The following is a 144179-nucleotide window of genomic DNA, read 5'->3' on the forward strand; positions in this document are numbered from 1 at the left end:
TAGACATGCAGAACATGGCATTTAAATGTTTTAATATTAGTACTCCATTGACATGAGACACTGTTGCTCCTGACAGCACCGTGCACTTTCCCGAAAATATGTTGGACACTGTTGTTGCTCCTGCTGGAGTTCAATCTCGCCTCAGCTAATGGCCTGTTGGGCATAGAATTGTCCCCACCTTGACCACTGATTTGGACATGCAGTCCTATGTGCTTGCAGGAGACAAATATAGAAGACGGTTTGACCTTGCCAAGTCAGGGTAAGACAGCCATTCTATTTCCCTGCTGTTGTTGTGGTCTGTCAAGTTCTCTTGGCCTTAGCCAAATCTGGGTGTACCAACGTCGCTGTGAGACCTAGGGTGACTGTTCAGGTGGCTTGCTGTTTCTGTCCTTGCTGCACCTTTTGGAAGTTGTCCATCCACATTTCCTGTCTACTCTAGTATTGTTATTTTCCTTCTCAGGTCTTGATGAGGTTGAAGATTAAACTATCACAACTATTATTCTCTCTTCCTAGTTAGATATATTAGGTAATAGACTTACGTTTTCCAGCTTAGGACAACTCTATTGTAAACTCCATTATGCCCTCACCCTAGGACTAGATATGTAGGTCATTTTGTTCTCGATTTTCCTTTTCTTAGAGCACACTTGTTATTCACTGTTTTGTATATAGTTTTGTATTAAGCCTAAATCTTTTCTTTAGACCAAAAGGGGAATTGTAGTGAGGTAGTCCTTCTGTAGCACTGACCACGCCCATTGGGGGGTGGAGCGATGGGCGGAGGTGACCTGAGGAAGGAGGTCGGAGGGGGCCAGGAAGGCGCTCTCTTTCTGGCGTGACTCGGACAGGAGAGGATCGGGTTGAATTTCCTGGTGTTCATCTGTCTAGGTTGTAAGTTATTTCTCCCTGAATAAACATCTATTCGGCTTATTTGTTTATCCTGATCCTTATTTACCGCAATAAGTTCTTCCTTTGAATTTCTGGTAGAATTATGCACTGAAGCCATCTGGCCTTGGCTTTTTTTTGTTAGAAGGCTTTCGATGACTGCTTCTATTTCATTGTGGGTTATAGGTCTATTTAAGTTGTTTGTCTGTTCTTGATTTAATTTTGGTAAGTGATAGTTATCCAGAAATTTTCCATTTACTTTGAATTTTCAATTTTTGTGGAATACAGGTTTTCAAAATATGACCTGAAAATTGTCTGTATTTCCTCTATGTCTGTTGTTATGTTCCCCTTTTCATTTCTGATTTTGTTAATTTGCATGTTTTCTCTCTGCTTTTTCGTTAGTTTGGATAAAGGTTTGTCTATCTTGTTGATTTTCTCAAAAAACCAACTCTTTGTTCCATTTATTTTTCGTATTGTTTTCCTGGTTTCTATTTTGTTGATTTTAAACCTCAAATTTATTATTTCCTGGCATCTATTCCTCCGGGGTGAGTTTGCTTCTTTTTGTTCTAAGGCTTTCAGTTGTGCTGTTAATTCTCTAATGTGACTATCCTCTGTTTTATTCATATGAGCACTTATTAACACTGCTTTCAAGGTGTCCCATAAGTTCGGGTATGGTGTGTCCTCAATCTCATTGAAATTTAGGAAGTCCTTAATTTCTTTCTTTATTTCTTCTTTGACCCAGGTATGGTGCAATTGCACATTGTTCAGTTTACATGAGTTTGCAGGTTTTCTGCTATTTGTGGTGTTGTTGAATTCCAATTTTAAAGCATGGTTGTCTGATAACATACAGGGGAGTATTCCAATTTATTTGTATCTGTTGAGGTTTATTATACCACGTAGTATGTGGTCGATTTTAGAGAACATTCCATGTGGAGCAGAGAAGAAGGTATATTCTTTTGTGTTTGGATAGAATATTCTATAAATGTCTGTTAAACCCAGTTGAGACATAACTTCTGTTAGTTCTTTTGTTTCTTTGTTGAGTTTCTGATTTGTGGTGCTGTCTAGTGTTGAGAGTGGTGTATTGAAGTCTCCCACTATAAGTGTTTCAGGTTTTATGTGAGGTTTGAGTTTTAGTAGTGTTTCTTTTATGAATGTGGGTGCCTTTGTATTAGGGGCATAGATGTTCAGAATTGAGACTTTGTGTTGATGAATTTCTCCTGCGATGAATATGAAATGACCGTCTTCATCTCTTTTGATTAATTTTGGTTTGAAGTCTAACTTGTTAGATATTAGGATAGCCACACCTGCTTGCTTCTTGGTTCCATTTGTTTGGAAGATCTTTTCCCAACCCTTTACCCTGAGGTAATGTCTATCTTTGAAGCTAAGATGTGTTTCTTGTCTGCTGCAGAAGGATGGATTCTGTCTTCATATCCATTCTGTTAGCCTGTGTCTTTTTATAGGTGAGTTAAGACCATTAATGTTGAGGGTGAGTAAGGACCATTGATTGTTGATGGTTGTTAGTTTTAGGTTTGTTGTCGGCAGTGGTATTGTGAATATATTTGTCCTGCTTTACCCTTGGTTTCTGGTGTAGTGGGAATATCTGTTGCCTACGTCTTTGTGAGGATGGTTAACTTCCTTGGGTTGGAGTTTTCCTTCCAAAACTTTCTGTAGGACTGGATTTGTAGATACGTATTGTGAAATTCTGGCTTTGTCATTAAATATCTTGTTTTCTCCATCTATAGTGATTGAGAGTTTTGCTTGGTATAGTAGCCTAGGCTGGCATCCATGGACCCTTTAGTACTTGTAGAACATTTATCCAAGACCTTCTGGCCTTGAGAGTTTCCATGGAGAAGTCAGGTATAATTTTGATAGGTCTGCCTTTATATGTTACCTGTCCTTTTTCTTTTGCTGCTCTTAATATTCTTTATTCTGTATGTTAGGTGTTTTTATTATTATATGCTGAGGGGTCTTTTTTCTTTGGTCCAGTCTATTTGGTGTTTGGTTTGCTTCTTATATTTCATGGGTATGTCCTTCTTCAGATTGGGAAAGTTTTCCTCAATAATTTTGTTGAATATGTCTTCAACACCTTTGAATTGGTCTTCCTCACCTTCCTCTATGCCTATTATTATTAGGTTTGGCCTTTTCCCTGTGTCCCACCTTTCCTTGATGTTTTGTGTTAAGGATTTGTTGGGTTTATGATTTTCTTTGGTCGATGAATCTATTTCCTCTAGTTTACTTCTGCGCCTGAGATTCTGTCTTCCATCTCTTGAATTCTGTTGGTTATGCTTGCGTCTATACTTCCCAATCGTTTGCCCAGTTTTTCTGTTTCCAGCATTCCTTTGGTTTGTGTTGTCTTTATTTTCTCTATTTCAGTTTTCAAGTCTTGAACCATTTCCTTCACCTGCTTAATTGTTTTTTTCTTGGTTTTTTGTACTTTCTTTAAGAAATTTGTTCATTTCTTCCAATTTTTTGTTTGTATTTTCTTTCATTTCTTTAAGGGATTTTCTCACATAGTCTTTAAGGGCCTCTATCATTTTTATGATGATAATTTTTAAGTTGTTCTCTTCTTTTTCATCTGCTTTGTTGTGTTCCGGTTTCTGGTGTTGTCATGCTTGTTGTTCTGTTGTTAGGTGTTTTCTTATATTGCTGTCTTCCCATAGCTTCTTCCAGTAGGTGTTGGTGGGGTCTCTCCCTCTCTCTATGGTACTTCCCTGGTGGGCTAATGTGGATCAGAGGTTTGATGTCTGTAGCTCTGGATGGTCCAAGATCTCTAGGAGGTCTCTCCACAGGCAGGGGCTGGCGATGGGGGTCAGTTATCATGCTCCAGCAGAAGACTGGCCAAGGGGATCAAAGATCCCGAAGGCTGGGACTCAGGATGTTCCTCTTGCCTATAGACAGATCTAGCCTGGACCTGGCACTCTCCAGCTGAGGCCTCTTTAGCAGAGGCCCTGTGATGGGGGTCAAGGATCCTGCTGTCAGAAACTCAGAGTGGTCCCGCAGAGACAGGCAGATCTCTGGGAGGGGCCTGGAGCTCCAGTAGAGGACTGGCAGTGGAGGTTGGAGACCAGGCAGGTGGACTGTGTGGAACACTTTTAAGAGTATTGGTATTAGCTGTTCTTTAATTTCTGATAGAATTCTGCACTGAAACCATCTGACCCTGGGCTGGTTTTTTGTTTGTTTGTTTGTTTGTTGTTGTTGTTTGGTTGGGAGACTTTTAATGACTGTTTCTATTTCACTAGGGGTTATAGGTCTATTTAAATTGCTTATCTGTTCTTGATTTAATTTTGGTAAGTGATATCTACCCAGAAAAAAATTCCATTTCCTTTAAGTGTTTGAATTTTGTGGAGTACAGGTTTTCAAAGTATGACCTGAAGATTCTCTGGATTTCTTCAGTATCCCTTGTTATGTCTCTCTTTTCATTTCTAATGCATCTGTAGTTCCTACTTGCTTACCTAACTTTTCCATTTTGCAGCATTTCCTCAGACTTGGGGGGGTTTGTTGGTTTGTTTGTTGTTTTGGGGAGTGTTTTGTTTTGTTTTTTCTCTATTTCAGCTTTCAAGCCTTGCACTCCATTTATTGAATTTTTTGTTTTGTTGGTTTTTTTCTTCTATTTCTTTAAGAGATTCTCTCATTACCTCTTTGAGGGTCTCTGTCATCATCATGTAGTTATTTTTAGGTTTCTTCTGCTTTATCTGTATTGGAATGTTCAGGTATTGCTGGTGTAGAGTCCCAAGACTCTAGTAGCAAAATACTAATCTTTGTGTTGTTGACTATGTTCACTGCGTACCTGTAGGATCTCTCCCTCTCCTTGATACAGGACCAAGGTTCTCTTCAGATGGGTGCAAGCATGCCCAGTATTCCAATGGCTCTCCTCTTCCAGTGGGTGGAGGCAGGAATCAGTCTCCATGTCTTACATAATCCTAGAACAATACTAAGGGAGCAGCCAAGGCAAAGGTTTTTAAATTAGTAAATAATTAAATTAAGTAATTGCTTGTGGTCTAAGAGACCTCAGACAGTGGAGCCAGGATGTATCCCTGGTGCACAAAAGGACTTTGCAAACATATCCCCCATGGAGGGATAACTGCCTTATTCTAGAGATAGGAGAGAAGCCCTAGTCCCTACTTCACAGGACCTGTCAGATCTACATGACCCCAACTGGATGGCATTCCCCTACATATGGTATTGTGGTGGGGGGTTGGGAGGGGAGGGTGTTTAGAGTGCATGGGAGAGGGCAGAGAGGGCAAAAGGGAGGGAAGGAGGGAGGGAGGGCTGAAGGGGAGGGAGGGAGGGAGGGAGAGGGAACTGGGATCGACATGTAAAATAATAAATTAAAAAAAAAAAAAAAAAAAACAAAAAAAAAAAAAAAAAAAACGCTTTGACTCCAAAATTTAAGTTGAAGAACAAGTTACTGGGGAAAAGTATTTCTATTTTTGTTTCCACAGAAAATGAAAAGATGTGGATTCCTTACAGACTAATGTGGTTTGATCACACCAGACCGCCTGAAACAGAGTACAAGCTGATCCTACATTCCAAACAGCTGGACAAAACAGCCCTACAGACTACAGCTAGGATATCTGAATCTTCTTGGAATCCCCCAAGACAGCGTCCCTTACCAGCAGGAAGTAGTTTGGAAAGAACGACGCCCAAATTCCCAAATATTGTGTATAAATGTTTGTTTTCATTTAATTGGACTTTGTCATATAAAATTAAATAAAAAAATAAATATAAAAAAAATAAGTAATTGCTTGTGTTGTGCGATTCCACTTTAGGAGGTATGAATATGTCAGTTCATAGAGATAAAATGAATACAAAGTAGACTATACCAGGGCAAGCGGGGGGGTGGAGAACAGAGTTGTTTAATGGCTGTAGTTTTTTGTCTAGTGGGAGGGAAGAGGTTTTGAAAATGGATTTGGTGGTAGTTGCACCATATTGTGAACGTTTTCAGAGTCACTAAATGTATGGCAATTTTTTGTTATACTTTACTACAGGTTTAAAAGCCTACCACCACTTTTTTGACTAGAAAAGAACAGTGAACTATGGTCCAAAGAGGCTATGACTATCTTTATTTAACATTTAACTGCTCCAGCATCTCAGAATATGGACAGCCCAAAAAGGAGGTGGTGCTGGTGTGGGCTGACTGATTTTCAGGTGATAAAAGCCCTCTAGCCAATCTGAGATGGTATATATCCTAGCACAGAGTTCTGCATTATATGAAAGACTCTCCTATACCTTGAAGACAGGAACCCCAAAGACCTTTGGTCTAAAATAACCCAGCGAGTTTAGGTATCAGTTTCCATTCCCACAAATTAAAGAAATGGGACCATACGATCTGTGACCTCTACCAGGTCTGCAGCTCCTTGATTCTAACGCATGCTTTTCTCTAAAATAGCTCCAATTTAAGTACAAGGAAGAAAAAAATACACGAGTGCATGCATATTTCTTTAATCTTCCATGTTCTCTTTTGGATTCATTAAGTTTACCCTATTTTTTTCCCCCAGAGAATCATGGCCACAACTTAAAGAAGCCAGCTTCCTAAAAGTGACAGTTAGTAGAAAGTTTGTTAAAACAACACTTTTAACCTCTAATAACTCACATTCAAATGGACATTGTAGCTCATATAAGCCTAGCATTCAGGAGGCTGATGCAGTATTTAAAGACTCGGCTACCCTGATCTGCATAATAAGACCATGTCTCAAAAACAAAAAGAAAGGCTGCATTTTTCTTGTTGTTGTTTTGCTTTTAAAGCAAAAATCCAACAGTAATGACTTAGTTTTTAAACCACTGGTAGAGAGGTTATAGTACCTATTTCCTTTTCCTGGATTAGTTTGGATAGGAAAAAGATGAAACGTGGATACAGAACTTTTTGTGGGCAGCTTCTATTAGAAGCAACATGTAGCAGTTGACTCTTCCTCCCCAGCCTTAAAGAGATACAGAAACTAAATTCATTCTACTCAGCCATTCTAAGCTGCTGTGAAGAAAATTCTTTAAAATTTTTCAGCATAGACAAAACAGCCCTACAGACTACAGCTAGGATATCTGAATCTTCTTCGAATCCCCCAAGACAGCGCCCCTTACCAGCAGGAAGTAGTTTGGAAAGAACGACGCCCAAATTCCCAAATATTGTGTATAAATGTTTGTTTTCATTTAATTGGACTTTGTTATATAAAATTAAATACAAAAATTATATATAAAAAAATTTTCAGCATTTAGGGAATTTCATATATTATACCTTATATCAATTCAAAGGAGTAAAACATGGCCAGACCTTTAAAATGTTTGCAATAAGATAGCTAAGAGGAATTCACTTTTAGGGAAGTTTTCAGTAGAAGTCTTGGATTTTGACTTTATGGTGTCATTAATCAGTCTGAGTAACTCACTGATCAAGACATCTACCCCTTCCCCAAAAGCCTAAAGCTTCAGGTGACCTCTGTGTGTGTGTCTGTCTGTCTGTCTGTCTGTCTGTGTGCTTGTGAATGTGTGTGTACTCCTGTATGTTTGTGAAAGCCAGAGGACAATGGTGTTCCTCAGGGGCCACACACTTCTTTTTTGTATGTGTTCTTTTGGTTTTTTTGTTTGTTTGTTTGTTTTGTTTTGTTTTGTTTTGTTTGAACAGGGTCTCTCACTTACTTAGAACTCTCTAGTACTCTAATAAGGCTTGGTAGAAGACCCAGAGATACACCTTTCTCAATGTCTCTAGTACATTTTTTATTAATAAATTTCATTTAAATTAGAAAAAAATCTTATTTTACATATCAATCCCAGTTCCCTCTCTCTCCCACCCTCCCATACTCCCCACCAACCCCCCCCCAATTCCTATCCCCTATCCAGTCCCCAGGGAGAGTAAGTCCTTCCATGAGGGATCATCAAAATCAATCAAGTCTTTTGGGGTAGGGCCCATATCTCCAAGTTAAGGGAGTATCCCTCCATGGGAAATGGGCTCCCAAAGTCTGTTCGTGCACTAGGGATACATCCTGGTTCCACTGCCAGAGGTCCCATAGACTGCCCAGTCCTCCTACTTGACACCCACATTTAGAAGGCCTGGTTTGGTCCTATTTGTTCCCCAGCTGTCAGATTGGGGTCCATGAGTTCCTACTTGCTCAGGTCAGCTGTTTCTGTGGGTTTTCCCAGTGTTGTCTTGAACCCTTTGTTCATCACTCCTCCCTCTCTGAAACTGGATTCCAGGAGTTTGGCTCAGTGCTTAGTTGTGTATCTTTGTTTCTGCTTCCATAAGCTACTAGATGAAGGCTCTAGGATAGCATTTAAGGTAGTCATCATTCTCATTATTAGGGAAGGACATTTAAGGTAACCTCTCCACTATTGCTTAGATTCCTAGCTGGGGTCATCCTTGTGGAGCTCTGTACTAAGTTCCTAGTATCAGATTTTTTCTTTAAAGCTATAATGGCTTCCTCTATTGATGTGTCTCTTTTCTTGCTCTCCTCTAGTTATCTCCTCATTCAGTCTTCCTGATCCCTCATGTTCTCCTCCCCTTCCTCTTCTCCCTCCTCTTTTTCTTACCTCCCTTCCCCTTCCCCCATGCTCCCAATTTGTTCAGGGGCTCTTGTCCCTTTCTCCTTCACTGGGGCACTGTGTATACCTCTGTTATGGTCCTCCTTGTTTTCTAGCTTCTCTGGAGATGTGGACTGTAGCCTAAATAGAACTTTTAAGGGATAACAAGCATACTACCTTTCCTTAGGTGGATCGTAGGGATCAAAATTTTGTCCTCATGCTTGCAAGACTAACACTTTACTAATGGAACTATCATACTAGAACCAGTAGTATTAATGGATGAAACAACTGTGGAGAAGAGTGTCTTGGAAGAACAATCAGTACTAACTTCCTCTGGGTTGGGGCTATATCTCAGTGCTTGTCTAGCATATGCATGGCCCTAGATTCAATATCCAATATAAAAATAAAAATACCTCAACGTTATGAAAAAAAAAAAAACAAGTAAATATTAGAAGAATCTTAACTTGAAGAAAACATCCCATGGTAAAACAAGGTGGCAATAATATGCCAATGCAATTTCTCATTAGATAATTTGTACTTTTTGATTTTTCTTTTAAAAATTGATAGTTGGGTGGGTTCCTAAGGCAAACGTCAAGTATATTGTTTACAGGAAACCCAAAATGATTCAATACCATGACATATATTCCTTAGGAGATAATAAATCATATATCAAAGATACCTAAAGAGAAGACAATAATACTTTAAATATATAAAACCATAAGAACAGATTGTATTCAAAGTTAAAAACAAAATGAAATTAAAAAGATAGACAAAAATATTTATTTAATGACCACATAGTAATCTGATACAGTCCTTAGTACATAAGAAAGAGTACATACAAACAAGCTTATAGAATATATTTTTTTTTTAAATTCAAAGGTAGAATTTGCAAACAAAAGCTATGTACATACATTGTTTTCTGCCTTAAGACCTTCAGAGTTTGTCAGTAAGGAGAGCCACTGTTAATGTTAACAGTTCCAATTTTTTATATGAGAGAAACAACCTCACAGGGTAATTCAGTCATTACTGAAGACTAAAACAATGCATCTATTTGGATGTCCTCTACTACGTGCCATTTCCTTTGTGCTATTCCCTAAGTCCTTTCAACATTACTTCTCCTCCCAAACACCATTAAGCCTCAGCTTGCTGCCAAGCTCTGATCTCGGCTAGGTCTACAGGGAAAAGGCAATAAGGAAAAGCATAGTAACACAGCTCTAAAGGATATCGGCATCTTCACTATCTGGGCCCTCCCTGCTCTATCTCACCCCTTGTTATTGGCCTTTTCCTCCATCCAGTGAACAGATTTCTCACACTTCCGTGTTTGGCACTACTGACTCAACCTTCAATCTAGAAGACTGCCTGCTCACAGATTCCATCTTCCTCTTAATATTATGGCTAGTTGTTCATCTTCACTTAGATCTAGTCCAGGAAATCCTAACACCTCCATATGGCTTCCACAGCTGGGTTTTGCGTTTTGCTTATGCATGAATAAGATTCCATATATATAGTTTGGCAGTGAATATCTGCCATATCAGTGTTGCCATGTCTTGTACTGTCTGCCTTCAAGGCTCCCTCAGTACTCCTTGAGGCAGAGATTAACTCTGATATCTAACACAGTGCTTGACTTATATGGATAAATGAACTAACAAATAACCGCAAGCAGAGACAAGCTGCCATCATGTTCCTAAAAGCCCTTTTTGTAGCTGTCCATGTACCCCTGATAAAAGTTCTCAACATATTCTTCTACTAGGAACCAGTAGAGCTAGATAATCTAATGAAGAGAGAGACAAGAGTTGGGGGGAGGAAGAGAAAGGACCTTTTGTAGTTGAGAAAATAGTCTGAGCCTTTAAAAGAAATCAAGTAAGTATTTGGGGTAATGACTAAAAGATGGTATTGAAGTCAGCTCTATCTCCTTAAGAGTTTTATATAGGGCACCTCAGAACTGATGGTGGTGATTAGCACACTGTCAGTATACCAAATGCCTGTTACAGTAAATTAAAGTACAGATCAAATCCATACTAATTCTTTTTACATAAATAAGAAAGAACCAGTCTTAACCAGCTTCAGAAAGATTATAAGAGACCCCTGAATCTTCAGACACACACAGCCAACACCAGCAACAAACTATCAGATGTTTTCCAAACATGGGAAGAACTTTCTCAAATGTAGACCGATGATAAGGTTACCAACAAAATTCAAATACATTTAAAACATGACATTAGTCCATATTCATTTTGTCATTAAATATCTTCTATGGTAATATAAAATAAGAATGACTGAGTTTTTTTTAAATGTTGATATTATTAAAACTATCTCATGCCAAAAAGGATTGAGAATCTCCAACTTAAGGTATGGTACTAAACTCCTCAGACATGGTCTAATGCACATGGATTACAGTGCCTCACAATGTACACATAAAAACCAGTCTCTTTTCTAGCTCCCATAGTGATGAATAACGAATAATACTTACATAGTTAAATGGTACTTATACATATAAAAACAAATGCTTACACATAAGACATGCATATATATATATATATGTATATATATATATATATATATATATGCCAGTTTTTCAGACACATCAGACACACAAATGTGAAATGTTTGATCAGCACGACTTTCCATATTCAGATGCCCACATGGGTGATCCCAGAGCTGCTTTGCCTCTGTTACCTCACTTTGTTTTGTAACAAGCCCCATTTTCTTAACCAATAGCCTTTCTTTTTCAACAACTGACAAAGAACAGTAACTATGAACTCATTAGTAATTTAAGGTAGGTTGATGGCCTGGTCCTCTGTGAATTTAGGAATCTTCTTAAATTCGCTTTGCTTCCTGAAGAAAAGCTGGGCCAAAATATGGTCTGAGGTGGCCAGGAGATAATCATCCATGTCAAGAGTTTGTACCTGATGATGTAAAACAAAAGCTGTGTCAACACCACACAGCTCAAAGTCCTGTAGAGGCCTGGGAGTGGCTGAGGCACCGGCAACATGTTCTGGTACTTGGCTATCTAACTTCACACAGGTGTCTATGAGTGCCAATATCCCCTGGTCATGGGGAAATCAGATCTTCAGTTCTGAGAAGGAAAGTCTGATGGAAAAATGAGCTAAGATACCTCAAGCCTTCCTTATAAGGAATCAGCCCTGTAAGAAATGCATCTATCTTCCTACAAGGAAGAACTAGTAGAGACATCTCGTGGTTCTACATCTACAGCCATGTGATTAGGCAAGCCTTACAGCCAGGTAAATGCTTCTGGTACTCTATGGCCACACTGGCTTCTCCCAACAGGGAGATTCAGAACCTCTGATTCAATGTGAGGATGCCTATCCATCTCTAGGGATCAATATTAGGAAACAGATTTGCCAAGAAATATTGGTCATATCTTGTAATATCTGCTGTACTGTGAGTGAAATGATTTCATGGATCTCTACATACTGATCCTCTAGTTCACAGCTCAGAGACTTCAGAGAATTATAATGGAAAATTTATTGATTCTCCTTCTCTTCATACACTTTTTTCATCTTCACCCCTTCACTGAACACATAATAATTAAGGCCTCCTTTGTCCACGCTCATGTCTTAGCAGATTACTGATAACTCTTAGATTTACCTGATCTCCAGTGCTGAAGGCAAGAACGAAGAACAAATCCTCATCACATGTGTTCTTGATGTAATGCTGGGTTCCCATAGGAAAAAATACCACATCTCCAATGTGGATGTTAAACTCGATTGTTCTCTGAGTATTAATGATGCCCACCTGAGGGGAAGTGACAATTTAGAACATAAAGTCACACACTCATCAGGTTAAGTATTAAATGTGAAGAACAGACATATAACATAGCTTGTGACTATATAGGGGCCTCTTAGTAAGGATATGACAGAGGCCTATAGAAGCCGAAATGTCTTACATAAATATCCATAACATCATACATAAAAGGCATCAGCCATCATGCTCTAGTAAAGGTCACAAATGATGCCCCAGACATATCAGGGAGGATTTACATTCAGTGTTTTCCCACCTACATGCCTTCATTTATGTCATCTTTCATCACACCATCTGAAGAGTCTTCCTTTTAAGTTAGAGACTAAACTTACACAAAGGCTCTCTAGCACACAAGGAATGTTCAGATAATTGAAACTCAATTCATGGAGGACTGCAATGCTCTTTTTCAATTTTCAAAAACTTCCATTCCTGAAAACATACATGACTTTTGGTCGGAGTGAAACCCATATTCTTTCCTCCAAAACTGAGAGAAATACAGACCATCAAAACATTTTATCAAAACTAGTTGATAAAGTTTATTGTGGCATTTTTCAAATGTAATTAATTCTTATTGATTCATTTGCCCCTCTCTCTTTTCCTCTATCATTCTTCTCATCCCCTTGTGCCCTTTCACCCTCTATAGACTCCTCTCCAAACACAGCCTTGTCTATCTCTGGAATTCATGACAATCTCTAGTAGCTAATGTCAAATCACTATAGCAACATACTACATTGCTTGATGTATAGAGCCTGACCACGTAAGTGATCATCCAAGCCAAATATTCTCTGAAGAGTAAAAGGGGCTATCAATAGTTTCAGCCAGACAACAGTACACTGAGGAGTATCTCAGATAATGGGGTAGAATCTGGGATACATGAGCATCACGCTGATGCTCCAAGCCTTCCCACATTCCCTCTCTCACCTTGTGCTTCAAAACAAAAAATTATTTCTACTTCCCCATGGCAGAGCAGTTTGCATTAGGTGATGATACAAAACCAAAAGCCCTGGCTTGTTCTTCAGACCCCATTATAAGACACAAATCTTCATCACTCAGACATACAGAGCCTCATGAATCTTTCTTTCTCATCAAATATGACAAACATCTAATGAAATCTGTGTGCTATCCTCTATAGAAACGGTGTCCACCAAGCCAGTAGGGCACATTCCTTTTATTCCTGATGACTAGGTTAACATGAGAAATACCTATTTGCTCCTTTCTGCATTTAAGGAAGTTTTAAAGATATGTTTATTGAGGAATTACCTTTCCACATCCACTCACTACATATCCCATTTCATTTGCATTGAAGTGAAAATGTGGCTGTCTTAATCCGTTATTGTAAATCCGGAGTGTACTCAATGCAAGGACATTTTGATGCTTTCAAAAGAAAAGGAGAAAGAGTTATTTAACCAACACACTGCTCAACAACTCAACAATTCATAAGACCACAAAATACCCAATATTTATGCATCTCTGCAAATATCTTCCACATTCCCTATAGGTATTACATCACTTACTGCTTACAACAATCTTACAAGGTCACATCATTCTCCCTACCTCACAGGTAATGAGTGAAAATTCTGAGTCAGTTGCCTAGAGTCACAGAGCAAAGAAATGGCAGAACTAGAATATGAACACAAGGAACTATACTAACACAACTGGATTTTCTTACAAAAATGGAACTCTCAGAACACTCCACTCTCTTTGCTGATGTGACTGCTTGTGTCAGGAAAGTCCCAAGCCTTATTTAGTGGCTCACATGAATGGAATCAGCCCATGATGGCCTAATGTATCTTTAACATTAAAAAGAAAAGGGAAATTAACATATGTAAGAAAGTTTTAAATGTTGTTTAATGATAACAAAGAAGAGCTTTTTCCTCAACTACCTGATGTAGAAATTCATTGAAAATTTTTTCATTGCTGTTTAGTTCATCTGCATCCTTCCAATACTGTGCTAGCTGGATGACTCCCCCTGGAAACTTATATTCTTTTGAACCTGAAACAGATGAAGTTTAAAACATGAAAACAAGTACTTCAAAATTGTGCCTCAAGACACAGCCAGTAAAACACAAAGTTCTTCCACTCACAGAAAGCTTACATAATGTCAATTGCTAACCCCAGGTCATAAGGGACCCCACTAGACACCTCCCAAACTGTCTTGAAATTCCTAAAACAGAGAAGCCTAGTACTCTTCAATGTAGGGGACCTGACTAGATAACTTGAGAGTTATCCCAAACAAAACTCTGTCCATCATCCTTGATGTAGTCAACTATCAAGTCCTTTCTATGCTATCTCTTTATATTCTTTGCTTCTCCTCACAACACAGCCACAGTGTAGGTCTATACCATCCCCTATTAGAAGGACTATGACAGTCCCTCTATTCATCTCTTTTCTGCCCAACTGGCCCATTATAATCATTCCCCACAAACCAGCCAGATACATCTTCATTTCCAAAAGCAAAATTCCCTGTTTCACGCTTATTTAATGCACAGTCACTCTACTATTCAATTAAGATTCTGTACAAACTCCTTAGAATAGCTTCTAAACTTTACATAGTCTGGCATGTCCTCTGCCACCAGTCTCTAACCCTAAAGCATTTCATAGATCTACAACATGCCCATCCACTTTGTTACATTCACGTTTGACTGTAGGATTTTCCCTACATGACCTAATGTACTGAAAAGCATTTTGTTTTGTTTTCAAATTTCTCTTGGCAATACCCCACAATCAAAAATACATTCCAAGCCAAAAACATGTAACTATATATACAAAACCTAATTAAAAACCTTCATGAAACATACTATACCTTTAAGGTCAAAAAAGTATCTCCACACAGTGCTGTCAGGAGACTGTACATAAGTAGCATTTGTAACTAGCTCTGCCAGGTTGGGAGGAAGATTGACCCCCTGATCCTCTGTTTGCTTCTGGAATTTTCTAATGAAATTAATTCCACCTTCAGGCTGAAAAACAATCATAAGTCACATGTATGGCTATGAAACACTTAACAAATTTTGATAAAAGAAAAGTAAGTGGCAGTGGATGCAGTAGCACTAACACGGATGGTTTTTGTTGACCCAGGCAGAACAAGTTTTGATATTTGTGAAAGTTTTGGGATTTTGGCTTGGGGTTTTGCATTTTAAGTTTAAATGATTGGTTTGGAATGGTCAATACAAATTCCTGCAGAAGCATACATTGCTTTCCAAACTTAGCAGCATTCTCCCTAAAAAAGCCATCTCTCTACCTCTCTCTAGAACACTAGAATACTGCCCCCCCACTCAAAGGCAGTCTCACAAGTTTACTATGCAGATTCCTCTGCTTGTTACTGAACCTTCTCCAGCTGCTAGCTACAGACCATCACTAGATTTGACCATTAGCATTTCGAGCATCTATGCCTGACCTTCTATAACCAGTATCAGTTATTCCCCTGTGGTAATGTAAATAAATGTCTGGAGAGGTCATAAGTAGTAATTGTAATAGTAATTTACAGGAACAAAAACTCATGCTATGCTATTGTACAGTTGGGTGACAGCAGAGAATAATAATACACTGTGTGCTTTCAGGGGTTAGCAAACAACAGTTTTCACTGTAAAGAATACATGTTTGAGGAGAGGGATATGCTTAGCCTGATTGATATCATGTCATGTATAGGTGCATTAAAACACCTTGGCACCTCATTAACAAAGAAAAATTCATAAGATTTCTTTTAAAGTGTCCAATTATTCAGGAAACAGGATTCTCTGGTGAAAATTAAGAAAATACAATTCCACCTGGGTAGAGGTGACACACCCCTTTAATCCCAGCATTCTGGAGGCAGAGGCAGGCGGATCTCTAAGCCAACCTGGCCTAGAGAGTGAATTTCTAGGATATCTTAGTCAATACAGAAAAGCCCTGTCTCAGAAAACCAAATATATGAAAAGAATAAAGATATAATTCTCTCATATGTAGGAAACTTCTCCCCATAGAAAGGATGAGTGACCTTTTGACTCTTCAAGACTATAAGTGGCAGCAATTTTCCATTAATTAATTATGTCATAATCTTCATACCAATACACTACAATTTTATGTGAAAGACCTTCATAAAGGAAAAATCAAAAGAAATGCAATTTCAACTTTGGTCATAGTAGGAATACAAGAGACACTTTTGAATGTGTTATTCAATCACTACTATCCCTGTTAGTGAACTTGTGGGCCTATAATGATTATTATATTTTAGAAACACTGATATTCATACTCCATGCCTGTGCAGTACATATCTTTATGATTTTACAAATATCACATACCTTAAGTGCCCTGGAAGCAATGTCTTCAGGTGTAGAAAAAAATACATCATCTACATCTAGAGTCTGCAGCTCATCATGTGTGGAAAAGAACAGCAAGAAGAAGCAATCTTCATGACCCACGTTCTTTATCCAGTGTGGTGTATTTTTAGGAAAGAAGATCACTTGGCCAGCTGTAACATTGTATGTGGTAGCGACTTCACCAGCATCATCAACCACTCCAATCCATGCCGTCCCCTAAAACATGAAAACCTTAGTTTCACTTAGCCAATGTTTCTCAATCTTCTTTTATCAACCATGTTGTAAACATACTTTGTAAACAATTATCCTTCCAATACCTTATAAAATTTTAACATAATAGCTATTTCATGCTATGTGTGAGTGTGCGTGTGCATGTGTGTGTGTGTGTGTATTGCATATTTTGCCCCCACTAAGATTACATATTTTAAAAATGTTAAAACATGTTTAAAACATGCTTTTAAAAAACTGAAGCCATACATGAAGGATCTGTACTGGTCACGGGTGATCACACAAGCACATATGCTTGTGTATGCACTTTGTGTGTTGAAGTACACACAGATACATGTGTATTACAAATAAGAAAAAGTCTGTATATAATTTTAATAATGGAGATAGAATAATAGCATACATTAATATTTTAATTATATATATTTAATTAATATACCTATTGGAGCACTTTTCTTGATTGAATTCAATTATTATTATTCTTATTTTATAGGTGAGAAAAGTGAGTTTGGTTAAGAATATATATATTTTCTTGAAGCTACTTAAGGTAGCCAGTGACAAATATGGGATTTAAACCTAAACAAGCAAGCTCCACCATCTACATTTTTGTCTACACTACATTATACTTAAAGTCTCATGATATAAAATTAAATAAGCTAATGTGTGAAGGCACTGTAAAGTAATCTAATTGATCTAAATCCTAAATGTTTGTGAGCCATTTAGTTGTTTTGTGGCAGCTAACATAGTACTATGAGGACAAATAATATTTTCTTTCATTTTCTACTCTGTTCTTCAGTATTTATTTGTATTATTGCCACTACTTATATTTTTACCATACATTGATGGTCATATAGTAAAACAAATAAATGATAGATAAACAAGAAGTCTTTGTTCTGTCTGGATGGGCAATATATATCTTGAATCCAAAATGGGTGTTAAAGAAAGAAGGAAAAGATGAACTAAGTCTAAAGCAATGGTTCTCAACCTTCCTAATGCTGTGACCCTCATGTTATACTGATCCCCAACCATGAAATTATTTCATTGCCCCTTCATAGCTGTAATTGTGTTAGTATTATGAATTAGAATATAAATAGCTGTCATGCAGTATCTGATATGCAGCCCTATGGGGGTCATGACCCACAGGCTGAGAACCACTGCTCTATAGAGTTTTGTCCTCAGAGGGAGGGCCTAATCCCTACTCCAAATGACTTGACAGATTTTGTTGATCCCTCCTGGACTGCATCACCCTCCCTGTGGAGGGGTGGGAGAATGGGATGGGAGGGTGGTCAGGGGGCATGGATAGGGAGGGAGGGAGGGAGGGAGAGAGAGAGAGGGAAAGGAAACTGGGATCGATATGTAAAATAAGAAAAAAAAGGGGGTTCTGTCCTCATCCACATACAGACTACAGCACAAATACCCATCTATTCTATCAAGATGCCAACCACTCTAGAGGTAGAGTGGTCAACAGGATGTTCACTGCTGGGCCAGGGTCACCAGCTACCTCATCCATCAGGCTACCCTCACAGATGGTGCCAAGGACGTCAGCAAGTTAACTAGAGGCAGGCACACATAGTCTCCACAGACCTGTGTGGTAGTTTAGTTTTTTTGTTTGATTGTTTGTTTGTTTCCTTCTCATCTGCTTTGTTAGTTCTTTGACATAGTTATAGAAGTTGGGAATCTGACAATTCCCCAGAGTCCAGAGAATACCCAAGTCTATGTAGTACACACTCAGAAATCAAATTATATATTACCCCTTGACTTCTGAAACAGTCTCCTCATGCCAAGTGGCTGCCAGGACCTGTTCCCTCCTGAAGCTGTGAAAGATTTTAGTTTGCAGAGCAAGGATGTAGGAAAGAGCAGAAGAATAAATCTTGCAAGCAGAATATAAAAAATCATAAAGAATGGACATTGACATGGGAGGAAAAGACAGAAATTTATGAGAACAAGAAAGGTTACTGTGGTGATGGGGCTAGTGGTTATATGCTAGACTGATCTTGTTAAATAGGGCTGGCTACTGAATCATCAATCCTTTGTGGAATAACTGAAGGCTCTAAATGTACCAGCCAAGAGAAAGCCAGAGTATGAAAACAGTTTCTCACAGGTCATGGCCCACAACAAGGAAATAGGCCCCCCAACCCTGGAACAGATGGTCCCAGATGAACAGCCCTGTTTGGGTCACTCCTGGCCAACACAGTCTGGGGACTTTCCAAGTCATTCTATGGTTTATCCTTTGAATAAGAACAGGTCATACCTGGGTGATCTCTCAAACATAAAATCATATTTTGTAATCAATCACCTTGTGCCCCATGCATGTATGCTGGTTGTGGTCTTTCTCTATAAAAAGAACCTGGACCCTTTGAGGGGTGTGCAGCTTTCCCGAGATCGCTGACACCAGTGCACTCATTCAATAAACACCTCTTGCTTGTTGCATCTCCTGGTTTTGGTGTTTGTGTCACGGGGCTCTCCTACCGGCCCATCAGGACCCCGGAATTAGGGTCCAATAGCTGCAGATCCACTTCTTTTTTTTTTTTTTTTTTTTTTTTTGGTTTTTCAAGACAGGTTTGACCAGACTGGCCTCCAACTCACAAGAGATCTGCCTGCCTCTGCCTGCTTAGTGCTGGGATTAACAGCATGTGCCACCAACAACCTGCTCAGATGCACTTCTTCAGTGGTGTCTGTTTGATGAACCCTTCAAGGAAGACTACCCAGCTGGCTTTTCTTCTCCTACCACTCTACCACAGTTTGGCCAACAGCAGAAAAAAAATGGTCATTTGGAAAAATTTTCCTTATTGTTTTATATGTTTGAAAAAAACAGAAATCAGAACACCTATACTTAGTTCAATCCTGCCAACACTAGAATGTTATTTTAGAAAAGTCTCTATCTCACCAAACTTTCCATGAAAAATAATAAATGTATGCTTTGATAGATCTGTCCTAGAATTTTGTCAATTTGGCATAAGCTAGAATTATCTGAAAGGGAAACTTGGTTGAGAAAATGCTAACTTAAGATTCAGCTGTGGGACATTTTCCTAATTAGTGAGGGCTCTGCTCATTATGGGTGTGGCCATCCCTGAGGTGGTGGACCTAAATTCTACAGGAAGACAGGATGAGCAAAGTCATAGAGCAAGCCAATAAACACCTCCCCTCCATGGCCTCTGCATCAGCTCCCCACTCCAGTTTCCTGCCCTGTTTGAGATCCTGTCCTGGCTTCTTTCAGTGATGGTCTACAATGTGTAAGCAAAAATAAGCCCTGCCTCCCTAACTTGCTTTGGATCATGGTGTTTTATCAAAACAACAGTAATGCTAACAAAGACATCTTCTCTCTAGTGAAGACTAGGTGAAATTTTTACTTCTTTCTCTTTTTCTTTTACTTTTTGAGACAGGGTTCTCTTTGTAGCCCTAGTTGTTCTGGAATGTTCTCTTCATAGACAAGGATGGCCTCAAACTCAGAGATCTACCTGTCTCTGCTTCCATAGTGCTGGGACCAAATGCTTATGCCAAGGGGAGTCTTAACACACACACACAAAAAAAAATAAAAATAAAAAACATACTATACAACTGGCTGATTATAGAATCAAACAAAACTATGAAACTTCTAGAAGTCTGTCACTAGTGCTTCCTCAGGTTGGGTGATAAGCCACATTTGGAGCTAAATAGCCTAAAACTCAAGTAACTATTCCCATTTCCCCTCAATTCTTCTATTTCACTTGAATTGAGAATCTTCTGGAAGGTCTAAACAACAAAAGCTCACTCGGCCTGATTTTAGAGTCTATGCAGAACATCAGCATACTAGTTTGTTACTCCAACTGCTGCATGTTCCTAAGAGAAGTCACTGTTTCTTTGATCTTTAGAGAACAGTTAGTGCTCCAGCTTTGGCCCAAAGGACTAAACAGATTTTAGTTTAGTTTAGTTTTAGCTTTAGCAAAATGTACTGTTTATACCATATCGTAATCTAAAATAGAAATTGAAATGTATCATCAAGCCCTATGTATACTGCTAACATTTATTTTGAAAAATAGGTGTGTGCTGCACATGCAGCAGGTAGTTAATACTTTCATCCCTTGCTGAATTAAAAAATGCATAAATATAAAATAGCACTAGATAAGAATACACACTATAATAATAGTCTTAGTCTTATAAAACTGCTCACTTAAAATATTAAAGAAAACTCTTAGAAGGGTCTCAAATTTACAGAAAAATTCAACAGTGATTTTAACAATTAGTTCAAAGAGATGGCAAATTCTCTAAGATGGCTAAATATAACTGAAAGTCTTAATGCTTGTCTATAGCTAACTTAGGAGACTTGGTGATATCTAAAATAACACTCTGAGGACATATAGTATAAAAGCTAAAGAGCAGAAAGAATGCAAACTGCTCCTACCTGCACGAGATAGCCATGTTCATTGGCATTGAAGTGCCAGTGAGGAGCCCGGAGGCCCTTGCTTTTTATTCTCAGTGTCCCCAGAGTCATCTGCGATCTTAGACTGTTCAAGCTGGTGCCAAATGCCTCTTCTTCAACACTGAGATAGTCTTTGATGTTGTTCCTGTACCTCGCCCACTGGATTGCACCACCAGGGAACTCAAACACCTAAAAAAAATCATAAACAAGCAATCATCGGCATTAATTTACCTTCCACATTCCATAAAGAATGTGAGTCATTATTATTGACAGAGTAAGTAGGAGGCAAAAGGGAAAAGGAAGGTGGAGTGAATTTTAGGGGTTCCCAAAAGGAACAACACTCCTGTAAGAATCTAGGTATTACAACAGTTGTGTATGCCATGCCATCAACCTAATCTGTCATACACATACACACCCAAAACACAAACACACCCCACACACATGCATCATATATACCACATATATGCACAGGCCACACACATACTCACAACATACACAATACATACATACACACACATCACACACACACCACACACAACCTACTCATATACATTCTACACACATACATCATACACACCACATACACACACAACACACACACATACATACACACACATCACACACACCACCCACAACCCACTCACACCCCCCACACACATATACATACACACACACCACACACACAACCCACTCACATACACCCCACACACACATCATACATACCACATACATAACACAGACATACACCACACGCATACAATCAGCACACAAATCTACCTTTCCATTTATAACCTGGCATTTCTCTTCCCTAGCTAGAACAAAGAATGATCTACTGCTGCCATCATCAACCCAGCTTTCCACTCTACTCTCCACCTCCTTTCATCCCTCTGGCCCTTCCCATGGAAACAGTTTAATGATGTGAAGTGCAAACATAGTTTAAAACCACCATTTAGAAAACTGTTTCTTAATCTTTGTTATTCTCACCTGGGATTGGGGTAAATGATTGAGAAACTGAAATTTTGGATCAACAGCCTTTTGTCCTTGGGGAACCATTGTGTGTGGAGGTGAGGCTTCCTTCTCAAAGTGAGGCTTGGCATTGACATAAACCAAGGAGAGGGTAAGTACTCCTACTGCTGTGGTGATGAAGCAGGCCAGCAGGCACAACAGGAAAACACTCAGCAGTGACCACTGCCTCTTCTTTTCCTAGGAGAAATTTTGAAATCATCATTCTCCACATCTGACAAAATTGAAACATCTCCTCTCTGGACCTGGCTTTTTTTTTTTTTTTTTTTTTTTTTTTTTTGGTTTTGTTTTGTTTGTTGTTTTTTGTTTTGTTTTGTTTTGTTTTGTATTTTTTTCTTTCTGGTAACTTCATTCAGTATACTCTAAAGTCTATTATCTATTGATGTTGAATCAGGAAACAATCAGAAACTGAAACATTTAGTGCTTTTTGACTTTTTTTTTTAACCACAGCCATATTAAATTCATTACTACACTTATCTAATACAAACAAAACACACATCATCATCATCTTTCAAACAAAATTCTCCTAAATAATGTTTGTTGTTCTATTAGTTTTAAAATACTATTCCTATACACCAATACTAGTGGAGACAGTCTGGAGTTTGGCTGGGTCCTTTAAGTAGAAAATAAACAAGAGTTTATACTGCCTCATCTGATTAGTAGAGAAAGGGGCAGGCTGTTTAAATGTCAATGAATAATCCACCAAACAAAAAGAGTAAGAAATTTTTTAAAATCTTCCCTTTGACTTGTTTGAAGTTAATCTATCAGAATGTATAAAATATTGCCTATGAGAGACCCCCAATTAAGGGGCTAATTTATTTTAACCTAGTGATAAAAACCCAACAAGTCAGGAGCATTCATTGATGTTATGTGATGCTTCAGAGAGAATTGGCCATCAAAGAAGCAGTAGTTAAGGGTTTATAAGGAAGGACACAGAAGCAATGAGAAAAGGGTCTCATTGAGAGCACTGGTCAAAAGAGGAGTGAATTCTTTCCTGAGCTCCACACCAGTCAAGGCACATAACCCCAGCATACAAATCCCCACCTTACCACTTTGGAGGAGGCACTGATCTTTCCCATAGATGAAGCTTTCTGTGTTCCATCTTCTTGCATTTCAAATGCTAAATTGTCCATTGGCAAAAGGACCAAGCAATTCACTGAAAAGGAAAGAAGGAAAGTAGGGCTTTAGTAAATGGAGATTCCCAAAGAGGGGAGAATGAGAATTCTTAAGAAAGGAAGTACTTATATAGAGCTGATAACTAAGGTAAATAAGGAAGCTGTCTCCCAAATTATAATAGTGCCAAGAAAAAAATTACTCATGGAAGAGATGCAATTGTCCCCAATTCCTTGACAACTGATAATGCATGCTCAGACAGTGATAACCATAGACCTTTACTTCCTCCTAGCACTAACACTATGTGTCAGATGTTGGGTACTTTAAAAATAGTGTATGACTTCATTCTTACAGTAATGTCATCCATTTCTCTAGTTCTCATTTTTTTTAAATGGGAAATTGAGCCACAGGGAGATGCAGAAACTACCCAGAGTTAGAGCCAATTTCATTGTTGGGGATAAGCACTTATGATTCTCCCATGATGTCACTTCTCTTGGAATTTGATGGTAGACATGTAATATAGTAACATATTTTCATATGTAAATCAGCTGTTTCTAAACTTGTGAGTTGTTCTTCTAATGCTTATGAAATAAACTTGCAATCAAACAGTTAATTTCTTATTTTTATTAGCACATATTATATACATAGATTTCACTGTGACATTTTCTTTTCTTTTTTGACATTTTTATATATATAATATACTTAAGTTAAATTTTCTAATATTCACTTTGAATCATTTTTCTTCATTATGAGTGATAAACGACTACTCTAAAATCAGCAACTGTAATCCAAAAAAGCATCACTACTTCCTTTTACCTAGCCTTCTTCCTGCCTTTTTTTTTTTTTTTTTTTTTTTTTTTTGCTTATAAATCTATACTTAACTGTTAAAGAGTTGACCTTGAAATTTTCCTATTATATTTATATAACCCAAGGAGCATGATTTACCATTTGACATCTCTGTAAAAGGGAGATGTTTAATTCATCTTTTAGACTCACTAAAAATAATTCACACACTTTCATTACTGTTCATCAGACAATGGTAATATTCGTATCAAAGCATAGTTTACATAATTTGTGTGTTCCTCTTCTCTCTTGAATATATGAAAATACTGTCCTCTAACACTGGCATATTTAGAGTCTGTACTTATTTTTCTTTTTTTCATTTATCTAAACAGCTGCACAAGTAAATCATCAACCAAACCCTACTAGAATTCACAGATAATAAACTAAATCAAACACTGTAGCTAGATAAGGTCTTTGAGAGCTAGATAAGGTCTTTGAGCTTTGCAAATTAAGAAAAATGAAGGTTCAAAGAGGCCAAATTATTTTTTCCAAGCAAGTTAATGGAGTAGGTCACTAGCAAAGCAAAAACGCAGCTAGCCCACTGCTAAGCAGCCTTCTTCCCACTGATCCACAGGGCATGTGTTTGCATGATGACTTCGTTCCTTCTGATACATTAAATAGTCGAGGATAACATGGATATTATAGTGACACAGGGGTCACACAGAAGCAGTAGAATCATTGCAAGTCCATGACTAGCCCCCTACACAAAGAAAGTTAAAGGCAGACAGGGATACATAGTGACACTTCGTCTCAAAACAAAACAACAAAAAGTCAAGATAAATTTAAGTCCAGCATCAGAACACAGAAATGTTGTCAACATCACTGTGAGGCATGTGAATGGAATTCTGTGGTGCAGACCAGAGACCCCACTACAGGAGGGTATGTACTAGCCATTCCCATTATCCCCAGAGGTGAAGCTGCTTTTGTTAAACTAGAAATGATTAGCAGGCTGGGAAGAAATAAGGCAACACTTCAAATTAAGCAGACTCCATAATGAAGCCATATCACCAAGCAGTATAAAGAATAGAAAAGTTGTGATTCTGTTTCTATTTCTTTGTAAGACATCTAACGACTGATGTAACAGACATGCTTATATGCTATGGGCAGGACAAAGGCAAACTCAAACTGAGGAAAAAATAATTGATAAATATTTCTGAGGAAAAAATAATGGGTAAATATTTCTATTTGCCCTTCTTAGTTGTTGAAGTAATTGTGTCTCAACTATATACAAGCACCAAACATATTTGTTGAATTCACATATGCTGTCAAATATAAAACCCACTCAATTCAAGCATAATTAGAAAATGCTGATCTCTGAAGATCCACTCTGAGTTCCTGCCCGCAAGATCCTTGACCCCCAAATCCCGGGCCGCTGCTAAAGAAAGAGGCCTCAGCTGGAGAGTTCCATTTCCAGTGAGATGCAACTATCCTGCAAAACCTTCCCAAGTTTCAGCTCAGCCTTCGTCCTCTTCAGCCAGCTATTGTCCAGAGGTGAGTCTGGGCCCAACCAGGGCTGCCTCTCCCCTACAACCTCCTCCCCCACCCCGAAATCTCTGGGTTGGCCCCTGATCCTGCTACTCCTGTGTCCGGTCCCCATCAAGAGCACACTTGGAGCTCTGATATACCCCCACCCATCCCCACCGCGAGCCTGCCCCCCCCCACCCTGTGCCCTAACCTGCCCACAATCCTGCTGCTCAGGTTAAGCACTGGGACAGAGGGTGGAGCCAACAGTCCACCCTACTTAAGAGACTTCTCTGAGCAAGTCTAAACAAAGGAGACCTGCCTATCCACACGCGGAACCACCCAAAATGACTTAAAAATTACCATCATAAAAATGATAGAGGCCCTCAGAGAAGATGTGAGAAAATCCCTTAAAGAAATGGAGGAAAAAACAAACAAAAAAGTGGAAGAAATGAACAAATTCCTTAAGGAAAGTACAGAAAGCCAAGACAAAACAACCAGATGAAGGAAACGGTTCAAGACTTGAAAACTGAAATAGAGAAAATAAAGTTTACACAAACCAAAGGAATGCTGGAAATAGAAAAATTGGGCAAAAAATCGGGAACTACAGACACAAGCATAACCAACAGAATACATGAGATGGAAGAGAGAATCTCAGGCACAGAAGATAAACTAGAAGAAATAGATTCATCGACCAAAGAAAATCATAAATCCAACAAATCCTTAACACAAAACATCCAGGAAATGTGGGACACAATGAAAAGGCCAAACCTAAGAATAATAGGCATAGAGGAAGGTGAGGAAGCCCAGCTCAAAGGTGCCGAAAACATATTCAACAAAATCATCGAGGAAAACTTTCCAAATCTGAAGAAGGACATGCCCATGAAAGTACAAGAAGCATACCGAACACCAAATAGGCTGGACCAAAGAAAAAAGACCCTCGACATATAATAATCAAAACACCTAGCATACAGAATAAAGAAAGAATATTAAGAGCAGCGAAGGAAAAAGGACAGGTAACATATAAAGGCAGAACTATCAAAATTACACCTGACTTCTCCATGGAAACCCTCAAGGCCAGAAGGTCCTGGATAGATGTTCTAAAAGTATTAAGAGGACACGGATGCCAGCCTAGGCTACAATAACCAGCAAAACTCTCAATCACTATAGATGGAGAAAACAAGATATTTAATGACAAAACCAGATTTTCCCAATACGTATCTATAAATCCAGCCCTACAGAAAGTATTGGATGGAAAACTCCAACCCAAGGAAGGTAACTACGCCCACAAAAATGTAGGCAACAGATAATCCAACTACACCAGAAACCAAGGGTAAAGCAGAACTAATATATTCACAATACCACTGCCAACAACAAACCTAAATCAAACAAGCATCAACAATCATTGGTCCTTACTCACCCTCAACATTAATGGTTTTAACTCACCTATAAAAAGACAGAGGCTAACAGAATGGATACGAAGACAGAATCCATCCTTTTGCTGCACACGAGAAACACATCTAAGCTTCAAAGATAAACATTACCTCAGGGTAAAGGGTTGGGAAAAGATTTTTCCAATCAAATGAAAATAAGAAGCAAGCAGGCGTAGCTATCCTAATATCTAACAAGTTAGACTTCAAACCAAAATTAATCAAAACAGATGAAGACTGTCATTTCGTTTCCATCGCAGGAGAAATTCATCAACACAAAGTCTCAGTTCTGAACATCTATGCCCCTAATACAAAGTCACCCACATTCGTAAAAGAAATGCTACTAAAACTCAAAGCTCATATAAACCCTCACACACTTACAGTGGGAGACTTCCATACACCACTCTCAACACTACACAGAACCACAAATCAGAAACTCAACAAAGAAATAAAAGAACAGATGTTATGTCTCAACTGGGTTAACCGACATCTATAGAACATTCCATCCAAACACAAAAGAATATACCTTCTTCTCTGCTCCACATGGAACCTTCTCTAAAATCTTCTCTAAAATGTTATGCCATACTAGGTGGCATAACAAACCTCAACAGATACAAGAGAATAGGAATAGTCCCCTGTATCTTATCGGACCACCATGCTTTAAAATTGGAATTCAACAACAACAAAAATAGCAGAAAACCTGCAAACTCATGGAAACTGAACAATGTGCAATTACACCACTCCTGGGTCAAAGAAGAAATAAAGAAAGAAATTAAGGACTTTCTAATATTCAACTAGAATGAGGACACAACAAACCCGAACTTATGGGACACCTTGAAAGCAGTGCTACGAGGGAAGTTCATTGCACTAAGTGCCCATATGAAGAAAACAAGATAATCACATAAGAGAATTAACAGCGTAACTGAAAGCCTTAGAACAGAGAGAAGTGAATTCACCCCATAGGAGTAGACACCAGGAAATAATCAACTTGAGGGCTGAAATCAACAAAATAGAAACCAAGAAAACAATACAAAAAAAAAAAAATCAATGCAACAAAGAGTTGGTTTTTTGAGAAAATCAACAAGATAGACAAACCTTTATCCAAATTAACAAACAGCAGAGAGAGACCATGCAAATTAACAAAATCAGAAACGAAAAGGGGAACATAACAATGGAAACAGGGGAAATCCAGACAATTTTCAGGTCATACTTTGAAAATCTGTATCCCACAAAAATTGAAAATTCAAAGGAAATGGACAAATTTCTGGATAACTATCACTTACCAAAATTAAATCAAGAACAGACAAACAACTTAAATAGACCTATAACCCGCAATGAAATAGAAGCAGTCATCAAAAGCCTTCCAACCAAAAAAAGTCCAAGGCCAAATGGATTCAGTGCAGAATTCTACCAGACATTCAATGAGGAACTAATACCACTACACCTCAAACTGTTCCACAAAATAGAAACAGAAGGTTCACTGCCAAACTCTTTTTATGAGGCCACAATAACCTTGGTACCCAAGCCTCAAAAACACAACTAAGAAAGAAAACTAAAGACCAATATCCTGATGACTTTAAGCTCTACTACAGAGCTATAGTTCTGAAAACAGCCTGGTATTGGCATAAAAATAGATAGGTAGACCAATGGAATCGAATTGAAAATCCTGATATTAACCCACACACCTATGAACACCTGATTCTCGACAAAACAGCTAAAATTATACAATGGGGCAAGGACAGCATCTTCAACAAATGGTGCTGGCACAATTGGATGAGGGTGTGTAGAAGACTGCAGATAGACCCATGTCTGTCGCCATGCAAAAAACTCAAGTCCAAATGGATCAAAGACCTCAACATCAATCCAGCCTCTTAGAAGAGAAAGTAGGAGGTACCCTTGAACAAATTGGTATAGGAGACCGCTTCCTGATCATAACTCCAGGAACACAGACACTGAGAGAAACAATTAATAAATGGGACCTCTTCAAACTTAGAAGCTTCTGTAAGGCAAAGAACACAATGGACAAGACCAAACGACAGCCTACAGACTGGGAAAAGATTTTCACCAATCCTATATCCAACAAAGGGCTGATCTCCAAAATATACAAAGAACTCAAGAATCTAGTCAACAAAACACCAAATAACCCTACTAAAGAATCCCCTTGAGATCAACAACTAACTTCTCCATGGAGCCCTCAAATAATGCCTGTTGAAAACAGGATCAAACACCCATACATAAACACTGAGTCCAACTAGAACCCAGATGCAGATGGAGAGGACAAGACCATGCGGCAGAAACACATACAGACAGCTTACCTGAACAAGGAGAAGCTAATGGGCCACTAGACTGATAGCTGGGAAGCCAGCATGGGACTGACTCAGGCCCCCCTGAATATGGGTCTCAGCCAGAATGACTAAGCAGTCTAAGAGACCTCAGACAGTGGAGCCAGGATGTATCCCTGGTGCACAAAAGGACTTTGCGAACACATCCCCCATGGAGGGATAACTGCCTTAATCTAGAGACAGGAGAGAAGCCCTAGTCCCTACTTCACATGACCTGTCAGATCTACATGACCCCAACTGATGGGAGATGCCATTATGTATATATGTTTCTCATACTGGTTAATAATAAAGCACTGTTGGCCAATAGGAAAGGAAGATAGGAGGGACTAGGAGACAAGGAGGAAATAGGAAGTAGTTAGGAGGAGTCAAGATGGAGAGTCTGAAGAAAGCAGTATGCCGCCGCTGGCTCCCCAGTAAGAGAAATACATAGATCAGCAGAAATGGGTTAATACTTAAGACAGAGCTACCCGATAAGAAAGTAGTAACTGGACAACAGTATAATATCTAATACAGAGTCTCTGTTTATTATTTGGGGCTGGCGCGGCGGCGGGACAAGACTGGCGGCAGGCGGAAAAAACCGTACTCGTTACACCCAACTGGATGGCATTCCACTATATATGGAATTGGGGTGAGGGGATGGGAGGGGAGGGTGGTTAGAGTGCATGTGAGAGGGCAGGCAGAGAGGGTAAAAGGGAGGGAAGGAGGGAGGGAGGAAGGGAGGGAAGGAGGGAGGGAGGGAAGGAGGGAGGGAGGGGAAGGAGGGAGGGAGGAAGGGAGGGAGAGGGAACTGGGATCAACATGTAAAATAATAAATTTTAAAAAAATGCTTTGATTCCAAAATTTAAGTTGAAGGACAAGTTACTGGGGAAAATGATTTCTATTTTTCTTTCCACAGAAAATGAAAGGATGTGAATTCCTTCCAGACTAATGTGGTTTGATGACTCCAGACTGCCTGAAACAGAGTATGAGGTGATCCTACATTCAAAACAGCTGGACAAAGCAGCCTTATAGACTACAGCCAGGATTTCTGAATCTTCTTCGAATCCCCCATGACAGTGCCCCCTACCAGCAGGAAGTAGTTTGGAAAGAACAATGCCCAAATTCCCAAATATTGTCTATAAATGTTTGTTTTCATTTAAATGGATTTGGTTATATAAAATAAATAAAAAAAGAAAAGAAAATGCTGCATCTTTATACCTATATGGAGAGGCTGATATAAGAGCTGATAATCTAAGAGTCTAAATTCAGTAGTGGTTCCTGGAGTCTAAGAAGACAGGGATTTGATGGGTGTGACTAGATAAGTAGATGGCATGCAAAGTTTTATAGCACAAGATATTCATGACTGACAACAAAGAACTGGATACTCCCAATAAGTAATAGGATTTGTTTTATTTTTGTCAGAACAAGGAAATGACGTCACAGGGTGATTACATAGGCCAATTATCTTAATCAATCATTACACATTATCTACATGAAACAAAATGCAAATACCACCTCTCATAAATGTGTCAAATTGTCCTGTGTCGATTAAAAAGATAAACTGGGAATTTTTAAGTCAGATGAGGGAGGGCACAATATTACCACATGACTCACTAAGGAGAAGTGTGGGAATAAGGAAAGTTACTATTCCACAGAAAGCTAGAAACTCATAGATGTAGTGACTGATATCTCCAAAGGTAAAACACACACACACACACACACACACACACACACAGAGCTCTTTGGCCAACTGCTCCAGCTCCTGTCCCTTGTCCTGTAACCGCTCGATGGCCTGCCCCAGAGACCTCTCTACGGCTATGATGCCATTCTCCAGCCTCAGGTTCTGCTGCCCCTCAAGGTCCACTTCCCCCTTGACTTTTTCAATCTTCCCTTTCACCTCTTCCTCGTTGACCTCTACCTCCTCAACTTCCCAGTGAAGCTTTTCTGCTCCTAGGGCACCTTCCAAAGTGTAGACCTGTGCCAGGTAATCCTTCAGCTTGCTATCACAGTCCATGACTTTCTGCCGTATCTCATCAAGCTTGTCTTGCAGCTGCCTCTCATTTTCTTGTAGTTCACTTTCCCAAAGTTCCTCCTCCTTGATCTCCACTTCATTCCTTTTGAACTTTTGCTCTAGGTGGACAATTTCTTCTTCCAGGCTGGAATTGTGCTTTTTCTCCCAGAATCATATTTCTGTCTCATTGGACTGCAGCTGCTACTCGATGGGCAGCAGCTCATCTGTCTGGAGTCAGATCAGCCTCTGCTGTGAACCTGCAATTACTCAACACTTTCTGCCTAAACTCGGTTTCTTTCCCTTTTCCAAAAATGTCCATCAGCCCCTTGGCACCTCCCATGAAGGCCAGGGATTTTCTTTTAGGTTCCCTCCTTTTGATTGACTTGTCCACCTGAGGTCTGTTCAACTATCATAGCAGTGTTATTTAGAATAGCCATAACCTGGAAGCAACCTAGATGTCCCTCAACTGAAGACTGGATAAAGAAAATGTGGTACATTTATACAATGGAATACTACTCAGTGGGAGAAAAAAAACAATGGAATCTTGAAATTCTCAGGCAAATAGACGGAACTAGAAGAAACCATCTTGAGTAAGGTAACCCCACCACAGAAAGACAAATACGGTGTGTACTCACTCATATATGGATTTTAGACATAGAGCAAAAGATTACAAGCTTACAATCCACACCATCAGAAAAGCTAGGAAACAAGGAGGACCAAGTGAGAAGGGGAAAGGGACAAGATCTCCTGATCAAATTGGGAGCATTGGGGGAGGGGAGAGGGAGTTAAAAGAAAGAGATGAGGAGGAGGGGAGAGGAGGACATGAGGGAACAGGAAGATTGAGACATGGGAAGAAAAGAGGAAAACAAGAAAAGAGACACATCAATAGAGGGAGCCATTATAGCTTTAAAGAGGAATCTGGCACTAGGAAATGTCCAGAGACTTACAAGGATGACCCCAACTAACAATCTAAGTAGTGGTGGAAAGACTACCTTAAATGCCCTTCCCTGATAATGAGGTTGATGACTACCTTATATGCCATCATAGAGCCTTCATTTAGTAGCTAACAGAAGCAGAAGCAGACACCCACAGCTAAACACTGAGCCGAACTCCTGGGATCCAACTGCAGAGAGGGAGAAGTGATGAGCAAAGGGGTCAAGAACAGGCTAGAGAAATCCACAAAAACAGCTCACCTGAACAAGGGGGAACTCATGGATCCCAGACTGATTGCTGGGAAACCAGCATAGGACCGACCCAGACTCCCTGAATATGGGTCTCAGTTAGGAGGCCTAGGCAGTCTAAGGGACCTCTGACAATGAGACCAATATGTATCCCTAGTGCACTAAAAGACTTTGAGAGCACATTCCCCATGGAGGGATACTCCCTTAGCCTAGAGACAGGAGGGAGGGCCTAGGCCCTATCCCAAATAACTTGACAGATTTTGATGATCCCTCATGGAAGGCCTCAATCTCCCTGGGGAGTAAATGTGGGATGTGATGGAGGAGAGGAGGGTCTGTGGAGAACATGGGAGGATGGGAGGGAAAGGGAAAAATAGTAAATAAAAAATACAATATTATATATTATATATCTGCCACCAAGGTCCTTGTGTGGGTTCATGGTTCATGGTACTGCTGCAGCTGGGGTCTATGTTGATGTCTGTGGTCTGTGTTATCACCAAAATCTTTGCAGATGTCTGTGGTCTATGCTGCAGCCTGAAGCCACTTTGATATCTATAGGCTGTGCTGTCACTGGAGGCCATACTAATGTGCCTGCACTGCCACCTAAGGCCATGTTGATATCCATTGTCTGGACAGTCTCTGAAGGCTGTTTGGGTCTATGGTCCTGTGGCTGCAGGAGGTCATGCTTGTGGTCTGCACTGTTGCCAGAAACCAAGTGGAGGCCCATGATCCATGTTCTGGCTGACTTCAAAGAGCAAGGAAACTGCTTGATGCACAGTTGAGAAAGAGAGATATGGAAGGTACCTGGGACAACCCCTACCTTCATCCCAACCTGCCCTCCAAAAAGTAACAGCCTAGACAGGAAGCCTCTGAAGGAAACACTTCAAAAGTGAGATGGAGATGCTGGAAAGTAGCTCTCCATAACTTAGCGCTTCTGGTGGAGGTATTCTATCACAAGGGGCAAGCCACGAAAAAGTTGAACATGCTCCAGAGATTATATAGATAAAACAAAATGAACTGCCCTCATTTTCTTTTACCTTTTACTTCTTTTGGGGAGGGGTCACAAGGGGGTAGACATGGAAGGACTAGGAAGGGATTGGGATCAGGGTGCATGATGTGAAACTCCCAGAATATCAATAAAAATGTTATGTGAAAAAATATTTATATATAATTTATATATATATACTTATTATATATAAGCATACAATATATATGTATATATACACTATATATATATAAATCTTTTTAAAGAAAGACATAATCAGAGAAGAAGCTCTTTATGATGTCAAAAATTTGAAGCAAAAAAAAAAAAACTCAAAATGCTGGGTGGTGGTGGCACACATCTTTAATCCCAGCACTCAGGGGGCAAAGGCAGGCAGATCTCTGTGAGTTCCAGGCCAGCCTGGTCTACAGAGCAAGTGTCAGGATAAGCTCCAAAATTCCACAAAGAAACCCTGTCTCAAAAAAACAAAACAAAACAAACAAAAACAAAACTCAAAACAAACTAGAACCATAATATTAAAAGCAATATGAGAAAACAGCATAATGTTCTAAAATCTCTCATTAGTAACCTTAAAATCAGGGAGTGATGGAACAACATATACAAGCCCAGATATCTTATTCCAAAGAAGTTATATCCATTGTAGCTATCTTTTAAAATTGTCCAGAGTGGTGGTACAAGTCTGTAATTCAAGCTAGTAGGCTTAATGGGGCAGGAGGATCGCAAGTTCAAGGCCTGCCTCAAGTTCAAAGTTCAAGGTCAGCCTAAAAAACTTAACAAGACCCCGTCTCAAAGGCAAAACAAAAAGGAAGGAAAGAAGTAAGAAAGGAAGGAAGAGAGAGAGAGAGAGAGAGAGAGAGAGAGAGAGAGAGAGAGAGAGAGAGAGAGAGAGAGAGAATGATGTGGTATGTCTGCATGATGGAATTCTATTCAGCCATAACAAAATTAAATTATGATATTTGCATCTCTCTGTACGTGCAGATTTTATATATGTATATATGTATGTATGTATGTATGTATGTCTGAGAGTCAGAAAGACTGAAAGAGGGGAGAGAGAGAACAGAACAGATAGAAATGTAGAGAAAAGTGGCCATGAAAGAAGACCCTAAGGCAGAAAGGACAGGGGAAGAGAAGATAATGAAATATATGTGACATGAGAGCAGGATGGGTGACTATGGGTAGTGGTTATAGGAGAAAATTAAAATACAGCAAGAAAATACTTTAATGAGACACATAGTTCAGAAAATAACTTCAAAGTCATATTTTTTTTACTTCAAAAAGAAAAAAAACATTTTAAAAATTGCAAAGTCTTAACTGTAGCTGTAACAAAAGGAAGCAACTAGAGAAAACATGGGTATTAAATGAGAAGGATCCTGTAAGAGACAAATGTTATAAAAATAAAGTCTCATGAGATCTGGGCAGGGACTCTACTATGGAGTTAATAGTGTCTTTGCAGAGTGGCTGAAAGCAGGCCTATGATATGCAGACCTTAATAAAAGAAGAGATGCTCAGGAAATGTCTTTGCAAGTCTGTGCTCTCCACTTATCCCCAGAAGTTTAGTAGAAAGGGGAGAGGAGGAAAGAATGAGAAGGGAAAAAAATGTTTCCTTTAATCCCAACACTCAGGAAGCAGAGGCAGGTGGATCTAGGTCAGCTTGGTCCACAGAGTAAGTTCCAGGACATCTAGGACTACAGAGAGAAACCCTGTCTCAAAACAATGACAACAAAAGTTGATTCTTTTCCTAGGCAAACAACGAGTATACATTCCCCAATATCTCTTACATGTGTTGCCACTTGATTCAATACAATTATTATCAGAAACCCTGTGGGCCACTTACAAGCTTAGACTTTTCTTTCATAGGAAAGGTGTTAATTTTTTATTTAAATAATATTGCTTTCTCTTGCTTTACATACCAACCAGTTTCTGCTCCCATCCCCTCCTCTTTCCCATTTATCCCCCTTCCTATCTGTTCCATTTCCATTCAGAAAGGGATATGGACACTGAACCAACAGTCAGGGAGCCTGCATGGGACTGACCTAGGCCCTCTGCATGTGTGTGACAATCGTGTAGCTTGGTCTCTTAAGGATTCTAACAGTGGGAGCAGGACCTCTCCCTGGCACTTAGCTGGCTTTTGGTAACCTGTTCCCCATGCTGGATTAGGCCTCCACATAAGAGGAGGAGCTCAGTCCTGCCTCAACTTGATGCACCATGCTTTCTTCAAGATTTTCCTTTTTAATGAGGAAACACCCTCTTGAAGCTACCTTCCTCTTTTACCAGCTGGATGCAATGATGCCTGCAGTGGTATCTTTGGGAACAGTCTAGGTGGATCTGTCTGGAACTATGTAAATACACCAGTCAGTGAAGAAATCTGTCTCCAATCCCTGCATCTGTGAGTAGGGAAGCTCTGTTAAAACTCACTGTTGTAACTCACACTTGGCCAGTCCATTTTACCATCCACCAAAAATATATTTACAACTTCTGGTGATATATTGTTTATTATTTAATTAAGCTTGCCTGGGGATCAGAATGCAAAGCTATAGCCATAGAAGCTGGGCAGTGGTGGTACACACCTTTAATCCCAAGACTCAGGAGACAGGCAGATGGGTCTCTGTGAGTTCAAGACCACCCAGGACTACATGGAAACGAATCAGTCTAAAAGAAAAACAGAGCTAATGCCTTTAATCCCAGCACTAGGAAGTATATAAGGAGCTCAGTGTGGAAGACCCCCAAAAGACCCCAAGAGTTCAGAGCCTATCAGGGGGAAGGCCCTTGCCCTCAAGAGACCAGACCAGACCACTGAATGCAAGTGCAAGAGGTTATTTATTCCTTACACAGGTACCTGTGGACACTTCAGTCTTTCGGGGGACTGAGCGAGCATGCATGGTTAAAGCATATGCAATTTATATAGGGTTGGGGTGGCAAGAAGCAGGCTTACAAAAGCAGAAGCATGGTTACAGGGATTTCATTGTTTCATATAAATGTAGCGATTGTAGTTAACCAAGGACAGTTGGCTATTCAGGTTGGGCACAAAGAATACACAGAATTCAGTTATGACTATCTCAGCATCCCAGATACCATCCTCCTGACCTTGCTTTGGTCCAAGCTGCAGACCACAGATATCTGGTTGGCATTAGATGAGAGCAGCACCTGGTTCCCTCCTGTACTTTTCCCATAACTTGATGCAAGAGCAGTTCAAAAAGGCAATATGCATAGTGGGGGTCTTTCAAGTGCAATATCAGAGAGCAGTTAGAGGCTTCATGGAGAGCAGTGCAGACTGAATATACAGTCTGAGGTTCGGTGGATCGCCCCTGGAGTCTGAGCACTAGAACTCTCTACTGACTGGCTGCTTTGCTTCTTGGATCTTCAGATTGAACCCCAATATCTGTCTCTAGGTTTTTATTATTTGTGTTACAACAACAGTCCTACCCCCTAGTTCCCACTGGGATTTGCTGTAAACTTCATTCTTAGGGTAGGCAATAATCATAATAAATACAGCAAGTGCAAGAGCCGATAAGTGTATTACCTAGCAAAGGGCTAATCTAGATGTATAGTGCTATAACTCACTATATGAGTTTTGAGTGTGCACATGTTGGTACCAGAAGGGGGACCTTGAAGGAGAGGATATGATCATGGGCAGGGTGGGATCAGTTTACAAGACTTCTGTTTATTTTCCAAGAACATGTCACGTCACAAGAGAATATTATTTTCCTTTGAAAAACTGGATCCTTCTACATGTTATCCTAATGGAGAAGAGACGGCTGTTCTGAAGTCTAATAACAAGCCATCCCTGCTTCTGTCATCAGCCCTGCCCAACAGGAAATATTTAATTGGCTCGTAGCCTGACTTTTCCCCAAAATATGTAAAAACCTAAAGGCACAGGCACTGACCAATCAAAAGTAGCTAATTGTGTTGCCTTAACCTACCAACTTTATACTGAAGTGGTTGTTGAGAATATGAACTCTGGAACAATTAGTCACAACATCTGAATGATAATGGAGAGACTGACAAGGAAATGTTGGCATGAAATGTCTACCAGCAACAAGATTCATTAATGTTCTTATTATGCAAATGTTTCTTATCTGCTGCTTAGCTCTAACAGGATGAGTGGCTGTCAGAGATGAGAGATAACAACATGTACCAGACAATGTTAAAAGGCATGAGGTCAAGAAGGGACGCCAACCTATACCTCAAATATATTGCAATGCTATGATTCACTCTGAATCATACACAAGGAAAAAAAAACATTTTAAAGTGTGTTTTATAGTGTGCCCTGACAGAAAAGGCACCTTACTGGTGTTAGTATGCAGACATCTCTACTGGCCTGTCCTGGGGTTCTGACAGGATACATCCTCAGCTGTAGCCACTAAGAGCACCACCTGTACACATTCACCACATTCCCTTTTAAAAGGGCCCTGTTTACTCCCATCTTTCTCTTTCCCTCTCTCTCTCTCTACTCTCTGTTACTCTATTTCTGGTTCTCTCCCTCTCTCTCTCTCTCTGCTTCTCAGCCTCTCTCTTCTGCCACTCCTGACCCCAGAGTTCAGTGTTCCCTTTGCCCACCACAAGCTCTCTCATAGAATCAGTTCCTTCCAGCTGTAAGTTGGAGATTTTAGGTAGACCTTCTCACATATGTTCTATCCACTAGAAGTCAACTTATCCTCTGGACACACCATACTGCACTTAAATTTCATGTAGCTCCATATGCCTGTAAATATTTCCCTATGATATTTCTCAATGACTGCCAGTCACCCCAGTGCTACAAGTTCTCATGTCAGTATAAATACTATAAATATTTGTGTGGTGGTGGTGATGGTGTGTGTGTGTGTGTGTGTGTGTGTGTGTTGTGGTATGTGTGTGTGTGTGTGTGTGTGGTGTGGTGTGGTTTTTGTGTGGTGTGCATGTGTGTGTGTGTGCATGTGTGTTAAACAGTTTGTCACTTGGGCTTACAATGCTTCCATAGATCCACAGAGACATAATTAATATGACAAAAATTCCAGGATCAGATATGGGACACCTCTATTTTAGTTGGTGGTCAGAAGAGTTCAAGAGACTCCAAAAATAGCATAGGCTCTTTGCTGTTGCCCTTGATTGCCTCCCATAGGTTGAAAACAAGTTCTGAATGCTTACGACCATGCACGCTTAGGACACAGGACTCAGATGGTTCAATCTGGCTCTAACCTGAAAGCCTTCTTGTATCCTAATTCCATAATACCAGAAAGTACTATGCCACCTGCCAAGCAAGGAAGCAATCAATAGTCCTGTTCAGCCATGCTATGGAACAATATTTGTACACTGTAAATATGCATTGCTCTCAATGGTTAATAAAGAGCTGATTTTGCTGTAGCTGGGTAGGAAGAGATTGGGCAGGACAGCCAGACTAGGAAGATGCTGGGAAGAAGAGTGGAGTCTGAGGAGTCTGGAGGCAGATACAGCAGCAGCAGCATGGGAAGTTAATAGAGGAGGTAAGTGAGCCTCAGGGAAGCACATAGATTCATAGAAATAGGTTAAGTTATAAGAGCTAGCTAAAAACAAGCCTAAGCTATAGGATGAGCATTTATAATTAATAACAAATCTCTGTGTCATGATTTGGGAGCTGACAGGAGGGACAGAAAATCAGCCTACATAGACATGATGCCTATAAAACACAATACTGACCTATATGACAAGACATCCCTAAAGATACAATAGTGATATTCATATGTTGGCATGAACCAACAGCTGTTCAATTGTACTGAAGGCCCACACCATAGGAGGGGAATTATGTCCTCATACTAGAAATCTAGCCAACCTGGGGCTAGTGAGGTAATGGATTTTAGAACCCACTACTGCCATTTTATTAGATCAATGCAATTCCTGATTACTGTCTAAATATTTTTAACCTTATATCACTGATAAGTTTAGCTCTTACCCGTCACCAAACAAGCCTCTACAGCAGGCGGAAACCATCACAGAAACCACAATTGGACATAATGCAATTAATGAACCATGGGTAGTCCAGCCAAAACTGATACACCTACAACACAGCTCCAGCACCTATGGTTCAGGGAACTTCATGGAAGGAGGTGCAGAGAGACTGTGAGCCAGAAGACCAGAAGTATTCTGTGAGGCTGTGTCTCCCAGAAATGGTTTCCTAAATAATACCTGAACAATGAAAATATCAATAGACATGCCAATGTGGAAGGGGGAAATTCCCATGGGGTTCACCCATAGATAAGTCTCTTTAAACAACTAATGATAGGTGAGAAGTGGAGAGTCAGTCTCTCCCAGGAATAATGCCCTTAATTGGCTACCCAAAACAAAGTGGTCATCTCTGAAGCAACACATACACAAACAACAAAAACAGACTCAGCTGTTGTATCTCCATACACACGACATATATGTTCATGTATATAACAAAAAGAAACCATCAATATTTTTTTCTTTTGTGGTTTTTCAAGACAGGGTTTCTCTGTGTAGCTTTAGAGCCCATCATGGGACTCGCTCTGTAACTCAGGCTGGCCTGAGGCCATTAATTTCACATATATCGTCTGTGGATGTTTTAGCACTAATCCTGCATGGTTGCAACAGGAACAATATATTATGCTGTTGTCATGCATTGCTGCTAAGTCCCTGCAGCTGACTTCAGTATCAATAAACTTCCACTTGTCTTCCTTCCCTGATGTATGTGACCACTCAGATAATCCATCCTTCTTATGTGGGTCTCTGAGTACCTGTTCTCGTTAGGGCTATGCAGCGCGCTCATTGTTCTCTTCTTCACAGAAAAATATGTAACTTAGACTTGTCATTAATATTTATTACTCTTTTATTTGTTTTAACTTGTAGTCTACTTGTGTAGGTATTGATGTTTTATATATTTTTTATCTTTAGAGTATCATTTTGAATTTATGATCTTTTTATGGGTTCAGTTTATTCCATTTAACTACAAAGTTATATTCAGAGTCCAAATTGTAAAAATGTGGCTTATGGGAGCTCTTTGATGAAGTGATATGTTAGTACTGCATTGTAAAGATTATGTGAGTCAATATTTGTTCATTTAAGCCTGCTGAGTGCCTCTACCATGGTGTCTGCTCTGTGTAATCAGACCTGGCAATGGAAACCTTCTGCAAGAAAAAATTACAAATAGTCAACTGAAATGAACACTTCAGGTGGAACAGGCAGAGTGTTCTAAGAATGAACTGCAGCAACATTTGGTCTAGCCCAGTGTAATACAACACTAATGTAGGTGTTTTGAAAGAAGGAAGCAGGAAAACAGCCTTTAAAACATTTGGCAGGTGGATGGTAAAGAACAGGAAACGTCCTTGAAAAAGGTATTGCAATTTTGTAGGCAACAAGGGGCCCCGGAAGAAATTAGCTATAGTCACAAAAACTTGTTCTTTAAAATCATTTCTTGGGCTGTGCTTGCCCGGCTTGCACAGAACTCTAGGTTTTATCCATCCTAAAACTTGGTCTGGGGGTGTGTGCTTGTAAGCCTCACACTTGGGAGGCTGAAGCAGCACGATGGGAAGTTTAATGCCATCCTTGACAACACATCAGAAGTCTGAGATGAGTTTGGGCTACACGTGACTCTCTCTCTCTCTCTCTCTCTCTCTCTCTCTCTCTCTCTCTCTCTCTCTCTCTCTCTCTCTCTCTCTCCACTCAAGACACACAAGAACATGAAAGAAAAATTAAACAATGGAACAAAAGTCCAAAAAGTTTGTAAGTTTAGGAATACCAAACATTCTACAAAATCCTACGTGTGTGTGTGTGTGTGTGTGTGTGTGTGTAGAAACTTTTATGTGTATTGTACATAATTTTTGTTAAATAAATGGTTTCCTGAGGCTTATCTAATGACCTTGATGTTATCTGTCCCCTCCCTCCTCCTGTATTGATCTCATTCCCCAGCAACGCAGTTGGAGTTGTTCCCTGCTTAGTTAAAATATAACCACATCACTCTCCTCTTTGACTTTCCTCCCTCCAGCCCCTTCTAAGTTCTTTATCCTGATAACCTCTCAAGTCCCCAAGCCCTTCATATTTTCCTGGCTTCTGCAGGTACTCCATGTACTAAACTCACATCTGAAGTCTTGGAGCTGGGATGAGAATATTCGGCATTTACCTTTCTGGATCTGGGTTACCTCACTCAACATAATCTTTTCTAGGTCCATCCATTCACCTGCAAATTTCATCTTTTTTCATCACAGCAGAATAGTATTTCACTGTGCACATATGCCACATTTTTATTATCCAGTCATTTATTGAAGGGCATTCAGACTGTTTCCATTTCCTGCTTCAACTTTTTATTTAACCACTTAAAAAAAAAAAAAAAAACATTACTTACCTGGTCATGGTGGCACACGCCTTTAATCTGGTATTTGGGGAGGAGAGGCAGGCAGATCTCTGAATTAAAGGCTACACAGAGAAACCTTACCTTGAAAAATCAAAAATACATAATGAAAACTGTTCTTTTTCTGATGGGCTGTACAAAACCCATGAATAGGTCTGTTTTGAACCTAAAAAAAAAAAATTGCAAAAGTCCTCCTGTCCTCATTATATTACTGTCTAAAAAAAAAAAAAAATCAACATAGTACACTGCCATGGTTATTGTTTACAAGAAAGTAGCTCCTGGATAAGAATATGTACTTACTGCAAACACAAGTTAGCACAATGACTAATAAAAAGCCAATAATCATAGTGAAATGCACCCAAAATTCAATCTCCCTTTGCCTACACAATACAAAATAGGCAGGATATACAGATGGTTATTCATTAAATACATATTCATGGGGCATTTAACTGCTAAGCACCATTCTATTTGGGGGATACAGATCAGGGAATGAGATAAAGTCCCTGCCATCAGTATCAAGTGAAGAAAAACAAAGGAGTAGAGAACAAATGACAACTGTAAAAAGCCGTTTGGTAAGGAGGACCCTGTGCAGGCATTGATGACAGCAAACATGGAGTAACTGAGGTAAGTCTATCTAGTTGGAGAGAAAGCTACAAAAGTCTGGAGGCAAGAAGGCAAGAGCATGCGTGTAGTTGTGTAAGAAGAGTAAGACAAAGTTTGGATCACAGAGAAAAAAGAGGGCAAGAAAATATTCTGGCTTACGGAGATGAGAAAATAGTTGTAGACACATTACAAGGTGGGTGGTTTTATGATGTTAGAAACTTACATTTCACTATGATAGTAAAGTATTAAAAATTGAGAAGAAATGCACTAGCATCTATGTATGTGTTCTTGGCGAACAGATCAGGGAGGTACAAGGGAAAAAGTAGCCTTGTCTTAATCCTAGGGCCTCCCTTAATAAATGCATCAATACGATAGCAGCTGGTATTTCCTGAGATCACAAGTACCAGCCATACCTCTTCTCATTTAACCCTTTAAAGGCGTGAGAGAGCCAGGGAACAGCTCAGGAGCACAGAATCTGCCTAGCACTAGTAAGATCCTGGGTTCAACCCTCATCACCAAAAGGAAATGCAAGAAAAATCAAGTTTACTTGTGTACAACGAAGGGCTTGTAGGTAACATAATCATAACAGAAATCGATGGGATTATAAGTAACCTAATCATAACAGAAATCTATGGGCTTATAAGCAACATAATCAGAACAGAAATCTATATGATGGTGAAGCCCAGATTCCTACCCATATAACTCAGAACATACCCTTTTTAAAACTGCATTTGTATTGGACTTTGTTCAGGCCTTTTTATGACCTTTATCAAGAATAAATGCACTTTTACCCATTTCCTTTATGGAAAACCCAAGTTTGGTCACCTAGATTAGCTCATGCATCTCATCCTGGAAGAATATTTTGCCAGGTGATTTAGTTGTTTGATCTTATATAGTCTTTAACTTGTAAAGACAGGGTAGGGTCTAGCTACGCAGCCAGGTTAGCCAGGAACTCACACAACTTACTTGTTGTCACCTCTCACACTATACTTCCCTGGTTCTTCAGACATCCCCCATCTGGCACAGTAACAAACTGTGTAAGAATAAAATTCAGAATCTATTTCATTCAATTCCCACTTAGATTTCTGGTGTCACACTTCAAAGAAAATCCACAACACTGAAAAATAGACAGCAACTGAAAAAAAATGTAATATCATAATAAAAGTTCACTCTATGAAATAATTTAGAAACTAAAGGTTTCACCTGAACATTACTTGTTAATATTAGGAAGACTGAAATATATGTGAGGTCCATCTTGAAAGGCAAAATTATAAATAATCTGTAGGTGCCAAAGAAATGCAAAACACAGCTTAAAGGAAGCAAGAATAAGGAACAAAAAAATTCCAATTATAGAGAATTTTCTATTTCTAGAAATATTTACAAGAAAGTTAAATGGTCACCTTAACAAAAGGAATACTGTGTATTTGCACCTGATGTTTTGTTTAAGGAAAACACTTGTGTAACTCTGAGGTTCGCAAGAGGGGAGACAGTTCTGTACTCTGACACCCCCATTTGATTTGGGGTTATGTACAACCCTACTCTTGTAAGAAGCCTAGTTTCTTCACTTGCACATATATGAACACACACACCTCTCTAGGGATGCTCTTGGAACTCCCTCAACCCCTGCTCTATATCAGGCTACACACACTACTATCTTTGAACAATGGTAGTTTTGCCACCCCTGGAAATAATCAAATTTAGAGCATTCAAGTGTATTCCTAAGGTATCCAGGAATGTATACTAGGAGGGCCAATTCAACCTAGACTGTTTTGGTGTGCATGCGCATTAAAATTAAAACTGTTTTCATTAGTAACCTTCTAGGGAGAATCCTGTTTATCAACATATGACTATGCATACATAACTGGCACACATATGATTAAAAATCAGATACATTATGGGAAGGGACATACACAGTACAGAAATGATTACTCAACCTAAGTGAAAGAGAAACTATGTCCCTTATTAAACAGCTCTTCCTCTTGAGCCACATAAGAGAGAGCTTTAAATAGTAACAGGGGATCCTGGGTGTTCACTCATGTGGTTTGTGATCAATCTTTACATCATATTTCCCTTGTTATCAATTGTTCTATCATATCCTCCTGTGATCACAGCAATCCTCCTTTAATTGAACTATGACTTGTCTCCAAATAAAATCATCTTGTTCCTTTTACAAATCTATGTGAACCCGTATTTCAATGATTTAAATAAGAGGACAAGAACATGGAAACATTCCAGACTCCAATCACCAAAAACAACTCCAGAATTCTTGCCCCGGGTCCAGATTTCCTTTTTTTTTTTTTAACATATCGATCCCAGTTCCCTCTCCCTCTCTCTCTCCCTTTCTCCTCCCCACACATGCACCCCGACCACCCTCCCCTCCAAAGCCTCCACTCCACATGTAGGGTGATGCCATCCAGGAGGGGTCATCTAAGTCTGTCAAGTCATTTGAAGTAGGGATTAGTATTTCTCTCCTGTCTCTAGGTTAAGGGAGTATCCCTCCATGGGGGATTTCTATCTCATGAATTACTTTCTCTTATGAAGTTATAAGATTCATTAGTGGTTGGAAACACTAGCTTAAACTTTTTCACTGCTCTTTGTTTTTCTAAGTAACACATTTTTTGTTGTTTTTCAAGACAGGGTTTCTCTGTGTAACTTTGGAGCCTGTCCTGGATCTAGCTCTTGTAGACCAGGCTGGTCTTGAACTCACAGAGATCTGCCTGCCTCTGCTTCCCAAGTGCTGGCATTAAAGGTGTGTGCCACCACCACAAAACAAGGGAGGCAAGAGTGGAAAGCTAAGACATTGCATGTTTCTTCCAAGCAATGCTCTACTAAGAACCTGATCAACAACTGTACCAGTGAACATTTAAAAGACCTTCAATGCAAATTTATCCTGAAGGGGATTTTCCTATTGATTTCTGGCAACTGCACTATCAGAGAAGGGAGTATGGTACCAAGGCATGGGCTAGCACTCTGTCCCAATATCTATCCCAGAAATGACTTCCAATGACAGGCTGGAAGTTTCCCTCAGACTCTGGCCAGCTCCTGTTCACTCTTTATGATTATCTGCACTCACTCACTGTCATGGGTGTGGTATGGTCAACTCAACAGGACCTAGAATCTGAGAGATGGATTTCTGAGCATGTCTAGGGAGATTGTTTTAACTTATGCACAAAGACTCATCATCATTTTAAGCAGAGGAAACCAGACTGAATAAATAAGACAGCTCAGCAGCAGCAGCAGCATACATTCCCAGCTCTCAAACTTCTGATTGTGGGGCACAATGTGACTAGCTGCCTCAACTTCCTGCTGTCTTCACTTTCTGTCAGTGAGGGAATGCTATCTTAAACTCTGAGCTAATAAAAACCTTCCATCATCAGACTATTTCATTACAGCAACAGAAAACAGAACTAAGATATATTATCAACAACATTTCTGCATAGTAGTGACTAGCTTTTTGCCTAGTGACTAAAGATGAGATCAGATGCAGCCAAGAGAGTAACCTCCATCTGCCATCTAGTGAATTCCAGGTACTTCAGTAAGGTCTTCATTCTGACTTGTTCCCATCTTTTCTGAGTTTGTCTTTCTTCAGCTCTAGCTTACCAAGTAAGAGTTCTCTCATATCATTTAAATTTTTTAAATAATTAACATCCCCATGTTTTCAATCACTATACAAATATATTTCTCTATTAGACCCAAACTGATAGTTGTCACCAAGCCAGACTTACAGCAGTTATGATACAAAAGCAGTGTTTTGTTCTATACATCCAAGCACTACAAACTCCCAACTCAACAGGTCCTTAAGTATTGAAGTCACAAGGACTTTACTTTATGAATGTATAGATGAATGTAATTACAAATGGCTTGCTTGGTTCCTTTGCCTCCTATCATTTTGCTACATTCACAAACAGCATTCCTCTCCTTCGGAGAATGTGGCCAGTCACCATCTCAGAATCAAAGCAGCCCTCTACAGACAGAGAGCTAGGGATGGTGGCATTTTGATATGACCTCTCACCTTCCAGAACTAGAAAAAGGACTTTAGGAATTACCCAGTCTTGGCTATCCTACCACAGCAGGCCAAAGCAACTAAGACCCAGATATAGAAAACAGCTCTTCATTTAGTTCTACATTTGTAAAATGGGTTGCATATCTAGTAAAATGCAAAATATCGAAAACCTTTAAATCCCCAAGTGTTCACAGCTCAAGTAATCAGAATAGCTATGTCCAGCTACAATAGTTAGAAAACTTCTGATCCTATTTAGAGAACAGCAGAAATATTAAAAACAAAATAAATATGAAGTGGATATGGTTTACCTCATTTTAAGGTGGCTTTGCATTGATGGAGGTGACGAATAGGAGGCACCAAGGACTTTAAGGGAAAAAAATCCATGATGCTTAGCACAATGATTGTCCAAACTCAAAATTTAAAACACAAGGGTCAGCCCTGTGATTAGCAGTACTTTCTCCACCAAACAGGTTTTGAAATATATTGTGAAGGGTGACAGAAAAAAAAAAAAGAAATTAAATCTATTAAGAGAAAATCCATGTATTCAAAACACAGGAAAAATGACTGTGTGTTTCACAGTATAAGTGAATGCCATGTGTGCAGGTGCCCTCAGAGATCAGAAGAGGGCACTGGACTCTTTGGCACTGGAATTACAGGTGGTTGTGAGTTGCCCAACTTCAGTGCTAGGAAGCAAATTTAGGTAGATCCTGTGTCATCTCTTCACTAATTGAGAATTTTATTTTATAACTGCATGCTAAGAAGATATTAGCCTAGAACATTAAGTATAAAATAACAAAATAATAAGTACCAGAAAACCCCCTAACTTATAAATTTTGCCAAGAAATAACCTGACTACAGAAACATATACCAAAGCAAATTCAAAGGGACAGGTCTGAATTTGGTCAGAAATCTTTATGAACCTGAATGATGAATTCACACTGATAGTAAGGACAGTAAATTTCAGTCTTGACTGTTAATTCCTGATCTCAAATATTTTGAAACTACCTTGAGTGTGCACATGCAGACGTGGTGGTCAGGGGACAACCTAGAGTGTCATGCCTCAGGAATGTCTGTCTCTCTTAAGAAAATATCTCTGACATGGAGCTCACTCATTAGACTCCAAAGCTGGCTGGCAAGCTGTAGGTGTCCTCTCTGCCTCTTCAAGGCTGGAATTGGAGTATGCTTTGCCATGCCTGGCTTTTTTTTTTTTTTTTTTTTTTTTTAAACATGAGTTACACATGAAGCAAGCACTTCATCAATAGAACCATCTCTCCATACCCTGTGATTTTTTTACTTTTTTGGCTCTGAGAGAGCATCTCACTATGTATCTCTGAGTGTGGTGAAATTCACCATTTATACAGATCAGCCTGCCTCTGCCTCCCAAGTGCACCATACCCTCTGATTTTTAAATTGTTATGCTCAAAATCTTGAAGCCCCTTCCTTTTTCCTATTGAACATTTTCCCAACATGCCTTAAAAACTAAGAGTGATTAACTGATACAATTTTACATTTATAAATACAGCTTTAAAATCTAATTTTTCTCATTATCTAATTTAAATTTCCAATTCAGCAACCTGTGTATTGACATTTTCCAGTTGCCTTTCATTCGTGTGTGTGTGTGTGTGTGTGTGTGTGTGTGTGTGTGTTGGAATTAATAACTGATTCAATCAGTTCCTTTTATTTAGGTAAAAGCTACGTTTTTTCATATATATTATAAAAGCAAAAAGTAATGCCCCTTTGGTAATATAAAACTGCTTTAAAATATAAGTTGTAACATAACTTTAGAATAAGCTGGTTATATTTAGTATCAAAGATATGTTCTTGCAAATGAATGCTCATCAGTCATTTCAGCACCTGTCTTTGCTGATGCTTTCCAGCAATAGGCTATATTATGTGTGACAAACATATAATTAGTATGTAATTGGAACTTGGAGCCTGAACCTCTCTTTAGAAATCATATGTAGTGTATTTCACTAGGTGAAATGGCTCTCCCAGACCTACCTGACATACCCTGTTATAATCTTCCTTTTAAAAGCCAGGCATAGTTAATCTATAAAGTAACTCTATATTTGGTTACATAAGCCATTTGGTATGTAGTAGAACATGTCACAAAATAGAATGTTAGCAGCAACAAGATCTTCTTAGTGCTAACAAATCTACTGGTAAGAGCTTTTCAAACTAGCCAGACAAATAGGTTGGAAACTTCACTGGCTAGAGAACACAAGAAAGACAGGATCTACTCTATAACATGTGATGTTAGATAGCTTAATAGCTTAAGAAAAAAATTCTTGGGCCATATGTGTTTAGAAGTTCTACATAACAATAAATTTATTTATTAAAAGATACAAACATTTGGGTTAAATGTTAATTTGTCATATCTGACCATATACACATATACTCTTTAATTTCATCATTTTTAAATGCATTACTTATGCTTTATTACATAATTTTAGTCTCATTGATGAAGATGTTTCCTACTTACTTTAAATATTATTACTCAGTAGAAACTGCAAACACCGCTCTGTTCAATTCTATCTAGAGATAAATTCAGAAAACCATAGGAAATAGCTTTAAACTACAATCATTTTTGGATTTTCCACACTCATTTTTTGTTCAGTTTCAAATTTGTCATAAAGCTATAGCTTTTAATAGATTGGGATTAATCTAAAACTAAAATCTAGGCAATAACTACATATCAGATACTAAATTCTCAAGACTCTCTAAACCGATTTGTGTACTGTCAAGTATTATCAACATTATCTTACATTGAATCAAAGCATCAATTAAATAGGGAGGTTCTCTGTTATCACAATAAAAGAAACATTCCATTAGCACTGAGCCACCAACTATTGTAAATATAACATCTTAAATATTCAATACATGAAATTTTAGAAATAACAAAATCCCATATGATACAACAATTTAAGGTATTCCTTAAGATGCTTAAATATATTTAGTACACACACACAAATATAAAATTAGGATAGAGACTAAAAAGTTCTTAATGTCAAAGAACTAAATGACAAATGATGAGACTGTCAATAAAAGATGGGTCCAGATGAGGAAGATAATCGCCCACTTTTGATATTAAGCATTTTCTGGTCTGAAGATCCAAGTACTACTTCAGGACATATTTTTGTATCTTCCAGTCATGTTTTTGTATGAAATCAGGCCTATGAATCTTTCCAAGTTTAGATTTTTAGAAATATACTTGATGTAGTCATAGAAAAAGACATGACTTATATTTCCTTTGTTTATATAAATAATAGCAAAAGTACATAACAAGTGGTATGGTGACTGTTTATTGTGGTTTAAGTTTTATTTTCCTCTTCACATTTTTGGTGACTGTTTCCCACTGGTACCATCGACCAGGTCTCTCAGGCGTGATAAATGTTGTAAGGCCCTTCATTAAAAGAACAAAAAGCACATTATAAACCAGTATTGAGAACTGAATAGCCAATATAGACAGGAAGAAATAATGATTACATTATGTATTAACTTCAAAATAAAGTTATAGAAAAACATAAAGCTTTGATAAACTACTTATAAACTTTGACATCTGATCAAGTGAGAATGAAAATAATTTAACATTCTATAAGCATTTGCTTGAAATATCTGATATTCAATATTTAGTTAATCTGCCTAAACCAAATAAAATAGTATTGCATGTATTATATTTAATAAAACATTTTTCATATAATTTTCCCAACAATTCTGCAAAAATATTTTTTCTTTTGCCATGCTATATAGATCATCTAGGAAGTAAGGCACATAATTCATTTAATATTTATAGTAAAGATAGTTAAATTTTTAAAATACTACTTAAAAATCAGTAAAAATTCTCAGTAAAACTCATTTTTGTTAAGAAGGAAAACAAGTAACTTCTCCAATAAGGCTGAATAATGCAAACACTAACAATCTAGATTTTTTTTTTCAGAATATACACTAGATAAAAAGACCACATCTTCAGCAAACAGTGTTGGTCAAACTCAATAACTACATGTAGAAAAATGGAACTCAATCCTTATCTCTCACCCTTATGGAGTGCCTTTAGGATTAGGGGAAGCAACTCCTATTTGCCTTTTATACATAGTAATAGGAGTCCTCTGTTATTGATCCCTCCTTTGGTTGATGACTTAAATTTGGAGATATGAAATAAATGGGGCATTCAGTATAGCCTGAATATGCTCTCCTAATGAGTATCCTGTGTTTCTGTCTCTTAATTCTATTACCTAGCCTTTCCCTCATCCACACTCCCTGACTCAGGAACTGACATGGGGCTGCACTGCTGGTTCAGATTACAGCCCCAAGTAGAAGAATTGGTGGGTCCATTTTCCAGCACCCATATAGTGGCTCACAACCACCCACAACTCCAATTCCAGGGAATCTAACGCCTTTGCCTGATTTTCACAAGGGACTGGGCACACATGTAATTTTATACACACATGTAGGCAAAACATTCATACACATAACATAAAAATAAAAGTAAATAAAAAATAGTTTTAATTGTAGCACATAATTATAACAGTTCTCCAAAGAAGAAATACAAGCAGCTGATGTATATTATTTTTCCAACATCCTCAGTCATCAGGGAAATAAGAATTAAAAGTACTTTGAGATTTCATGGCTAAGATTTTTTTAAAAATGACAATAAATGGTGGAATGAATATGGAAAAAGAAACACGTATACATTGTTAGATTGGTGCAGCCACTATGGAAATCAATATGGAGGTTCCTCAAAAACTGAGAAACAGATGTACCATATAATCTAGGTATACCACTATTAAACATATACTCGATTTATATCTTACTATAGAGATATTTGCTATTCCATGTTCATTGCTGCGTTTTTCACATTAGTGAAATTAAACTAGCCTAGATGTGCATTAACTAATTAAAAAACAATGGAAATGCAGTATCTTAGACAATGACGTATCATTCAGCACTTAAGAAAAAATTAAATTCTCAGATAAATGGATGAAGCTGAAAATAATCACTGAGTGAAGTCACTCGGATACAGAAAGAAAACTGCCACATGTTCTCATTTAGAAAACTGTCACATGTTCTCTCATGTAGACAGTAGCTTTGAATCTTGGAAGATGTTTCAACTTGGAAGATGTACCCACAGAAGTTAGGAAATTAGTGAGGAGTCATGGGGAGAAGGGAATTCCAAAGGAAAGGGGAATGGAAACTAATAGAGCAAGAAGGATTAAGTGGGGTGGTGGATGGGAGAGCAAGGTAATAGGAATATAGGGACTAACGTTGAAGAACCTTGAAAAACTGTATAAATCTAAGACTGTAGAAGCTTCCTAAAATATATACATATAAAGAGTTTAAATGAAGTTACCCATTTACAGTGGGACAATGCTTCTCCTAGACACCACCGGCTATTAAATGAGTTCTCTCTTCCCAAATGTTTGTCTGTAAAGTCCTACAATCTCCCTCAAATATTAGGCTATGGCCACTGGTTAACCTCCAGAAGTGATGGTAAAAACCTATTGCTGAAAACACCACATTACATGAGTCATAGAACATAAAGAAATCAAACTATTACCAATGTGAAAGTTCATCCCTACTGCTTAGTGTTCAAAGCACTGAAAGATACTATGCATGTTAAGGAGAGAATTTATTATCGAGCCTACCTAATTGTGAACCCTTTGAGCTCAACTGTCAGCCTAGCAAGATGTGCCACTGTTATAATAGTAGCATGAATGTTATAGGAGTAACCAACCACTTTCTATTGGACTAAGGTCTACTGATCAAGACATAAGTAATATTTGTTTCCACTAATATGGTCAAAAACTCATGGGTAGGTAACCATAGGCCCTAGGGGAGAACCTACTACTATTATTCTTCTAAATATATACAGTATTGCACTGACTCCTAATAACCCTTCACACAATCTTCATCAGAGAAAATTCTTTTTGTAGCAGATAGTGATTAACACAGAGGCCCACATCTGGCCAACATGCAGCAAATAAAAAGATAAGGGAGTATTCAAACCTAAACGGGGAATCTGTTTCACACCCATTCCTCCAAATGCTCAGATATCACCACATTTCATATTTCTATAAACAAATGCAAACATAAAGAACCTTATTGCCTGACAATAGAAACAACTTGTAGTGTTCGCTGTATTATTATTTAGGACAAAATGACTAAGAAAGTTGAATGAACTATTATATAAAACATATTATTCTACTTCAGATGTGTAAAGTATTGTAGTGATATATTATTTATGATTTTACTAAAGCTTGCCTGAGGATTCAGAAAGTAAAGTCAGCCACAAACCATAGGAGACACTTTAATTCCAGTAACCTGTTGCTAGGAGATGGTGGTACACTCCTTTAATCCTAGAACTCTGGATTAAGAGGTAGACAGGTCTCTGTGAGTCCAAGGTCACCTAGATCTACACAAGATTGAATAAGTCTAAAAGAGAATTATAGCTCACACCTTTAATCCCAGCACTAGAGAGGTATATAAGACAGGAGCAAGGACTCAGTATCAAGCATTCATTCTCCAGGCACATTGAGGATTCTTCAGCCATGTTGAGGAGAGGAGGCAGGATGAGCCCATTCAGCCTGAGGTAGTAGCCCACTACTTTGCTTTTCTGTTATTCAGCTTGAAGTTTGAACCTCAATATCTGTCTCTGGGTCATTTATTTATTCATGTTACAACGTATCTTTTACACATTTGTGTGTGTGTGTACATGTAAGCATACCCTTGGCACTTCTGTAGAAGTCAGAGAACAATTTGCAGGAATCGGTTCTATCCTTCACTACATGGCTTCCAGGAATTGAAAGTCATCAGGCTTGGCAGTAAGTGCTCTTACTCACTGAACGATCTAGCCAGCCTCATATATGTTAAATAATGATGCATTTATGACTAGATGAATTCATTTCATAACAAATTATTATTATAGTATATTTACAACAGTACTATATATCTCAAATTGCTGCTTTTATTCTGAAATGAAAGAGAACCTGAGCCAGGCATATGCATTCTATTTTAAATATTTTAAATGAGTATCTTTTTAGTCCTTAGGACTATTTAAATAGAAAGTGGCACAGTTTAAAGAGAAAGCAGTGTTCTTAAAAACTAACGCTTCCCACAAATAAGACAATCAGTGTTAACATGTGGCCTCCACATGCACACAGGTACACAACAAACATATAAGCACATACATCACATTTTAAAATAAATTAAAAGAAGACAATATAAGATGCTACAAGAATCTTAAATATGCTTACATTTACTCTTGGAACTACTGAATTCCACCCTGCTTTCTATCAAAGGAATAACTAAAATGGATTTTTGTACATATTAATAAAGAATACTTACTTTTGAAGAGACCTAGTAATAGGAATCATATTTTCCTTCAATTGCACATTACAGAAATCATCCTCTGATACCTATTTTAAAAACCAAAAAAAAAAAATTAATTAATCAGTTATACCAAATTATTTTTGGAGATCAATTAGTATTTTCATTTTTCCTTCATTCTAAAACTATAACTACTTAGACTCATTGTTCAGTTCTTTTAAAATATGCTTCTAAACATATGCCCATTAAAGAATCTTACTTTAGCTTGAAATTACATCTTCACTTAAGAGGTTATATGTCAATGATGTTTAAGATTTAGGGAAGTACTAGTTATAGTGTACCTTAATGCTATGATTAGAGCACCAGTAGGAAAAAAAAAAAGAATACTGTAATTTAAAGGAACAGGTTGGAATACTAAAGCTGATTCATTCATCAAGCTCACTGACTAGAATAAAGCTCTACTGAATGGCAATAAAACTGATCAGGAAAGTAAGCCAGGCACAGAAATTCAAGCAGTGCATAATCTCACTTACATATGGAAGTGTGAAAAGGACAACTGTTAAAGCCATGGGGCTCTTGTTACAGGCATTTGCAAGCCACCCAGCATGGGTGCTGGAACCTGACTTGAGCCTTCTGTAAGAGCAAGCCTTCTTGTCACTAAACTATTGCTCCAGTCACTGGATCACACAGTAAACTAGAGGCTAGCTGAGCAATGACAGATGAGATGTTGATAAGTATTTAAAATTACACTCAGGAGGAATAAGTTCAAATTAGCCACTATATAACTACAGTGGTCATACTTAATAATATATTACAGACTTGAAATTTTCAAGTAGATTCTAAATGTTCTCATGATAAGAAATACCTATAGAAGGGGATATACACCAATTAGCTTGATTTAGATATTCCATAACCTATACCTATTTAAGGCATCATATTACATAAGAAACATCAAAATTTTGTCGCAAAAACATAAATAAAACTGAAAGTAAATAGGTTAATCGGTTTATATTCATGTCCCACTTCCAAGATAATGGCAGTCAGAATTCACTGCAAGTAGATATGGGAGAATATAAACTCTATAGTCCTGTACTTTGAAAATTTATCTTCTACAGAATAGCATAAAGCAGAAAGACATTTTTCAAAATTTCTAAGAAATACACGAATTAAAAAAAAAAAAAGTGTTGTCCTCAGAAGTGCCAGTAAACACAGAGTAACAAGAATAAATTTGCTTCTCTAAAGTACAAAGGTGGAGAAGTCTAAAATTGAGACCATTTTCTGGGCTTCACAGAACCTGGAAGAAGTTGTTGTGTTTGTAAGAAGGCAGACAACAGAAGAAGAAAGAAGGAAGAAGGAAGGAAGAAAAAGAAAGAAGAAGGAAGAAGAAAGAAGGAGGAGGAGGAAAGAAGGAGGGAGGAAGAAGCAGCAGCAGCCAGACAGATTAATTCTGCAGGATGTTTAAAGATGACATCAGTGCCTCTTTCATACTATAACGGTGGCAGCTGCATCTCTAAATAGGATGCTGAACTTATAAACATAAAACAAGCAGAAAAATAGCTCAGAAGCAAAGAGAAAAAAAAGAGAGAGAAAGAGAGAACCGCTTTAAAAGTCTAATACTACATGTGAGTAAAAATTTCTTTAAAAATCTATAACTATCCCATCTCTGCAGGTCCACTCTAAGTTCCCACCTGCAAGATACTTGATCCCCACAGCAGGGCCACTGCTAAAGAAAGAGGCCTCAGCTGGAGAGTGCCAGTTTCCAGTGAGATCCGAAACTTCCCAAGTATCAGCTTAGCCTTTATCCTCTTCAACAAGCCATTGGCTAGAGGTGAGTCTGGGCCCAACTGGGGCAGCCTCTCCCCTACAACCTTCTGCCCCCAACTCCCTGGGTTGGCCCCTGAAACCGCTGCTCCTATGTCCTGTCCCCATCGTCCCCATCCCCATCGAGAGCACCCTTGGAGCTCTGATACACAGCCACACATCCCCACCACAAGACGCCCCCCCCCACCCTGTGCCCTACTCCGCCCACTGTCCCTCCACTCTGGTTGATTACTGGGACAGAGGGTGGAGTCAACAGTCCACCCTACTTCAGGGATTTATGGGGACTTCTCAGAGCAACTCTGAACAAAGGAGACCTGACTATCCATGCGGGACCACCCGTAATTTCCACCTGCTTGGTCTCTGACCCCACCTCCAGTCCTCTGATAGAGTCCCGGGCCCCTCCCAGAGATCCGCCTATCTCTGCGGGACCACTGTGAGTACCTGCTGACATCTTCTACTGGACCCTCATCCCTGGCCCCATCCCTGGGTCCCTGTCTGCGGAGACTTCCTATAGAGCTTGGACCACCCGGAGCTACAGATATTGAACCTCTAACCCACATAAGCCCACCAGGGAAATACCATGGAGAGAGGGGGAAACCCTACCAACACCTACTGGAAGAAGTTATGGGAAGACGGCAATACAAGAACACCTAAAAACAGAAAGACAAGCATGACACCACCAGAATCTAGGGAATCTACACCAACTATAATGGAACACAACAAAGCAGAGGATTCAGAAAGGAACGACTTAAAAATTACCGTGACAAAAATGATAGAGGCCCTCAAAGATGATGTGAGAAAATCCCTTAAAGAAATGGAGGGGAAAAAAACAAAAAAGTGGAAGAAATGAACAAATTGCTTAAGGAAAGTAAAGAAAGTACAGACAGCCAAGAAAAAACAATTAAGCAGGTGAAGGAAACGGTTCAAGACTTGAAAACTGAAATAGAGAAAATAAAGGCAACACAAACTGAAGTAATGCTGGAAATAGAAAAACTGGGCAAAAAATCGGCAACTACAGACACAAACATAACCAACAGAATTCAAGAGATAGAAGAGAAAATCTCAGGCGCAGAAGATAAACAAGAAAAAATAGATTCATCGACCAAAGAAAATCATAAATCCAACAAATCCTTAACACAAAACATCCAGGAAATGTGGGACACCATGAAAAGGCCAAACCTAAGAATAATAGGCATAGACGAAGGTGAGGAAGCCAAGCTCAAAGGTGCCAAAAACATATTCAACGAAATCATCGAAGAAAACTTTCCAAATCTGAAGAAGGACATGCCCATGAAAGTACAAGAAGCATACCGAACACCAAATAGGCTGGACCAAAGAAAAAAGACCCCTCGACATATAATAAGCAAAACACCTAGCATACAGAATAAAGAAAGATTATTAAGAGCAGCGAAGGAAAAAGGACAGGTAACATATAAAGGCAGACCTATCAAAATTACATCTGACTTCTCCATGGAAACCTTCAAGGCCAGAAGGTCCTGGATAGATGTTCTAAAGGTATTAAGAGGACACGGATGCCAGCCCAGACTACTATACCCAGCAAAACTCTCAATCACTATAGATGGATAAAACAAGATATTTAATGACAAAACCAGATTTTCCCAATACGTATCTATAAATCCAGCCCTACAGAAAGTATTGGATGGAAAACTCCAACCCAAGGAAGGTAACTACGCCCACAAAAATGTAGGCAACAGATAATCCAACTACACCAGAAACCAAGGGTAAAGCAGAACAAATATATTCACAACACCACTGCCAACAACAAATCTAAAACAAACAAGCATCAACAATCAATGGTCCTTACTCACCCTCAACATTAATGGTCTTAACTCACCTACAAAAAGACACAGGCTAACAGAATGGATACAAAGACAGAATCCATCCTTCTGCTGCATACAAGAAACACATCTAAGCTTCAAAGATAGACATTACCTCAGGGTAAAGGGTTGGGAAAAGATTTTCCAATCAAATGTAACCAAGAAGCAAGCAGATGTGGCTATCCTAATATCTAACAAGTTAGACTTCAACCCAAAATTAATCAAAACAGATGAAGACTGTCATTTCGTATTCAACGCAGGAGAAATCCATCAACATAAAGTCTCAGTTCTGAACATCTATGCCCCTAATACAAAGGCACCGACATTCGTAAAAGAAACACTACTAAAACTCAAAGCTCATATAAAACCTCACACACTTATAGTGGGAGATTTCAATACACCACTCTCAACACTAGACAGGACCACAAATCAGAAACTCAACAAAGAAACAAAAGAACAGAAGTTATGTCTCAACAGGGGTTAACAGACATCTATAGAACATTCCATCCAAACACAAAAGAATATAACTTTTTCTCTGCTCCACATGGAACCTTCTCTAAAATCGACCATAAACTAGGTATCATAACAAACCTCAACAGATACAAGAGAATAGGAATAGTTCCCTGTACCTTATCAGACCACCATGCTTTAAAATTGGAATTCAACAACACAAATAGCAGAAAACCTGCAAACTCATGGAAACTGAACAATGTGCAATTGTACCACTCCTGGGTCAAAGAAGAAATAAAGAAATTAAGGACTTTCTAATATTCAACGAGAATGAGGACACAACTTACCCGAATTTATGGGACACCTTGAAAGCACTGCTACGAGGGAAGTTCCTTGCACTAAGTGCCCGTATGAAGAAAACAGAGGATAGTCACATAAGAGAATTAACAGCGCAACTGAAAGCCTTAGAACAGAGAGAACTCACTCTGTAGGAGTAGATGCCAAGAAATAATCAACATGAGGACTGAAATCAACAAAATAGAAACCAAGAAAACAATACAAAAAAATCAATGCAACAAAGAGTTGGTTTTTTGAGAAAATCAACAAGATAGAAAAACCTTTATCCAAATTAATGAAAAAGCAGAGAGAGAACAAGCAAGTTAACAAAATCAGAAACGAAAAGGGGAAAATAACAAGGGACACAGAGGAAATCCAGACAATTTTCAGGTCATACTTTGAAAATCTGTATTCTACAAAAATTGAAATTTCAAAGGAAATGGACAAATTTCTGGATAACTATCACTTATCAAAATTAAATCAAGAACAGACAAACAACTTAAATAGACCTATAACCCGCAATGAAATAGAAGCAGTCATCGAAAGCCTCCCAACCAAAAAAAGTCCAAGGCCAAATGGATTCAGTGCAGAATTCTACCAGACATTCAATGAGGAACTAATACCACTACACCTCAAACTGTTCCACAAAATAGAACAGAAGGTTCATTGCCAAACTCTTTTTATGAGGCCACAATAACCTTGGTACCCAAGCCTCACAAAGACACAACTAAGAAAGAAAACTAAAGACCAATATCCTGATGAACATCAATGCAAAAATACTCAATAAAATACTGGCAAACCGAATCCAAGAATACATCAGAGAAATCATCCACCATGACCAAGTAGGCTTCATCCCTGGATTGCAGGGATGGTTTAACATACGAAAATCTGTCAATGTGATCCACCATGTAAACAAACTGAAAAAGAAAAGCCATATGATCATCTCCCTAGATGCTGAAAAAGCCTTCAACAAAATTCAACATCCTTTCATGATAAAGATCTTGGAGAGATCAGGGATAACAGGAACATACCTAAACATAATAAGAGCAATATACAGCAAACCAACAGCCAACATCAAACTGAATGGAGAGAAACTTAAGCCAATTCCTCTAAAATCAGGAACAAGACAAGGCTGCCCTCTCTCTCCATATCTCTTCAATATTGTACTTGAAGTTCTAGCTAAAGCCATAAGACAACAAAAGGAGATCAAGGGGATCCAAATTGGAAAGGAAGAAGTCAAACTGTCTCTATTTGCAGATGATATGAAAGTTTACATACGCCACCAAATAAACTCTACCAGGGAACTCCTATAGCTGATAAACACCTTCAGCAAACTAGCAGGATACAAGATAAACTCAAAAAAGTCAGTAGCCCTACTTTTTTCAGACAACATAGTGACAGAGAAACATCACCCTTTACAATAGCCACAAGCAACATAAAGTATCTTGGGGTAACGCTTACCAAACAAGTAAAAGACCTATATAATAAGAACTTTGTGGCTCTAAAGAAAGAAATTAAAGAAGATGGAAAGATCTCCCATGCTCTTGGATAGGTAGGATAAATATAGTAAAAATGGCAATCTTGCCAATAAGCAATCTACAGATTCAATGCAATCTCCATTAAAATCCCACCACAATTCTTCACTGACCTTGAAAAGATAACAATCAACTTTGTATGGAAAGACAAAAGACCCAGGATAGCCAAAACAACTCTATACAATAAAAGAACTTCAGGAGGCATCACCATTCATGACTTTAAGCTCTACTACAAAGCTATAGTTCTGAAAACAGACTGGTATTGGCACAAAAATAGACAGGTAGACCAATGGAATCGAATTGAAAATCCTGATATTAACCCACGCACCTATGAACACCTGATTTTCAACAAAACAGCTAAAACTATACAATGGGGCGAGGACAGAATCTTCAACAAATGGTGCTGGCACAATTGGATGAGGGTGTGTAGAAGACTGCAGATAGACCCATGTCTGTCGCCATGCACAAAACTCAAGTCCAAATTGATCAAAGACCTCAACATCAATCCAGCCACATTGAACCTCTTAGAAGAGAAAGTAGGAGGTACCCTTGAACAAATTGTTATAGGAGACTGCTTCCTGAACATAACTCCAGGGGCACAGACACTGAGAGAAACAATTAATAAATGGAACCTCTTCAAACTTAGAAGCTTCTGTAAGGCAAAGGACACAGTGGACAAGACCAAATGGCAGCCCACAGATTGGGAAAAGATTTTCACCAATCCTATATCTGACAAAGGGCAGATCTCCAAAAATACAAAAAACACAAGAAACTAGTCACCAAAACACCAAATAACTCTATTAAAAAATGGGGTACAGAACTGAAGAAAGAATTCTCAAGAGAGGAAATCAAAACGGCTGAAAGACACTTAAGAAAGTGCTCTACATCCTTAGCTATCAGGGAAATGCAAATAACAACTTTGAGACACCATCTTACTCCTGCCAGAATGGCTAAAATTATAAACACCAATGACAACTCATGCTGGAGAGGATGTGGAGAAAGGGGAACACTCCTCCACTGCTGGTGGGAGTGCAAACTCATACAGCCATTTTGGAGATCAGTATGGCAGTTCCTCAGGAAAATGGGAATTAGTTTACCACAGGACCCGGCAATCCCCCTCTTAGGCAAATACCCAAATGATCCAAGTCCATGCAAAAAAGACATCTGTTCAACCATGTTCATAGGAGCACTATTTGTAATAGCAAGAACCTGGAAGCAACCTAGATGCTCCTCAACTGAAGAATGGTTAATGAAGATATGGCACATCTACACAATGGAATACTACTCTGCAGAAAAAAATGATGGTATCTTGAAATTCGCAGGCAAGTGGATGGCACTTGAAGAAACCATCCTGAATGAGGTAACCCAGTCACAAAAAGAAAAACATAGAATGTACTCACTCATATATGGATTTTAGACCTAGATCAAAGGATCGCCAGCCTATAATTCACACCACCAGAGGAACTAGGATACAAGGTGATTTCAAGAGATTCATATAAAGTCCCTCACAGAACCAGGAAGGAACAAGTTCCCCAGAGCACAGGGGAAGTGGGGGAGGACAGCGAATGGAGAGAGAAGTAGGAGAAAACGAGGGGGAGGAAAGGAAAACACGTGTGACTAGGAAGATAGAGTCAGGGGAGGAATAGAAGACAAGAGAGAGTGAGAGAGAGAGAGAGAGAGAGAGAGAGAGAGAGAGAGAGAGAGAGAGCACATAAAAGAGGGAGCCAATATTGGTTTGAAGATAAAATTGAACACAAAGAAAAGTCTAGAGAACTACAAGACTGCTGCCAACTAACAATTTGAGCATCTGTGGAAAGGCTACCATAAACGCCCTTCCCGGATATTGAGATCAACAACTAACTTATCCATGGAGCCCTCATCTAATACCTGTTAGAAACAGGAGCAAACATACATAAACACTGAGTCGAAGTAGAACCCAGATGCAGATGGAGAGGACCAGACCAGGCTGCAGAAACACATAGAGACAGCTTACCTAAACAAGGAGGAGCTAACGGCCACCAGACTGATAGCTGGGAAGCCAGCATGGGACTGACTCAGGCCCCCCTGAATATGGGTCTCAACCAGAAGGGCTGAGCAATCTAAGGGACCTCAGACAGTGGAGCCAAGATGTATCCCTGGTGCACAAAAGGACCTTGCTAACACATCCCCCATGAAGGGATAACTGCCTTAACCTAGAGACAGGAGAGAAGCCCTAGTCCCTATTTCACATGACCTGTCAGATCTACATGACCCCAACTGGATGGCATTCGCCTACATATGGAACTGGGGTGGGGGGATGGGAGGGGAGGGTGGTTAGGGTGCATGTGAGAGGGCAGAGAGGGTAAAAGGGAGGGAGGGAGGGTAGGAAGGAGGGAGAGAAGGAGAGAGGGGGAACAAAGATCAACATGTAAAATAATATATTTAAAAAAAAATGCTTTGACTCCAAAATTTAAATTCAAGGGCAAGTTACTGGGGAAAAGGATTTCTAGTTTTGTTTCCACAGAAAATGAAAAGCTGTGGATTCCTTCCAGACTAATGTGGTTTGATCCAGCCAGACCGCCTGAAACAGAGTACCAGGAGATCCTACATTCAAAACAGCTGGACAAAGCAGCCTTACAGACTACAGCCAGGATTTCTGCATCTTCTTAGAATCCCCCATGAAAGCGCCCCTTACCAGCAGGAAGTAGTTTGGAAAGAACGATGCCCAAATTCCCAAATATTGTCTATAAATGTTTGATTTAAATGGACTTGTTTATTTAAAAAAAATCTATAACTATCCAACACTGGTATATGGCATGCCTATACCATGGAATTAGAGGTAAGTCTAAAACAATCTGGTGAAATATGTTTTAACTTTGAATTTGAGTGCTCTCATAGCTCAAGGGTTGATCCTCAACCAGCACCACTATTTTGAGAAGTTGTAGAAACTGAGCTGAGCGACAGGACCTAACTGGAAGAAGCTGCTCACTGAGGTCTGTCTTATCAAAGGTTAAACTTGCTCTCCAGTCCCTTCCTGACTCTTATACCTTAGTAGGATAATGAGATGCACAGCCTTTCCCCACCCTACTTCCTAACACCGCTGCCTTGCTGTTCTGCCCTTCATAGGTCCTGAATCAGTGGAGCCAACGATTATGAACTGAAAGCTCTGAAACTACAAGTCAAAATAAATCATGTTAATATCATATATCCTGCCACTTTAATGAGAAAATTAACATACAATATTAGATTAAAAATCATACATCTCAATTCTTAAGTTCATGCTTACTTGTTTAATCTCTTCTTTTGGCTCTGTATTTTTATTCTGATTAAAACTTTCTTGTACTGCTTGAAGGTTAAATAACATTTGTTTCAAGGCTTCAACAGGACCATGATGTTTGCCTCCAGATAGGGTAGAGCTCTAAAGTTAAATGAGATAAATTAAATTATTCAAGTATAAAAGGAAAAAAGGACATTGTTTCTCAGCAAAGAATTAATGCAACAACCCAGACAATGTATTAAAATTGGCATTTTTAAAAATCCAATCTGTTGTATTTGTGGTCTTACCTAGCACTAGACCCTGCAAAAGCTACTCAACCTGCCAGAAAAGATGTGCCTACCGATATGGTAGCACCATGACAGGGTAGTAGCAGTCTGACTGGATTAGAGGTATGTGCCACAGAAAGGAATTTTATGAAGTCTGATCAGCAGCTCATGGCTAGGGGAGGTCACAAGTCTAAAGTAGAACTTTACCACTGTTATTCTGCTAAGTGGTCAAGTTATCTAAATTGATTTCTACATATTTATATTTATAACCATAGACCTGAGCTGTTCTCAGCCTTGGTAGGGCAGCTTCTTTTCATAGTGGACAGTATAATCAATGGAGAGATACAAAACTAGTTAAAATGATGAGAATGCAAGAATGATTTCTCAGTCATAATTCAGACATCTGTATTAATGCCACATGGCTAAGGCTATACCATGGGAGAGGAAACAAAGAGCTAAGAGGTGTGCTGTGCTATCCTCTGGAGCTCACAACAGCTCTGGTTGCACGTATAAAAGCGAAAGAAGAGGAACCAGCCAACATCCCAGGACGTAAATGATCACCAGGCCCCATCCTTTACTGAAAAGTGACTAGAAGTGACTAGAAGTTAATAGTTGCTGGGAGAGGAATCACTCTTTTTTGAGGATGATGCTCCACCCATCACATATGAACAGCATCAACTGGATTTAGTGTTATTAAAACAAATAACAACAAAAGAAAACAAGGCATGAAGCTGAGGGAGAGGAATGTTGGGGGCATATGGGGGTATTTTGAACGTCAAAGTATTTCATTATATATTTGACAAATATATATATATTTGTCAAAGAAAAAGCGGTGTGTGTGTGTGTGTGTGTGTGTGTGTGTGTGTGTGTGTGTGTGTGTGGGCTAACTACTCCTAGGCATGGGCCTAACTTGGAGTGTTGTTGATATACCCAGTGTCTACTAAGTCACCACTTCTCCATACCTAGTCTCTAGGTGAATATAAATAGTAATAAGCAGTTTAGCATATTCTTCCTAATTCTTGATACTTGAAAATTAATATTGTACAAAATTAATATTGTACATTTATTTTACATCTCAAAACCATAGTTTTTGGACAAAAATGTCTTCAGAATCCAGATAAACCAAAATGTTCTTTTCAAATATCTAAAAGAAATTAGTTGTCAACTGAATGCAAACCATATTTCAAATAAATCTTTCTCAACACACTTTCAAGTATATTTTCACTGGTCTGTATAAGAGAAAGCCTGACTCACTGGCTTATGAAAATGTACCATTTTTACAGTCACTACGTAAATGGAACGATCAGTCCTCAAAAACTGAAAAAAAGAACTACCATAAAATCCAGCTACTACCCTTGTTATATACCCAAAGAACTACAACAACACGCCAGAGACACTTGTATATCCATGTGTACTATTCATAATGACCAGGAAATGGAACCAACCTTTATGTACAACTACAGCTGACTCTATAAAAAAAAATGTGGTACATAAGCACAAAAGTTTAAGCAGGCACAAAGAAAAAAATTACATTTGCAAGAAAATGAAATGAAACTGGAAATCATGTAGAAAATGAACTAAACTCAGAAACACTATCTTTCCTCTTACATAGACATGAGATTTAAAACTAGATTTTCAATTATATGAGTGTGTGTGTGTGTGCGTGTGTGCATGCTTGTGTATATGTTTTCATACAGAGATGCTGTCTTTTAACCTCTTTAGAGCCTTCTACTTAAAGACCTAACATCCAAATATGCTAACTTTCCATATATTCAAAGAGCATGACAGTACTTAAGTATACAGGATGGTCAATTCTTTGAAGATAGTATAAGGATTTTTAATTTATTCATTTTTTATTCATGACATTTCTTAGGAGGTCCCTAAAGTGGCTACTTCACAGTTACAGAAAACAGATATATCCCTTTCATCAGGAGATGGGGGAGAAGAATGAGTAGTTAGTGCTTAAATGGGAATGAGATTTAATTTGGGGAGATGAAAAGGTTCTGGATAGAGTTGTTGGTGATGGTTGTAAGAATATCAAGTTATTAAAATGTCACTGAACTATATACTTAAAAATGAATTAACATGGCATTTTTGTCAAGTATACTTTACTACAATAAACTAAAAGTTCAGAAAAAGCAGCAGTGTAAGGATCCAGTTAGGCTGAAAGTCAGTATTCATCATTCAATTTTCTGAGACCTATCACTGAAATCTAATATTGAATGTCTCTGAAGACATTTTTGTTCCTCTGATCCAGTCATGTTTTACACATTCCAAAAACTAGTTAAACTTCCTCTAAGTAACAGACTAAAAAAACTGCCTCCATGTGAGCTGGTTATGGAGAAGTATCAGAACAAGAAAAAAAAAAAAAAAAAAAAAGATCCTATCCCAAAGAGAACAAAGACTGGCCTGTGGAAATTGAGAAATTAAGACAGGACAGCTAAGAAGTATAGATAAACAGAAGGTTAACAATGTGGTAAGAAGTAAGCTGAACCCAACAGCTCCCTGGTAAATAGTGGGAAACAGAAGCTTCATCAATACTGAGGGTGCCCTAGTTGACTTGAACAAACAGGCTTACCCACAAAATCAGATCACAGCTCTCTCAAGCTTCAGAAATGGCTGAAAGTTGTGTTAACTTCTTTTGTGACTTCTCCAGCAGGATGGAGGAGCAATGGAGAACACTCCTGCTACAATGGCATCTTGACAGGGTACTGGTCTTAAGTATTTTCCATTGTGCTAAAATACCATGACCAAGGCAACTTAAGAAAGAAAGCATTTATCTGGGCTTACAGTTTCAGAGGGTTAGAGCCCATGACAGTAGCAGGAATAGCGGGAACTCACATCTTCATCTACAAGTAGGAAGCAGAGAGGAAGCACATTTGGAATGGTAAAAGTCTTTTGAAACCTCAATGCCCAAGACCCAAAAGTAAGATGACACACTTCCTCAACAAGTCCACACCTAATTCTTTCCAAACAATTCTGTCAACTGATGACCAAGTACTCAAACACATGAAAATATGGGGGCCATTATCATTCCAAGTACAAGTACCTATTCATTTAAATTAAGATACCCTTGATGAGTCTGAGAACTGGAGGCCTAAATTCAACCTGTTGCTGAAACAGATGCTGGGAGAATTTTATGGAGAATAAGAGACCCGAGACACTGCTAAATCACATACATACATACATACATACATACATACATACATACATACATACACACACACACACACACACACACACACACACACACACACACACACACATGCAGACATCATTTGGTTTAGCACAGGTAGTTAATGGTGTAGCAGGAAGGAGACTCACCCTTAGTAGCTTCATCAACTGAGAAAAACACTATAATCTGATAGTCAAGAGTCTGAGGTCAGCAAGTCTGAAGCAATGGGAATTACTGCTGGTGTGTCCAAGAACTCTGAAGCTCCAGCAAACTAATAATATTCAGTCACATCCCTCTAACAGAATGGTTAATGTTTTTATTTCAGAGTTAATAAAAGCATCAGCCTACATGAATCTCAGTGCCAAAGTTGCCTTCTCTCTGTACTGTAAAAATATTTGACTGCAGATCTAAGTATGGGCAGCAGAGGCCCCTGGTGTACAACACAAGGAAGTTAATAGACAGCTCTAGTAGACATCCCACCCTTGTTCAACACAAACTTAGCACCAGCCCCAATAACACAAAAAACACTGAGTCTAGAAGTCCAGCTGACCCTCTACCCACACAGAGCTGACCTCCAATATCTAACCACCTAAAAGCCATTCCAAATGCAAACTTATTTTCTCTTCTCTCCTTTCCTTTCTCTTCTCTCCTTTCCTTTTTTGCTCCATATTTTCCTTCTTCTTTGTATTATGCATTAGCTATTCCTTTTACTTTACAGTTCTATTTTTTACTCTCCTCAATATACTTACCTAATTTTATTTATGTTTTTTCAGAGACAAGCTTTTTTTACCTCATGTTTCCCATTTATATGTTTAGTACAATTTTGACTTTACCTTGATTTTGTTTTGTTTTGTTTTTAAGAAAAGCCTTTAATATTTTTATGGTTGTTGTTCTACCATTACATATGTCTAATTTTAGTTAGGAAATTGTTCATTATTGGTAAATTATCTTTTTCTTTTATTATTTATTTTTTTAAATCTCTTGGACTTTTCTCTCTCCTTCCAAAACATTCTTCTCTACTCCTCTGCTTACTTCCCTGCCCTTTATTTCACCTTGCTTCTCCCCTTGTCCTCATTCCTTTGCCACCTCTACACTTAGTAATTTTTTACCTAACAGCATACTCTATGTAGGCTGGTTATCGGGGACAGATTTCAGTCAATTTAACCTGTATGCTGATGCTAGAATGATGTGTCCTCGCAGCTACTGGTGATGGGGGTTTCCTCAAAACTGAAACATTCCCTCGAGGATGGAGAGACACTCATGAGTCTCAGGAGGTTAAAAAACAAAAATCACACATGTGGAAAAATAGAACCTTGGAAGCCAATCCAAGATAAAAGGGATGGCATGAGCATCTCCGCAGTAAGGGAAACAGATACCAAGCAAAGAGACAGAGTATGGATAGGAAAGTACTACCTAGGATCTGCCCAAACCTTAAAAATTCTCTTAACATTTGTTTCTTTGCCAATGTTCCTTTACTAAGTAATGTCATCACCTAGCTGCTTGTGTAGAATATCTTGGATTCCTTCAAGACACATCTCAAATCCAGCAATTGCTGGCCACCTCCAATGTGCCTACTCTATTCAAATCATTCTCTACTATTCTGAAGATTGCAATGGTCTCCCGCACGAGTTCTCTACTTCTCCTCTAGAGTCTCATTTCACTTTCTACTTCATAAGGCTCCTAGCCATGTAGCCACATTCTTACCATTCTTTTGCTTGCTCCTTCTGATGGAGCCACACTAACTCATCCTGATAATCCTTCAACATGTCAGCCATACACATATTTTTAATTCAAATCATCATTTCTTAACAGCATACATGTACATTTGTATCGGTAAGACACATAAACTGACTTTGTAAAATAAGGTAATAATTTAAATTATTATGGTATGTATATTATTAAAGAGATGGCCTACAAAGAAAAAGGTCATGTCCCCTACAATGGTCTCCTTTATGTTTTCCAAGGGTGGGGGCAACACAATGTAATGACAGTTCAAACTACATGTATAATTCAACTTTAATTTCTTGTACTTTAGAATACTAAAAACAATTAAAGTAGTCATGGTTTCATGGGTATGTTGGGGAAAATGGATTTGGGAACATTTTTGTTGTTTTAAAATACTAAATAACAGAAATCAGTATCCACAAATTAACTAGAGACTTTCTTTCACTATAAAAATTAACTTTACGGGGGCACATCCCCCATGGAGGGATACTCGCTTAACCTAGAGACAGGAGAGAAGTCCTAGTCCCTAGTTCAAATGACGTCACAGATTTAGATGACCCCTCCTGGAGGACATCACCCTACATGTGGAAGAGGGAACTGGGACCGATATGGAAAATAAAAATTAAACAAATAAATTAATATAAAAAAATTAACTTTACTCACCTGGTTCTCATCTTTTAAAAAGTCTTCAAGAATCTCATTAATATATTGTGTCCTGGAATTTTGTTGAGGATTATCATCAGCTTTAACAGGGACAGGAGATTTGCTAAACAGGTTTTAAAGGATACAAGCAGTAATTAAGTTCTCAAAGTTTAAAAAGTAGGCATTATATAACTTGAAATCTTTCACTTAAAACCAAGAGAGGCTATAGAGACAGCTCAGCAGTTAGGAGCACGTGCTATGATTTCAGAGGACCCACACCATGTGCCTCATATCCACCTGGAACTCCAGGGCCAAGAGATAGATGATAAATAGATATATAGGTATATAAATAGATATAAAACACCCTCTCCTGGCTTCCACACACTGTAACTGAACATAAGCACACACTCAATAATCTGAAGTTGTGAACAAAAAATTAATGTTATGGATATAACTCATATTTGAGTTATGTATTAATCCCCCATCTTTCCTGTACCCCTTGCTTGTTTTTTCCAGCTTTATAGATGACACATATATAAAGTAAACCACTACTCCTCAACTGACTCTCCCAGCTACAGAACAGCTTCAGAAGTTCATCTGTTTGACAAGTACCTTTTCCCAATAATAGGAAAGCTGAGAGTATAGCTCAGAGGCAGGGTCCTATCCTAGCATCAGGAGGCTCTGAGTTCAATCCCCCAAGCCATGCATACATACCAAACAAGTTACTATCTAATGATAATCTCACCTCCACATGACTTTAGGTAATTTGCCTATTTAATCCTGAGTATCTATATTTCTTGTCCTTATTTCATGTACTGTAAAATAAGTAATTCTCAATGTGCCATATATACTCAATAGTCACTGCTTTCTTAATGTTCTGAATAATAACGTACTCCAACAAAATAAAAATGTTGCCAATTTAGAGTCTATTTGTCACAGAAATAAAAGAAATTATCCTATTTCTTTTCATATCATTATAAAGTTATACTTCTAATTTTAAAACACAATATCCAGTAATCTTTATATAAAATTCAAACACTTAATGCTAATCATTTTCTTAGTAAGAAGCATTTCTTTGTTGACATATCTTAAACTTTGCTATAAGTTTTTTCTCAGTCTGGGTAGTCTTTTTGCTCACTCACCACTCAACAGTATAGTTTTAGATATTCATTGATGATACAGACAACAGAGAGGTTCACTACACTATCCTATTTTTATATTTAAAATTTCACAACAAAATCTGTTTAAAGTATAATTAGTCGATTTTGATTATGTTCTACCTTTTACAGACATGCATGTGTGCGTGCATGTGTGTGTGTGTGTTGTGGGTGTGTGAACATGTTTGGGCCAAGATCAATCTCATATGCATTTAGCTAATATTATCTATCTTATTTTTCAAGGTCTCTCACTGAACCATGATCTTCCAAATCAGCAAGACTAGTTTGCCTAAAAACCCAGAGATCCTCTTGTCTGTCCCAGACCCTGGGATTACAGGTGCACACCACCGTACACAGCTTCTTACACTCAAGTCCTGTGCAAGCACTTCACCAACTGTCTTATCTCTCCAGCATCTATTTTCTACCTTTTAGAACACTAAATGCAAAACACATGCAGTAAGTACATTCAAAAATTCTACCTTTAATCAGCCTTGATATTTATTCATTTTGGTCTCAAATGAAAACAAAGCATTGTATCTATTCTTTGCTAACACAATGACTGATTAGGAAATGAGAAAAATGAAGGAAGTTAACATTAAAAAAGCTAGTTATAAATTCCCTTTTAAAAAGATATTGTTGAAATAAAACTAAAAGGAGAAAATAGTTTTATAAGCAATCTTGGTCAAAAACTAGCCTCAGTACTTCCATTTTCAAACCATTGAACCTCTTAACGACCCTAAGTAACTATCATTTCTCCATCTTTAAAATTTAAAGAGCTTACTCAGGTATCAAAGGCAAAAGGAAGGGATGAGATGGGATGATTGAAATCCCAAATCAAGTATTCAATCGAGAAGCAATAGAAAAGAACCTACATACGCAGCTGGCTGACAGGGGAGGATTGAAACCTGAAGGCCAGCCTAGGCTACAGAGCATGACACTCTCTCAAAATAGGAAAACAGATCCAAGAATTCGGGAAGACACTCAACAAAGACACAGAAGAGATACCAGTACTGTGTTCTGGTGAGTCCTGATGGAGTAAACACACTAATGAAAAAGCTTCCTTATATAAGCACTGATCAACACCATTCTCTTCTTAGGTGTGTAGGCACTTTTCGAATTATTAAAAAAAATAGTGTCATAGGAAAAATGAGTATACAAATGAAAAGAACCCCACAAACTATAACAGATCATATCTAAAAATGCACTGTCATCTCATAAGAGCAATGACTTAAAAGAGAAAAATCAAAATGCAGACAAGAAGTAAATGACAAGTGTCAGGAAGGCGTATCATTTAAAAAGTAATGAGAATTCAATAATACTACCTCAATTGCAACATAATTTTGTCAAGTTCCATTATATATATATGTGTGTGTGTGTGTGTGTGTGTGTGTGTGTGTGTATACACTTATACATATGATCACACATACACACATATATATATACACACACACAATTCAACAGTAAAACAAAATGAATATGTAGCATGTATTTTATAGAAGTATATGAAACATTACACCATCTTATATTTACAAATGAAATGTACAAGTTAAGCAATATGAAAGATGCATCATACCACTGTTAATTATTAAGTTATGTGGAAAGCAAATCTGATGTGGACATACCACTTTTTCATTTGGTGCACTAAACAATGTCACTTACAAAGTAACAGGAACATTTTCCCATGACCGCTCTGCTTCAAGCTTATCTAAGGAACAAGGGCTGTCATCCTTTTCCACAGGCTTTGATAAGTCTTCAGTAGACTGCCTGAGATTCTTCTTGGCCTTCAGGATAAGCAATTCAATTTTGTCACCTAATTTTAAAAACACTTTTTAAAAAAAAAATAGGAGTCTCAAAACATCTCATAGTCAACTGGAAATAAGAATATTTGGAATGTGTACATCTATGACAGCAAATTAGGACAGAGTATGATGCTTTAAACAAGGAAACCAGAGAAGTTCTATAGCTTTAAAGTGTCAACCATTTATATTATGAAAATGCTATTACATCATAAAACTTCAACGAAGTATATTAAATTTTAACTTATCCTTCATTTTAAAAGACTAAAAACAAGTGGGAGAGAGGGAAAGAGGTAGGGAGGGAGGGAGGAAGGGAGGGAGGGAAGCAAAGAGGGAGAGAGGGAGGGAGGGAGGGGGAACTGGGATCAATATGTAAAATAAAAATAAAAAAATTTGTTTATGGAATATATATGTATAATTTTATATATATTATATAATACAAAAAAAAGACTAAAAACAAAATATTACCACAGAATGGCTTTGGGGATTTTCCTGGGAGAAGTGGATTCTCACACTGACACTGGCCATTTTCAGAATCACAGTTATATTTGTTAACTATTCCTTTATTCTCGCTGAAGGAATCTGTAAAGTTTGAAGGTTGAAAAGAATATTCAAAACAATCTACTTTATTTGTAAGCTGAGTAGTTCTTTGGGTCTGGTAACTATGCATAGGGGAATATTCCTCTTCATTAAGTAATTTAGAAACCCTTTGACTATTTGCATCAGGTAGCAAGTCTTGATTGTGTAGCCAAATTGGATACTTAAAATCAGGTATACTAGTTACCCCTGAGACATTAAGATCGGATTTCTGGCTCGTGAGCCATCTTGGATAATTCTTTTCAGGACCGTACTTTGAACTGTCCTTGAAGGATGATTCTTTAGGAAAGGATAAAGATGATTCCAAGACACATTTATTATTTCTATTCATAGGTTTTGGGGTTCTGGGCCTACCACATTTCTTTCCATTTACATTTGTGTATACATCAGGAGTAACTACATTATCCTTGCTCTTGGGAATAGGGTCTACGTGAAAATTTGGTGTCTTTTTAATGTCCGATGAATCCTGTCTTGCAATGTATTTCTTGTTTTTCTTGCTTGGTCGGTGACCAGGTATAACAGAAGTGAAGGGAAAAGATCCATCTGCTGGAAATCTTAACAAGTCATCAGTTGTGAGACTAATGGAGTCCGCATTATCAATAGTCTCTCTTCTGTAGTATAAGGAGTCTAAGTGCTCATTGTGACCATGACTCTCAAAAGCTGAAAAACAAAGCATAATTTTCTTCATCATATGTAATAGTCAACAGTAAATGAGAATTATTTAAATTTAAGAATCTTTTCGGTGCTTTCCCTTTGTCATTAGTTTTGAATAGAAATACTAAACATATGATCTGGAAAACATAAAATATGCTTTTTCATACCTCTTCAGTGTTTAATTTCTATATATATTGCAACCAGCCGAATTTGTATGTGTTCTCTAACTTACTGTTTCTTCAACTTTCTCCACAAAGACATTCCTTTTACATAGTCACAGTAAGGTTGATTACTGAAAACTGGTTACTGCATAGGGAGAAGTATGCTATTAAACCAGATGGAAACACAATTTGCTTTCTCTCCTAGTCACCCTGCAATGACATGGCTAAACAGAGAACACTGTTCTAGGACTCTTCTAGAATATATCACCCACATCCTTCCCATTCTATACTCTTCTGCAAGTGTTCAGTAGAGTATTTCTCAACAACTCATTTTTCCAGACTTATCTTCATGAAAGCTTTATTAAGGACAGACTCTTAGTACATTGTGACTATTGATCCATACAATACAAATGATATAATAATATTCCTGTCTGTCTAGCTGAAACTGAGCAAGCATAAACTCAGAATGACTGGGATTATTTAGGCAGTTTGTTAAGACAACAATAGCAGTATACTTTCTATCATGCCACAGAAAAATGGCTTAAGAATTTAGGATCAGCCACTTACTGTTGTTAGTTATATTTACTGGTGTCCTCTCCAAGGTCGAAAGATCTTAGCTAAAAACTCTTGGGATTGTGACAAGTATACAATCCATTTTAGAAAAATATCAAAATTCAGCAATATAAATTACTTTTATTCCAAAATAAAGTTCTTTACAAGGCACCTCCCTCTAATATGTTAATCACTGGACATAAAAGAATGCAAGAGAGTGTAAAGAATAAAGCATACCATTGTTTTGTTTATGCACATAGCTGGAAAGTCGCAGCTTATTACCAGACTCTTCATCAATGCTCACTCTGCCAGGGTTTGCTCCAGGATGTTCTCTGCTTAGATCAAAATCATCAATATAGGCCTGTAAAGCCTCAGAAGCAGAACTGTACAATTTGTCCTTATACTGAAAAGAGCCATCAGAGCTGGAGGAACTACCACTTAGGCTGCAGCTTGCCAGGAGAGAAGACACTGAAGATTCCCGGGAACAAATTCTGTGTTTTGTGTTTGATTTTGCCATGGTTTTCTCAAAATGAGTTATTCATTTCCATTAAATACTGCAATACAAAAGCAAAATGTTCCAGTGTCAGTGGATAATGACCATAAGCAATAAAAACTTCAATGTGCACACAAAATTTTTCATTAATAAAATTATCAACAATAGGTATTTCTATTTAAGCACTGAATGTTTTCTATTATCTTTACTGATAGTCGTTTCATGAATGATTTAGAAAAAAAACTGAATACCTACTATGTGCTTGTAAATACACATACAAAAATTATCTCAGCATATACACGGAATGTTGAGGAAAGGGTCCTCACTTTTTCAAAGTCCTAAAAACTACTAAGGGACAGTTCTTTTTTATTATGGTGATATAGTCTATGACATCACAATACCTATCATTCTCCAACAGACAGTATTTCTTTAAGACTTACAAGCTTACTGCCATGCATTCCAGATAGCAGGTAGTCAATTTTTAAGCCATCAGGTAGTCAATTTTTAAGCCATCAAATAAAGCATCAGAAACAAGAAGGAACAAGGGATAACAAGCAGCAATATAAAATTTTAGCCAACTCTTCTGCCAAAAAAAAAAAAAAAAACTATAAAGAACAAAATAATACTTATCTACAGAAATATGCAATTGACAAATCTTATTTCAGAATGGGCTAGCTATAAGCTTCTTAAAAATTAAGAATCTCCTCTTGACCTTCATATCTTTGGTACTATTGATTCTTTGTAAATTAGTTTAAATCGTATTTCATGTGTACAGGTTGTGTGCCTACATGTACATGTGTGGACCACATGTGTGCCTGGTGCCCAGGAAAGTCAAAAAGGGCTGCAGATCCCCTGGAACTACAGGCATAGGTATTTGTGAGCCAACATGTGGGTGCCAGGAATTGAACCTGGGTCCTCTGTAAGAGTAGGCAGTTTCTCCAGCTCCTGTATTTTCAATTCTTAATAGATTCGTTGCTTTCTTAAGCAAGTTTAACTGATTTGGAAATTCATTGAATATATTCAACTTTCTGTTTTTCTATTTACAGTGAGAGAACTCTTAGCACAACAAGAATATATCTGTAAACAAGAAATAACAGAACAGACAGTTATTAACTCAGAGCATAATAGTTATTGAGAATTGAAGTATTTTCTGTACTAAAACTTCACGAATAGGATGTGACACATGCTATGATGTTGCAAGGTCAAACATTTAATCCTGGTGATAATTTTGGAAATTTTTTTGATTAATGTAATATTAGCAATGACAAATTTAAAATATAACAACTTTTCTAACTAAATGAAAGTCAGAGGGTTGCTGTAGCTCCTGCCTGTATGCCTAGCACTTAGAGGCTGAGGGAAGAAGCAGCATTGGTTAGCAATAGCAGAATATAATATTCACAGTTGCTCAACACCCCGCTATTAGTTTTTCTTTAAAGAGGAACTAGGCAAAATCAATGCTTTCTTTATCCTTCTTACGAATCTTTAAATTAGCTCAACTAAATCCGCTTGAGTACCATTTATGTCTTAACAGAATACAAATTAGGCTGCCAATTCCATTCAAAAACTCAAGAACAAGTAAATTCTTCAAAAGAGAAAGTTGTTGGATTTAGTTCTCAGTGGGTGGCTGAGGGTTAGCTCCATCTACATAACAAAACGAAAGAAAATCCGAAATTCTTTGGTTAAGTTTTCAAGCCTGTGCAGAATAGTTTTAGAAACCCCTGAGCAACTGTAGCCCTGCTTCCAACAATTATCAACACACTTCAACTGTGTACGATACCTCCCCTTCCATTTCAGCCACAGGACTGTTTCCAATTACACGTATTTTAAATAAACCCCATGTATCTTACCCATTCCCTCCGCGAGCGCGTCGGTTTGAAACCTCCAAAATGAAATTCATCGCGTTGAATGGTAAACTTAGGGGAGGAAACTGCAACCCCCTTGATTCCAAACACAAGAAGAATATTTGTGCCAACAGTGCAAAGGAAGTTGCACTGGAAGTTAACTCTGGATCGCTCTGGAAGTTAGGAAGAACGACGCCTGGAAACTGCAGCTCCGAGGGTTCGGAAGCCTAGGCCGGCCTCGTCTGCAGAGGAAACGTCGATGGGCCGGGAACACGGTGACTTTCGCGGACCTCGGGCTGCCCGGCGCTGGCCCATCGGTGTGTGCGGGGCGGCAGCGTCCCTGCGGGTCGCGGTCAGAGACACGGCCTTCAGTGAGTACATGCTTCCTGCGGCAGCCGAGACCCCCAAACCCGCAGCCCCGAGCCTTGCCGGGGCCCCCGGGCCGCCGCACCCCGGCACGCCCCACTCTCCTTCCCTACCGCCCCCTCCCTTGGGCGGGTCCCCCTGCTCCGTCCCGCTGGGGAAGGGAGCGACAGCTCACCGGGACACTTTTTAAAGCGCACACTTCCAGGCCCTCGCTCGGAAGCCCAGGCCCTTCGCAAACCGGCCGAGGCGACAAAGCATCCCTGAACCGGACACCGCCCTCCTCGAGACCGCTATTCCCTCATCTGTCACAGGCCGGCTCGACGCCCGCGCTCGCATTCAAACCGAACCAATATGGCGCCGCCAGCCCGCGGGGCGCATGCGTTGCACTAGGCTCAGAGCAATGGAGGGGGGGGGGGATTCGAGAGCCCGGCGCAGAGTTCATAGGTCAAAGGGCATTGAGGGGCGTTAGATCGCAGTCCCTCAGTGGAGGTGGGGTTTCTCCCTTGACCTCTCTCTGGGTTGGATGGGGAGGTTCTAGACTCCATCCAGGGTCCACGCCATCCTCATCCGGCCACTGTTCTTGACCACTCCTCGCGCCTGGCAGGCCGGGCTCCCTGGGCTGTGGGCGGAACTGTGCTCTAGGAGACTTGCAGGCACCCTCAGTAGCGGTCCCTTTTCCAAGAGCCTCGCTGCCTAAGTCTTCCCCGTGAGCTTTGCGTGGTAACTTTAGAGCATCCTCTCTCAAGATAGGTACCGAGTCAGCAAAGGGCACTGCCCACTGCGCCCTTCCTCCTCCGCCACCACCCATCCCCATTCTGTCCCAGAGCTCTGACCCTCCTGGGCCTCCACCCATCTCAAACACTGCTGCAGATTCAGGACTGGGGAAGGAAGTCAGTAGTATGGACCAGTGCTGGGATTTAACAACCACTTTGGGGACCTTGATTCTCAGGAAAGAATGGCAGTGACCCAACACAGGCAGCACAGAAAGAGGGAAATTATACAAACATAAAGATCACTCACTAACTTGTGTAAACCTTCTGTCAGCCTGGGACAGGATATGAGGTGGGAAGAATCAAGTTGCAACCCAGTGCTCTATCAAAAAAAGATGCTATCTCAAAATTGGTCTATGTTTGTTTTCCACTGACCCTATGGCTGAAGACATCCTTGACTGCCATTTGAATATGTTCTAGTTCATCCAGTGTTACATCATCAGGTAATAGAACTATACCTGTGTCCTGCACCTTTGTACCATCCCTGGCCTTCTAAATTTTACCTTCCTGTTTCTCTTAGCAAATGAATTGCAGTTCAATGGTTCATTAAACACACACCTAGTGTGGAAATGTGAAATGCAAAAAAAAAAAAAAAAAAATTACAGCCGATGATTAATGCCATTAATTGTGAAATGTCTAAACCAATATTAGGTAAGTCACTGAAAAATAAAAGCCTGTGTTAGGACAAGCCCATACTGAAAACAAACCAAATGATGTTTATGAATGGCCTTAATAAACTAGATTCTTTAAAAATCTAAATTCCATCTTTTAACAGTTCTTCATAAGCAATAGCTTAGATATTTCTTGGCTTTGGGGTGTGGCTAGGTGGTAAAACACTTGCTTAAGGTGATAAGTTCAATTCCCACACTGGAAACAAAACAAAACAAACAAACAAAAAAACATAAAACAGTACTTTTCAGCCACCTGGTAATGGTTTGAATAAAAATATCCCCATAGGCTCAGATGTTTGAATACTTGGTCTCCTGGTCTCCAGTTGGTAGAACTATTTGGGAAGGGTTAGGAGGTATAGCCATGATGGAGCAGTGGGTTTTGAGGCTTCCAAAGGCCTGGGCCCTTTCCAGTGAGAGAGAGAGAGAGAGAGAGAGAGAGAGAGAGAGAGAGAGAGAGAGAGAGAGAATATGTATGTCTCTGTGTGTGTGCCTCCAGCTTTGGAGCTCTCAGCTGTTCTTGCCACCATGCCTTTGCTCTGTCATGGTGCACTCAAATCCTCTGAAACCATAAACTCCAAATGAAATGCTTTCTTTTATAAGTGGCCTTGGTCATGGTGTTTATCACAATAATAGAGAAGTAAGACCTCTTACTTCCACTTTAGGAATGTGTTTTTAATCAAGCTATAAAATGTTAATGAAGGACAATATGAAGATACAAAAGAATGTATAAAATATGTGGGTCTAAGATGTGCATAAAAATAATGGTACATCCGATTTATCCCCTTACAGGTTAACAGATAATGGAGATCTCCACCACGATTTGGAGAATAGTTTCATTGAGCACTAAAATTCTGGACTTGGTTTGTTAAGAAAGGTAAAGAAACCAGGAATCTAAAGTGGCTTTTCTAAAATTAAAAATATCACCTAGTTGTTCTGCCTTTCTAGAGAATACAAAGTTATGATCTGGCCCAAAGCGTTTTAGGTGAGAGCTAAAGGTCTTCTAAATGTCATGATATTTCTATGTTAAGATGTATTAATGTGCTTAGGAGCCAGTTATTTGAAGACCTTTTTAGTGATGATTCTAACTATTCATTATAAGAAACTAACCTTATTTGAGCACCTTGAACAAAACCCCTCACTGCTTCAAGCAAGTTTACATATAAATCTCTTAGCCTTTATGGATCCCATGCATATTATTATCTCCTTTCTATAAATGCAGGAAGTTGAAATTCAAAGCCAAGGTATTTTACCAGCTTTTGTGTCAAAGTTGGGCTTTGAACCAGGTATGTTCACATGTTCTTTGTAACACCTCTCCAGCTTCCCTAACTGAAAACTGGTTGGTGGGCTGAATGGTCAGTGATACCCAAGCTGCCTGAACACATTCACCTCAGACACAATGTCGAAATTGTTTTTGCTATACTTAACTGTTGTTATTAGTCCCTTTGGGAAACTACTGTGTATGACCATAGACTAGATGACTTATAAATAGCAAAAGTTGATTTCTCACAGTTGTGAAGGCTATAAGTCTGACCAGAATGCCATAATATTTGGTTTCTGGTCAGGGCACTCTTTTTGAATGCAGGCTGCTACTTTATAGCTGTGTCCTCAAACAATGGGGGAAATAAGCTATCTGAAGTCACTTAGAAAGGCACTAATGTTATCCATGAAAGTTTCTGCCCTCGTGACCTAATGTCTGTGAATGTGATAGAATGAAAACAGTTGTTGGCAGTACTCTCCAGCAAGGAGATATCATGTCTGAATAATTGACATTTAGGTGAAAGATTCATTGAAGCATAATCTCTTATGAATTTTCCAAGGACAGTACAGTAAATGCCAGCACCTTGAGATAGGAAGGTTCTTGGTTATATTTGAGGAATGTCCAGCTAAGCGAACCGAAAGATGGCTGATGGGTGTATACTTGAAAAGGAAATCATATATGGCCTCTGCCACTCACTTTAACAATGTTAATACCATGAGCACATGGCATGCCGAGTGTGACACATCATAAGGGAAAAAGAGCTTTGTAGAAATAATGGTTTATTGAACAACTCTAACATGCCATGCTCTGGGCATTTATTAAACACATTTAGAACTTTATTTTACACATGGACACAACAGCATGTTATATACATGCTAATTTTACATCAAGAAGAAAATAAGGTAGAATTATTACATACCATACTTCCCACAGAACAAAGATCTGATTTCACCCAGGTCCCTGATTCCAAAGTCTGGCTTTTTTATGTGATAGCACATTTTCTCATTTGAAGAAAGTTTTGTGGATGCAAGTGCTCAAGTAATCATTGTGCACTGCTAAGTGACAGATGTTATAAAAATAGTATTAAAATATAACAGAGCACATCTAGTTGAGAAACTGGGGCCGAAGAGTGGCTTCAGCTCATGGCATTTTCATATTTACATGATTACATTTTACCAACGATTTGTTTTTAAATTTTCACAGGTAGACGGGCTATAAGGAAATTGCCCAACAAACTGCTGAAGAAATTTTGGCGTACACTCAAGATATATCTGACTGGAAAGTGGTTAAATCCTCAGTAAGAAAAAAGTATTTTTCAAGAGTTTATTTTTAATGATTGTTTATTGTAAAGACACTTTAAAATAATGGGTTTTTTTTTTATAAGCCAGAAAAACATAGTTTTGTTTTGTTTTAAGTTTGTTTTGTTTTGTGTATCTGACAGTTAATTTATTTCTGGATTTTATTCCCCTTTGAGAAAAAGGTAACTGTTTCCAGCAAGACCTCTAGAATATTCCTTGGAAATCTGTGAGTACATTTTCCTATTTACAGCCATTGTTTTAAATTCAATGGCATTAATAAATTTGGAAGTCAACACCACTTCATTAACTAGAATGAAGTGTTTAATAGTCACTGGGAAATGATGCATGAAGTCATGTGATTTTCATAAAATAGAGCAACGATGTATTATGCAACAATTGTCAGGCATGAATACAGTCACAGAGTAAATCCTTTCAGCATGATGTACAGCACTTCCCCTTGAATCCACGGGCCCTGAGATCCACTCCTAACACCAGAAAAATGACGATACACGCACAAAACATTCCCTCTAATTCACTAGGATAGAAAAGTTCTGCAAAAGCACATTGACATATCATGCCAGCATAGCATTTTTATGATGTTTAGAATCCTTCACTTTTCTCTCAAACCACTAAAAAAAAATTCCCATCAATTTTTTTCTCTTTCTCTTAAGTGCAGACTGCTTCCCTATAAAGTGCTTTAAAAGCATGTGTTTGAGTGTTGCACTGTTTCAAAAACTAAAGATGAATGTGCTGACTTTTTTTTTAGAGGTTCATTTATAGCTCCTGGTATCACTTCTCTTCCCTCAGATCATTGTGTTATTGAGAAAACCATGACCAGGGTTTTAGAAAACACCCCCCCCCTTTTTTTTTTTCTTCTTATTTTACATATCAATCCCTCTCCCTCCCATCCTCCCATGTTTACCCTGATACCCTCTCCCATCCCATTCCCCACCCACTTCCCAGGGAGGGAGAGGCCTTCCAGGAGAGGTCATCAAAATCTGTGAAGTCATTTAGGGTAGGGCCTAGACCCTTCATCGTGTCTCTAGGTTAAGGGAATGTGCTCCAGATGTCCTTTCATGCACAAGGGATACATCCTTGTTCTACTGTCAGAGGTCCCTTAGACTGCCCAGGCCTTCTAACTGAGACCCACATTCAGAGTATCTGGGTCGGTCCTATGCTGGTTTCCCAGCTATCAGTCTGGGGGTCCATTAGCTCCTCCTTGTTCAAGTCAGCTGTCTCTGTGGGTTTCTACAGCCTGGTCTTGACCCCTTTGATCATCATTCCTCATTCTCCCTTCTTTGAAATCCTGTACGTTTTCCTTTGGCTGTCAGTGGGATTCCTGTAGTTGTTTCTTGTTTGTTTTTCACCTTTACTAAAGTTTACCTGTATTTGTACAGCAGTTTTTGTAAGTTTGTTGGTGATGGTGGTTGGTTGTTTTTGGAGATAGGTCTCACTAACTCAGCTTTTCCTGCTTTACCCTCCTGAGTGTCATTTTTTTATTAATAGACAAGGATGGCATGGATTTCTCTTATTTTTTTAATAAATACCAAGAAAGTAATTCTTTCTTTTTGTTGTCTAAGCAATAGGTGACCTTCATAGTGGCACTTTCAAAAGTAAACCGAGGGTTGGGGGAGGTGTAGGTAAACTCAAGCCCAGGCATACCAAGGAGGTAAAACTTATTTTAACACTCAGCTTGATAGAATCTAGACTCACTTAGGAAAAGAGTTCAGAGAAGGATTTTCTAGATCAGATATGTCTGTGGTATGTCTGTGGGGGATTGTCTTCACTAATTGATCGGGAAGACCTAGGCTACTGTAGGCACCACCTTTCCTTTAGCCTGCTTTTGTCATGAACATTTTCCTTCCACTTTCAATTATGATATACCCAGATAGTTTGGCTGAGTATTTTAGACTAGGTTGGCAATTGTGACCTTTTAAATTTTTAAAGACACCAGTCCCATCCCTTTTTGGTTTGGATTGAAGATCAGTTGTTTGAATGACCTGTGACTTTACCCTTCTTTTCATGGATTTTGATATACTTCCTTTGTTCTGTAAATTTAGGTTTTAACTATAATGATCTAGGGAGTTGCTTTTTTGGTTCTATTTGATGTTCTATGTGCCTCTTATATTTGGATGGGCTTCTATTTCCCTACTAATAGATTTTTCTGCTATGGTTTATTAAAAATTTTATTTTATATGCCTTTTGCATGAAATTCTCTTTCTTGTATGGCTATAATTCATAGGTTTACCTTTTCATAAACTCTCAAATTTCTTGTATAATCCATTCATGCATTTTTTAAACTTTTATCATTGATCTTGATTGAGTGATCCAACCCTGATTATTTTTCCTTCCACATGATCCATTGTATTGCCAAAGATTTCAACTATACTTTTATTTACCTATTGTGTTTTTTTTTATTTCCATCCTCATTTGATTTGAGTTTTTCTCAGAATTCCTATGTCTTCATTAAGTCCTATTTTTGTATTATGAATTGACTTCAGCTGTCATTATTCTCTTGGTAAATATGGGAGTCCCGAGGTGCTTTACCATATGTATAGTCATTCTCTTAATTCTGTATCTGAAATTTCATCTAGGTGATGTTAATTGGGAATCATTACTGTGTAATTGTTAATATGTGGAGGTGTCAGGTTGTCTTGGCTTCATTTTACTGCATTTTCTTACTGGGATCACCCTATCTTGAGTTAGAACATTGGTTAAGATTTTTGTTGTTCTAATTCTTTCTGCCTTTCTTCTGTTCATGGTCTATGTGCATTGTTCATGGGAGACTAGACTGTGGTACAGCTGTGGTGATGTTTTTATCTGTTAGACTGGTGTTTCAGTATAGGACTCTATCTGTAGTCTGTCCTGTGGGTTAAGTATTACCCACATCTCTTTCCAGTAGTTAACCCACTCTGACAGTACACTAGCAAAACAACCCTTGATAAATACTGATTAATTTGAGGAGTCAAGATTCTCTGATAGTGATGCATTTACTAATGTCCTGGTATGAATGGAAAGGGAAAGAAAAAGAGGCCATCAACCACAATAGTAATGATAGACAGTAGGTGTTAGGTGGGAAGTTGAGCAGAGGGCCTTACATAGGAATGGGAGTGCTTGTAGTAAAGGAAAAATGATGTACATATGTGGGGAACAGGTACCCATATATCATAATCCAGGTCAGCCTCTGGACTTCAGGAGAAGTAAGAAGAATGCATACAGGAAAAAGGAAAAAAAAAAAAAAAAAAAAAAGAGCAAGGAATCAAAACGGGAAAGAGGGTGTGGGGTAGTAAAAGGTTCTAACAGTAGGTGGCAGTGTTGTCCTGCTACAAGGCCTACTGAACTGCTGTCGTGGTTAAGACTAACTAGAATAACTGTCATAGGGAAGGAGGGCTGGGTGGAGCTGTAGATTCTGAAAGGACCAGTGGAAGAATAGCTTCATTCTCAGAGGGTTAGGAGCAGCTGGTGGCTGCCAGGTGCCCAAAGTACTGTTTAGTTCCTCAACTCACCTTTTTCATGCATATTTGTGTTTCTTCTCATGAAACATGTCTGCCCAGTTTGTTGGCCAGTGTGTTGATAGGCAGGGAGGGTTTTGCTTTTTAATTGTTGCAGTTTTTAATACAGTCTAGCTACTAACATTGTGCAGTATAGCTGGCCAAGGTTCTCTTTCACTGTAGGCTGCTTTTCTCCCTGTTAGTTGGTTTTCTTCATTGTGCAGTAGTAGCTTTTTAACTGTGTGTCAATGCTACCTATAGCTATTTACTATGCTATCAGGCTTCAAGTCATATACCTGCATCCTGAAGTGTTTTCCTTTACCAGTTTCTTACATTAAGGTTTTTTATCTAGTTTGAATTGATTTTTGTACAAGGTGAGAGACACAGACCCAATTTCATTTGTCTGCAGGCTAATCTGCTTGTCCAGCACCATTTATTTAAAGAGCTATCCTTTACTTCACGTGTATATTTTGATTAAACTTATTAATATAGATTGTATTACTCTTTTGGTTAGTTTAGCTAAGAGTTGACCAAACAACCAACTTATCTGATGAATTCTCTCTCTCTCTCTCTCTCTCTCTCTCTCTCTCTCTCTCTCTCTCTCTCTCTCTCTCTCTGTCTGTCTCTCTCAGCCCCGGGTTGCTGAACCACTCACATGTGCTGGTGAATATCTAGTCTCCTCTTGCAGCTGGCATTCCCATGGTGCCTGGGTTAGATCACTGTCTGCCATGGTCTATAGTAGGAGAGGAGGATTATGAGCGTTAGTAATCTCCCATTCAGATCCACATGCCTTCCCTCTGTCACTTCCCTGAGTTCTGCCTGACAGGTCCCCTGATTTCTAGCCGGTGCAGCTGCTGCATGCTGGCCCCCTACAGCACTTACCTCTGTAGTCACAAGCACAAAGCCTCACTAATCTTGTTTTTAATAGGAATGTATTGTTTAAACAGACTAGAGAAGGGCCTTTGGTATCAAGTTTGGAGCCATGTAGAAGCCCTGTGTAACCAACCACGCACAGAGATGAGTAGTGGGCTGTTCTTAGGTCCTTGTGGCTACCCTGTTACAGCTGCCATCGCCCAGTGGATTATGTGAATGGCTTCTGGGGTCTGTTCAGCTGCATCCCATCGTTCACCCAGTGCCCTAAGCAGAGCTTAAAATATAATTAAGATTTTGTCACTCACCTTCATGAAATCCTTGAGAGGATTTCTTTCGACCTAAAATAAGATCCAAACATTTTATCATGACCTCCAAGTCACTCCCAGGCCCTCCTTTCCTGTCACTTCATCCTCTTTATCCCTCTATTATGTCCTCAAGTGGTCTGTTGTCAGATACCCTGCACTGGGCCCACAGAGCCTTCACAGTTCTTTTTTCTTTTCTTTTTTGGGCACGCTTTTGCCCCATAGCTCTCCAAAGCCAACATCAGTTCTTGGCTTCACTATCTCATCTTCAGAATGACCTTCCTGGCAACCAGGCCAAATGTCCTGTTTAACTATCTGCTGTTGGAACCTTCGTAGGTGACACTATATGGAATTTATTTTTTAATTTCATCATGTATGTCTTATTAGACTATGAAATGGTGTGAACAGGAACTTCAATAGGAATGACCCCAAAAATAAGTCACCCTTGTTTTTTTGTGGTATCCTATACTAGGGCACTGACTGCCACATAGACAGATGGTATATTTATTTAGCTACTGTATGGACTTTAGTTATATTAATTACCAAACAGAAAGTTAAATATAAGTACATTATGAAAGTAATCTAGCTGGGTGGTGGTAGCAAATGCCTTTAATCCCAGCACTCGGGAGGCTAGTTGTTCTCTGTTTGAGGCCAACCTGATCTACAAAACAACTTCTAGGACAGTTGGGTCAGTTACACAGAGAAACTCTGTCTCAAAAAATGGCACTCTATATAGTTTATTAACATTTGTGCTTTTTGTTAATAATTTACTGTCCCCTCAAGGACCTTTAGTGGTTAGTTTTGAACACTTGGTTTTATGCATCAGAAGAAAGGCACATCTGTCCCTTTCTGCCCTCAACTGTACTCCTGTAATGTTGTCAGGCATTACACCAAATAAAATTTTAATTACTCCCCATGTATTCCAATATAAATATTATTATACAAAGGCCTACATAGGTGACTATTCCCGAGGTACCCACATTGTAATTGTGAAATGAAAACTTTTAGGAGCCAGTACTTCCCCTCAAAGGCTGCCTGTATTACCTTAGTCACTATTTCTTCTGAACCCTAAATCTGTCCCATGTATTATGGAATAATTGAGGCACATTATCCAGAGAAGGCATCTTCCAGGGTGGACCTTTAGTGCTTCAACATAAATGCTTATTTACCATCACCAAGAGAGCATGCCATGTTCTTTTCCTATCAGTTATTTCCATACTATGTGTTATGTTGATGATCACTAACAATACATTTATGTCAGTGGTGACTATCAATATATCATTTTATGGTGATGATCAGTACCAATACATTTATGTTGATGATCACTATCAATACATTTAACCCTTTCTTATATCCCTGAAGAAAATACATAAGATACTTAGAATTAACAGCATTGAGATTCAAATGAGTTTAGAATTGTATAATAACAAAAATAATGGCTAAAGTTGCTGTGACAAAAATGAAAAGCCCTAATTTAATATAGTATTCATCATGGTTTAGTATCTTCCTAAACCAAAAAGGCTGGAGAGATGCCACAGTCATTAAGGACTGACAGTCTCCCAGAGGACTGACATAGTTTCAAGCACCCACAAAAATCAAATAGCTCACAAATGCCTTTTACTGCAATTCCAAGGGATCCCATGTCCTCTGCCTCTGTGGGCATCTGGTGTACATCCCCTCATGCAGGTACACATATAATAGAAATTATAAAAATTAATTTACATAGTACCAATAAGATAATAGCAACACTAGCAATACTTAAACTCTCGTGTGTGTGTGTGTGTGTGTGTGTGTGTGTGTGTGATATGTATCACAAGTAAAAGAATCAGTATCAGTAATGCCAACAGTTCAATATTATCTAAAACAATCATAAAGCAGACCTCCAAATCTCCCAAAGAGCTTCGACACAGGCTTCCCCTCTCTATCCTCCATGTCCCTCTGCTTTCTAGTTTGTTCACCATTCTTTCCAGTAGAGCCTTGAGTTATATGTCTACATGTCCTCCAGGATGAAGTACATAATGGAAGAAAATATATCCTTACAAGTATACTTAATAGTTTTCATTAAGTATCACTTGGTGAACGGCTAGTAAAAGACTGTTAGTCATCAGCAACCGCATTACAGAAATATCTGCTTTATGAAAGGGGTATACATTAGAAATGCAAAAAGATTGTCACTATCATTAGAGTTTACAGTTTTACTACAGAGACACATTAGATAAGTAAAGGACAATATGGCAGTGTGTGCATACTTCTGACCAAAAATTTGTATGTAAATTTTAACTGTTTCATTGGGAAGCTAGAGGGATACCAGTGGTTAAGAGCACTGGCTGCTCTTCCAGAGGTCCTCAGTTTAATTCCCAACATCTACATGGTGGTTCACAACCATCTATAACTCTAGTTCCATGGAATCTAATACCCTCTTCTGTTATGCAAATGTACATGTAGACAAAACACCCAAATACATAAAGTACATAAATAAATTAATCTTTAAAAATACATTTTTGAAAGGCCAGGCAATGGTGGCATACACCTTTAATCCCAGCACCTGGGAGGCAGAGGCAGGCAAATCTCTGAATGTGAAGCCAGCTTGGTCTACAGAGTGAGTCCCAGGACAGTCAGAGCTGCACAAACCCCATTTCAAAAACACTAAATAAATAAATAAATAATGTTTTGACATGAAGGAAGTTAACTTTAAGTACTTTAAGAAAGTTCATGCTATCTCATAGAGGAAACTGGGAAACAGCTAAGCTTTTAAAGAAAAAGTCACGTGTACAAGGAAGTCATCTAAAGAATTCCTTTTGTGACCAAATCATAGAAGCCAGCCTGTAATTCTAGCTTTAGCATTAAGGCACCTGAGGCAGGGGGTGCTTAACTTTGAGACCATTCTAACCTTCATAAAAAGTTGCACAGTCAGGCCTACTTAGCTTAGTTCAGCCTCAGTACATACAAAGCAAAAGTTGAGGTTAATAATTTTCTACACATGTGACTGCTCTTCTAATAATGACATTTCTGTTCTTTGCATACTCTATGAAGAAATTTTAACTTTTTAGACACTTAAACCTTTTGCCTGGAAACATCTGTTCTCCTTCTTTGAAAGGAATGAATAAAAGTAAGGGTGTGGTCAAACTTCTGATTTCACTCTCAGCTGGCAACCTTCTGCCAGCAGTGGGTTTGAATCCAGTTTTCTTCTACCACATCAGCTTCGTGATGGGTAACAACATCACACAGAATTTAAAAGTTATTGTCTATAAAAATGTAATTACTACACTAGACACACCAGGGCCAAACCCATGCTGGGAAAGTTCTCTGCCACTGAACGGTTATCTCCAAACTGTCTTTGTCCATTTTGAGGTGGGGTCTCACTAAGTTGTTCAGGCTAGTCTTAAACTCACCTTCCCCTGCCTGCTCAGTCTCCCAAGTAGCTGAGATTACAGGCCTGTGCCATCAGGCCTGGATAGAAAAGTAAACTTTGAAATAATTTCTGCAATGCTTATTTAAATAAGTTATGTCATTTCACATTCAATACAGTGTATTAAATGAAGTTATTTAAAATATTGTATAAAATTCACTTTAGAATATGCAATATAAAGAATCTAAGTACAAATGCATTTTGTGCTTAGACTTAGATCTCTTCCCCAAGATACCTCATTATATATGTACAAATACTCAAAAAGAATATAAATAATAATAAATTATATTTATATACATATTACATATAAAATACAGTAAATAAAAAAATCAAAATAAAAAGCATTTTGGGGCCCAAGTATTTTAGATATCAGATACTCAGTTTCTCAGTTTCTTTTCTATTGTTTTGCTCTATTTAATTTGAATAGTACTATGTATAAAGCTTAAACTAAATTTTAAAATTTTCTTTACTTTGATAACATAAATATTGTATTGAAGGAGTAATTTCAGAATCAGCAACTAAGGTCTCCAATTTCCTCTACCAACCTGAGAACAGAGTTACATGGGACAAATCATTGAAAGGGTACAATGTGGTACACAAGATTGATGTGTTTATTACTATGTATTAATAAATAATTGTTTACTATATTACTATATTTTAACTAATATGAGTTATTAAAACTATGTAGTATTCAATATATGTCTTATAGACTCAAATTAGTTGTTTTTAATTACAGGGTTGAGGGTTGAACTAAGGGCCATTTATATGCCAAGCAAACACTGAACACACACACTGATGGGAGATGTCATTCTGTATATGTTTCTCATACTGGTTAATAAATAAAGCACTGTTGGCCAATAGGAAAGGAAGATAGGAGGGACTAGGAGACAAGGAGGAAAGAGGAAGTAGTAAGGAGGGGTCAAGATGGAGAGCCTGGAGAGAACAGAACCGCCATTCCTCTGCTCTCGGTAAGACCACGTGGAAATACATAGAAATAGGTTAATAATTAAGGCAGAGCTAGCCGATAAGAAACAAGTAACCGGGCCAACAGTATAATATCTAATACAGAGTCTCTGTGTATTATTTGGGGCTGGCACGGCGGCGGGACAAGACCAGCAGCGACAGGCGGAAAAATCCATACTCGTTACAACACACCATACACATATACCACTTATGAAAATGTAGTTTGAGACCAGATATCACCTACTTACCCAAATCTCTCAACATCTGTTTTCTGAGTGACAGATTATAAGCATGAACCACTACACCTAGCTGCAAAGTCATAAAAATCTTCAAATATCCATTTTTATTAGTCAAGAGTTTAATTCCAATGAGCTTCTTTCTGTTTGTAAATAATCGAATTCCTAATCTGCCAGTCTCTCGTATGTAGTTTTGTTATGAGGGAATTAAACTTAGATATCCACCTCTATTAAATGGAAACAAATTTAAACATGCCTTGTTGATGAGGAATCAAAAATTATATTGGGGGAGAGCATGGTATGTGGGTGCAGGTGCTCAAGGAGGCCAGAGGCCTAGCATCCCCATGGACTTGTAGTTACTAATGGTCAGGAGCTATCTGTTTAGATACTGGACACAAAGCTCTAATCCCATGAAAGAACAGGATGTACAGTTATCCTCTGAGCCATCTCTCCAGCTATGGGTTTTGGTTTTTAAGAAACCCACATGGTGCCATTGCTCCCTACACTGCCCATTCTGGCCTGGGACTGAAGATTCTCCTGCCTCATCAGTATGACTACAGGTGTCCTGAAGAGTTTAGTTTATGAATATGACAGTAGAAATCAGGTACAGTGTTGAGCACCATAAGGACTGAAGAAGAAACAGTAGGTCCTGTTAAAAATTAAAGACCAGGACTGGTGAGTTAGCCTAAAGAACCTATGTTAAAAAAAATTACAGTTGCAACTGCACTCTCATAGGGGAGATGAGACATGAAAACAAGAGATTTTTCAGAACTCATGGACCAGCTAACCTGTTGTATACAGTAACAAATGACTAAGAGGCAAAAATTGACAACCAAGATTGTCCTCTAACTTCCACACATGCACTGTTGTAAACATGTGTGCACACACATGCTTGCACATGTGCATGTACAAGCACACACACACACACACACACAAAGAAAGCAAATAAAATATTTTTGAAAGCCTCAAGACAAAGTATGAACTAAATGAAAGAACATTTTATGGCAGCATATATACTAAAACTCTACAGAGAAAATGTTATTACTTCCATATAAACATGACTTGCAGACACATGAAGTGTTCCGTATTTTAAAATATGTACAAATTCCAATGTATAGTCAAGCAATGTGAAAACCAAAATATCTTTTCTGAAGATCATCAATCCTATAGTAATGATCCCTTAATGGGACCAACATAGACAAAATTTAAAAAAAAATTTATAAAGAAAAAATTCAAAGAATTCAATAAGGACACAAGGCCCCAAAAGAATTTAAAGACAAGAAATAACTCTTGTTATTCCAAGAATTCCAAGAAAACAAAACAAACAGGTTAATAAAGTCAATTCCAGATATGAAGACAAAATTCAATACAGATGTAAAAACATTAAAGAAAACTCATGGAGCTATGAAGCTGAAAATTAAAATTCAAGTCAAATTAAAACTTAAAAATCAAACGTAAACAATAGGACATGTTGTTTACATGACAGAATAGCAAAGCTTGAGGATAAAGTATAAAAAAGAAGGAATCACTCAATTAAGTAACAATTAAGTGTAAGTAGAACATTTGAGATCTCCTTCAAATTTGGCACAGTAGGAGAATTCCATGCCAAAGACCTAGAAAATACTTTCAGTTGAAATCATAGAAGAAAAGTTCCCAAATCTAAGGAAAGAGATACAAGAGGTATATGGAACACCAAAAAAAAAAAAAAACCAAAGAAACACCCCTGTAGTATTGTATTAAAGCATGAAATACACAGAAAAAAGAAAGTGTATTCAAACCAGTAAGAAAGATTGAGTTACTTGCAAAGGTAGTTCTAGAAGAGTAACAGCTGCCATTTCAATGGAAACACTAAAATCCACAAGAGCAGGTTCTGAAAAACCACAGATGGTAAATCAGATTAGGATGCCCAAGAAAACTTTCCATTACAACTGAAGGGGGAAAAAAGATGAAATTAGTGAGAACGGTTAGGAATCTATCAGAGCAATCTAAATGGAACTTACAGTGGTTTACACTAGGGCAGTAGCGATATAAAGCAAGGGTTATCAAAGGATGGAAGCCAACCTACAGGTGGAGTCAATGGGATGTGCTGAAGGGGGAAAAAACGGAAACGAGTTCTAACAGGCTTGTGGTGAAGGTCAGACAACTAAACAGTTTAGAAAACTGTACAACTATGACTTTAAAATGGGCCATCTTATCAAATGTAAGCTAAAACAAAACTAAAAACACCGAGTCCTCTAGAAGGCAGAGCACTATGCCCATGAGGCTTTAAATTGGAGGAAACTTCTACACAATGTCTTGGTACCACAAGCCTGCCTCCCACAGCCTCTGGTTATTTAACTGTCGAGATCCACTAGGCTCTTCCCTCTTTATGAGTATGTGAGAAGTAAAGACTGTAAGAGTCACCCAGAACAGCCAAGCAGAGAACTGCCCAACTGCCTACAAGAAACTAAGACCAGCAGAGATGCCTGAAGAGGCTCAGACAAGCAGGCCACCCAGGATAGACACTTTCAGATCTGAGCTGCCTGCAGATGAGCAGTAAGCTCCAGGTTTCCAGCTTCTATAAGCTGTTGCCATGCTGGATGGGCTTTGGTAGTGCAGCTGTCTTTTTGAGTCATTTCTGATCCTGTAAGTAAGAACTTCCATCTTCCTGAAGGTAACCCCAATAAAATTCATTAGTTCACCAAATTGGATTTTATGTACCCATACCTTGCTCTCTTGTGGGCTCCCTTTCCAGGATGTGTAGACATGTGTTTTACGTCTCCCTAGGAAAAGGCTGTCATTCCTTGTGGGATGTTGTGCATACATACTTGTGACTCTAATATTCTCTAACACTAAAAATTCAGGCTGATTTGGTGAGATCACCTTAACAATTCATCTTAAACCTTATTTTTTGTTCTAAAGTCAGGCTAAACATACATGATGAACTTCTTGGGGAACAATAAATTATTGGCATTAAGTAATTGTTACAATCTTTGTGGTTTGATTTTTTGCAGGACACATTTATATGCCATACCATTATACAAAGTTTGCCATGGGCTCAATTTCCCCTAGAGACTTTATCAACATAGTATACATCAAGCACTATGAAGGGAATATCCACCTTATCTGTAGTAAGTTGAAACATTTTGCCCATATTTTAGAATTACTATGTGTCACTAAAAATGTTTTGCCTTTAATAGTGTTTAGAAGAAACTATAGTTTCAATTGTTTTTCATTGTTTGTTTACTCAGTGGAACCAAAAAGATTGTGTTATATACACAGGCCATATATTTTACCTAACCCAAGAAGTACTGTTTAGTATCTAAACAAATGCATATTGGAGCATGCCTTTAATCTCAGTACTTAGGAGGCAACAGCAAGTGAATCTCTATGAATTTGAGGCTACCCTTGTGTACATAGTAAGTCCCAAGCCAACCAGGACAATATATTGAGACCCTGTCTCAAAAAATAAATAAAACAGCATGATGGAGAATATCCTTCTGTATCCTGTGAATATATGTTCTTTTTATTGGTTGATCAATAAAGCTCCTTCCGCTAATGGACAGGCAGAATCTAGCCTGGTGGGAAACCAACAGGGATAGAGAAAGGTAGTAGGTGGAGTCAAGGAGATGCCATGTTGCTACTGAGAAGGTAGTCTTTCTGAACATTCTCCAGTAAGCCAAGACCACATGGAGATACATAGATTAATAGTTATAGGCTAATAATTAAAAGAGAGCTAGCCAATATAAGAAACCTGAGTAATAGGCCAAACATTTTATAATTAATATAAGCTTCTGTGTGTTTGTTTGGGATTAAACAGCTGCAGGACAGAAAATTCCATCCACAGCAGCATATAAGTTTAAACTAGTGACTAAAAATAACCATTCATTTTGTGCAGCAACAAAGTTAAATCTTCTCAAAAACTTTGCACTAAACGTTCAATGAATAGTCAGTTTTCTCCTCAGTGTTTCCAAAGCTTTACTCTGTACCTTGCTTTGAGCTAAGCATTCTGTATGTGTAGTCTCACTAAGATTACAACTGAAGTTTCCAGAAACTGAGCAGTAAAAATATTGATTTACCTATCTTATAAAGTGGCTAAACTTAAATCTCTAACCTTTCTGATTTTCAAAATAAATTCTAACTACCACAGTACATGCCTCACTAAAGACTCATACTTTTTGGCAAACTATAACAGATTCAGCAAAAGAAAGGGAATACAAGCATAGTCTCCATGTTTTAAATGGAGATTTTTTTTTAACACTCTGGCAGTGCCATCAGACAATTATAATGGGCTCTGTTTAGAGAGTGATTCAAAAATGGAAGATTCATTCAAACACATACATTACCCCTATGCACTAGTGTTTTACTTTGCATTGTTTACAGATTTTGTTAAAATAACTGAGGAAAATTCATGTGCTCTGGTGGAGCAAAAGTTACATATTTCTAAACTGTTTAGAAAATATATAATAATCCTAAATTTAATCTTAATCTCTTCCCTCTTTTCACTACAATGTACATATTATGGTACATAATTAATTACTAAGGCAAATCCACTGTTATAAATACACTTTGAAATTAGTACATGGAATTAACAGAAGAAAGCATTTAAAGTTTCTAAGTGCTTCAGATATTTCACAGAGAATAAAACTATTACAAGCCAAAGAGCTCCAACAAAACAATCTCTTCTATGCTTTGTTCTTTTGTTTCAAACCTCAGAAAGTAACTAAATGATAATTAATTTTAAAGAGCTTTTCTTGTTTAAAAGGGACACTAGTACAAATATATGTACACCGTGAAACTAGTATTAACATTGAAGTCAAATGCTATTGTACCTTTTAAAATTATGCTTCTAGAAATAATTTTTGTCTTTGTGAACTGGGTCTCAATTCAACTTCTTTAATCATTGCTAACAGTGTGAAATTCCCAGGATACCCCCTTCCTCATATTATATCCGTGGTTATAATCATTCTTCTGGCTACGTATGTTCACCTCTCAGAGAGTAAGTGTTATTTATACATGTTGATTCTAACAGGATTTTTTACTTCAACTTATGATTCACTTCAGGATTTCTAGCTTATCAATGGGAATATGTACCAACATGCCTTATTGAGAAAAAAATAGAATGTGCCTAAAAGCAATTTTAAAAATAACTTTTTATATTTTTGTCTTAAATAGAAGAACAGAAAATTTACTATAAAACATATTCTAGGTTTCTGGGCATGATAAAACACAAATATTTTCCCACAGCTAAACTTTCTATGATGTTTATATTTCTCCACTATAAATTAAGGGATTTTTAAACATATGCATATATGAGCAGCACTTAGTTGCGTGTGTGTGTGTGTGTTCACAATAATTGAAGAAGTCATGAATTTGGGAGGGAGTAGGAGTGGGAGAAGGATATGGGAGGAGCTGGGTGGGGGAGAGGTAGAAATGATGTAGATACAGTACTACTATATTTTCATGAACAATTCTAAAACAAAATTAAAAACTTTAATTAAAAAATAAAATTCTTGGTTACCTTATTCAGGCTGGTTTCTTCAAGTGCCATCCACTTGCCTGAGAATTTCAAGATTCCATTAATTTCTTCTGCAGAGTAGTAGTATTCCTTTGTGTAGATGTGCCACATCTTCTTTATCCATTCTTCAGTTGAGGGGCATTTAGGTTGCTTCCAGGTTCTTGCTATTACAAATAATGCTTCTATGAACATAGTTAAGCACATGCCTTTATTACATGGATGTGGATCATTTGGGTATATGCCTAAGAGGGGGATTGCCAGGTCCTCTGGTAAACTAATTCCCATTTTCCTGAGGAACCACCATACTGATCTCCAAAATGGCTGTACGAGTTTGCATTCCCACCAGCAGTGGAGGAGTGTTCCTCTTTCTCCACATCCTCTCCAGCATAAGTTGTCATTGGTGTTTCTAATTTTAGCCATTCTGGCAGGGGTAAGATGGTGTCTCAAAGTTGTTTTGATTTGCATTTCCCTGATAGCAAAGGATGTTGAGCACTTTCTTAAGTGTCTTTCAGCCTTTTTTATTTCCTCTATTGAGAATTCTCTCTTCAGTTCTGTACCCCATTTTTAATAGGGTTATTTGGTGTTTTGTTGACTAGCTTCTTGAGTTCTTGGTATATTTTGGAGATCAGCCCTTTGTCAGATGTAGGATTGGTGAAAATCTTTTCCCAGTCTTTGGGCTTCCATTTGGTCTTGTCCACTGTGTCCTTTGTCTTACAGAAGCTTCTAAGTTTGAAGAGGTCCCATTTATTAATTGTTGCTCTCAGTCTCTGTGCTCCTGGAGTTATGTTCAGGAAGTGGTCTCCTATACCAATTTGTTCAAGGGTACCTCCTAGTTTCTCTTCTAAGAGAAGTGGCTGGATTGAAGTTGAGGTCTTTGATCCATTTGGACTTGAGTTGTTACCCAGTCACAAAAAAGAGGAACATGGGGTATGTAGATGCTGATATATGAATTTTAGACCTAGAGCAAAGGAACACAAGCCTATAACTCACACCACCAGAGAAACTAGGATACAAGGTGTATTCTAAGAGATTCATATAAAGTCCCTCACAGAAGGGGGAAGGGACAAGTCCCCCAGAGCTCATGGGAAGTGGGGGGGGCAGTGAATGGAGAGAGAAGTAGGAGAAAGAGAAGGGGAGGAGAGGAAGGCACGTGCGACTAGGAAGATAGAGTCAGGGGAAGAATAGAAGATGGAAGAGAGAGAGAGAGAACATAAAAAAGGGAGCCATTATTGGTTTGAAGAGAAAACTGAACCTAAAGAAAGATCTAGAGACCTACAAGACTGCCGCCAACTAACAATTTGAGCAAGCGTGGAAAGGCTACCATAAATGCCCTTCCTGGATAGTGAGATCAACAACTAACTTATCCACCATCATGGAGCCCTCATCTAATACCTGTTTCAAACAGAAGCAAACACCCATAACTAAACACTGAGTCGAACTAGTGCAGAGGGAGAGGACAAGACCAGGCTGCAGAAACACATAGAGACAGCTGACCTGAACAAGAAGGAGCTAAAGGGCCCCCAGACTGATAGCTGGGAATCCAGCATGGGATTGGCTCAAGCCCCCCTGAATATGGCTCTCAGCTAGAAGGACTGAGCAGTCTAAGGGACCTCAGACAGTGGAGCCAGGATGTATTCCTGGTGCACAAAAGGACCTTGTGGACACATCCCCCATGGAGGGATACTTCCTTAACCTAGAGACAGGAGAGAAGTCCTAGTCCCTACTTCAAATGACTTGACAGCTTTACATGACCCCACCTGGATGGCATTGCCCTACATGTGGAATTGGGGTAGGGGATGGGAGGGGAAGGTTGCCAGGGTGCATGTGAGGGGGCAGAGAGGGTAAGAGGGAGGAAGGGAGAGAGGAAAGAAGAGGGAACTGGGATTGACATGTAAAATAAAAATAAATAAATAAAATTCTATGAAATTGCAGTACATGTTTATAAGCCAGGAATGTTTTACCTTGAGTGAATTATTTACATGGAATCATCTGATTAAGTTGTCTACAGAACGAAATATCCAGTAGGTATATTTAGATAAAACTGCCAAAATCAGAGATGAAGCACTACTGACAGGTGGTCAACCAAAGGATAAAGTGGTAATCTAAAATAAATCCAGAAAAAGCACACATTGCATTGAACTGGGGTAAATACATGCATGCACACATACCACCTCAGAAATTCTTTATTTTCAATGTATGCTGTTATTATTAAATCACAATATTGACACACAAAATGAACATAAAACTTTTGATGGCAAAATATAAATTCATAATAAGAGAAAATGTATTTGTAGTTTTTGTACTGTATTCCTTAATGCTTTTTCTACTTAAGTCCCATTTTAAACATAAGTGGACAGAGTTATTGCTGCATATACTCATATTAGGAGTGATAATGTGGGTTCTTTCCACTTATTTGTCACTTTTTAATTTGTGGCCCAATCTTATGCTCCCTAGCAGAACAAACTAATGAACTGCTGCTCCAAATGAGTGAGGAGAACCAACTTTGGCAGGACCTCTTACGGTCTTGATAACCTTAAAGACTCTGACTTCCATCCTCATGGGGTAACATTACAGTCTCGTTTTCACAGATTGGAGAAAGAAACCATGGTGCTTTGTCTTCTTTTCCCATGCTACCTAAGGTTCTAGACAGAGGGCATTTGCAATCGAACTGTGCAGAACACTTGTCAAACACACTCTCCATAAACAGCCAAAAAACTTCTGATGTGTGTGATCCCATAGTAAACTCAATAGAACTTCAGGACTGACAAGAACTGTCTAAAATCTTTGTAGAGACATGTGGAAGTTGTGCCACTCCCACGATCAGTTAAAATAATACTGTGAAACTCTATCTGCCTCCATATGCTTAAGCTGGCATACACTCTTACAAAACAAGCGGTGAACATTCTAGAATATCCTAAATATGCTATATTTAAATGAATCTGTAGTCCCTATAAATCAATGTGATCGAGTCTATATAGCATAACAACTAGAATCCACTATTACACTGCTCATTTCAAATTCATAAAGTCTTCACCTCTTTTCTGGTTAGAACCTGCAGATCTCTCCTTTTCTCCTTGATTTTGCATTTTTTACTAACAGAATAGATTTATAGCTTTGAATTTTTAAAATCATTTTATAATTTTCTGTAAAAGATTACAGTTTCCAAACGTGTTTTCTATGACCATAGGATCCAAGGATTAAAACTACATGTATGTAGCTGGGTGTAGTCATATAAGCCTGTAACCCTAGAATGTGGGCAGTGAAGGCAGGAGGATTGCCATGCTGAGTTCAAGGCCAGGCTGAAAAGCACAGTCAGTTCAAGGCCAGGCTGAGATGCACAGCCAAACTGTCTCAGAGAGAGAAAAATTAGTAAAAGTAATTATATAAATATTGCCTTGGCCAAGTTCTATATGATGGTTTTCATTTTGTCATATTATATTTTATTGTTTTGTTGTTATCTTCTAGAAGCCTATTCTTTTCTAATGTGAGACAGAAAGGGAGTAGGGAAGAAATGGGAGAGAGAGGAGAAACTGTATTCAGATTATATTGTATGAGAAAAGAATCTATGCTTAATAAAAGGTGAAAATATAACTACATCTCATTGAAAAATGCACAAATATGCACGAACATATGTGTAGAATTCTCATTTCTGGGTTTTCATCTTTAATAGAGGCAGATATTGTATTTCTAATTAAGTAAACAATTTACATATATAAAAGTGCTACATAAAGTTTAGAAATGCTACCTAAAAAGAAATAGAACAAATGTTCAGAGGAAAGAAAAGGTAGGCATTCAAGGACTGCATATCTACCCAAAGGATGGAATAAGTAAGAGAATAACTAAAGCTAAAATTTTAATGTACATTCTGACTATTTAATATTTTATGTAGAATTTTTATTTTATAAGGATGTGACCTCAGGTCACTGTCCCCTCCCCCCATAGTTAACTTGTCATATTCACAATAGAAAGAATCAAAGAGAATTAATTTAAGACTTCTGCTTTCTATAAACTTGTCACTTCATAAGGCCAAGTTAAGAATGCTTTATCTTCTATAACTCTTTATTTGCTTACAGAAACCCAGCATATTCCAAGCTAGTGATGTTGGTCCAGACAGAAATGAAAGGAAAACTGCCTCCATCAATAATTGAAAAATCTATTCCTTCCAACTTAGTGAGCTTCTTCCTCAATGCAAAAGATGGCATAAGGGCACATGGGGCTCTATCAGAACGTGGACAGTCAGTGTACAGAAAGAAATAAAACCATTCCGCCATTAAACCATGGAGATTTCAGGCCGCACAAACTGCTAGTAAGTGTAGTTTGTTACTGCATACTATTTCTAGGTCAACGTGAATAAATTTGTTATATATCTATAGATATTGTTCTTGTACAGAGGACTTGAAATATTTTGTCAAAATAAGAACTTCTTTGTACAAGAAAACTCCATTAAATACAGTTTTTAATCTCACATGACATTAAATAATGTGCTATTAATACACTTTGTCCATATAATCCATGTTCAAATCATAAACAAGCAGATATAGTCATCAGGTAGCATTAATTAGAATTTAATTATTTATCTGGGAGTGATGGCAAGCACCTGTAACCCTGGCACTGGAGAGACTTAGATGGACCAGCAGAATGAGATCAGCCTGAGCTACACAGGAAGACCCTACCTCAAAAATAACTTAAAAAGTATATTTTAAATTATTTTCCTTCATTTATTGCTTAAATTGAGAATTATGGAAACTTGAACATAAGTTTTGAAAAGAATTCCTTGGGGAGATCACAGTGCATCTTAAGCTTAGAATAACTGCCTAACATTTAGTGACTGGATTCCATCTTCAGCAGCAGAGAACAGTACAGTTCACTCTAGTACATAGCCAATGCTGTGTATCTGAACCTCCATTTCCACTTGGGGATCAACAAGCTTAAGAGTCATGGGGCTCGTCTCATTCTGTTCCCATTTCCTTCATCCTGTGATGTCTGTCATCAGTGCCTGGAGAGTTGAGTTCATGCCCCCCACTGCAAAGGTAGCAAATCATCGTCCACTTCCACCAAGAGACTATCAGCAAGGGTGGGAATGGAGTTGAACTGCCACATGCATCTGCTGTGTTCTGCTTTCTCCAGGGCAGAGATCAACACCACCCAGCCCCTATGCTGATTACAGTAGCAGTGATGCTACGTCCTTCTTAAGGACCCTTCTGATGAGGAACTGTCACCTCAAATAGACAGGGAACACTCAACATGTGGAGTGTAGAAGCAGTCCTGTTCAAAAGTGGCCAAAGGCAAGGGCACTGGAAAAGATATGTGATTGAAAAACAAACTCAAAAAAGACAAACATAATCCACAATATTAGCCACTGGGTAAATTCAAGAAACAATCAAACTGAGATGTCAGCACACCTATCCAAATGGCAGGAAGTCTTCATAATAATGATAGGATCAAGTGTGGGCATACATTCAGAGAATGTCAGCCTCCTTTCAGCTGTCTATTGGCACCCTTTCACTTCTTTATTTTCTCCTTTGAAACTCATTTTTTTGAGACAGAAATCTCTACTGTCATGGAGGCCATTACTGTAGGGTTAATACATTTTAGAGGACACTGTCTTGGTTTTTCCTGTTTCTTGTGCTTTTTTTGTGTTGGGATTTGCACATTGATTGGTTGAACTGATTATTATTTGATATTTTTCCTCACCCTTGGTCTTCATAGAAACCTGCCCTGTTCAAGGGATCCCAGGTTATTGCTAACACCATATGGGATGTGCCTATGGAACATTGGTGGGATGCTGGGCTCACTAAAGTGATTGACAGGGCTAGACTTTCCCTGGATTCCTGTCCTCAGTGAAGCAACAGGCAGGGGTGAGTATTCCTGGATGTGCTACTGTACTTGCCTGGGCAGTCATGGAGTTGGACCTTCCTGAGTATATAGTTTCCATTTCTACCTTCAGTTGGTTAGAAGACCAGTGTGCCCTACTTCACAGACTCAAGTTCCCATAGCCACCCTCACCCTTCATCAGCTCAAGGCTGGTTCACAAAAGAAGTTACCGCTGGGACCTCTCAGCCTCCAACCAGCTACATCAGACTGAATCTTCAGACTGAAAAGAGAGACAAATATATCAACAAAAAAGTGAAAGGAGCAGAGGATGAAGACAGCCATGAGAACAACAAAGGAAATCTCTTAAAAAAAAAAAAAAGTCTGATACCTTAATCCTATGCTTTTAAATGCCACCAGGTGGCGCACCCACATTTTGCTTGTGGATAGTTTAGGCCCAAACCAAACATTAGGTCTGCTTTCTAAGGAACCACCAGCAGCTTTCACACTAATTTCTTATAATAGCTTCCTAAACATTATTGCAACTTTTATTAACAATTTCTTCCAACCCTTGTTACTCGGAAACCTAAATATCATATATTTTACAATTTTTTGGGACAGTCCAGCATTTCTAGATACCAACTTTTATAGCAATTACTTCCAAATATTCAAAAAATACTTTATTCCCTTATAAAATGAACCATATAATGTATTCTCTGAATATTTTGATATTAACTGCCAATTCTAATCCTTTGGAAGCTCTTAATTTTTTACATAAAATTATTTTACATTCATAATTTCAGTGTTTTTTACAATAATTAAATTTATAGTTTCATAGAATGTAATGAAAAGTGAATACTCATGGACTAGTCAAGATGCTTATCTGTATTTAGAAATAAATATTTGGGAGTTCAAATATCCAAATGGACATCATTATTTGTTAATCATTGGACTCATTGACCAGATATAATAGAAAGCTTCAATGATTACATGACTACTGCATACACAGTTTCATAGGACGCTGAGTAAGCATATGATTACTCAACTACCCCAAACTAAATACTGAATCTCAAGGCTAAAGCAGGTATCTCAGTAAACAGAAATAATGCAAGTATGGGAATCCAAATTATTTTCATTATTAGGGTAATGGAAATGTATTCATCTAATCAAATGACCCAAGGGCTGGGGCTAATTATAGTTCAGTAGTAGAGTACAGCAGTCATCAGTACTGCCATGCCCTACCCCCAAAAACTGGCCCCAAAAGCAAACTAGCATTCCACGTTCTACCAACCTAGAGATAGAATATTCTAATTACCATCACAAATGTGTTATCATTAATACTATGAAACCACTGGGTTTTGTTTAGATAAATCAGGCACATGGCAAATTTTCTTACTTTTATAATTTGAAACAAATGGCTATTGGAAAATGACCATTTTTAAATGTCTAATCTCTACACCAACAGCATATTTCCTATGTATCCTAAAGCACACACTTAATGTGATATATTGTCTTTACATTTTACACTCTATACAACTACTAACTGAGAATTAGAACTTCTGGACTTTATGATTACTTAATTTCTGTGTTGTTTTGGTATAGTAATAATAATTATTATTATCATTGGTTTTTCATGACAGGGTCTCTTTGTGTAGCTTTGGAACCTATGCTGGCACTCACTCTGTAGCCCAGGCTGGCCTTGAACTCACAAAGATCCGCCTGCTTCTGCCTCTCAAGTGCTGGGATTAAAGGCATGCACCACCTGCCTTACCTTTATTTCTTGTTTCATTGTACACTTGTTTCTTCTAAGTACATATTTGCATATTGATACTTTTGCATCTTTCTGTGTAAAGGTTTCACAAGGTTTTTTTAATAATCCTGATTATTGTGGAGTGGTCTTTTTGAGCACTGTCAAGATGTGTTGCTCTCATTGGCTTAATAAAGAGCTGGATGGGCAATAGCTGGGCAGGAAGAGGTTGGATGCCACTTGTAGACAGGGAGAGGGCTCTAGGCTGAAGAAGGGTGGAGTCGTCGCCAGGCAGACACAGAGAGAACAAGACATTCAATGGTAAATGCCACCAGTCAAGTGCCAACAAGAGGATTGATAAATACGAACTAATTTAATTTGTAAGAGCTAGTTAGTAATAGGTCTAAGTTATCAGCCAAGCATTTATAATTAATAATAAGTCAATAAGTCTCTGTGTGGTTATTTAGGAACTGACTGATGGAACAGAAAATTCTACCTACATCAGATGATTAAAAAACTGAAATCTGAATAAATGTGAAAATTCAAGAAAGTTCTAAATCCCAAACTTGATTAAAAACAAAAAACTAGGGGTTGCTAGGGATTGGAGGGTAGCTGTCAATAGTGTACTTTCCTAACATGCAGTAGACCTCAGGCTCCATTCTTAGTACCACATCAACTGGGAACTGTGTGTGGTGCAGGGATGCAGGCTGGTAGCCTGTATCCAACCAAGCTTTCAAGAAGTAGAGGGAGGAGGATCAGAAAGTTGAGATCTTCTTCAATAGTTCAAGGCCACCCTGGGCTAGAGACTTTGTCTACAAGTAAAAGGGGAAGAGAAAGAGAAGGAGGAAAAAGGAGAGAAAGGGAGGGAGGGAGAGAAGGAAGGAAGGACAATAACTACATTTATAATAAAAAGTGAAGAGCCAAGAGGCGGTTTGTAAACCCATAGTTCTAATATTTTAAAAGTAAGTTGTATTTCTGAGATGCAAGGGGAAAAAAGGCCTACTCCCACAAGATAAACATTTGAGCAAACCTAGACATCAGACATATAAAATATTAAATGTAGGATGTTCAGCTAAGGTGGCAGATCTGACTTCCAAGTGTGTATGTGAAGGAAGTCAGAATAAGGAAAAATAGGCTTATTCCCAGAGAGAAATAGAGGAAGTGCTTTTTAAATCCAGCAGGGGGGGTGTATAGGAGTGAGGTGTGGACAGGCAATGCAGATAAGTAACTAGATGCAGCCTCAACCACAGTTCACTGGTGGAGATGGGGGAGCAGAATCTGCTTCCAAAAAGTAAATCTGTCAAAAGTCAGGTGTTCCTACCCAGAGGACAAACCCACACAGTTGAGATTATATTGGCTTAGTTAAGATCACGATTTCACTAGCTCTGCATATCTGGCTAGGTTTCCATTACCAGTCACGAGATCCTCCTGTTGAGTGGGCCTTCAATCCAATTAGAGAGCTGCTGCTTCCCACAAAGATATTAGCGAGTGCCACTACTGCATCTACAGGGCTATTTTACCATATCATGGTTCATAGGCATCACACTGGGTAGGGTTACTCATTGTACCTTCCTTTGGCAGCTGGCATAGCACCTACTTGTATTATGGAAGCTAGTTTGCAGGGTGAAACTGGTAAAGGTGTGAGGAGTTAGGATTAGAAAGACTCACCAGGTTGAGCTACCATGCAAGTTGTCCTGGGCAGGACTGTCAGGTAGTTGGATGTGGTTAGGAAGCAATGATGTCAGGTAGTCACTGGTGAAGTGCCCTAGCACACATCATCTATTTTTTATGCTTATGTGTGTTGTTTACATTGTTAACTCATCTCAGTTTTAAACATGTACTCAGTAGATATGTTTTGTTGCTTTTCTAAGTTCTTACCCTGCAGAACATTACTCTCCACTCTTCTTCCACTACACACACACACACACACACACACACACACACACACACACACACAAAACTCTTCAAAAGCTGATTGATGCACAGTGATGTCTCAAAACTCAGGGGTCTGAAGCAGAAAGTTCACAAAATTGAGACTGGTCTGGATTACATAATAGGTTATTACTTCAAAAACAAGAATCAAACCAATTTGTTAAATTACATGTAGTAATTTGGCTAAAGATATTTACCTTTTTGAAACTGAAAAGATTATTTCCTATTTGGATGCTATAGACTGACTTTGAAACACTGCACAGTTCACACACATACACACACAAAAACCAACAAAACAACAACAACAAAAAAAAAACTGTTCTTTCCTATAGAATAAGAAATGCTGTGATGAGCCTGTATTTTGCATGCAGACATAAAACATCTGTCCCACAACTTATGGCAAACAGCCTACTGTTGACCATGATATTCCTTTTATTGGAAAATGATATAAAACAGCTATAGAAATAACAAGAAGATAGCATTTTTTTTTTTACATTATCACATTATTGATATTTTTTCCCTTTGTGCTAGAATTTACTTCTTGCACCATTCTTGCTTTATCTGGAACACCTTACACTGGGATTTCTACGTCATTGAACATTAGTTTTTAAATAAGAAGAGCTTATGGGAAGCTAATATGAAACTAATGCCTCCCTTGCTTTCTGGCCCTTTTCCTGAGTGTGATTATTTATGTACAGAGTGGAGCTCTGTTCCGGCTGTTTTCCACTCCGCCATCAATTCCTTTTGGACCTCTTCTGGTAGCTCATAGAAAACTTGAGGATCAACATCAGATGGGAAAGTAAGTTTTTCATCGGCAGATTCTTGCTCTCTACTTTCCACTAGTCCTTGATGAGAGGTGGTGGCTACTGTCTGCTTGTGACTATCCGCAGAGCGGTGTTTGAAGAAAAGTTGTTCGCTCTGCAGATTTGGAAATGAATGAAACACAGAAACGGCAGGGTTTGTATTGGAAAAGTGGAATCCTTGAGACTCTTTAGGTCCCTGACTCATGCGTTCATCTTTTAACCGATTGTCTATATAATAGGAACAATCCTTTCCGCATGATGGATGGGAAGAACTACTGGTACTCGAGCCTGACGTTCCTGGTTCACAGGGAGACACAGCCGATACCCGCTTGCCAGTAGACACAGTATCTCTGGAACTTAAGGAAGCAGCTTGCATTTGCTTTGTAGAAAAGAAAGACAATACACCTCTAGAGGCATGCAGTGGACAACTTAAACTTCCTTTCCCTTGGAGACTATCTCTGGATTTTCCAGAAAGGATCTCTTTTTGAATGTCTGCTGGAAGTTGCTTAAAGACTTCTTGGTCAACGCCCTCGGGAAGGGCCTGGAGTGGAAAGTCACTTGTGACTTCTTCTTTTAAAAGACAGGTGGCATCCAGTGGGGACTCCCCAGTTCTCATACTCTCAATTCTTCTACTTGGTAGACAATCCCAGTTGGCTTCTTTCTCTTTGTAAATGTCTTCATTGTGAGCGTCTTTCACTTTCTAGAACACAAGGGAACAGCAGAACATGTCTTAAACATCACTGCTGCTGAAGTTTTCCCATAGCTAGTGCCTTGCAAATGATTTCAAACCTGCCCAACACCTTCAGTCTTTTGTTGCCAGTGCTGAGTAGCTACAGATGATTAATCCATCCCAGTGAGTTATATTACTGTTTAGCTTATCATGATATTCATACTTTCCTTGCTAGTTAGCACTAAGTAGGAGACAAAACATACATAAGGAAAGGACCTCAACAATCATTTATTCCAACATCTAATCCTGTAAACTAAGTGATACAATGTTACTAAAAAATATATGTAGACAGCACCAAGGTCTGACTTCCCAAAAATTTCTTGTCTAAAAGGTAACATTTAATAGAAAGAAACAAAAAAGTATATATATATATATATATATATATATATATATGTGTGTGTGTGTGTGTGTGTGTGTGTGTGTGTGTGTGTGTATGTATGTATATGTGTGTGTATATAAATGTATATATCACATGGTTTTATTATGTATATAGTTTTCTGCTTGTATATGTCCCTGCAGGCCAGAAGAGGGCACCAAATCTCAATATGGATGGTTGTGAGCCACCATGTGGTTGCTGGAACTTGAACTCAGGACCTCTAGAAGAGCAGCTCCTGTTCCCTGTTCTTAAACTCTGAGTCATCTCTCCAGCCCCCAAGTATATTATTATTTTTAAGCATAATGCTACATTTATATAAAACTTAAACACTCTGAACCAAAGTTTGCACAATTTTTCTTAAATTTTTTGCATCTGACTGCCCCTTCCTTCTAGTTTCATGTAACATAAAAATGTCCATACATTCAACTAAAGCTCAACAATTATAATAATACTATTCCAATCTTAATGCAATCATAATTAATTTCTAGATATGTTTATATTTATAAGCCAATCCACAAATATTCCTCCAAAAAAATGTGCTAATACTTCCCAAACAGAAGAACCATACTATTTGTCTCTTTTATTCTGATCTTTACACTTTCCTCTCAGATTACAATATATTTAATGCCAACGGCCATCCTGTGACAGGAGCTACAAATGAGTAAATCACCCAAACAGGAACACATCAAAGAATCTCCAAGTAGCACTAAGTACGAATGTACACTGCATTTCTAGCATAGTAAAGGTGTACTCACAAAACTGTGCTTGCCGGAGTGGGACGTGGTTGACAGGGACGATGTTAAGTAGAAATCCATGGGCCCCTTCTTAGCAGTGCTCAGTGTTTTCAGGTTGCAGAAGCACACACTCAGAAGAGTAAGGTGAAATGGCATCTTCACATTTACCATATTTCGGAAAAGTTTCATAAGGATATCAACCAGGGGAGTCATTACATCATAGTTTCCTAAGTAAAATGTATATATACATTTTACTTAGTATAATATAGTATAATAGTATAAGTATAATATAGTATAAGTATAATAAGCACCTGCATCTTAATTAATATTCAAAGTATAGTATTATTCACATGAGATATATTACAAAATTAAAACCTAATTTGGGATCTCTGGGCATTTGGCAATATTTACTAAATGTATTCTACACAATTATTTTAGTTTTGTTCCCTTTGAAGTTGGGATATATTTTTAACTAAATATTTACTGTTTAAATAACTAAGAATTTACTTTTATTATCTCTTAAAGAGTTTTCCTACTGTTACTCCCTGGTAAAATTAATTTTGAAAATGACTTCAAAATACTTTTATGTAGTATGTTTCTAACTCAAAGTTTACTTTTTGAAGAGTTCAATATGCCAACTACGTTCTTAGAAAAGTAGCCCATACCTGTCCCTAATTTCTGAATGACATGGGAAGGAATGGGACACTGGCGACTCTCACGATTACAGTGTTTATCAGAGTACCGACGGATGACTAATCTTATTGTATGGGGCTTCCTTCCATCGTGGCATACTCTAAAAACACAAATGGAAAAACAGAATTATAAAATGTAATAACATGTCTTTAAGATGTTGGGACATGTATGTACTGAAGTGTCAGATCCGGTAACTATATGTACTGTCGCAAGTGGTACATAATAAGCAATACATGCTCAAGAACACCCAAGTGAGTATCTCAAGTCAGCATAGCAAAGCGCTGACATTTAAAATAGAACAGTCACTCAGAATTAAGTGCTGTCAGAAATGGAGCAATCTATTCTATAGTCCCAAACATAGTTATAAAAACATATTAAATTGGCAAGAATGTTTGCCAGCTATAGATTCAGTAGAGGACTAATAGCCAGAATATATAAAGAACTCGAAAATCAAGCATCAGGAAAACAACCCCACCAAAAAAAAAAAAAAAAAAAAAAAAAAATTGTCTCTGTTCCCTAACTGCAGACTGATGGGACAGGCTACCTCACCTCACACTCCTGCCCCTGTGTCTTCCCCACTTGGAGGGGACATTTTTTCCCTCCCTTATGCCAAGAAGCAAAATAAACTGATCCTCCTTTAAAGTAAAACTCCTTTGCTGTTTCATTAGAATGGCTACCATTAAGTCAAAAGATAACAAATGTGGGTAAAGGATGTGTAGAAAGATGAGTCCTCATTCTCACTGGTGAGAGTACTATCTAGTACAGCCACTGTGGACATCCGTGTGGAGGTCCCTCAGAAAGCTAAAAACAAATCTACCATATGATTTACCCATACTGCTCCTGGGCTTTTAACCAAAGGCCTTAATAATGAAAATTTGAGGTATGTGTGAGGAAATGGATGGACTTCCTACATACAATATATTAAGCAAGGTCATACAATCTCAGAAAGAAAGAAACTATATGTTCTCCCTCATGTTCAGAATCTACCCAAATGTACACATGGGTACAGTGTAACATGGAGAGGACAAGAAAGCTTAACTATAAGGGGGCGACTAGGAAGGGCTGAATTGAATTGGGCCACACCTTCTGCTGGCAGTCCATATAAAGGACATGGAAGAAGGAAGCTTGCTCTTTTTGCCTGCATGCTCTCACTGTCACAAGCAAGTCCATTCCTTCACTGGCATTACATATATAGTTGGATTTGCATAGTTCCTGCTTAGCAGAAGGAACTCCATGCCTGGTGCTGTAAGACCAGCCAAAAGCCTTTGGCTGGAGAGGTCATAGACCCTAGAAAAAAAATCTACCATTTCATTAAACTGGTATAACATTGCCAGTTGATGGTGGCACATGCCTTTAATCCCAGCACTCTGGAGACAGAAGCAGGTGGATCTTTATGAGTTTGAGGCCTGGTGCTTATATTTTGGTGATAAGCAACAGCTGCCTAATTGGACTTAAGGTCCACTCAATGGGACATGAGGAAAAAGCTAAAAGCAATTTTAAACTAGTACCTAGAGGATGGCTTTGTAAAATACAGCTTACCCTCCTTTCCTCCCTGTAGGATTAATCAATAGATTCTCTAGAAGAAAAATATATTTCATACACAGACACAAGATAAATGAAATTATGTTTATACCAGTCAGTTAAATCTGTTATACCTCTGTCATAAAAGAGGTGCTGCATGTGGTGTTGGAGGCTTTGAAAAGCAGACGCATGAGCAAATGCTAATACCTGGTGTCTCAGAAGTTTAGAGTGCCCGCTCTCTTCAGGACTGAGTCTTCAAGGGCGAGGATTTAGATATAACATACACTTCCTGTTGTGTCCTGTGTTGGGCCATTCTCCACAGCCACACATCTCAGAGTACTCGTGAGCTGCGGTAGAGTGAGTGATGACCCAGTTTCAACAGCACACTCCAAGGACAGAATGAGTCACATCACTGGAGCTGAGTCATGCTCACCCTCGGAGCATGCAGCCAGCAGTGAGCAGCATAGCTCTGCTCCAGACATGAGGCCAGCTGCACAGGGCAGCAAAATGGAAGGCGACCTGAGATCATGTTTTCTGATACTAGCAACTAGTTGTTTCATCTGTCTACAGCTAGTCTCCCTTGGATCACTCCAGAAGCACACATGTTCTAAACCAATTTGAGACACTTCTAATGGGTGAACTGATGGGAAAGAAATGCTTTCTTGCAAGAAATGAGAAATGCACATTTCAAAGACAACAAGGAGCACCAGGAAACATCTCTTGTCAGCTTAGGTTACTTTTTTTGTATCTTTACATCCCAGTTGACGCATCACTGTTAACTCTCAGGCCAGAGTCCCTGAACACACTTGTACCCACTCATGCACTGCCCCGTTTAGTAGGCATCCCTTCCTTTGACTCCACTATCTTTTCAACAGTTTGGGGAGTGGGGGCTCCCACTGCTTTCTCCAGTGTTGCCACTTCGGCATCCTCCTCTTCTGAAATATCATGAACCCCGACACACAGTCCGGCATACGGAGAGTTAGAACTGTGGTGGAAGTACTCTTCTTGCACTTTCCCCCCTTTAACTGAAAAGCAGGCAATTATGACGGCAGGAGCAAGGCTGTGAGATAATTATAGGGAAGATTTTAAATGCCCTTCTCACCTAAAGTCTCTAAGTCTAGGAAAAGGAACATTAGAAATACCTAAGAAATCATTCAAGTAACTAACTACTGTAGCTTAGGATCAACATACCCACCATGTCACTTGAAAGAAGACTAATGGCAGTGGGTAATTTTAATTAAGAGTACATGATGAGAGAAATGTAATGTCAAGTGATCTATCTTGAATACAGTTAATCTGGGAAGCCCGATATAGAACGCAATGTCTATGGGGTGCATACAGGATGAATACAAAGGATGATGAGACAAAATGAAAAGTACCTCTTCAAAAGGCTGGAAAGCAGTTCTTCAATCTTCATTTTAGCTTCAGCTTCCGATGAACACTTTTTAAATGTGTCTTCTTCACTAAAGGACTAGCAAAGAAGTATAAACTAGTGCAAACTCAAACACAGCACTCATGCCAAAGAAATGCTCAGCACACTCTTTACCACCTCGTCCTACTATGTGACAACACCAGGCTCTCTTTTTCGTTAACTCTTGGTGTGGACAGTTATTGTGCACAAGTCATGAAATGCTAAACACTAGGACCAGCTCCAGTCTCTCTATACTTCTCTATACACTACAGCAAGGCTCCAACAGCCCTCAAACTTTAATCTTGGAGCTTGACAGTGTTTGAACCTGGTCTTGAGAAAGGGGAAGCAAATATGGATAAATAGCACTGTCAAGCTCCAAGATTTGTGGTGAAATTTAAATGCGCCAAATATGTGGAGCACTTTCTAAAGTACCTGGGACATAAGAAAAAAAAAAAAAAAACATACTAACTGGATAATTATACCCTCCCCATTTGCCAAATCACTGGATTATTCTGGAAACAAAGATGTTTCAAAAGATTAAAATGCTTTCTTCATGTTTGTGTGTGTGTGTGTTAGGATTTTAAGACAGTAGTAAAAAGAAAACATAATTTGATTAAAACTACTGACAAGCAAGTTCCAATTTTAGAGTACTTACTAAGCTCACATAAGTCACTTTCTCATAGGGAAGGGATCACGTACAAGCACCAAAGCAAAGGAGAGCAGTGAATACTGAAGCCAGACAGCTTTATCTTAAGTAGCATCACAACTAGGACCTCGTGAAATGAACACCATGCTCACGTACCTGCGGTGGCCCTGAGGGTGTGACAGGAGAATTGTCCTCTCCAAAACTGAGCTTCTGAATGCGCTGAGCAACTGAACTTCCTAACTCCTTTTCCAATGTTTTGATTGAAAAGGTCTGAAGATCACACACACTATTGATTCCCAGCACCTCAAGACGTTTGGCAGTCTTATAGCCAATACCTGAACAACAGAAATGCATCCTGTTACAAAGGATTTGCTTTTGAAAATAAAGCTACTCTAAATATTAAAAATGTTTCCACCACACGATAAGTTCCTTAATACTTTACTAAGCTCAAACCGCATTACAAAAACCACTGACTTTCTTCCACTGAGGGCTTGTGGATGATATAAATAAACTTCTCTGAAACCCTCCTAACATGGACTACCTCCTAAGAGACAGCCAATGTGTTCTGTCTGGATCAAACACATATTTTATAGCCTGTACTTCGATACTGTGAAAAAATAAAAAAATACCTGTACTTCGATACTGTGAAAAAATAAAAAATAAATTATAAAAGTTATAATTCATGTATGCAAAAAGGACTGCACTACCAGCAACAATTAGAAGTGCCAAGCAAATTCATAAATGGCCCACCACACATGAACCCACAATCATACTTACCATCCAGAACAAACTAAAAGAAAAAGAAAAAATAACAAGCAAAAATTTTCCTGCTAACCTAACTCCATTAAAAAAGTCATATTTTATGCATAGGAGAAATACGCTTTGAAATGCTTTTCTAAATTTCATTTAAAAATAATAATCCTACAGCACTCTGGTTTCCTTGCACAGACAGTAAAAGCAGTAGATTGCAGGAAGCAGGCATGTAGGGGGAAATTATTAAAATGGAGTAACAGATCACTTTACAGCAGAATTAAAGACTGACAATTAGAATAAAAGAAAAGGTAAAAGTCTATGAAAAACCCAGATGAGGGCTAGGGATGGAGGCTCAGCAGACAGAGTGCTTGGCTAGTTTCCATGAGGGGCTGGGTTTTATCCCCAGAACTACATAAAACTAGCTGTGGTTGCAGAACTCAGGGTGTGGTGGTAAAGTAGTAAGTCAAGGCCATTTTCAGCTACAGCAAGTTCCAGGCTAATCTATGCTACGTGAGATCAAAACAAAACACAGATAATTAACTAAAAAGTAAATCAAGCAAGAGTGTTTTGCAGGGGTATAGAGATCTCAGCTTATTACAATCTAACATGAGTCTTCAGGAGAGTCAATCCTTCCTATTAGACTACTGAAGAAGGTAAGCTAGGATAAAAAGCAAATTAAATCACTCTAGCATCTGTCTAAAAAGAGAAGTAGTGCCATTTAAATGGTGACGTTTCTATTGTCTCAGAAATCCATTTCCCCATTTTATTCCTAAATCCCTACAAAAATGAACTTTAATGTATTCATTAATAATAGACAGCCTATCTGTCCTTGACTACTAAGTAGGTCACTTGTCTTTAAAATGAGGAACTCGGGAACTAGAAGATGGTTCTTTTGGTAAAGTAATGTTGCATAAACCCTAGGATCTTAGTCCACATAAAAAGCCATGAGCTCAGGTGCATACCCAAAACCCAAGAAGTAGGGAGGTGGTGACAGGAGGGTCCCTCTAATCCATGATCTCAGGTTCAGTGAGAGACTGTCCCAAAAAATATGCTGAGGTGATTAACAATGATACTTGCGGTTGACATACCTGCACACCCACAAACACATATGCACAAAAGTATGGACACACAAAAGTTTTTTTTTTTTTTTTTTTTTTAATGAAAAGCTCCACTAAAAGCTTTTGGAAGTTCACTGTGCCACTAATATTTTATTCAAAGTCCACAAAGAGATGTTGCAGGATATTTGTTTAAACTGTGTGAAAACTGTTACTGTGATTGGCTTAATAAAAGGTTGAAAGGCCAATAGCTAGGCAGGAGAGGTTGGGGGGACTTCCAGGTAGAGAGAGGAAATCAGGGGGATGAATCTCAGCTTGCAGGGATTGCCAGGGAGACACTGAGGGAGTTAGACACACAGAATGGAGGAGAGGTTCTGAGCCACATGGCAGAATGTAGATTAATACATACTGGCTAATTTAAAAGAGGCAGTTGGGAACAAGACTAAGCGAAAGGCCAAGATTTCATAATTAATAATAATTTGGGTGCTGGCAGTGTAAAGTCCAACAAGAAAGATCTACTACAGGGATACATTGCAAATGATGAACTCCCTTCTCTGTGAAATGTACAGAGAAACTGTAAGTATAGGACCATATGGTCCCAAGGCACCACTCAGAACCTTATGTAGAAAAGTCCTTTCACATATTTCTTCAAAAAAATTTGTTCCAGAAAACATTTCAGGTTTTTTTGGTTTTATCCAAAAGCCAAATGTGTGCCTCTAGGAATTAAATGCCTATTAAATTAAAGAAATTACAACAAAACCAATATACAGTCTTCACATGTATTTGTCTTACCAGGCATTTCCTTTATGTGGTTCAAACTGTGAATGAGATCTTGACAGCTTTCAGGTAATAAGACTGTTTGCTGATTTGGTTTAAAAACACCAGAAACTAACTTTGCCAATAGTTTATTGGGAGCCACTCCAGCACAACCAGTGAGCTCAAGCTGATGATACATGGCTTCGCGCATCTCTGCAGCAATCTGCGACCCGACCACAAGTCTCACGTGGGTGATGTTTTGCAGGTTTACAGCTATAATGACAATGCTATTACCACAAAAACATTCATTTTTCTTTTCCACAGAAAGCTTTAAATAAGCCCAGGATTTTGTTTGTATCCACCTCTCCCCCACCACTCTTCTGTTGCTTTTGTTCTTCATAGATTACTATAAAGTGAACAAATGCCTAGAGTCTGTGATAATGCTGGGAGTGCTAATCATTACCAGACTATGAAAATGCAGCTCATAAGAAGTTCCAGTGGCCATGCATAAAACTTTTATTCACGTTTACCAATAAATAAGTAGAAATAAGTATATATTCACACATTACCTGAACACCTTAATGAAAACTATTTCTGACTGGCCCATGGGTTAGGAGATCTGCTTATGACATTGTAGGGAGATTATAAAGAAATACATTTTCTTTGGTGTGGAATGGTAGAATTATATGGACCCATCTTTATCCTTAGGATTCATGCTGAAAGAATTTGGAGATAAAGTGTCACAGAGCCTACAATTTAGTCCCCAATGGCTCATCCATCAGTCTAGCTCAAAGCAAGCACACAGTCCACAGAGGCAAGATAAAAATAAATGTGCCAAAATGATAACTGGCTTGTCTATAACAGACAAGACTGTTCACACCATGATTCCTCAATTTATGTGCTTGTTTGAAAGGAACTATTTTTAAATCTATATGGAGCCAGGCACTTGGGAGCCAGGCAGAGGCAAGCTGATTGCTGAGTTCAAAGCTATCCTGGTCAACACATAAGTTCCAGACCAGCCAGGTTACATAGTGAGAGCTGTTTCAACAAATAACTTATATTAGGAATTAGGCACTTATAATGCCTTGAAATATAAAATCTAGCTCTCTATACACTGATGTGTTTGTTCTCAGTAGAAAGGTTTGCTGTGCAAAGCCGTATCTGGAATCTTACTTGCTTTCTACCCTGGTGACTAACAAAAGAGCACAGGTACAAGAGACACAGGAGAAGTTTCTTGTCTCCTAAGAAATGGTGGTCCTACCCCTTTTCTTCTGTGGGGACTAGCTATACAGGATTCTCCAAACAGGAGCATAAGAAAAGGCACATGCTGAGAAATAGGAACAGCTAGGTCGGGCTGCTCTTACATAAAGAGCTTGTCTTCCACATTGATTGCCCAGCAGTCATGGGTGCCTAGCAGTCTAATCAGATATTCACAGGCACTCACTGCAACTTATTTATAGATGCAAATATCCCTAGAAAAGCATCAGTCCTCCACATCTGAATATGTGAAGATGGATGACATTGTTTTCTTGCTCATAGCTGCTAATGGTCATCGGAACCGATTAATCTGAAGCATGGAAAGGTCACTTGCACACCGCAAGATAGGTTTGTGACTAAAGGCCCAGACAAGATTCAGCCAGGATCCAACAGGGGACTCTTAGTGCCTCAGAGGAACAGAAGGGATCAGGGAAAATATACATCGACAGCAAATTCAGGAGAATGTACACATTCAAAATTCAGGAGAATTAAAATAATGATTTTAAAAAAAAAAGTAAGAAGTCAACTTCTGGAACTTAAGGATGACCTACAAAGCTATGGTTCTTAAAAAAACAGATGGGAAAGAATGGGAGGATAACTCCCTCTGAGAGACGAAAACCATCCAAGACACATTCCTTCACACTACTGAACTATCCTGAATACTTAACATGGACCAGCAAGACCTCATTTGGGCTATCTTAGATACCAAACATAGCTGTATCTCCAAAGAGGCCACAAATCTGTCAGCGACCTCGATGACTATGGGATATATTCACTTAAAGTAACCGGTCACCCAGGGGGATGGGGAGGAAGCACTCACACTGGTTATTGTAAACATGGCCTGACACAGTCACAGAGAGAATCTCATCTCTTGGAAGCTGCTGGAGTCTTTTCTCCACCATTTCTGTTAGATCCACAAAATTTTCATCAAATCCAAGTCTCTCAACAACTGGACTAAATTCCTCCAACAGTTCTAAATTGAAATAAAATTGGAACACAGACAAAATTAAGTTAAGACTAGAACAGAATTCACTGTTTAGTAATCAAAGTACCAAATACAGCATATTAAAATATGTGTACACCACATGCAAGGCAGCTACACGCCCTTTTAATTTTTAACTTAAATTTTTACATTATATGTATGTGTGTTTTGCCTGTATGTACATCTGTGTACCATGTTTGTGCCTGGTACCTGCAGAGGCCAGAAAAGGGCAATGGATTCCCTAGGACTGGAGTTACAGATGGTTGTGAGCCCCCATGTGAGTGCCAGGCATTAAAGCCAGACCCTCTGCAACAAGCAGCCAGTACTCTTTTTTTTTTTCCCATAATGTATATTTTTTTCTTATTTTACATATCAATCCTAGTTCCCTCTCCCTCCCTCCCATGCCCCCCACACTCCTCCCCCCCCAGTTGCATTCCCCATCCATGCCACAGGGAGGGTGAGGCCTTCCACGAGGGATAATCAAAATTTGTCAAGTCATTTGGGGTAGGGAGAGGCCCTCCCTCCTGTCTCTAGGCTATGGGAGTATCCCTCCATGGGGAATGTGATCTCAAAGTCCTTTCCTGCACCAGGGATAAATCCTGGTTCCACTGTCAGAGGTCCATTAGACTGTCCAGGCCTTCTAACTGAGACCCACATTCAAGTGGTCTTGGTTGGTCCTATGCTGGTTTTCCAGCTATCAGTCTGGCAGCCAGTACACTTAACCACTGAGCCATCTCCCAATCCAGCTCCACAACCTTTAATAATATCCTCAGTTAAAACACTTTTGAGTAAAGGCAATATTCAAAGGAAAAAAGTTCAAAAAATAATATTCCTAAGATAATTTGCTCACAGGAATACATTCAGTCTTCCACATCTATAACTTTTTTTTTAATCTGTAGTATACTTTAAAAAAAAAAAGAGTCCATGCTTAGAGGTAGTTAAAATCTTGAAGTTGATGTTATTAAATTAAATCTTCTTAGAAAAGAATAACCAAGTAAAATTTTAGCTATATTTTCCACAAACATTTGCAATAAACAAAATGAACATTTAAAACTAATTTTTAGAATATTCTACAATGAAGTATTTTTGATGAGCCATTCCCTCTGTACATCCCCTGAGGATGAAGTAACTGGAGTGGCATAACCTTCAGGAATTCAAAGGCCTAGCATCACAGTAAGACTCAGCCATTACGATGTTCACTAAACTGACCTAAACCGAGACTCAGAAAGCATTCAAGAGGACTATCAATTCTGAAATGAGATTGAAAACTAATCACTAAATTACAACCTTAAAGTCATTTTTACTTACCCCTGAATCTTCTTCTAACTAGATGGTGAAAAGTACAGCATTCACATATACCAAATACATTTTTAAAAAACTGGACAGCAACAGAAGACACTAATGTTGATATCTGGCACACACACATGCACGTGTGCCCATGCACACACACAACACATAAATTTCACACCCATAAAAAGCATCTTTCTTCACAGTATTTACTTTCATTTTATACTTTAAAATATCATTTACATTTTTCCGTTACTTATATAAATATTATTCATGACCAAATTTAAATTACATTCAACTATTCATTTTCTCACCACAGCTGTAACACTAAAATTTTGTATTAAATTTATTTATTTATTTGGGGCATATGAAGCCTCTTGTATATTTAAAAATTTTTATTACTTTTATTTATTTGGTGGGGGCAGAGGGGCACATGCTACAATGTGTGTGGAGGTCAGAGGACAACGTGTCCCAATCAGTTCTCTTCTCCCATCACGTGGGTACCAGGGATGGTACTCCAGTTGTCGGGCCTAACATCAAGGGCATATATCCACTGAGCCATCATGCCAACTCCTTAATAATTTTTGGAGTGAGCAAGGCCTAATTTTGTCTTAAGGTGTTAGGAAAAAAGACCCAGATATATGGCACTTTACAGATATTATTTGTATAGTGAATAGTTGTGCTACATGTTAAACTATGTGGCAACTAACTTGTACCTGTAACCTTATATGACATCTCTCTGTAGCGGCTCAAGTCTTCTCCATTCACGAGGACCAGCTGGGGACACTTTTCTTTTGCATCTCTGACAGTCATAAGTTTTTTAACTCCAAGTTTCCTAGCTTCATAGTTGCAAGTAACCACCAAGTATTTCTGTTGAATACCTATAAAATAAATAAATAAATAAATAAATAAATAAATAAATAAATAAGAGTCATCTGAGGAAACCAAGCATTTTTAAATACAGTTTCCTAGTTCTGAGCTGTAACAGTGAGGTGATAACCCACTGTCTCCTTTGTGGTTGTTTGTAGCAATGAAGCTCAAACCCACAGCCTTGAGCACGCTGGCCAAGCACTCTATCACTGCTACTTTCAGAGCCTTCCAGGCTTTGCTCTTTCCCAACCCTCCACAGAGGCTCTGAACTCACTATGTAACCCACGCTGCCATCTAAGGTGGAATCTTCCCACCTCTGCCTTGCTTTTGCAAGTGCTGGGATTACAGAAGTGTACCACCTTGCCCAGTTCACAATGGGTTTTGACAAGAAAAAAAGACATGTGAGTTAGGTACAACAGCCTCTATCAAATTCTAAGAAGAAACATCAAGGGGGTTGTATGTTTGTTTGTTTTGTTTTGTTTTTTGAGCTATCCCCACTTACAAATTATAAAATACCAACTTTATTCTCCCATATCTTAACTTTTATATTTAGCTTTTTTCTAATTGGAGAAGAAAGAATTTATATTAAATAAGAAAATACTGAATACTTGTAGCAGAAACTACATGTAAGGATGTGGGCAGTTACTCATACACAAAAGGGAAGCCGTGTTTCTCAAATTTAAATTATTGTTAAGTCAATATACTCTAACGAATTTTCAGTGATAAAACATAAATTAAATCCTTCAAGGATTCTTTTCAGACAACTCAAAGCCCAATTAATTTACATTGTCATGTAATACTCTTGGGTATGTTTAACAAGCAATAAGCCCAATGAAAATAAAAAGAACAATTAAATACCAGTTGCTGCTAGAAAAACTGATTTATCCTCTGAGCAAACTGCCAGTGAATATGAGCAATATTCTAGAAGCCAAACTACAGCAGTCATGAGAGATCCTGTCCCATTAAGTACGGTAAGCAAAGAACTATAACTCATAATAATTTGTAGTTTTACTGTGAGGAATTATTTTGGGCTTCCTTTTGAAACTGACAACATTATGACCACCTATAGAATACATTTTTAAAAATGTACCAGGCATTTAAGATTACTAAAATTATTCCCTTTTCTCTTTTTACTCAAGTTGATTGCTCCATGACAAAGTAAGTATATTCATCTGCAATATATGGAAAAGAAAAAACCTACACCCATTCTAAGATAAATAAAAATTAATTTTGCTGATACATTTTTCATATATCTGATGATGCCTGAAAGTCTCAGTGAGCTATATAAAAAAGGCCTGACTAGTAACTCCAAAGCTAAAAGGGCTCCCCACAGCAGGTCTTGGCCTGAGCTGGTTGCATATTTGTCAATAAAAGCTGACTGAGCATTCACACTTTGCAGTTCACCATAACCACTTAATAGCTACTTCTCAATCACACAATACCTTTCAGTTCAAAGTAACTACTGGGCATCTTGTGCTAACTAGAATGGTTTTCAGAAGTGGGGGGGGGGACTGATCCCCTAATTTAAATCACTGACCTCTTGGGAAAGCTTAAGGATTCAGCCTCACCTTACAGAACTAAAACCTAGTCATCCCTTTGTTCTTCAGGAAATCAACCCGACGGGCTGTAATTTATAAAAGCCATGAAGGCACAAAATGAAAGCAGCGACTACCCTTTGTGCTTATACTAAAAGACCCTTCATATATGCATGAAAGAAAAGCCATTTTCCTTACTTGAGGTACATGACTACAGAAGTGAGCTACATCTAAGGGCTCATTACATACCTACAGAAGTGAGCTAGTTCATCTACTAAGAGCTCATTCTGGTTTGTGTGCAAACTACCTATGCTAATGTGGTCACCTTTATTAAAGGCACAAGATTTGGTACATTTACTCTTGATAGCAAAGCAAATATGACTGCCAACCAAGTTCTTAAGAATGGACTTCAAGAACTGTCTTTATAATAAATCAGAAAAAGAAATCATACTTGAAGCTAATTTTATCATCACCCAACAAAGATAACATCAATGGATTACCTAAAGGTTTGTCCTTTAATTCTGGATTGGAGATCATTTCTACTTGGGCATAAAAGCAATCCAGGTCCACATGTACTATGACTCTGGATGAAGAGATTCTTGTTGGCACCCTTTGATCGAAAACTGCTGCATAAGACATAAAGAAAAGCAAACATATTCAGGCTGCTTATCATTAGGGAGCAACTAAGGGACCCTTAAAACATTATGTCTGAAAAAGGTCTGAAGAGTTTTTCCCCTTGGATTTTATGATGTGCCAAATGCCAACTATTTAGATGCCCCAAAGTATCTACAAATCATGAAAACATAAAACTCTGTCAATAAAAAGGTCTTCAGTTACTACATTTCCCCTCTCAGGGTAGTTAATTTAAGGGGAAAAGTCTTGATCAATAATGAATGGCACAAAAGCTAGTATTATCTAAGTCTTTTAGAAATTTTTAAGCAATAAATTGTAGCAAGGTTATTTTCAACCAACTTGAAAATTACTCAAAATGACCTGCCTGTCCCTACATTAAAAAAGAAAAAAAAAAGTCAAACTGGCCCGCACAACCTGTTGTTCCAGAACACTAAATTTAGCTCCCATGAGAATATGATTTCCTGTTCTTAAGTCCCCAGTGCCTAGAACAGTGCCTGGAGCACAACAAACAACAAATAATTAACTGCTGAGTTGAGAAACTGAGTAATTTTAAAAACTAGGGTCTGGGGTACACCTGAAACCTGAAAGCCAGTGAGTAAATAGTATGTTATGGGTGGTAAAGGAGGCCATAGGAACAATACTCTTCTTTAGTTACCAACAAAGCAGCCTAAATGCAACCCTGGCTAGGAAAAGCATATTTGTAGAAAAAAATGACAAATTCTAAATATAGTGTGCCCTTCGGTAAATGGGGATTAGTTGTGTACTAACTTTAATTAGGACTTTTTGATATATGTACCAAGGAGATATTACAGATATTGATTGCCATAACTTTTGTGCTCATTGAGGGGTGGGGAATGGGAGGGTAGGTATGTCAGTGAGTGGACATCCAGCGTAGGGCAAGGCTCCACAAGGCAGGACCACACAGGCTGGGATGGAAGTGGATCACCTAGGAACTCCAGCCTGCCTGCTAGATTCGGGGCCATCCTTTCCTACCTGGGCTGAGGCCAGGTCTCTACGTCTAAGACGACAAGGTCCTCCTATTCTCCGACTTGGAGCCGCCGGAAATATCAAGGGTCCCCTTGGGAGGTCAGGAAAAGCCTGCCCGCCCCGGAGACAGGTGCACTCCACTCATGTGTGCAGGAATGCAGGCTTGCCCAAGCGTGCAGGAGCTGGGGCAGTAAGCCTGCAGTCTCCAGCCCCGAGCGGGACCGAGTGGCCGCGCCCCAACGACCGCCCCGGGCGCCCGCCCTTCCCACCCTTCCCTTCCTTTCCCGCCATCACCCGGACGGCGCACACCCCGCGAGCTGCCCGTCGCCCCCGCGTCCAAGGGCTCCATGACGCGAGCAGCTTCTTCTTCCTCCGCGGGGCCGCCTTCCTCCTCGGGCTCCACCCCCATCTTCACCGGCGGCCAACCGCGGAGCAGCTGCTGCACGGTCTCCTAGGAAACCACGGCCCAGCCTCCGTCCTCACGCCTGCGCACTCGAGCGGAACCGCCTGAGTGGCAGAGGGCGGGAGAAGAGGGAGAACCTATGCAACCTGGTTGAGGTTGTTAAAGTAGAAGAGGAAGAACCCAAATGGCCTTACTTTTTCTCTCGTCTTTACCTTTTTTTTTTTTTTTTAATTATTAACGTATATGTGTAAATATATGCTATGTGAGTGCTAGTGTCCTCAAAAAGCCGGAAAAAAGGCATTGGGCCCTCTAGGACTGGAGTTAACCTGAGGTTGTGAGCCCCTTATTTCTGGGAACTGATGTTGGGTTCCGAGGAAGAGCAAGCAGCAAGTACTCTCACCTCTGAGAAATCTCTTCAGCTCCGTTCTTCTCTTTTATTGATTTGGTTTTCCCTGAAGGCTTCAGTGTTCTGCTCATACCTAAAATTTTAATTTTTTAAGTATATTCTGTCCGATGATTTGTTAGTAAAACCGTTAACCCTTAAATCTGAGTGATTTGTGTTGACCCAAATGATAATAAGACCAAGGTAACCAGGTAAAGACAGGATTAACAAGAATGTGAAAGTCTGTTGAGCTTTGTTTTATTTAAAGAGACTCTGATGCGTTGGGCCTCTACATGGTTTACATCAAATATTAATTAATAATAATAATGAGTAGGGCTTTGACACACTAACTTTGGGTCATAAAGTCGCCATTCCAGACTCTGATTTTGCTGACATTATAACTTTAAGCATGTTGTATGACTGCTCTGATCTTGCACTGTAAAAACAAAACAGGCAAACACTCTCGATTACATAAATGGAGATAAAACAACATATTTTAATAGTCTGATGTTTATAAAGCAGCTGGCCCATTAGGAGCTCAGTGAATCCTTGCCTTTTTGTGAGGTGCACGTGTGCCTGTATGTTGATATTTGTATGTGTGTTTTGCTATGTGTTCTGGTGGAAGCGCCACTTCAATTCCCCTCCCCCACCTCTCTCTCTCTCTCTCTCTCTCTCTCTCTCTCTCTCTCTCTCTCTCTCTCTCTCTCTCTCTCTCTCTCTCTCTCTCTCTCTCTCTCTCTCTCTCTCTCTCCAAACCCTGATGCCTCTCAGAAAACCAGCCAAATAATGACCCCTCCCAAGGGATGTTCAAGACCACTCCTACTGGGTTTTTTAACTGCCCTTCAGAAAACAGACACATGGGGTTTTGTTTGTTTGTTTTTGTTTTGTTTGGGGGGGTTGAGTGAAGGGCTTGGGGTTTTTTATTTTTGAGGTGGGGGTAGGGTTTTTTTGTTTGTTTGTTTGGTTGGGTTTTTTTTTGGGGGGGGTCTCTCTTCTCCATCTCCTCTCTAGAGGGCAGGGAAAATCACCCTGGAGCCTTTTATCCATTAAATCTGAGTTTTTTTTTCTAATTCGATCTGATTTGGATTGCTGTGTAGCAGAGAGCCTTATCTGGGTGTAGAAACTTTTCACAATATGTTTCTCCCTACCCTGATCCAGTAGAACATACTGATTGTAGAGAGGAAATACTACACTTTGTTTTTATTGCTTTGGTAAACACCATGACCAAAAGCAACATAGGGAGGAAAGGGCTTATTTGGCTTATACCCAGTCTACTTTCTTACAGCACCCAGAACCACCTCCTCGGGAGCCCCACTGCTTACTCTAAGCTGGGTCCCTCTCACATCAATCATTAATCAAGGAAATGACACACAGATTTGCCTACTGGTCAGTCTGATGGAAGCATTTTATCATAGGAAGTTCGTTTTCTCAGATGAATCTACCTTGTTTCAAGTTGGAGAAAAATTCATCTGCACACATATCAAAAGATCATGGGTATGTTTGGGGCCCTTTTGAAAAATAGTTATTTACCCTTAGCCTTTGTGTCTAATCTTAAATGTACTGTTAAATTTAGCAAACCATGAACCTCTACCAAGTACTGTAATATCTGAAAACTCCTGAAAAGATTTGCTGGGTTCACTGTGTCCTGGTCACGTGATACTACCACTGATTTATTTGTTAACTATATTGATCATACAACTACTTTCATTTTGCAATATGTCATTTGGGGTAATTTAAAGTCCATGCACCTGGAATTGTGCGACACTTCCTGAGGAGACAAGTCTATTCACCCTGGACAGAAAACTGACAGAACAAAGCAGTTCAATGAGTTTGTTGAATTTTTCTTCAGAACTACAGGTAAGGACTTACCTACAAGAGCATGGAAAGCTCAAAGGCAGCTGCACTACCCAAATCCCACCCCAAAAGTGATGACTCAAGAGAGCTGTCAAGCTGCCTCTGGGATAGAATGTTTTAACCTGAAGGAAATTTCTACACAGTGTGTGGTCACATAGATTTATCTCAGAATAAGTTAGTTTGTTTCCCTTACAGCAAAGGTGTTATTTTATATGAATAATTAGTATACATGTGTAAATATATATAACATTTTTTTACATGATTCTAGTTCCTCCCTCCTCCTCTGCCCCTACACCTCTTCTCTACTACCTAAGTCAGATTGGCCTCAAACTGACTCTCAATCCTCTTTCCTTTACCTCAGAACTCCTGAGATTACAGGCATGGGCCACACTGCTCAGCTGTGGTTCTGTTTTTTTCTCAAATATGAAGTGAGGGATTTGAGAAAGAAGACTCTTAAAAAGTACTGATGCATCCACATAGGGTAGCAAGCAGTGTGTGTGTGTGTGTGTGTGTGTGTGTGTGTGTGTGTGTGTGTGTCTTCTAATACATTTCTTTCCAAATCACCTTTGCATATTTAATTCTTAGGCATCTGGAGATATTCTCAAAATGTCTACATAGGATCAAAATCACTTCTAAAGAAGCATATTGTTCCATGTAAGTTTCCAAGGGTAGGAACCATCCAATTCTCTCACACAACTATGCTGCCTTCTAAATAAAACAATGATCAGCATTTGTGATATTCCTAAGGGTGCAATAGAGGCTCACATACCTTAGCTGTAACCAACAGCTCTCTAATTGGACTTTAGACCCACTCAACAAAAAGAAAGTTGCACTTGGTATTAGAAACCCAGCTAACTACCCAGAAAGTCATAGATCCTGGAGGAGAACATACAACTAACATTTTATTAAATCAGTATAACCCTAAATACATTAAAAATATCCTTATACCTACAGAGAACTATAGGTCTCACCCCTCATCAAGAAACATCTCCTTGCAACAGATGTACACCTTTACAGAAAACCACAACCAATCAAAATGCTGAGAACACATGACCATGTGGTTCCCAGCCTCAACTAATATATCCACAACACAATTCTTGCATCCAACGCTCAAAGATCATAGCAGAAATGAAGGTAGAAAGACGTAAGAACAAAAGAAAGAGGAAGTGTGCTGTGAGATTTCATCTAGAAATGTCAGGGAAGCTATACCCATGAAGTGTGATCAACTTGGCTGCCTAAGCAAGTCCTGAAAAATGATTATACACCGATAGACACACATGGAAGGGGCAAAGCTCATGGGACCTCAACTCTAGACAAAGAACTATAGGCAAGTAAGGAATTCTGCAAGTAGGAAAAATAGTCTTCATATTGGAAGAGCCCTCACCACGCCCCCTCCCCCGTTGGTTTTCCAGAACCAAGTAGTCAACTTGAAATCATGCATACACACCTAAGTAATATTATATAGACTGGGCAGGATATATCTATGTATTTAGGAATATATAAACATATAGACTGTGAGTAGGTGTGTGTATACATATATATGTATATATAAAACAAAAAAGAAACAAAGGTTATGAATTTGAAAGAGAACATGGCAGGGATGCATAGAAAGAGTTGGAGGAAGGAAAGGCAAAGGGAGAAATAGTGTAATTATATTTAATTTCAAAAATAAAAAAAAAAGAACAAGCTGCTGCTTCTTCAGTGAATTCTATTTGCCAATCCTAAAAACAGAATCTTTGCATTAAGTTCCACTTTGGCCATGAGTGTCTCTTGTACTATAATTCAAGGCTCCAATTACTTGTAAACAACTAGTTTTCTTTTCTTCCAGTTCTTCTAGATTGAGAATGAAACAAAGTACTGAAATAGCTTGGCAGATGAACACAGTCCCTTCAGAGGAGTCTTAAGCTCAGTAACATCCAAGATGTCAGTTGAGTTAAGTGAACCAGCATTGAGAAACAGCACACACAGTCAATACCTTATTAGTCAGTTGCATTTATTTCCCTGTCAATTGTCAGACTTGCAGAATGGCTTTTAATTTAGTGGAAGGATGAACAAGTGGGTCCTTGGAAATGCTAGTAAGCAATTATAACTATCCTCATGAGTCACATAGGGCCCACACTTGGTGAATGATTTTTTTTTTTTAAACAAGAAAGTATTTTCACTCTGTTACTGAACCTACATATTCATTAACCAGTGCTGGGGGGCGGGGAAATAGAAATGACATCTACAAAATGATACCTATAAAACTCTTGAAGGCCAGAAATAGCTGATAGCTCTTTTTAAATTGTTTTTATTTTATATGCGGTGGTGGGAGAGTGTTGAATGCCTTGGAACTGGAGTTACAGACAGTTGTGAGCTGCTGGGTAGGGGCTGGGAATTGAACATGGGTCTTCTGGAAGCACAGGCAAGGGCTCTTAACCACTGAGGCATCTCTTCAGTCCAATATTAATAGCTCTTGAATGTACACATCATCATTCTCATTTTACCAGAGATGAAAGGGTGGGGAGGAACTATGTGAGGTCTGAAGCTTGCAGTCCCAGCATTTTGGAGGTGGAAGCAAGAGGAAGAACAGGACGAGGTCATCCTTAGCAACAGACAGGTTTTTAATCTTTCTGGACTACATGAAATCCTCTCTCTGAGAACAAAAAGGGTAAGGAGCAGGGGGGAGTAAAGATGGTCCTTGCTTAAGGATACGACCCTAGCAACCACAGACCTACTTTTCAGAGTTATCCACAAGAAAAAATAAGTAACTCTTCCTCAAAGAAGAAAACAGTATCCTCTGGCTATTTTCCATGGTGTACCACACAGCAAATTCTCTGGAGTGGGAAGAATAAATGTCCCTCACATATATTAGCAGGCTGTGCTGGCTAGTTTAATTCAATTTGACATAAGTTAGAGTCATTTGGGTAACCTCAAATGAGAAAATGGCCCCAGCAGATAGGCCTGTGGACAAGCCTGGAATGTGTTTTCTTGATTGATGATTGATATGCAAAGGCCCAGTGTAGGCCAACTTTTCTGTCTAGACCACCAACCACCTCTGTCCCACCAGCTGCTCCCCAAATAACCACACAGACACTTAATATTAATTATAAATGCTTGGCCAATGACTTAAGGTTGTTTTAGCTACCTCTTACAACTTAAATAACACATTTTTATTAATCTATGTGCTCCAAGGCTCATTTACTTCATGTATGCGCTTACTGTCCTGCTCACTCTGCATCTCTTGACTATGCCTTTCTTCCCAGAATTCTCTTAGTCTGATTCTCCTGCCTCATATTACCCTGCCTAGCCACTGGCCAATTTATTAACAATGAAAGTAATACATATTTACAGTGCAAAAAATTATTCCACAGAAGCTCAGCCCAGTGATGCTATCCCTAGGATGAGGATCTAGGTACTGTAAGAAAAGAAACTGAGCAAGTCACAAGGAGCAAGCCAGAAGCACTCCTCCATGGCCTCTGCATCAGTTTCTTCCTCCAGATTCCTGTTTTGCCTTCCTGCACTGACTTCCCTCAATTATGGACTGTTACTTGGAAATGTAGGCTGAAATAAACATATTCCCCCTCAAGCTGCTCTTGGTATTGCTTTATTGTAGCAACAGAAAAGTAACAATCTAAAATACCATATGTTGCTTTGTTGGGAACTATTTTAGAGAAGAAACATTTTTAATTCTATAAATCACTTGGTTTTAATTAATAGATTATAATCTAGGATAACATTAAGGAGTAAATATGTGGAGATTGGCTTATATGTATATTTGAGGATCAAATGAGAAAATAAACTATGATTAAAACAATCATTGCCAATGGATCCAAGAAGAGAGCAGACAGTCATAATGGCTTGCACCCGCTAGAACCAGCTGCTCTTGAGGCTGAGGCAGAAGGATCCTTCAGTACAGTACAAGATCAGTTTGGACAACATAATAAGATCATGTCATCGGCTCGGTCCTTAAAAAAAGAAAGTGCTTAGGCCATTTCTAAGCATCAATAGTCAATGCATTATGAATGTATGTTATTAAAAGCAGTAAACACATAAGCATGAACATTTATTTTACTAAAGTATGAGGCATGGGTAACTGATCAGTGACTGATTCACTCCTTGCTTGGCAAACTGGCCACTCAGGACTGAGAGGAGAAACATACAAAATCCTCAAAGGCTTTGACACAGAGAATGGAAGAATATCTCTGTGTGTCCAGGCTTCATGTTAATTGCTGGGTGAATTGTTGGTAGAGGTTGACTGTTCTTGTTTGCTTTTTATTGCTATGATAAAACACTGACCAAAAGCAACTTGGGGAGGAAAGGGTACATCTGACTTGCACTTTCACATAAGAATGCACTATCTAGGGAAGCCAGGGCAGGAGCTAGAAGAAACCGAAGAGACCATGGAGGAGTGTTGATCACTACCTTGCTTTCCATGGCTTCCTTAGCATTCTTTCTTATACAAATAGGACCACCTGCCCCACAGACATGGCCACAGCCCATCTGATGGATTCTAAATTAAGATTCCTCCTTGGAACAAGACTCTAAAGTTTGTGTCAAGTTGACAAAAACTAACCGGCATGTTGACCACAGAGCCACATGGTCAATTTGAATTGGCAGAGGCCCAAAGAACTTGGTTTTGTAAGGCCTTTTGCCTAGTTCAGGACTTGTCAGCTGAAAGTGATTTTGTGATCTGTGGTATATTTGACATTTTTGATGGCCACATTTTGGGGGGGAGGGCTGGAATTCTGCCCCACCCACCAGCATCTAATGGGTAGAGGTCAATTATTAGTGCTGAACATGCTAAAACACAGTGCAGGCTGCACCACATAGAATTAATCCTTCCCGAGTGTCCACTGGACCAAGATGAGGGCTTTAGTAGTATCTACATCACATTACTCCCAGCCACTCACTTAAGATTGTTGTCCCTCTGGCCAAGTTGGCCATTTCAGTTATATGCTTTTAATTATAAAATGGATATACTTTCTATATTTACTCAATAGTCATACATAGGACATTTTTAGAGACAAGAAAATTTAAAGACAGAAACAATCATTACTTGTTTTTTCCTCTGTGGAAATTAATACACTTCATCTAAAATAATTTGTCCCAGCTAAAAAAGATAATCAAGAAAAATAGCCATGCATTTGTGGAGCTTGTTGTTGCCCCCAAGGTAAAAGAATAAAAAGAATAACAAGTCAAGAATAATTTAAAGCACAGAGAAGCCCAAACCACAAATCACAAAACACTGAATGACTAGAGGCAACTGTGATCCTGCTAAGATGGCTGTTATAGAATGGGCATGCTCTGCAGTATTTGCTAAGTAGCTTTCATCCCAGGCTCTCCAACTGATGCAAGCTTGAGCTGTCAAAGAAAACGCCACCCATGTCACACTGTACACTGCCGCTGTGGATTGCAGCCTCAGGCTTTCCCTGTGTAACCTAAAAGTGTTTGCTGAATACCATGTGCTTGGGGCCGAGAAACAGTCTGAGACACTGGACAGGGTTTTGCTTTTTAGTTTTGGTTTCATCTAGTCAAATTTTGCTGTGACTTTTTTTTTTTTTTTTTTTTTTTTTTTTTTTTTTTGAGGGTCTCTCAAGATCTGGTAAGAAGTCTGCATAGTCATTTTGACCAGCTTGAGGTTGCTCACAGTTGATAGCATCATGTTGTCATTTTGGTTGAAGTCGGTAGAAAGCAATGCCATCACAGTATAACTCCTTTGGTATTCATTTTAAACACACTCTTCAAGACTTAGTTGTTGAGAAAAGAATTTCCTGATGTGCTATCAGGTTGTCACATACCAAATACACTGTCTTACATGTTTACACATTTCAGTTGAACCTAACAGTTCTCTTCAAAAGAACCTCTTCCTGACAGCAAAGGTCAGGCATGGTTATTTTATAGCATTTGGAAAATATAAAAAGGAGCTGAGAAGAGAGTGGAAATTGTCTTAGTTAAGATTTTATTGCTATGAAGAGACACCATGACCACGATAACTCTTACAAAGGAAAACATTTCATTGGGTCTGGCTTACAGTTTCAGACATTTAGTACATTATCATCATGGTGGAACATGGGTGGCTTACAGGCAGACATAATTTTGAAGATGGAGCTGACAGTTCTACAACTTGATCCACAGACAGCAAAAGGAAACTGTGCCACACTGGACGTAGCTTGAGCATATTCTAAGTCAAAGCCTGCCCTCACAGTGACACACTTCCTTCAACAAGGCCACACCTGTTAATAGTATCACTCCCTATCGGCTAAGCATTCAAACACAAGAGTCTGTCAGGGTCATGTCTATTCAAACCACCACAGAAATTATTTGTAATAGTCTATAACTTGGTGCCCAAAGATAATCAGTGTGTGTGTGTATGTGTGTGTGTGTGTGCGCGCGCGCGCGCCGGTCAGGCCTTAAATTTGTGATCTTCCTTTCCCTGTTTCCCAAGTGCCATCATACCTGGCTCAAATTATTGGCACTAATTTTTATATTTGTAAGACTTATTTCCTAAGGTTTATTCAACAAGTTCATTGAGAAACTGGGGAAAAGGCTCCTTGGTAAAGTGCCTGCTATGTAAGCATGAGTTTGGATCCCAGCATAAAAGTTCTTACATTTTCTGACATCTGCTCTGTTCTCAGAGCAACCACAGTGATATTTTAATAACACAGTACATCATTATTTGTTTTCCTGCTAACAGGCCTTCAAAGGTGTTTACAGTCTTTGGAATAAAAGTCAAATCCCTTCTTTGCATGATCCTCAGGCCCCTACAAGACCCTCCCTCTACTCTGCTTCCTGTAATATTGGTCTTCAGGGTCATCTCTCTTTTGTCCACACCAGCCTGGTATCCTTCTATTTGCTATTTCTATGATAAAATAAAAGATATGGACTAGTTAAAAAGAAACAGAAGTTTGCATAGATCACAATTTCAGAAGGTGAACATCCACACAGCATAGCATCAGCTCTAGTGGGCATTCCCTTGGGTGTACCACCTCATGGCAGATGGTGTGAATCCAGAAGCCCTGGAGGGGCCAGGCTTATACTTTTTGAAGGACCCATTCATTCACAAAGTCTAACTAGGATCCTAAGACAAATACCTCAATGTCTTCCAAGAGCATGCCCCCAGATCAATGAAAATCTCATTAGACCCCACCCTAGGAACCAAGCCTCCAACACAGGAATGTAGGTGAGGAGTACTCATAGCAAACTCCCTTGGAATTCTGGGCACATACATTAGCACTCAGCCATCAAGCTGTGGAAATAACAGAGCCTACACTATTGTACTAATATGAACCAGAAAACCAGGACTTCCAATGATGTAATGTATGTCTTCATTTGCAAAAGTATAAGATCAATGTCCCAGTTCAGGGGGGCAGCAAGGCAGCAGACGGCCCATGCTTGGCCTTTTGGTTGCACTTAGGTCTCCAGTAGATTACATCATGTCCCTTGCTACAGTGTGAACCCACAGGCTCACTTTTTTGAATCATTGGTTTTCAGGTGGTGACACTGTTTCAACAGTCATGGAACCCACTAGAGAGTGGGGCCTCACTGGAGGAAGTGGGTCACTGGAGAGGCAGACACTGAGGGTTACAGTAAGGGCCTGGTTCTGGCTGGCATCTGTCAGCCTCATAATTGTCCATCAGCTGCTGCACACACCTGTCACTATTTCTTCCCCTTCTTAAAGGACTAGATCTCATCAAGTGATGAGAAAAAAATAAGTCGTTTTAATGAGCAACTTCTAAAGTTGCTTCTCGTCAGGTGTTTGCTCCCAGTAATGAGAATAGAACCAAAACACCCCTCATATTGTGGAGGTAAACAGTGTTTGCTCGGTCTATTGATTCGAACATTAATCTCACCTAAAAATGCACCCTAAAAATATGCCCAGAACAATATTTAACCAAATATCTGGGTTCTGTGTCACCCTGTTGAGTTGGCACCCGAAATAACTATGTCAGGACCATTTCCTGCGTCTAGGCCACTCACTGGAGAGTTTCACAGAATCAACTTGTTCTTTTTCTCTAATTTCTCTTTGGGAAATCAGCATCTCAGGCTGACCTTGTGAAACTGTGATCTCTCAGATCTCCCCCAAGTTATCATAATCTCACATATTGCAGTTTGGCTTACTGTACTCATACCAATATGTAATTACCTTGACTATTTATTGTTGGCTTGTTTTTAACCTCTTTCTCCTACAGAAACTAAACTGTTTTATTGTTGTTACTGTTTTTTGTTTGTTTGTTTGAGATAGTGTCTCTCTATGTCCAGAACTTGACTGTTCTAAAACTAACTTTTACAAGTCCTCCTGAGACAAATTTTCATTCTACAAGAATTCTTTTTCTTTCTTTCTTTCTTTTTTAAATTTGTTTATATATATATATATATATGCATGTATATATATATTAATTATTTTTTCTTATTTTACATATCGATCCCAGTTCCTTCTCCCTCCTTCCCTTCCTTCCATGCCCCCAGACCTCTTCCCATCTTACCCCTCCCCCACTCCACAGGGAGGGTGATGCCTTCCAGGAGGGATCATCAAAATCTGTCAAGTCATTATTTGGAGTAGGGACTAGGCCCTCCCTCCTGCCTCTGGGCTTAGAGGGTATCCCTCCACGGGGAATGTGCTCCCAAAGTCCTTTCATGCATCCTGGTTCCACTGTCAGAGGTCCCTTAGACTGCCCAGGCCTTCTTACTGAGACCCACGTTCAGGGAGGTCTGAGTCGGTCCCGTGCTGGTTTCCCATCTATCAGTCTGGGGGTCCATGAGCTCCCCCTTGTTCAGGTCAGCTGTTTCCATGAGTTTCTGTAGCCTGGTCTTGACCCCTTTTCTCATCACTCCTCCCTCTCTGCAACTGGATTCCAGGAGTTCGGCTCAGTGTTTAGCTGTGGGTGTCTGCTTCTGTTTCCATCAACTACTAGATGAGAGTTCTAAACAATGTATGTAGCTAAGTCCTGCTTAAGGAACTGACTTCCATCTACCCTCTTTTGTTGACTAGTTGTAGTGACTTCATGCCAAAGAACAAAGGCTGAAAAGAAAAAGAACAGTGATACACCACAATGGAAAAGCCCACAGGCCCAAATGACCATGTGGATACCAAACCATGAAAGGGAACACTCAGGAGAACATAGCTCAGCATTCTTTCTGTGGAATTCTGAACAACAACAAAAACAAACAAACAAACAAACAAAACCCAACTTCAGTCAGTTCATAAGAAAAGATCACATAAAGTCAAACTGAGAGAAATTACCCAATATTCATTCTAAGGTGAACACTGAAAGTAAATGCATTCTGGGTTAGATACTAGAAGATATTAATGGAAAAAAGTAAATTAAATCTCAGGCTTATGGAAAAAAAAAACAATGTTGCATTTACGTTGGTTTCTTAGTTTTAAGCTACATATTACAGTGATGTAAGATGCTAACAAAATAAAAAGTGGTGATCAGGTTTTGTGATAATCCTATTATCTTGTAGCTCTTCTCTAAGCATAATCTAAAAGTTTACTTTTGCTTGTGTGGTAGTGCATAGTTAGGAAGCAAAGGCAGGAGGATCAGAGGTCTGAGGCCAGCTTGGGCTACACTGTGGGTTCCAGGCCGCTGAGCTACAAAGCAAGACAATGCAACTCAAAGCAGTACCACAACCACTACCCAAAGGAAGAGATGGTAATCACAAAAATCAGGACCTAAATAAACCACACTCTAACTTTTACCAAAAAAACAAAACAAAACAAAAAAATCCTTAGAGGATCGCACATATGCTGCAAGTAATATTCGTAAGTGCACAAACATTTTTGCCTTTTTATGTTAGTCAACATATACATAGAGTGATGACCACCATTTCAAAACAGTTAAGCTTCCTAGGTCTCAACTGTTCATTCTCCCTGCCCTACCCCTACCCCATTGTATGTACCTGTGTGTGAGTGTGTGTGTGTGAGAAAGAGGGGGGCAGAGAGAGAGAGAGAGAGAGAGCAAATATACAGGTGTGCTCACCCATGCATGCACATGCTGAGGCCAAAAGTTAGGCTGACACTGGTGTCTTCCTCTACTGCTCTGGGTCTCATTTTCTGAAGGTCTCGCACTGTTGATCCAGCTCTTCTGATTGGCCAGTAAGCCTCAGGGATTCTCCTTGTCTGCCTCTTGGATGATGGCATTATGGTTGTGCAGTTCCACACGGGCTTTTCTGTAGTTGCTGGGGAATCTGAATTCAGTTCCTTATGCTTGCATAGTAAGCACTTTACCAACAGAGCCTGTTCTTTCCTGTTTCCATCATCATGCTTTAAAATCTGTAAGAGATATTACATTCCAGTTTGTGAACATTTAATGTGTATAGCTGAAGGAATTTAAAACACACAGACACTGAACGACTGTTAATGTTGAAATCTCTTTAAAAGTTTCAACCTAAAATTGTGCTCAGTTGTTTACAAGCTTTAACTTGTTTTTCTTTTGTACAAAATCCTGAAAGACTCTTGGGAAGTGGATGGTGATTAGTACGTGGAGGTAAAAATACTGTATCTCCTGTCCCAGTGAGGTGTTAGATATCAAGTACTACCAAGGAATTCTGCAAGTGTGTGAAATGGTTCTTTCTAGAAGGTACTACCTATTAAAAAATAGGGGTAGTAATCTTTGAAAGATTACTCAGGCAGTTAAACCCCACCTAGTAATACTTTCTGCTATGTTCACTTATATAATGTCAAAATAATAGATAATCTACTACCGAAAATATCCTGGATTTTTATTCACACAGAAATATTTGATAAATTAATACAGAAGACAAAAAATATATTGAGTTGACTGAATTTCTTTATCTTCACAGAACCACAGGTCAAAGTCACGGCAGGCAAAAGAAGAAAGATGTACCAGGGATTAGAGAAGACTTTTTAAACTGTGATGGATTAATTGAAGTCCCATCCCTGGATCAGATCTTAGGACAGGAAAGGTTTGGGAAAAGCCAATGAGATGAGAACAAGGTCTGTTATCAAGTTCACAATTCTTCCTCAGTGTTCTCTACAGGGTTTTGGTTTATATTATGGTTAACTTATAAACACTAGGGAGAACCCAGAAAAGAATAGAAAACAAATTTATGAACTACATGGCCATTTTTGCAACTCTGTGCGTATAAAGTGGTTTCAAAACAAACAAACAAACAAACAAAAAATGTCGAATGTGTCCTGGAAAATTTCTCAGGAAGCTGTTACTAGCAAATGAGGCTCATGTTTCCCAAGAGCTCCAAGACAGCCAGTTTTCTTTCAGCTTTGAAGACAAATGCTGCTTCTTCAACTGAGCAGTGGGAAAAGAAAAATGGTTGACTGATGTTGCAGGAATGTTTGTACAATTACACAAATTTCAAGTCTAAATTTGGTGTATGCCTGTATATTAGCGCTTGAAAGAAACAGGGTCATCAAGGTATTGGGACCATTCTTGGTTACAAAATAAGTTCTTCAAGGCTAGCCTAGAGAGACATGATACATATCTCAAAAAACAAACAAACAAAAAAAACCACATTTCAAAATACTCTAACTACAACTCATTTCATGGAGATTTTGTTCCTTAAAGAGCCATGGAAACACATTTCTTCTTTATATGTATTCCAGAACATCTGCTCATTGAGTGAAAATTAGACTGAAATTCCTAACAATTATCTTTAAGAAACTTACAACTGAATAAATAAATAAAACAGAAGCTTAAAACTGAAAAAATAATTCCCTCTATTTTTTTCTCCCTTGTCAAAAGCATATAATTGAATGTTGCTTTTTTTATGATTTATTCTTCTCTCATATATTGCAATTCAAAAATGGTTCTTCCCAGGCCCCCTGAACACTGGTGTCAGTTAGGAGGCCTGGGCAGTCTACGGGGCCTCTGATAGTGGAACAGCATTTGTCCCTAGTATACGAATGGACTTTGGGAGCCCATTCTACATAGAGCGATACTCTCTCAGCCTAGATCCACAGGGGAGGGCCTAGGCCTTGCCCCAAATGATGTGACAGACTTTGAAGATTCCCCCATGGAAGGCCTCACACTTTCTATGAGCAGAAGAGGGTTGGGATGGGGGTTGGTGGGGAGCATGGGAGGATGGGAAGGAGAGGAAACTGGAACTGATATATAAATAAGATCGTTTCTAATTTAAATAAGAAAACAAGGTTCCTCTTCCCGCCTCTCTTCCTAGTCTCCTTCTCACTCCTTCCTCTCTTCCCCAGACACATCCCTCTTCCTTTCCCTTCAGAAAAGGGCAGGCCTCCCAGGGATATCAATCAAACATGGCATGTCAAGTTATAATAAAACTAGGCACGTCCCTCATATTAAGGCTGGATGAGGCAATCCAGTAGGAGGAAAGGGGTCCCCAAAGCAGGCAAAGAGTCAGAGACAGGCCCTGTGTGCACTGTTAGGGGCCCCACCAGAACAACAAGCTATATAACCATAAACTATATGCTAAGGACTTAGGTCAGACCCATACAGGTTCCCGGATTGTCTCTGTGAGTTCCTGTGAGCTCTGGTTAGTTGGTTCTGTGGGCTTTTTCTTAGGTGTCTCGACCCCTCAGTCTCCTCCAATCCTTTCTCCAGGATTATATTCTTCAGGATTCCCTGTCTTCTCCAAGATTCCCTGAGCTCCACCTAATGTTTGGCTGTGGGTCTCTGCATCTGCTCCTATCAGTTGCTAGATGAAGCTTCTCTGATGATGATTATGAGCATAGCAGAGTATCATTAGGAATCATTTCATTGAATATTAATTCTTTAAATTCTGCTGTCAATGGGGCTCAATTCCATCACCCACATAGCAGCTCAAAACTGTCTATAACTCCAGTTCTAGGGGGTCCCACACCCTCACACAGACATACATGCAGGCAAAACACCAATGAACATAAAATTAAATTAAAAAATAAATAATAAAAAGAGGAGCACACTTTTGATCCCAGCACTCAAAAGGCAGGGTCAGACCGATCTCTAATCTCCAGGTTCAAGGCCAGAATTCCAGGACAGTTAAGGTGACAAAATGAGACCCTGTTTCAAAATTTAATAAAAGAAAAAAAGTCTGATGTCATGTCATCACTGTTGTTCAACAAAGAAATAAACATACGGGGATTTTGCTAAATGCCACATGCTTTCCCACTAGTTTCCCTGTACTATAACACTTAGACCAGTTGTGGAAAAAAGAGTAACAATGCCTGAAGTAGTGCTCAGACCTTGCCTGAATGCTGTGGGTCATGTGTGCCTGCACTCAGATTTTATTTTCTCATTTTTTAAATGGTGTGTGTGTGTTTGTATTCAAATGCAAGTGTCCACAGAGGTCAGAAGCTTCAGATAGTCTTGGAATGGAGTGACAGGCAGATATAAGTCACCAGAGGTACTCAGAACTTTTGTCAGAACAATACACAGTCCTAACCACGGTGTTGTTTCTCCCACCTAGACGGCCTTCTCTAAGTGTCTGTGTAGTTAGATTTGTTGTGGAGGGCAACCTGGCTATAACAAGCTCCACCCTTTGTGAATTGTGTCGTAGTGAGAGCTCAGCACAAAGTCTTTTTTAATGCTTAACAACTTGATTTAAATATGAAAAATCATATACAAATACATTTTATTGAAAGTATGTAAATACAGAAGAAAATCTGGTGTTTTAAATATTAATTGCATTTTTATGTTCTACTATTAAATAACAGAATATAGACAGCTAATTAATTAGTATTTTTTACCAGTATATTATATATACAGGTGTCACAGAGGCATGTTTAACAATGTATACTACTTCAGAACACGAAGGGTGATTCTTCAAAGCCAGAAAAGAACTGGTGATCTAAAAGAAGACACTTTCAGGGTTTTCTGGAAAATATCTGCTCCCGTGGGCTTATCTTTACTGCTCAGAACTACAGTGAGGAATCTATAGGTTTACTCCTTGGCTGGAAGAAAAGATAGATAACTGCACTCTCATGAAGTATTTCTGCTAAAAAGTTGATTGATTTCAGATATGGGAAATATTTTGACACTGAGCTCTCATTTTTCCATGTGGATGCTGGCTGTATAATTGGGCTTGTGGATAAAGACAGTTCACCTGGCAAAAAGTGTGTGTGTGTGTGTGTGTGTGTAATATGGGTATTGTTGCTTTCACATTACAATTAAAAGTGCCATAATTAGACACTGCACTTCAGCACCCTGTTATAAGATGCAGGTTTAAACCTATCCCTGGTATCGAGAAACCAGTGCATTTTAGTCCATTCGCCCCCAGCAACTCCACTCAGCACAGTCTACTGCATTAAAGGATTCTAAGATCCTCTTTGCCAGAGAGGACAAACCTCTTTGACAAAACCACAAAACACATCATTACCTATTTGAGTTTGCAAAACTCCAGTGTGGTAGTAACCTAAGTAGTTACTTTTTAAAAAAACACTCAACCAATTACCAGTAAAAATCTCTTTTTGTAGTCACCTCATAGAGAAATTCTTGCTCAGCCAAGAGTGGAAGATGAAAAAAGGGAAGATTATATAATTTCTTTACTATTATTTACTTAGTAATAATTACTGCAGTGCAGTGCTAAAAATCAACGCCAGCATGCATTATACCTCTGAGCTTCACACCCAGGCTGAGAATCTGAAACGTAGACAGATGTCACATATGCGTACTTGACTCACTATGGTCTCCATCATTTTATATATATATATATGTGGATGTAAGTGTACACGTGCTTGTGTGTGAGTGCAGGCACAAGTATACTACAGTGTGCATGTGAGGTCAGAGAACAACTTCCTGTGTCAGTGTTTGAGACAGGGTTAAACCGCTGCCTATGCTAGACCTATGAGCCCCTGGGGATTTTCCATGCTCAGCCTTCCATCTTGCTTTGCAAGCTTTGGGATTACAAATATGTTTGTGTGCCCTGCTTGTGGTGGGTTCTGAGGGGTCAAACTCAGGTCCCCATGCTAGCAATGGTAAGTGCTTTATCCGCTGAGCCATCTCCCCGGCTTTGATTTCTAAGTTCAAAAATCAAATTAAAATAAAGTAACTTCTGCGAGGTGTTATTTGGGAATTGGAAGAAATGTGAACTTTGCTGTTAGAAAATCTGTATATTTCTCCACTGGACAATTATTTAGCCTTTCCGTTTTCTGTTTTTGAAAGATAATAACAACTTACTTTCAAATTCATGAAGACAATTATGTGTGAAGCCTCTTGGCTCTTGCTTCACAACATGTGACAGGGAGATCAACAGACCGCACACTCTGAAAACATGGTAAAAATGCAGAGTCTGAGATCTCATCCCAGACCTTATGAATTGGACTTTGTTCAGACCATCCCCGGGATGAATCACATGGAAGCGGCAGGGACATTGACGTTGTCATGAAGTGCGTGTTCAGGAAATGCTGGGTTCTTTCCTTCTCGTCCTTACCATTGTGCAGGAATTTTAAGTCAGCTGGATTCAGTGTCTGTTGTTGCCAGTTGTGGACTTACTTCCAGTGGGTACACTGTGAGCGCTCAAGCTGGGGACAGCGTTCACAATAAACAAATGCCTAGGCTGATAGCTACAAATGCAAGGTGAAGGCAGCACTCTCAAGAGTTGTCTCCTGTGCACCACTGCAGGCATGAAGCACACAACCATCAGTTTTCAGTTTTTTCCGGATGATTTTGGACCTTCTCTTACAGTTTCTTGTAGGAGAAGGTTTTCATTATCATTTAGGAATTGCTGTGAAGAGGGCAGGCCTATGGCTAATAATTAAACCAGTCGCTGCTTGAATAAAAATGGCTCTGAGTTTTCTCCTTCTTTTAATCTGCAGAGTTTATCCATGAGCCCTGAGGTGTCAGAAGAGAACTGGGTAGAACCTGTCTTACCGCATCAAAGAGATGTTCAGTACTTGCCCACATTAACATACACAGTGCAAGCTGACACATGACAAATGAAGATTACATTTTAAACTTTGGGGTGTAGTTAGTGAAGGATGGAAAAGGCTTGCTCCTACAATTAAAGTTTTAACTATAATGCCTTTATTAAAATAGCAAATAAATCCAGTTTTACATTTTTTAAAAGAGTAAGTAGGCCAATTCTTGGATTTATTGATAGGTTGGTTTAAGAAGGAAGACTTCTACCATGCCTATGTTTCTTCATGCTCCCAGCAGAATGCACTGGGGCACAGCATTTGTAAGCCTTCTAGCATAGATGCATTCCTTACAGGAGTATTCTTAAGGGGCTGCGGTAGTAGCTCAGTCAGTAGGGCACTTTCAATGTGAGCACAGAAACCTGAACAGGATCCCCAGAACCCATATTTTAAAAAGGCTGTGTGTGGTGGCACCTGCTTGTAATTTCAACTCTGGTGACACAGAAACAGGCAGATCAAAGACCTAGACATAAAACTTGAGACACCGAAAAAGAAGAAACGTAGGTAGTACTCAGAAAGCAGGTATAAAAAAGAACTTCCCTAATAGGAGTACCAGTCAATTGATGTCTAGTTTCTAAATGTGCACGCAAACACATTTGCTCACTCACTCCACAATTCTTTTCTGGACTATTTAAGAATTGAGTTCATACATCGTATCTTTTACCTGCCAGTATTTCCTATATCATGTCACTGTTTTGGGTATGCACTTCTTTTATTGTTCTCTAAATATGGAGAGGTTAGCCTTTCCTACTCTTCTATTTTCTCATATAGTTCACAGTAATGCACTTTCTGCGTGTCATTTCTGTAATGTTTTTACTCTATGCATTTTCCCTTTTAACCCTGTCCCCAGGGCTTCTCTTTTCCTCATAACTTTGTTCTTCCTAGTTCCCTGCACATTATCTCCATGTTCTGGTAAAAGAGCCTATGGTGGTTTCTATGAGAATGGCCTCCATTGGCTCATGCTTGGTCCCCAGGTGGTGAAACTGTTTGGGAAAGATTAGGATGTATGGTCTTGTTGCAAGAAGTGTGTCATCGGGGTGGGCTTTGAGGTTCAAAAGCCCATGCCATTTTCAGTTAAAAGCACAGGACATTCCCAGGTAGTACCCACCCCCGGCCTTGTAGTTATTGTCTCAACATGTAAGCTCTCAGCTACTGCTCCAGTACCATGTCTGCCTGCCCACATGTTCCCTTCCACGATGGTTGTAGACCCACCATCTGAAACTAGAAGCCCAATAAAAAGAAACTCTTCTAGAAGTTGCCTTCATCATGGTATTTTTTCACAGCAATAAAAACAAGCAAGCAAACAAATAATGGAGACAGGGCCCATAACTAATGAGAGCTTTTTGGCACAGTGTGTCTTCAAACCTACCCACAGGGGCTTGGCTGTTATTTTCAATCCTGCATAGTTACTCTCTTACCCATACTCCAATGGAGTTTGTAGGCCAGCCATTTCCTTACTCTTATTTCACCTATTCACTTTTAGTTTTGAGTTCCATATGCTTTGAGTCACTAAAGGAAATATTTGTCACAGAAGTGATCCCTGAATATAACTTGCTGTTTGTTCCAAACAATGGTGCTTCCTCTTCTATGTTTCTCTGTGAGGGACAGAATTAAGCAGAAGACCTGAGGTTATATTTCACTCCTGCTATAATCTTTGTCAACTACCTAATCTCCCCTTAGTAACCACATCTAAAATGATATACCCCAGTTATCTCTCAGTTCGCCAAAGTCCTACCTTGTCTCCACTGGGGATTCTTATAAGGCTAAAGTGATGTTTGTGAAAGGGCTTTGTAAGAAATGTCCAAGTATTTTGAAACAGTAGATGCCTAAGTATACATGGTGAGGAAGGGATTGTGGGGATTATCCAGTGCTCCTGGGCAATTGTACTGACAAGGTAACTAAAAACCAGAAAAATTAAACAGTTTGTTCATGATCACTGAACTGTTTGGAAAGCCAAGGTTTCCGGTTCTTAGACAAGGGCTTTCTTAGCTTCCGCAAACTGTCTTCCTAGACAGAGTACATACCTCAGGTTACTCACGCTGTCCTTCCCGTATCATGGTTTGATGCTGTGAAAATGCAACTACAAGTGACAACTATGGAGACATTATGTAAATATGTGACTTTAGAAAAGAAACAGGAGACAATTTGAAGAAGATGCACAGGAGTGGTAAGATAGCTAAGAACCATATTTGATGTTATTTGAAAGGTACCAAGAAATGTCAATAGTTCAGTGAGCTACTGGCTTTTCAAATGCCTCACCCTCCAGGATCTAAGAGTTAAAGACAAGCCCCTGTTTTAAGGTCAATAAATGGCCAACAAACTGCCAGTAATTGTATCATGTTTCAACTGATTTAATTAAATATTTTTTTAAAGTACAACAAGTTACTAATGGAATTCTCCAACCTATGATCTAACTGAATAGTGATCTGAATAAGACTTGCATGTATTGAAGGTGAGGCTTTCAGATGAAATAGCACAAATTAACCTGTGTTTAATAGGAGGTATCAGAAGAATATTCTCTTGGTCATTGAGCTAAACCCACTCATTCAAACTCATCTCAGACTTTAAGAAGGCCAAATGGTTGGCAAGCCTTGGAACTACAAATGCGAACAGGGTTTTGAACTTTTCTGATATTCAGATCCCCATCCCATACCTTTTGAATTAAAAGCTGAATTTTCAGAAGAAAAGACTGATCCAAAAAGATAAGTGCAGTTGCCTTAGGATATGAGGACTGAAGAGGTCTCCTGAATTCCTGCTCTAAAGCCCTCATAACTCCATACCCCAGAGTTATTTTGGTGGCCTTCATAAATGTTGGGAGGGATGGTTCCTGATTAGTTCACATGAAATGTATTTAGAGGTGAACTAAAAATCACTGGGTTCCCAAATAGTCTTCTCTGAATTTTTGCCTCTGACTGACTAATCATGACTGTTTGAATATGACAACAAAGACTGTGTTAGTTTATAATGGATCTTTTGATAGACACCTGATGAAAATGTAGGATAATGAATATGATTTGAAAGCATATGATTTTAAATGAGAATATTTAAATATTTTCATCTTGGCTAATGACATTTTCTCTAAATGTGAATGTACTATGAGAATCCTTCATTGAGTGTGACTGGTGAAGGACAGTACTGTGGTTAGCAGGTCTATTCAGCTAAGATTATAACCACAGAAAATATCCAGTCTTGGGTGAAAAACCCATGCCAATCAATGAACTACTCTATGTTTTAAAAGACCTCTTTCCCCCCCCACACACACACTTTTTTGAATCTATGTGTTTGAATGCCATATTCACAGACACCCTTTGAGGCCAGGAATCAGATCTCCTTTTAACTATAGTTACTGATGGATGTGAGCCGTCTGCCATGGGTGCTAGGAACTGAACTGGGTCCTCTGCAAGAACAATTGCTCTTACCACTGAGTCATCTTTCCTGCCCATTCTCATTCTCTTTCTCTCTCCCCTCTCTAATTCAATAAGTAACAGTAGAAGGCATCTGCTCTTCAAGCAGTCCAGATTTGTCCATTCTAAATGCATGCTGCCATATAAGTCATCCTTTTCCTGAGTCACTACCATTAATTATTCAAAAGTATTTCCAAGAAAGCTCTCCTGTGAGTGGGCATCGTGTTATCAGACTGTAACTCCAGCATCAGCCCTTTTGATTTGGAAATATACTGTTCTGTGGGCTTAACTTTCTGCCTCTTGCAGGTCTGTCTCAGCAAAAGCTTTTAAACTCCCAGCCTTTTCCAAGGCATCACAATACTCAAGCATTGGAGAGGCGAGGGCAGAGTTCAGTCCTAAAGGTATATGTACCCCCAGAAAGACAAAGCTCTGAGCTGTTGTGAAGGGAGTAGAAGCCAGCTATGTGGTCATATGAGTCAGTCACATTTTTTTCCTTTTCCTTTCAAAGCTCAAAGTTCAACACCTCCCTCCACCCCCTGCAGATTCTACTAATTCAGAAATGGAGCCAAAAAAGTAGAAGAGGTTTTTAGTCACAACTCTATAAACAACCAAAGCCACTTACGAGGAAAAGGACTTTCTCCTACTGCATCGTTCCTTCTGTCCCTCACAGTCC

General features: G+C 38.8%; 3 protein-coding genes across 4 annotated transcripts; all 3 read right to left on the reverse strand.

The window, feature by feature from the left end:
• Window positions 1-11114: 11114 nt before the first annotated feature.
• On the reverse strand, window positions 11115-33173 carry LOC127234312 (uncharacterized). The gene is given in 13 exon segments (XM_051201200.1): window positions 11115-11291; window positions 11995-12141; window positions 13408-13521; window positions 14031-14140; window positions 14951-15104; window positions 16425-16658; window positions 21049-21255; window positions 22051-22269; window positions 23139-23245; window positions 30992-31515; window positions 31517-31666; window positions 32650-32672; window positions 33030-33173. Coding segments are annotated over 13 exon segments (2268 nt in total). The 3' UTR covers window positions 11115-11156.
• Window positions 33174-48655: 15482 nt separating this feature from the next.
• Window positions 48656-76700, reverse strand: CUNH18orf54 (chromosome unknown C18orf54 homolog). Of its 2 annotated transcripts, none has more exons than XM_051201014.1 (9): window positions 76532-76700; window positions 75997-76330; window positions 73894-74210; window positions 72161-72949; window positions 71556-71706; window positions 68761-68863; window positions 62941-63072; window positions 53714-53784; window positions 48656-49775 (listed from the first exon to the last, which is right to left on the reverse strand). In XM_051201014.1, the coding sequence occupies exons 3-9, from the start codon at window positions 74171-74173 to the stop codon at window positions 49703-49705; spliced, it is 1599 nt and encodes a 532-aa protein (XP_051056971.1). In that variant the 5' UTR covers window positions 74174-74210; window positions 75997-76330; window positions 76532-76700; the 3' UTR covers window positions 48656-49702. The 2 variants fall into 2 exon arrangements, with proteins under 2 accessions (XP_051056971.1, XP_051056970.1); XM_051201013.1 differs by having other exon boundaries at window positions 71556-71721.
• Window positions 76701-105028: 28328 nt separating this feature from the next.
• Poli (DNA polymerase iota) lies at window positions 105029-122088 on the reverse strand. The gene is made up of 10 exons (XM_051200853.1): window positions 121953-122088; window positions 120524-120649; window positions 118335-118499; window positions 116170-116322; window positions 114129-114365; window positions 111685-111863; window positions 110851-110942; window positions 107923-108050; window positions 107279-107484; window positions 105029-106117 (listed from the first exon to the last, which is right to left on the reverse strand). Exons 1-10 carry the CDS (start codon window positions 122050-122052, stop codon window positions 105299-105301), a joined length of 2205 nt encoding a protein of 734 aa, XP_051056810.1. The 5' UTR covers window positions 122053-122088; the 3' UTR covers window positions 105029-105298.
• Window positions 122089-144179: the final 22091 nt, after the last annotated feature.

This window comes from Phodopus roborovskii, unplaced genomic scaffold, assembly GCF_943737965.1.
Source record: "Phodopus roborovskii unplaced genomic scaffold, PHOROB, whole genome shotgun sequence".
NCBI lineage: Eukaryota > Metazoa > Chordata > Mammalia > Rodentia > Cricetidae > Phodopus > Phodopus roborovskii.

Bases quoted from the DNA above. Each gene is read 5' to 3' on its own strand.
- CUNH18orf54 (XM_051201013.1), bottom strand. From the start codon at position 74,173: ATGGCAAAATCAAACACAAAACACAGAATTTGTTCCCGGGAATCTTCA. The intron at 71,722-72,160 runs GTAATATTTTGT...TTTTTTAAAAAG, and splicing joins ATCCCCAAAGCCATTCTGTG to TGTTTTTAAAATTAGGTGAC. The intron at 53,785-62,940 runs GTAAGCATGAAC...TTTTTAAAATAG, and splicing joins CAAAAGAAGAGATTAAACAA to GTATCAGAGGATGATTTCTG.
- Poli (XM_051200853.1), bottom strand. From the start codon at position 122,052: ATGGGGGTGGAGCCCGAGGAGGAAGGCGGCCCCGCGGAGGAAGAAGAA. The intron at 111,864-114,128 runs GTAAGACAAATA...TCTGTTGTTCAG, and splicing joins CCACATAAAGGAAATGCCTG to GTATTGGCTATAAGACTGCC. The intron at 107,485-107,922 runs GTATGGGCTACT...CATTTTACTTAG, and splicing joins CATTCAGAAATTAGGGACAG to GAAACTATGATGTAATGACT.